This window comes from Daucus carota, chromosome 5, assembly GCF_001625215.2.
Source record: "Daucus carota subsp. sativus chromosome 5, DH1 v3.0, whole genome shotgun sequence".
Lineage (NCBI taxonomy): Eukaryota > Viridiplantae > Streptophyta > Magnoliopsida > Apiales > Apiaceae > Daucus > Daucus carota.
The window spans coordinates 40413993-40556091 of record NC_030385.2 but is presented as its reverse complement, the minus strand read 5'-3'; the positions used below and the strand labels follow the sequence as shown (position 1 = coordinate 40556091).

At 35.0% G+C, this 142099-nt stretch overlaps 14 protein-coding genes and 1 long non-coding RNA gene across 36 annotated transcripts in view; 7 read left to right on the top strand and 8 right to left on the bottom strand.

Moving 5' to 3' along the window:
- The window catches only part of LOC108223084 (bergaptol O-methyltransferase-like), an 11116-nt gene extending 9712 nt beyond the window's left edge, over positions 1-1404 (bottom strand). The window contains exons 1-4 of one of the 2 annotated variants that reach the window (XM_017397150.2): positions 894-1397; positions 483-793; positions 332-396; positions 1-250 (exon numbers count right to left, since the gene is read on the bottom strand). The exon at positions 1-250 is cut by the window's left edge and continues 299 nt beyond it. In XM_017397150.2, coding sequence (XP_017252639.1) covers positions 1-250; positions 332-396; positions 483-793; positions 894-1297 — 1030 coding nt within the window. In that variant the 5' untranslated portion in view covers positions 1298-1397. Of the gene's footprint in view, positions 251-331; positions 397-482; positions 794-893 lie in introns of both variants that reach the window. The other variant, XM_064094827.1, reaches the window with a different exon arrangement.
- Positions 1405-2913: 1509 nt separating this feature from the next.
- Positions 2914-9401, top strand: LOC108223087 (chalcone synthase 2). The gene is made up of 3 exons (XM_017397154.2): positions 2914-3171; positions 3424-4213; positions 8928-9401. The coding sequence occupies exons 1-3, from the start codon at positions 2982-2984 to the stop codon at positions 9139-9141; spliced, it is 1194 nt and encodes a 397-aa protein (XP_017252643.2). The 5' UTR covers positions 2914-2981; the 3' UTR covers positions 9142-9401.
- Positions 9402-26202: 16801 nt separating this feature from the next.
- On the bottom strand, positions 26203-30924 carry LOC108223760 (vesicle-associated membrane protein 727). Of its 2 annotated transcripts, none has more exons than XM_017398167.2 (6): positions 30790-30924; positions 29968-30186; positions 29676-29877; positions 29462-29582; positions 26586-26648; positions 26203-26499 (listed from the first exon to the last, which is right to left on the bottom strand). In XM_017398167.2, exons 2-6 carry the CDS (start codon positions 30155-30157, stop codon positions 26356-26358), a joined length of 720 nt encoding a protein of 239 aa, XP_017253656.1. In that variant the 5' UTR covers positions 30158-30186; positions 30790-30924; the 3' UTR covers positions 26203-26355. The 2 variants fall into 2 exon arrangements, with proteins under 2 accessions (XP_017253656.1, XP_017253657.1); XM_017398168.2 differs by lacking the exon at positions 30790-30924 and adding an exon at positions 30689-30776.
- Positions 30925-31918: 994 nt separating this feature from the next.
- Positions 31919-35205, top strand: LOC108220241 (GTP-binding protein BRASSINAZOLE INSENSITIVE PALE GREEN 2, chloroplastic). The gene is made up of 3 exons (XM_017393952.2): positions 31919-33202; positions 33528-33695; positions 34443-35205. The coding sequence occupies exons 1-3, from the start codon at positions 32003-32005 to the stop codon at positions 34797-34799; spliced, it is 1725 nt and encodes a 574-aa protein (XP_017249441.1). The 5' UTR covers positions 31919-32002; the 3' UTR covers positions 34800-35205.
- Positions 35206-35913: 708 nt separating this feature from the next.
- LOC108223824 (uncharacterized) lies at positions 35914-45246 on the bottom strand. 2 transcript variants are annotated; one of them, XR_010292061.1, is made up of 14 exons: positions 44904-45246; positions 44216-44343; positions 43066-43157; positions 42222-42335; positions 40960-41290; positions 40385-40564; positions 40132-40212; positions 38539-38757; positions 37844-37986; positions 37169-37335; positions 36865-37082; positions 36656-36748; positions 36258-36546; positions 35939-36169 (listed from the first exon to the last, which is right to left on the bottom strand). XR_010292061.1 is itself a non-coding variant. In XM_017398255.2 (13 exons), exons 1-13 carry the CDS (start codon positions 45121-45123, stop codon positions 36364-36366), a joined length of 2169 nt encoding a protein of 722 aa, XP_017253744.1. In that variant the 5' UTR covers positions 45124-45246; the 3' UTR covers positions 35914-36363. The 2 variants fall into 2 exon arrangements, 1 of the variants encoding a protein (XP_017253744.1); XM_017398255.2 differs by having other exon boundaries at positions 35914-36546.
- Positions 45247-46010: 764 nt separating this feature from the next.
- On the top strand, positions 46011-52639 carry LOC108223247 (calcium-dependent protein kinase 1). The gene is made up of 8 exons (XM_017397402.2): positions 46011-46298; positions 46507-47407; positions 47716-47859; positions 47972-48124; positions 48507-48622; positions 49446-49613; positions 51169-51393; positions 52241-52639. The coding sequence occupies exons 2-8, from the start codon at positions 46627-46629 to the stop codon at positions 52361-52363; spliced, it is 1710 nt and encodes a 569-aa protein (XP_017252891.1). The 5' UTR covers positions 46011-46298; positions 46507-46626; the 3' UTR covers positions 52364-52639.
- A 1084-nt stretch (positions 52640-53723) lies between these two features.
- Positions 53724-63273, bottom strand: LOC108222927 (nuclear pore complex protein NUP1). The gene is made up of 9 exons (XM_017396911.2): positions 62927-63273; positions 60667-60713; positions 59682-59803; positions 58204-58414; positions 57819-58094; positions 57629-57730; positions 56822-57535; positions 55974-56434; positions 53724-55694 (listed from the first exon to the last, which is right to left on the bottom strand). The coding sequence occupies exons 1-9, from the start codon at positions 63150-63152 to the stop codon at positions 54155-54157; spliced, it is 3699 nt and encodes a 1232-aa protein (XP_017252400.1). The 5' UTR covers positions 63153-63273; the 3' UTR covers positions 53724-54154.
- A 1572-nt stretch (positions 63274-64845) lies between these two features.
- Positions 64846-66043, top strand: LOC108222260 (uncharacterized protein At3g28850). Its single transcript, XM_017396186.2, has one exon. The coding sequence runs from the start codon at positions 64949-64951 to the stop codon at positions 65990-65992; it is 1044 nt and encodes a 347-aa protein (XP_017251675.1). The 5' UTR covers positions 64846-64948; the 3' UTR covers positions 65993-66043.
- Positions 66044-67127: 1084 nt separating this feature from the next.
- On the bottom strand, positions 67128-70745 carry LOC108223241 (dnaJ protein homolog). The gene is made up of 7 exons (XM_017397394.2): positions 70590-70745; positions 70338-70496; positions 69039-69207; positions 68809-68950; positions 68422-68698; positions 68099-68297; positions 67128-67688 (listed from the first exon to the last, which is right to left on the bottom strand). The coding sequence occupies exons 2-7, from the start codon at positions 70485-70487 to the stop codon at positions 67369-67371; spliced, it is 1257 nt and encodes a 418-aa protein (XP_017252883.1). The 5' UTR covers positions 70488-70496; positions 70590-70745; the 3' UTR covers positions 67128-67368.
- Positions 70746-97330: 26585 nt separating this feature from the next.
- On the top strand, positions 97331-103955 carry LOC108221735 (uncharacterized). 4 transcript variants are annotated; one of them, XM_064094773.1, is made up of 13 exons: positions 97331-97488; positions 97575-97725; positions 97815-97924; positions 98071-98121; positions 98223-98306; positions 98383-98431; positions 98518-98609; positions 99408-99540; positions 99798-99925; positions 100027-101405; positions 101827-101937; positions 102026-102816; positions 103565-103955. In XM_064094773.1, the coding sequence occupies exons 1-12, from the start codon at positions 97394-97396 to the stop codon at positions 102598-102600; spliced, it is 2958 nt and encodes a 985-aa protein (XP_063950843.1). In that variant the 5' UTR covers positions 97331-97393; the 3' UTR covers positions 102601-102816; positions 103565-103955. The 4 variants fall into 4 exon arrangements, with proteins under 4 accessions (XP_063950843.1, XP_063950842.1, XP_063950845.1 ...); XM_064094772.1 differs by having other exon boundaries at positions 99402-99540; XM_064094775.1 differs by lacking the exon at positions 98071-98121.
- Positions 103956-106602: 2647 nt separating this feature from the next.
- Positions 106603-109329, bottom strand: LOC108222025 (AP2-like ethylene-responsive transcription factor TOE3). The gene is made up of 10 exons (XM_017395905.2): positions 108730-109329; positions 108614-108639; positions 108501-108531; positions 108291-108378; positions 107993-108138; positions 107832-107876; positions 107646-107749; positions 107430-107563; positions 107239-107352; positions 106603-107000 (listed from the first exon to the last, which is right to left on the bottom strand). Exons 1-10 carry the CDS (start codon positions 109110-109112, stop codon positions 106749-106751), a joined length of 1323 nt encoding a protein of 440 aa, XP_017251394.1. The 5' UTR covers positions 109113-109329; the 3' UTR covers positions 106603-106748.
- Positions 109330-109585: 256 nt separating this feature from the next.
- On the bottom strand, positions 109586-115334 carry LOC135152638 (uncharacterized). 2 transcript variants are annotated; one of them, XR_010292015.1, is made up of 3 exons: positions 115153-115334; positions 114638-114845; positions 109586-114543 (listed from the first exon to the last, which is right to left on the bottom strand). It is a non-coding gene; the product is annotated as an uncharacterized LOC135152638 (long non-coding RNA). The 2 variants fall into 2 exon arrangements; XR_010292014.1 differs by lacking the exon at positions 115153-115334 and adding an exon at positions 114943-115141.
- A 3117-nt stretch (positions 115335-118451) lies between these two features.
- Positions 118452-122941, bottom strand: LOC108222029 (two-pore potassium channel 1-like). Its single transcript, XM_064078823.1, has 3 exons — positions 122825-122941; positions 118995-119929; positions 118452-118781 (listed from the first exon to the last, which is right to left on the bottom strand). Exons 2-3 carry the CDS (start codon positions 119561-119563, stop codon positions 118619-118621), a joined length of 732 nt encoding a protein of 243 aa, XP_063934893.1. The 5' UTR covers positions 119564-119929; positions 122825-122941; the 3' UTR covers positions 118452-118618.
- Positions 122942-124641: 1700 nt separating this feature from the next.
- Positions 124642-131061, top strand: LOC108222027 (meiotic recombination protein SPO11-1-like). Of its 14 annotated transcripts, none has more exons than XR_010292406.1 (16): positions 124707-124890; positions 125012-125114; positions 126473-126546; positions 126792-126893; positions 127118-127188; positions 127743-127759; positions 127880-127949; positions 128021-128057; positions 128281-128328; positions 128409-128467; positions 128544-128575; positions 128678-128783; positions 128868-128988; positions 129284-129366; positions 129461-129570; positions 130329-130469. XR_010292406.1 is itself a non-coding variant. In XM_064094527.1 (16 exons), the coding sequence occupies exons 1-16, from the start codon at positions 124836-124838 to the stop codon at positions 130330-130332; spliced, it is 1086 nt and encodes a 361-aa protein (XP_063950597.1). In that variant the 5' UTR covers positions 124708-124835; the 3' UTR covers positions 130333-130465. The 14 variants fall into 14 exon arrangements, 12 of the variants coding, with proteins under 12 accessions (XP_063950596.1, XP_063950604.1, XP_063950603.1 ...); XR_010292407.1 differs by having other exon boundaries at positions 129461-129583; positions 130329-130465; XM_064094527.1 differs by having other exon boundaries at positions 124708-124890; positions 129284-129347; positions 129461-129583; positions 130329-130465.
- A 1286-nt stretch (positions 131062-132347) lies between these two features.
- On the top strand, positions 132348-140853 carry LOC108223059 (uncharacterized). Of its 2 annotated transcripts, none has more exons than XM_017397110.2 (14): positions 132348-132486; positions 133192-133290; positions 134289-134416; positions 134503-134653; positions 134743-134852; positions 135150-135233; positions 135310-135358; positions 135445-135536; positions 136329-136467; positions 136722-136849; positions 136943-138321; positions 138807-138917; positions 139007-139757; positions 140503-140853. In XM_017397110.2, the coding sequence occupies exons 2-13, from the start codon at positions 133198-133200 to the stop codon at positions 139579-139581; spliced, it is 3039 nt and encodes a 1012-aa protein (XP_017252599.2). In that variant the 5' UTR covers positions 132348-132486; positions 133192-133197; the 3' UTR covers positions 139582-139757; positions 140503-140853. The 2 variants fall into 2 exon arrangements, with proteins under 2 accessions (XP_017252599.2, XP_017252600.2); XM_017397111.2 differs by having other exon boundaries at positions 132351-132486; positions 136335-136467.
- The last annotated feature ends 1246 nt before the right edge of the window (positions 140854-142099 follow it).

The window sequence follows — 142099 nt, the reverse complement described above, 5'->3', positions numbered from 1 at the left end:
TGAAACTTTTAAATCCCGCTTGAGTAGCCATGGCCTCAAACTCTTTCTCCGACCTCTCTTTTCCACCCGGAACATGTGCCATCATTATAGAATCCATATGAACCACCCCCTTGGTTGCATCGTCGCTTCCACCCGGCACCTCAGGAAGAATGAATTCGGCTATGATCAGCTTCTTATTGTCTGCCAGAGCTTGGTGGCAGTTTTTCAAGATCCTCAGGCAATCTTCATCGTTCCAATTATGACATACCCACTACAAATTTGAAAATTTTAAACTCAATGAGGTAATGTTACTACCAGAATAATATACTTTTACAATTAATTGATTTACAACCTTCAAGAATATGGCATCTCCTTTCGGCAAGCTAGTAAACATATCTCCTCCCACATGTTCCACACCTGGCAAGAAAAGCGAAATATTTGAGACAAACTTAAAAAAAATCACAAGCAAATCTACCAAGTTTCCTCAAGTTACAATTTCATACCAGGAATAGAGGGAGAGTCTCGGAGAACGTGAGGTAGGTCGAAGTTAATTCCTTTAATAGTAGGGTACTTGGAAACGATCATATTAAGAGTAGCACCGGAGCCACCACCGACATCAACTATGGATGAAAGACCCTCGAAACCATTGTAAGTCTCGAGTATCTTCTTCAAGGTTATATTAGAATGACCAGTCATGCACTGGTTAAAGACTTTGCTGAATCGAGGCTCTCGGCTGTTATAATCAAATATACTCATCCCATAGGCTTTGTTGAATGCAATTCCACCATCAAGAACTGCGTCTGTTACATGGTACCTGTGCATGCACGGAACATTACCAGAAGTATTAAAATTTATGTAATTGATATGAATAATTTCTAGATGCTACTGATGGAGTAAATTTGAATCTATGTTACCAGCTGTCGATGACCACTTTGTCGGTGTTGACAAGCAAAAGAGGTGCCATAGAACCACCGTCTTCATTATTGGACAGGAACTTGCACACGGGTGTCCAGCAATAGAGCCACTCAGCTTCACCATTGGAACGATCATTTGGCTTGCAACCAAGAACCTTGTAGGTGGCCAGGACTCGGAGGATGCGTTGAACCATAGCTGGGGCATCAGGGTTGGACCTGGGGAGCTTCGAGGCTAGCTCAGAAGGAGTTAAGTAGTTGCCAGGGCCAGCTTTGGCCATGGTGTTTAATATGTCAAGCTCGATTGCTGATTTCAGAATCATGGGCAGGACTGTAGCAGTTGCTAATTGCATGGCTAGCAAGCAAGCTTCTTCATCTTCTGATCGACCAGTCTTGATCCCACCCATTGAATTTGCTTTGTGTTTAATTTTTTTTCTTTTTTTCTGAAGAGAGGTGGTCGATCAAGGGAGCTTTGTAAATAAAGGGCGGAGCTGGCTGGTGTGGTAGTGTCCTGGAAAATCTTTGAGTACTATATATAAGAGTAGAGCAGTGCCAGGAGCCGGTTTGGCTGAGCTTCGGCTTAGTTAACGTGATTATCTGAGCTTAAAATGTCTTGACTTATTAATGACTTATTAGTTATTGAAAATATAATAATAAAAATAAAATTGATTTATGAGTAACTTTTGATTTTGAGTTAATTTTTATTTAAAAAAAGTTCAAAAAAATTATCCAGTGAAAAAATATCTCAAACTAACTTCTGAATTTAAATCAGGTAAACACCATCTAGGTGCACAAAATTGTATACAAACAATTTATACATGACATGACAATTGATGTGGTGGTTTTAATTGGGATTGCTGATGTAAATATAGGGGTCCATTTCAATTAAAACCTGTACAAAATTTTATACACAATTATGTACACCAAACATTGTTGAGGGTAATATTCATTGTTCTGGAAATCACTTCTCTTGCTATACATTTTATTATCATTTTCGATTTACAGATATTATTTATACGAGAAATTAATATATACATGTATATATATATATATATGTATGTATATATTTAAAATTTTACCGTTACTCATTATTAAATATATATATATATATATATATATATATATATATATATATATATATATATATTTTAGTAACTTTTGTTAACTTATTTCAAATATACCCAAAACGCAATGCCATTTTTTATAGGATATCTGCTCAGCATTTCACCAGTCTCCAGCCAGCAGTTAGGCGATATTTTGCTGATCAATTATCTCGGCCGCCTGCAAGCAATTATTACTTTGGTCTTCCTTCAACACTGGCCAGCTAGCTAACTGGTCAAGGAAAATCTGTGGGGTCGGAGTCGGTTTTTCTTCTTCTTTTTTTTTTTTTGATAGAGTGATATTGTCAGTTTTTGGCAAATATGTCTTTTTTAGCATAATTTGAGAATAATAAGCATTTCCATATTCGGTAAACACTCCATATATTTTCCAAGAGAAACCTACTCGACATAATCATATTTGGTATCCATAATTGTAGCTAATTAAACAATGACTATTATAGAGACACATTTGAGTTTGTTTTCTAGATTATGTTTGATCAGTATTTAGCATCTCTGTATAGTTGTTGTATATATGTGGTGAGTGCCGTAGTTTTGTTATTTAATTTTTCTTTTTTGCTACAGATGTACTATGTTTTCCCATCATGCAGATAAATTCTCCTTTTCCTTTATTGCTATAGATAGATTCTCTAATTTAAAAAAAAAAAAAAATCATCAAACTCCATGTTACATGCATCGATGTTAATTAAATAAATAAAAAGAGGATATTGTTGTCACGAAGCGGCGGCACCCGCCAACTCGCCATCTTAGGGTTTTTCTTCTTTTTTTTTTAAACTGATAGCCATCTTAGTTGATTTAGTGGACATAAATATCAGTAAATACTTACGCCGGCTTGCCTGTATAGGATTAAACCAGTTCCCACAACTGCACCACGGAGTGTCTATATATAGAGGGCTTCCAGGTGTATCATATTCAAACTGCAACACACAAAGAAAACACCTGCATTCTACATCTTAATCAAATATATAGAAATATGGCGGCTAGTAGTTTATCAGTTGAGGAAATAATGAAAAATCAGAGAGCTAAAGGTCCAGCCACAGTTCTGGCCATTGGAACTGCTGCTCCTCCTAATTGCTACCCCCAGGCTGACTATCCCGACTTCTACTTTCGTGTCACGAAGAGCGAACATATGACTCAACTCAAAGAGAAGTTCAAGCGAATCTGTATGTCTATAGTGTTAATTTATGTCATATATGTATAATTAAATATTTTTTCTGCACATTTTTAAATATTTACTATGATATATATATTGTTTTCCAATACAATTGTTTCCTAGCTGAATCATTGCTTGCATGAACAATAAATACATGCCTTTATTTATCATGTGAAAAATATTGCTTTCGAGGCCCTTTCTATAAAAGTTTGGCTTTCCCCTTTTGATGTTGATAGTGTATGCATGTGTGTACTGTGCACAGGTAACAAAAGCAAGATAGAAACACGTTACCTGCATATTACAGAGGAAACCCTAGAAGAAAACCCTAACATGTGCCACTATTCGGCTCCCTCGTTCGACGCTCGCCAGGAAATTTTGAGGATGGAGGTTCCGAAGCTCGGAAAAGAAGCCGCTGACAAAGCCATCAAGGAGTGGGGACACTCCAAATCAGAGATCACCCACCTCATTTTTTGCACCACTTCGGGCTACGATATGCCCAGTGCTGACTACCAGCTCACTAAGCTCCTGGGCCTCAATAATTCAGTGAAGCGCCACATGGTCTACTTGCAAGGTTGTTTTGCAGGTGGGACGGTTCTTCGCCTGGCGAAAGATCTCGCCGAGAACAACAAGGGTGCACGTGTTCTCGTGGTTTGTTCCGAGATCACAACCATCACGTTCCGAGGGCCTCATATTCACTCTTTACTCCCTCAAGCACTCTTCGGTGATGGGGCCTCGTCGGTGATTGTGGGGTCTGATCCGGACCCTCTCACCGAACGTCCACTTTTCCAGATTGTATTCGCAGCCCAACACCTGGTGCCTGATTCTGAAGACACGGTCCGTGGGAAACTGGGAGAGTCTGGCTTAATGTTCTTTCTAAAAAGGAACATAACCACGTTGTTTGCAGGGAATATGGAGAAGATACTTAAAGAGGTTTTCGAGCCCCTTGGCATAACTGACTGGAATTCTCTGTTTTACATAACGCACCCTGGTGGCCCAGCCATCTTGAACCAGGTGGAACATGTGTTGGGTCTAAAAGAAGAGAAAATGTGGGCGTCTCGGTATAGAATCTACTCACGATTTACACACACAGCTGATATAAGAAATGGAAATAAGCAAAGAAAACTTCTTATTAATTCAAGCAGCAGACGTGAAAATATATAGTGCAGTACAAGCTAGAGAAATTAAACTCCTAACACAACTCTACTATCAGTTCCCAACTTCTATCTCAATTCTAATATCTTTATCTATTTCCTACTACTAAGCTACTGTCTCTATCACTAGAATATAGCTCCAACAGCTACAATTTTATTTAAAATATCATGTTTAGATTAAATAAAACCAACACATTCCCTCCTAATCTAAACATGTTATCTGCTGCTATACGCTCAGACTTTTATTCAGCAAGATTTTCAACCCCAATCAACGCCTTCATCTCTTCAAACTTAACTCTTCCCAGTGCCTTAGTTAAAATGTCTGCCCTCTGCTCCTGCGTGCCCACATATTTAATCACTAGTTCTCCTCGCTCGATGCACTCACGAATGAAGTGAAAACGAACATCTATGTGCTTACTCCTTCCGTGCAGCACAGGGTTCTTCATCAGCTCAATCGCAGATTTATTATCAATACACAACACCACTGCTCCTACTTGTTGCCCAGAAATCTCTCCCAGCAGCCCACGAAGCCAAATACTCTGACAGGCTGCTGTAGTTGCAGCCATGTACTCCGCTTCGCATGAAGAAAGTGCAATGACCCTCTGTTTTTGTGAAGCCCATGAGATCAAGCTCCCATTCAAGTAAAAACACATGCCGCCCGTACTGCGCCGATCAACCACGTCACCTGCTAGATCACTGTCTGTGTAACCGGTTATAACTTTCTTGGTTCCATTCCTTGCATATGCCAACCCGTGGTTCACAGTACCCTTTACATACCTCAGAATTTGCTTTACTGCTTGTTGATGTTTGACAGTGGGTCTCTCCATGAATCTACTAACAACCCCAACTGCAAATGTTATATCCGGTCGCGTGTGAGTTAAATATCTCAGGCTGCCAACAACACTCCTGTACTCAGTCGAATTCACTGGTTGTCCGTCTTCATCTTTATCTAACTGTAATTTCTGATCCATTGGACTCCTGGTTAAGTTACACTTCCACATTCCCGCATTTTCTAAGATTTTTTTAGCATAAGCAGACTGTTTCAGTGTTGTGCATGCTTTTCCTTGATGAACTTCGATTCCAAGATAATATGACAGTAGACCCAGATTATTCATTTCAAACTGCTCGTTCATTTTCTTCTTAAATAACTCGATCTCCTCTTGATCCGATCCTGCAACCAAAAGGTCGTCTACATACACACCTATGATCACAACATTCCCATTCTGGCACTTTGTATAAACAGCCTGCTCATGTTGGCACTTCCTAAATCCCAAGTCTCTCAAGCATTTGTCCAACCTTGCGTTCCAGGCCCTCGGTGCTTGACGTAACCCGTAAAGTGCCTTCAATAACCTATACACCTTTCGTTCCTCTCCCTTTTTCTCGAATCCCTCTGGTTGCATAACATACACTTCTTCAAGTAGTTCTCCATTTAGAAATGCTGATTTTACGTCCAAGTGGTGCACCTCCCAACCTTCTTTTGCAGATAATGCCAGCAACAAACGTATTGTTTCAAGTCGAGCCACAGGTGCAAACACTTCGTTGTAGTCAATTCCCTTTCGCTGCACATAACCCTTCGCGACAAGTCGAGCCTTGTGCTTCACCACGTTGCCTTCCGAATCCTTCTTCAATTTAAATACCCACTTTAGTCCTATAGGTTTGTGCCCAGGTGGAAGATCCATAAGCACCCAGGTGTTATTCTTTTCGATAGTTTCCATCTCCATGTTCATGGCGTCCTTCCATTCCTTCTTCATGCTAGCTTCTTGATAGTTCATTGGTTCCTCGACCTTTAACAACATAAGTTCATCCAACATTTCTATGACTTCAGTCTCACTATACAACTCGTCTAATCCCCTGTATTTCCGAGGTTTACTCGCAGGTGTTGCAGCAGACCTCTCTACAGACATGTCAGCGCCTCTGTTTTCTATCATACGCACAGGGGTTGAGCAAGTTTCCCCAGTCTCAGTACTACTGTCTTTCTCAGAATTATCTTCAATCATTGTGATCAATCCAGGAATGTTCACGTCTTGTTCATTCTTCTCCCACGACCAATGTTCTTTCTCTCGAAATACCACATCTCGACTCACTTGTAGTTTCTTTGTAACCGGATCATATAGTCTGCAGCCCTTCGTTCCCGGTTCTCGCCCAAGGTACACAACTCTTCTTCCTCTATCGTCCAGCTTACTTACATGCACAGATGGGACCTTCATGATAGCTATACAGCCAAACAACCTGATGTGTTTCAGGTTTGGTTTCCTGCCTCCCCAAGCTTCATATGGGGTTGTTCCATTCAAAGCTCTTGTTGGCAAACGGTTTAGCACGTATACGGAATGCCTTACTGCCTCCCCCCACATATACGATGGCAACTTTGATTCTCTCAAGAAACTTCTGGTCATCGCTGCTACTGTTCTATTCCTCCTCTCGACCACCCCGTTTTGCTGCGGAGTATACGGAGCAGTGTATTGTCTCTCGATACCCATTTCTTCACAATAGGATGTGAATTCTTTTGAACAAAACTCACCCCCCCGATCCGTTCTCAACATCTTTATGCTTTTCCCTGTACCTTTTTCGACCACTGCCTTATATTTTTTGAACATACCAAATGCATCACTTTTCTCTTTTAGCAAGTATACCCACATTTTCCTGCTATAATCATCCACGAATAATAAAAAATAACGATTACCTCCGGGAGTCTCAGGCATGATAGGGCCACATATGTCTGCATACACAAGTTCAAGGGGGGTCGTTGTCTCAAAACTCGTATGAGATGGGAAAGAGGTCCTAGCCAGCTTTGTCATCAAACATCCTTCGCATTTTTCTTTCGGTTGGACCATTCTTGGAATTCCGTGTGCCATTCCTTCCCTTGACATGAGTTCCAGAGCTTGAAAATTTACATGTCCAAGTCTTGTGTGCCACATCCACGTATCTTCCTCATTTTTTGAAAAGAAACACATTTGACTGCTCTCCTCGAGACTTATCTTATAAAGACGGTTCTCAGTTCTTTTCACCTTCATCAATAATCGACCTTGCTCCTCATACACCCACAGATAGTCCCCTTCCAATATAACTTTATTACCCGCTTCTGAGAGTTGACCCAAAGATATGATATTGTTACATAAAGTAGGAATGTAGTATACCTCATTTAGCATTTTCTCCTCCCCATTCTTGCACTTAAATGCCACCACTCCCTTGCCTTTGATATTCACCGTGGATCCATCACCGAACTTGACTTTTCCAGTTACACTCTCATCCAACTCCTTAAACTTTCCCCGTTGTCCAGTCATGTGATTGCTCGCACCATTGTCCAAATACCAGATTAATGAGTCTCTGTGTCCCTCGGCCTTGTCTGTTAATTTTGGAGCCACCATCTCTTCATTCAGTAACATCATGTTCTTTCTTTCAACCTTGTCAACCTCAGCAATCAGCAATGCTGGTTCGTCTCCCTGAATTTGAGAGAGATTCACTTCTTTTTGGACCTCTCTTCCCCGTCGAGGCTTGCGACATTCGTATGCAAAATGTCCAAGTCCTTGACAATTAAAACATCTCAGTTTGCTTCTATCGCGTCCTCCTCGATTTGCTTCTCTTCCCCGGTTCTCGTTAATGTTACGAGTTCCTTCGCTGTTTTTCTTCATCCACTCTTCACGAGTTAACAACAGATGTCCCTCACTGCTGTCTCTTTTCCTCCACTCCTCCTCTGTCAGCAAGAGGTGCCCCTGGTTTGTTTCGCTTGACCCACGCATGCGTTCCTCGTGAGCCTTCAAAGAACCAACGACCTCTTCTACAGACATCTCCTCCAACTTTCCAAACTGCTCAATAGCGGACGCAATTTGGAGAAATTTCGAGGGAACTGCCCTGAGAAGCTTCTTCACTACATAACTTTCTTCCATTTTTTCCCCTAGTGCTCTGATATTTGAAACCAGACCATGCAGCTTCAGGTAAAAATCGTCCAGCTGATCACTATCTTTCATACTCAAGTTTTCAAATTCACCTTTCAAAGTCTGGGCCTTCGCCTTCTTCACCTTATCAGCTCCCAGACTCATTGTTTTCACAGCATTCCAAGCTTCCTTCGATGTCTTCTTGTCAGCGAGTGCCAGGAGCAGATCCTCCGGAATTCCCTGGTAAATCACAGCCAATGCGCGCTTGTCCATCTTGTCATCAACTACTGTTTTCGGGTCCTTGGGTTCAATGGCGTCCCACACGCCGTGTGCCTGCATGAACACCATCATCTTCTGAGCCCACGCAGCATAATTGGTTTTGGTCAGCATTGGGTAGCTCAGCCCGATCCCATTCTCTTTTGACTTGTTTGCTTCCATGGGTGCACTGATTGAAAACTCAAGCTCTGATACCACGTATAGAATCTACTCACGATTTACACACACAGCTGATATAAGAAATGGAAATAAGCAAAGAAAACTTCTTATTAATTCAAGCAGCAGACGTGAAAATATATAGTGCAGTACAAGCTAGAGAAATTAAACTCCTAACACAACTCTACTATCAGTTCCCAACTTCTATCTCAATTCTAATATCTTTATCTATTTCCTACTACTAAGCTACTGTCTCTATCACTAGAATATAGCTCCAACAGCTACAATTTTATTTAAAATATCATGTTTAGATTAAATAAAACCAACACTCGGAAGGTGCTGAGTGAGTATGGTAACATGGCGGGTGCATGTGTGTTTTTTGTTATGGATGAAATGAGGAAGAAATCAATGAATGATGGCAGGGCAACTACTGGCGATGGGCTCGACTGGGGCGTCGCTTTCGGCTTTGGTCCGGGTTTTACCGTCGAAACCGTGGTGCTGCACAGTATGCCGGTTACCCATTAAGATGCGAAGTTATCAAATTACCTTCAAATTTCAAAATCAAATCTACCAACTTCTGACTGCACATTAGTGATTAATGTGGTATAATTTACAATAATCATGGAGTCTTGGTCAAGATTTGTTGAAGTTCAAAATAAAAATGGGTCTGTATGTGTAATGTATAATAATGTATCGACCTATAATAATACGTTGTGTTGTAATAGTTTTGCGCATGTATTATGTGCACAAACTTGTTTAATGAAAGGCAACTGTTTTTCCCATAATGAAAGTGTGGCATTTACTCTTAGTGAGTTTTTAAAAAAATAACTGATTCAATGTACGTATGAATGAGATGCGTGCTCTATTTAAGTAGCTAGCTGGATGAGCGTTAATTAGCTGTGTACAACAATTTTAAGTATTACACTAAATAAGAATACACTAAGATTAACTGATTCCAGCAAGTGACATCCATAACTTATGAACTTGGACCTCCCTGGATCATTTCATCATGCTAGTTATGCAAGTTGGAGACTAGACATGCAGGACAGTTATCGGGACGTACACATTATTTGACATCCTTTCGATCGGGAGATGCAGTGTATCCACGAAATGCTCTGTTCTTTGTTATTGACTGATTGTTTTAGCCGCCTGCAAGCCACACATGTGTTGGTAAATATTTATCATCCCATCACCTAGGGGTGTTAACGAAACGAATTCGAAACGAATACTATAGTTTTTGTATTTGTATTCGGTTTAAATATACATATTCGGATTTGTATTCATTTATTATCCGAATAGTTATTTGTATTCATATTCGTATTCGGTTAAGTTCACGAACTATTCATATTCGTTTAAGGCACTCATTTAAAAGAAAATAAAAAAAAAATAACTAAACTGCTGACACGTGACAAAAGTTATAAACTCCCATATTTCACCAATTCAAGCAAACTATAAAAAGTAAGTACTAATAATACAGACTACAGCCATCCAACTCAAATTGTAACGCCTGTAATATTTGACTTATATATATTACAGTATTTCATTTTGGAGATATATTAAATTTCGTGTTTTAATTGTCAAATTATGTGATTTGACTCGTTTATCGTTACGTGACTTTCGTATATCGTTAGAATGTACTTATATGACTTTTGGCGAATAATTCTCGCTACGCGATTAAATAATATTACTAGTTGCGACGGTTTTGGCTTTACATTAATAAATGTGATCGTTGCCGTTACCCGATTAAATAATAGTAAAGATATATGCGATTTAATGATATTTGATAAATTGCGAGTAGCCGATAAACTTTAACTTGTAAAATAGCGTCTTAGTGTATATATTCTTCTCGAGATTTTACGTGTATTGTACTCGTGCTTTATATTTATGTGAATGTGTATATTAGAGCTCTACTTGTAATATTTCTTTTAAAATTCATTTCTTGTCCAAAATTTGTGAAAACTATTTTATTAAACTTCTAAAATCCCATACTATTTGTGATATTAATTTCATGATTTATAGATTTGTACTTTATTTATTAAAACTCTTTCTTTTAATACTCTTTTAATCACACTTTTATTAATTATCAAAAGTCTAGTCTACCCTTGCATGCATTTTACACTAACACTAGCTAGAAGGATTGATTGGTCATTTCTACATTCCACTACCACATCTTGGTCAAGTCAAATGGTCAAGAATGCTTGAACACTCCACCACACTCCACTCATTCTCACACACCAACCAAATCAAAACCCTCTTCTCTCATCTCTCTCTTCTCTCTCCCTCATCTCTCTCTCGGCCGAACCATACACACCACCATTCTCCACCATTTTTATTCATTTTCTTTAACATTTCAAGCTTGTCAAGTCAAGAACTCCACCATTCAAGCTTGCATCTTCATTTTGAGGTTAGACCTTTGGTTGCATGTTGAGTTTGGAGCCGAAATAGGGCCTTGGTTCTTATGAGCTTAGGGTCTCTATTTTGGTGGCTCCTAAAGATGAACTTGAGATGATCTTGGATGGGTTTATACCTCTATTTGACCAAGGCATCCTCTTGATTCATCACATTTGGCAATGACTCTCAAGAGGAGCCGAATGTATATATGTATGTGATGATCTTGAAACTTCATGATTTTGAGTTGGTTTCTTGTATATTCGAAAGGTATAATGATTTGCTGAGTTTTTGGTGTGATTTCAGCCCTTGCATGTTAGTATTTTGATGTTATATGATGAGATAAGGCTATGTATAAGAAACTCTAGTGATGCATGTTGAGTTATTTGAAAACCGAGTGTTAAGCTTTGGAATTTGAGTTTTGTACATGATTTTGAGTAATGCATGCCATGTTCTAAGTGTTAAAATGATAGTTTATGGTGTGCATGATGATATCTAGTAGTAATCAGTAGCTATTATGTGAATACCATGTTGATATACTCGAAAATTTGCTCATATATGCTCCCTGAAATTCTGCTCTGTTTTTGCTCTACAAATGCCTCGGGTTTATGCTTATATGAGGTTGGATTTTGTGATATCTTGCTTGGAGTAGCTAGTCAGTAGGTGCATGTATATTGTAGGGTAGGATTTGAGGCTTGGTTTGTTGGTTTGTGGTGTTTGGAGGGTGTTAAGGTGGAAGGAGACACACACACACCATGGCAGATTTTTGCACCCTAGAAACCATGAGAAATAGATGTGTCATGCTTAGGCCCTCATAGGCCCAAGTCTCCTGGAGGTAGGACTTGATGTATACAAGTCTCCAGTAGCTTTAGAAGTCATAAAAACCATCATTTACATAGATGCACACACACATTTCAGGGTACACCCCAGAACAGGGCACATTTGGGTCAATTGCACTTTTGTATGTTAAACACCTTGTCAATGAGGAGGCCCTCATGGGGCCTTGATTTAGATGAACTTAGGGAAGTGTTAGGAAGCTATTTGAGTCATTGGATTGGTGTAGTGAGTGAGTTTAGTGAGTCTCAAGTTGGTAAGTTCATGGCAGTCCCCACAGCAGAGCAGGGTGCTCTGTGCCAAATTTGTTTAGAGGCCCAAGGAGGCCTGAGCAAGGCCTTAGTGTCATTCCAAGTGCACAACTTAGATTTAAGTCTTAAGTATCCATTAGAGTCACAATTTCACCAAGGCACATAGTGGAAACACTTGTTTTTTGCCAAAACCCCCAAGAGGTGCCAAACTGCCAAGGCAGAATGGTCACTTTGGTACACTAGTTTTTAAGGACCTATATAGGCAAGGCCTTTGAGTCACACCACTTCATAATGTTAGTTTAAGATTGTGTCAACCTTTAGAAATTGGTTTGGAGTCAATACCCTAAGTGGAGATGCCTCATTTCCACTAAAGAACACAAGTGTCACACATGGAGTCACATTCTAGTACCAACTTAGGGTGCATTGCATTTTAGTGTGTCATCAGTGAGGCCTTGACCTCATATTGAGTCCATGAGTTAGTTTAAGTCAATTCACTTAGTGTAGATGCATTCTTTTACCAAGGCACTTCAAGTGTCGCCAAGGTAAGCATACTAGTAAGTCACTTAGGTTGCACTTCACATGTAAGTCTTGGGAGGTGGGGCACAAGTGTGCCTTACTATTAATTGATTAAGTTGAAGTCAGTAGAGTATAGTTAGGAGGTATTGGTCTTAGACCTTATGTGTTACTTGACTAAATGCTTAAGTGACTTAGGTGTAGTTAGAGATTCTTAAGTGATAATATTTAAATGATAAAGTGCCATGCTTTACTTGCTATGTGTATTACTTGATGATCATGCTACTTGCTTTAATTAAGTTTAAGTGTATATTGTATATATATGTATATGTTATATATATATATATATATATATTTATACGCGAAAGGGTAGTTAGTGACGAGGATACTACTAATTATAGGTGCAAGTAGGAGGCCAGGCAAGGAACCCCTAGAAGCATCTATACAGGAGTTTAGTAAGCTTTACCCAGGCAAGTGAAACTCTTCCTTTATACTTGCTTTATAATTGTATACCCTGTGAACGTTGAATTACTGTTATTTAGGGTTGAAATACCTTATTACCCCTTGTGATCATGACTTTGGATTCCAATAATACCCTTAACACTTGAATTACCTTTTCATGTGATATTACCCTACACCCACATGATTATACTCCAATAGTCCTTGATGAATAATGAGAACTTTATACCCCACATTAACCTGAATTATCTCATTTGGAACCCTGATCTTAATAACATTTCCTATTTCAGAAAGATCACTTGTATTTTGAAAACACCCTTGCTTATAACTTGTCTTTGATCAAGACCCCTTTTTGAAAATGATTTGATTTGAAATGACCTTAAAAGGAATTGGTTAATAATTTATTTAGACTGAGGCGCCAGTCAATTATTGCGGCATCAGTAGCGGGGAGCCTGATGTCTGTTTATGGCCAATGTGTGCCGAGGATCCTCCCTGGTTGAATCACTTTATGTGGTTCGGAGCTTGGTGTGGGCTGATCACCCCCTAATGCTCATAGCGCTGTGTGTTTCCAATTCCAATAAATTGATATCCCACATTGCTCCTTTACTTGTGTTTATACCTTGTGATATCTGTCGTTGCTTTTGCACTTGATTATAATGCATATTGTGAACTGTTTTATTACTACTTTCACTTGCTGAGCTTTTTGCTCATATATATTGTTGTTGTTATAACCCTTCAGTGAAACCCGAGAATGGCCCGTTTCAAGCAGACCGCACGTAAGACCACTTCAGGCAACGGGATTGCTTTCCGCCGTATGATGGGACAGGTTGGGAACTCGTAGTTCCCTAGTTAATTTCTTTTGAACTTTTGGGGTTTAAAACTTGTAGTAATGACTTAGACTTAAGTTGGATTTCAATTTGGTTGTAATAACTTTAGTTGTTGTTCATACTCATTCCTGGTGATCCCGGGATTGTGGATTAGACTTGTAGATTAATCTTTATAACTCTGTAGTTTAATTATATATATCGATATGCATGCTTTAGTCGGTTATTTAAGTTGGGTCCGTCACAGTTGGTATCAGAGCGACAGGTTTGAGTCACTGAACAACATAGGATAAATGAATATAAGATAGGATTTAGAGGTTAAGATGAACTTAGATCATGTGGGACTTGGGGCGTTAGAATCTTTTAAGTTTTCTCACCCTTTTGACTATAACCGCGTATATATATATATATATAACTGTTGGCAGGCATCGTCATCTTCTAGTCCCGGATTCCCGACTACTGTTCCGTTCCCGCTTTACGAGCAGATGGTGAGACTTACTGACCGACTCGAGGGCCAGAACACGATTCTCCAGCACCGGATTGACCAGCTGTACCGTGAGGACTTTGATGATGAGGGCAACCGTCCCCGTTTGATTGCTAGGGTCGAGGAGATCATCCGTATGGCCGAGGACCGTTTGGCAGCTATTCCACCCTACCGCGAGCGTGAGAGCCGTATCACTTTGACCTCCATTACTGACGAGCTCCGCCGTGTGATTAGCAGTCTCCGTGAGCCAGTTGCCAGTCCATCAGCTTCACCAGCATCATCACCATCCCCCTAGACTATTCCTTAGTCTATTTTATTTCCGTTATCATGTTATCCGTACTTTGACTTTCCATTTCGTACTTGTACCCCTGGATTGTTTCGGGAAGACTTTTATTTGCACTTTATTTCCGTTCGTACTGATCCGTACTTATCATTTGAACTAATGTTTAATCTCGCACTTTGACCATTTATCTCATTTTGTCATTACACGTGTACCATGCTTAGACAGAAATTGCCATGTTAAACCTTTAGAACTTGACCATGATTAAACTTTTCCAATATACCATGATATGACTTTGACCGAATAATTGTACCTTTACAATATGATACCTTAGACTCTAATAATACACACACATACCATGATGCCATAATAATTACCATAGACCGTTACCATGTGAATAACTCTCGAATAATACCTTTGTACCCAATATTCCCTTTGATATAACTTGTATGCACATATTGAACTGTGAATAAGCTTTTCTTGTCTACATTCAGAATCATGCCTCCTCGAAGAACCCGCAACACCACCAATGAAAATACCGAAGAACCACCACCAACCTTGGCTCAACTTATGCAACTTCTTCACCAACAATCTGTTACCCTTGCTCAACAACAACAATTACTCCAACAACAACTCCAGCAACAACAACAAGCACCACCACCACCTACTACTTTCAAATCTTTCCAAGCTGTGAAACCACCCGAGTTCCGAGGAACTCAAGACCCTGTTGAAGCTCAATCCTGGCTAAAGGAGATGGAGAAGGCTTTCACCTTGGCTGTTGTAACTGATAATAAGAAAGTTGAATATGCGTCATATTTTCTGAAAGATGAAGCGAACTACTGGTGGGAGTCAGCCCGTGCTTTAGAAGAAGGTGAGGTTATTGCTTGGGATAGATTCAAGAGGATTTTCTTAGACAAGTACTTTCCAAGGTATATGCAAACTCAGATGGAGTTGAAGTTCTTTGAATTGAGGCAAGAGGGAATGACTGTTGGGGAATATGAAAAGAAATTTACAGAATTAGCAAGGTTCGTGGGAGATTATGTGGACACGGACGAGAAAAGAGCGAAGAGATTTCAACAAGGATTGAAGCCTTGGCTACGAAGCAGAGTGGCTGCTTTTGAATTGGCCACATATGCTGAAGTGGTCCAGAAGGCAATGGTGATTGAAGGAGAAAGTGATCAGAACCAGAAGGAGAAAGATAACAAGAAGAGAAAGTTTGTGAGTAAAGGTGAAGGTTCGGCTCAAGGGAGCCAAAGTGGAAAGAATTTCAAGAAGTTTAGAGTTCAAAATCAAGGAGGTCCCCGAGGATTCAAGAAAGGTGATAATAGGAATGTGAAGAAGATTCAAGGACCGAGTGGTCAAAGGAGTCAACAAGCAAATTCAGAATGCAAGTTCTGCAACAAGAAACACACGGGAATTTGTAATAAGGCTGATATTGTCTGTTTCAAGTGCAACTCGAAAGGTCATTATGCAAACGAGTGCCAGAACCCGAAGCCTTCTGTTACATGTTTCAAGTGTGGAAAGACCGGTCACATGTCAAGAGATTGTAAAGCTCCTGGAACTAACAAGTTGATGCAATTGGCAGCTACCCCTTACAATCAAGGAATGACATCTTCTGCTCCGATTCTGCAACTACCTTCTACTCAAGTTTTTGAGTCTGCAACTCCTGTTTTCCATCCCTCTTATCCGGCTCAAGCAAGGACATTCAACATGAATATCAAAGATGCTGTTCAGAGTTCTGAGGTTGTGGCAGGTACGCTTTCTGTCAACAACATCCATGCTAAAGTGCTATTTGATTCTGGAGCTACTAGATCTTTCATATCTGAATCTTTTGTTGGCAAGTTGAATTGTGCAATTGAACCGTTAGTTGAACCCTTATCTATCATTGTTGCTAATCAAGAACAAGTATCTGTTAGAAGTATTTGCCCCCGATGTACGATAGAGATTTCTGGTTTTAGTTTTCCTGCTTCCCTTATACCTTTTCGATTAGGAGAATTTGATGTTATATTAGGTATGGATTGGTTAGCAGAAAATGGTGCTCAAATAGACTGTAAGAAGAAGAAGATAATTCTTAAGTCTCCTCAAGGCAAGAAAGTAGAGTTTAAAGGGCAGAAACAAGCTAAGACATTTTTGACGATAATTGAAGCTAAGAAGTTGTTAAGGCAAGGTTGTGAAGGTTATTTGGCTCATGTGATTGATAGATCTAAAGAGACGCCGAACATAGAAAGTATTCCGATAGTTAATGAATTTCTTGATGTATTTCCTGACGATCTTCCTGGATTGCCTCCCGACCGTCAAATTGAGTTTTCTATAGACTTAGCACCCGGCACGGAACCAGTTTCAAAGCAACCGTATCGAATGGCGCCGGCAGAAATGAAGGAGTTGGCCAAGCAATTGCAAGAATTGTTAGACAAAGGAGTTATAAGGCCGAGTGTATCCCCGTGGGGAGCTCCAGTTCTTTTTGTGAAGAAAAAGGACGGAAGCATGAGATTGTGCATCGACTATAGAGAATTGAACAAGTTGACAATCAAGAATAGGTATCCTTTGCCTCGAATCGACGACTTATTTGATCAACTCAAAGGAGCAACTTACTTTTCGAAGATTGACTTGCGTTCGGGATATCACCAATTGAAGATTAAGCCGGAAGACATTCCAAAGACAGCTTTTAGAACTCGGTATGGGCATTACGAGTTTCTAGTTATGGCATTTGGATTGACAAACGCACCAGCCGCCTTCATGGATTTGATGAACCGTGTATTCAAGAAGTATTTAGACAAGTTCGTCATTGTATTCATCGACGATATTCTCATATACTCGAAATCTGAAGAAGAACATGCTGAACATCTGAGGATAGCTTTGGAAACATTAAGAAAGGAGAAGTTGTATGCAAAGTTCTCAAAATGTGAATTTTGGCTACGAGAAGTGCAGTTTTTAGGGCATATTATTGGAAGTGAAGGTATTCGAGTGGATCCAGCAAAGATAGAAGCTGTGATGAATTGGGAGAGGCCGAAGACCCCAACTGAAGTTAGAAGTTTCATGGGATTGGCCGGATATTATCGAAGGTTTGTGAAAGACTTCTCGAAGATTGCAGTACCGTTGACAAGATTGACTCGGAAGAATGAGAAGTTTGAATGGACCGACAAATGTGAAAAGAGCTTTCAAGAGTTGAAACAGAAGTTAGTCACCGCTCCAGTTCTAGCTTTGCCAGATGATCAAGGAGATTTTGTTATCTACAGTGATGCGTCGTACAAAGGATTAGGTTGTGTCTTAATGCAACACGGGAAGGTGATAGCCTACGCGTCAAGACAACTCAAGCCACACGAACAAAGATATCCGACTCATGACTTGGAATTGGCAGCAATTGTGTTTGCTTTAAAGCTTTGGAGACACTATCTTTATGGCGAGAAGTGTGAAATATTCACGGATCACAAAAGCTTGAAGTACATTTTCACGCAAAAAGAATTGAACATGAGGCAGCGAAGATGGTTGGAATTGATTAAAGACTACGACTGCACGATTAACTATCATCCCGGAAAGGCGAATGTAGTAGCAGATGCGTTAAGTCGCAAAGAAAGGTTGAATATGTTGACTATGGCTCAAGAACTATCACAGGAATTTGAGAAGATGGGAATTGAAATTCGAGCTCCTAGTGCACCTACAGAAATGATTTGTACCATGACTTTTCAGCCTGAATTGATGGAGAAGATAAAGAAGTGCCAAGAAGAAGTGATGAATGAAAAGATGAATGAGTTAACCGGAGAAGAAATCTGCACACAGAAAGACAATCAAGGAATCTTGAGGTTTTCATTAAGAATTTGGATACCAAATGTGGAGGAATTGAAGAGTGAAATCTTGAAGGATGCTCACAATTCAGAATTTTCTATTCACCCCGGAAGCACAAAAATGTACCAAGATTTGAAGCAAAACTTTTGGTGGCCAGATATGAAGAAGGAAATTGCTCAATGGATCAGTAAATGCTACACTTGTCAAAGAGTAAAAGCTGAACATCAGAAGCCAAGTGGATTGATACAGCCGTTAGAGATACCAGAATGGAAGTGGGAGCACATTGCAATGGACTTTATAGTCGGATTGCCAAGAACGAAATCTAATCATGATGCTATTTGGGTAATCATTGATCGATTGACCAAGTCGGCTCATTTTCTGCCAATTAACGAGAGATTCTCAATGGACAAGCTGATTCACATGTATTTGAAAGAGATTGTTACTCGTCATGGAGTTCCAGTATCTATTGTGTCAGATCGAGACCCTCGTTTTAACTCGAGATTTTGGAAGCAATTTCAAGAACATTTGGGAACCCGACTCAAGATGAGTACTGCCTATCATCCACAAACGGACGGACAAAGCGAGCGTACAATTCAAACTATCGAAGACATGTTAAGATCTTGTGCTTTGGACTTCAAAGGAAATTGGGACGAGCATTTGCCATTAGTTGAGTTTTCGTATAATAACAGTTATCATGCCAGCATTGGAATGCCTCCGTACGAAGCTCTTTACGGAAGAAAGTGTAGATCACCGATATATTGGGATGAAGTTGGAGAAAGGAAAGTAATTGGTCCAGAATTGATCCAGCAAACAAAAGAAGCAGTAGATGTGATCCGAAACAGATTGATTGCAGCTCAAGATAGACAACGAAAGTATGCTGACCCGCACAGAAAGGATGTTGAATATGAAGTAGGAGAAGCCGTTTTGCTAAAAGTGTCACCTTGGAAAGGAATAGCCAGATTTGGAAAGAAAGGGAAATTGAGTCCAAGATTTATTGGTCCTTTTGAGATTTTAAGCAGAATTGGGAAAGTGGCGTACGAACTAGCCTTACCGCCTCAAATGCAGCACGTTCACAATGTTTTCCATGTCTCATTGCTTAAGAAGTTCAACCCCGACACCAAGTGCATTATAGAGAATGAACCAGTTGAGATAGAGCCCGATTTGTCTTATATCGAGCAACCGGTTAGCATTCTAGATAGAAAGGATAAGGTGTTAAGGAATAAGACAGTTCCTTTAGTTAGAGTTTTGTGGAGAAATCCCAAAGTTGAAGAATCAACGTGGGAATTAGAAAGTGATATGTTAGATAAGTATCCTCATTTGTTTACTTAGATTCTGGGGTCAGAATCCTTTTAAGGGGGAAAGGATGTAACGCCTGTAATATTTGACTTATATATATTACAGTATTTCATTTTGGAGATATATTAAATTTCGTGTTTTAATTGTCAAATTATGTGATTTGACTCGTTTATCGTTACGTGACTTTCGTATATCGTTAGAATGTACTTATATGACTTTTGGCGAATAATTCTCGCTACGCGATTAAATAATATTACTAGTTGCGACGGTTTTGGCTTTACATTAATAAATGTGATCGTTGCCGTTACCCGATTAAATAATAGTAAAGATATATGCGATTTAATGATATTTGATAAATTGCGAGTAGCCGATAAACTTTAACTTGTAAAATAGCGTCTTAGTGTATATATTCTTCTCGAGATTTTACGTGTATTGTACTCGTGCTTTATATTTATGTGAATGTGTATATTAGAGCTCTACTTGTAATATTTCTTTTAAAATTCATTTCTTGTCCAAAATTTGTGAAAACTATTTTATTAAACTTCTAAAATCCCATACTATTTGTGATATTAATTTCATGATTTATAGATTTGTACTTTATTTATTAAAACTCTTTCTTTTAATACTCTTTTAATCACACTTTTATTAATTATCAAAAGTCTAGTCTACCCTTGCATGCATTTTACACTAACACTAGCTAGAAGGATTGATTGGTCATTTCTACATTCCACTACCACATCTTGGTCAAGTCAAATGGTCAAGAATGCTTGAACACTCCACCACACTCCACTCATTCTCACACACCAACCAAATCAAAACCCTCTTCTCTCATCTCTCTCTTCTCTCTCCCTCATCTCTCTCTCGGCCGAACCATACACACCACCATTCTCCACCATTTTTATTCATTTTCTTTAACATTTCAAGCTTGTCAAGTCAAGAACTCCACCATTCAAGCTTGCATCTTCATTTTGAGGTTAGACCTTTGGTTGCATGTTGAGTTTGGAGCCGAAATAGGGCCTTGGTTCTTATGAGCTTAGGGTCTCTATTTTGGTGGCTCCTAAAGATGAACTTGAGATGATCTTGGATGGGTTTATACCTCTATTTGACCAAGGCATCCTCTTGATTCATCACATTTGGCAATGACTCTCAAGAGGAGCCGAATGTATATATGTATGTGATGATCTTGAAACTTCATGATTTTGAGTTGGTTTCTTGTATATTCGAAAGGTATAATGATTTGCTGAGTTTTTGGTGTGATTTCAGCCCTTGCATGTTAGTATTTTGATGTTATATGATGAGATAAGGCTATGTATAAGAAACTCTAGTGATGCATGTTGAGTTATTTGAAAACCGAGTGTTAAGCTTTGGAATTTGAGTTTTGTACATGATTTTGAGTAATGCATGCCATGTTCTAAGTGTTAAAATGATAGTTTATGGTGTGCATGATGATATCTAGTAGTAATCAGTAGCTATTATGTGAATACCATGTTGATATACTCGAAAATTTGCTCATATATGCTCCCTGAAATTCTGCTCTGTTTTTGCTCTACAAATGCCTCGGGTTTATGCTTATATGAGGTTGGATTTTGTGATATCTTGCTTGGAGTAGCTAGTCAGTAGGTGCATGTATATTGTAGGGTAGGATTTGAGGCTTGGTTTGTTGGTTTGTGGTGTTTGGAGGGTGTTAAGGTGGAAGGAGACACACACACACCATGGCAGATTTTTGCACCCTAGAAACCATGAGAAATAGATGTGTCATGCTTAGGCCCTCATAGGCCCAAGTCTCCTGGAGGTAGGACTTGATGTATACAAGTCTCCAGTAGCTTTAGAAGTCATAAAAACCATCATTTACATAGATGCACACACACATTTCAGGGTACACCCCAGAACAGGGCACATTTGGGTCAATTGCACTTTTGTATGTTAAACACCTTGTCAATGAGGAGGCCCTCATGGGGCCTTGATTTAGATGAACTTAGGGAAGTGTTAGGAAGCTATTTGAGTCATTGGATTGGTGTAGTGAGTGAGTTTAGTGAGTCTCAAGTTGGTAAGTTCATGGCAGTCCCCACAGCAGAGCAGGGTGCTCTGTGCCAAATTTGTTTAGAGGCCCAAGGAGGCCTGAGCAAGGCCTTAGTGTCATTCCAAGTGCACAACTTAGATTTAAGTCTTAAGTATCCATTAGAGTCACAATTTCACCAAGGCACATAGTGGAAACACTTGTTTTTGCCAAAACCCCCAAGAGGTGCCAAACTGCCAAGGCAGAATGGTCACTTTGGTACACTAGTTTTTAAGGACCTATATAGGCAAGGCCTTTGAGTCACACCACTTCATAATGTTAGTTTAAGATTGTGTCAACCTTTAGAAATTGGTTTGGAGTCAATACCCTAAGTGGAGATGCCTCATTTCCACTAAAGAACACAAGTGTCACACATGGAGTCACATTCTAGTACCAACTTAGGGTGCATTGCATTTTAGTGTGTCATCAGTGAGGCCTTGACCTCATATTGAGTCCATGAGTTAGTTTAAGTCAATTCACTTAGTGTAGATGCATTCTTTTACCAAGGCACTTCAAGTGTCGCCAAGGTAAGCATACTAGTAAGTCACTTAGGTTGCACTTCACATGTAAGTCTTGGGAGGTGGGGCACAAGTGTGCCTTACTATTAATTGATTAAGTTGAAGTCAGTAGAGTATAGTTAGGAGGTATTGGTCTTAGACCTTATGTGTTACTTGACTAAATGCTTAAGTGACTTAGGTGTAGTTAGAGATTCTTAAGTGATAATATTTAAATGATAAAGTGCCATGCTTTACTTGCTATGTGTATTACTTGATGATCATGCTACTTGCTTTAATTAAGTTTAAGTGTATATTGTATATATATGTATATGTTATATATATATATATATATATATTTATACGCGAAAGGGTAGTTAGTGACGAGGATACTACTAATTATAGGTGCAAGTAGGAGGCCAGGCAAGGAACCCCTAGAAGCATCTATACAGGAGTTTAGTAAGCTTTACCCAGGCAAGTGAAACTCTTCCTTTATACTTGCTTTATAATTGTATACCCTGTGAACGTTGAATTACTGTTATTTAGGGTTGAAATACCTTATTACCCCTTGTGATCATGACTTTGGATTCCAATAATACCCTTAACACTTGAATTACCTTTTCATGTGATATTACCCTACACCCACATGATTATACTCCAATAGTCCTTGATGAATAATGAGAACTTTATACCCCACATTAACCTGAATTATCTCATTTGGAACCCTGATCTTAATAACATTTCCTATTTCAGAAAGATCACTTGTATTTTGAAAACACCCTTGCTTATAACTTGTCTTTGATCAAGACCCCTTTTTGAAAATGATTTGATTTGAAATGACCTTAAAAGGAATTGGTTAATAATTTATTTAGACTGAGGCGCCAGTCAATTATTGCGGCATCAGTAGCGGGGAGCCTGATGTCTGTTTATGGCCAATGTGTGCCGAGGATCCTCCCTGGTTGAATCACTTTATGTGGTTCGGAGCTTGGTGTGGGCTGATCACCCCCTAATGCTCATAGCGCTGTGTGTTTCCAATTCCAATAAATTGATATCCCACATTGCTCCTTTACTTGTGTTTATACCTTGTGATATCTGTCGTTGCTTTTGCACTTGATTATAATGCATATTGTGAACTGTTTTATTACTACTTTCACTTGCTGAGCTTTTTGCTCATATATATTGTTGTTGTTATAACCCTTCAGTGAAACCCGAGAATGGCCCGTTTCAAGCAGACCGCACGTAAGACCACTTCAGGCAACGGGATTGCTTTCCGCCGTATGATGGGACAGGTTGGGAACTCGTAGTTCCCTAGTTAATTTCTTTTGAACTTTTGGGGTTTAAAACTTGTAGTAATGACTTAGACTTAAGTTGGATTTCAATTTGGTTGTAATAACTTTAGTTGTTGTTCATACTCATTCCTGGTGATCCCGGGATTGTGGATTAGACTTGTAGATTAATCTTTATAACTCTGTAGTTTAATTATATATATCGATATGCATGCTTTAGTCGGTTATTTAAGTTGGGTCCGTCACACAAATAATATAAAATTCATATTACTGATTGAACAAATCTGGATAAACCAGAAGGTGTGACATTTTGTTTCTGATTTGTCGGTCTGTGGCTATAACTAGAAGAGCTCCACTTACCAGTACATAATCTTATTAAATAAAAATATAATATTTTTCTATATAATATAAAATAATATATATATATATATATTTTAATTTCCGAATAATTAAACGAATAGCGAATACGAATATTTATCTATTCGAATTTGTATTCGTTAACAAACCGAATATTTTTTAAGATTTGAATTCGTATTTGTATTTGTTAACAAACGAATACGAATAATTTTAAACGAATTCGAATACCGAATATTTCATTAAATATTCGTTTCGTTAACAGCTCTACCATCACCCATGCAGAGCACAGCGCTCGGCGGCTCCTCAATAAGTGAAGGAGATGAAGAAAGATCACAAAAGAAGAGCGGGCAGCTAAGTTAACACGGAAAGGAAAATGCTGGCACAGCATGAGACAAAATCGGAATAAATTAATTTTTGAGAAGAAATGGTGCCTACCTGTGTTATTTGTTTTTGTATTTGACTGATTGCCTAATTAGTTGCCTGCAAGTCCCAGATGACCTGTGTTGTCAATAATACAGTTACTATAAAACATGTTTTGTCCAGATATTTTTTTGTTTTCTTCCATACCACCAATGGGATGTGCGAATCTCATGTGCCATCTTATATACCATATTATTATGTCTTATGAAACATATATATGATCGGTAAATTAATTACTCACCAGATTTGTTTTTTTTACATGGATTCATTGAAAACTATTGATAATCTATAGATTCGATGACTTTATAGATTATTTTGTTTAATGTCCACTCAAAAACAAACAAGAGAATCAAAGTGTAGAAGGGCAAAGCGAAATGTCCGATATGGAATATTTTCGTCTCTGAATTCTTTAAGAATTGATCAAGAATATATACTACTACTAGTTGAATACAAACAAAACAAAAACTTTCTTTAAAATGCAAAGTGACTGGATCAAATAATGTCATCAGATTTATTCATTTTCCTGACAAAATTTAAATGCAAAGTGTCGCTAACAATATGAGATCAGCTTGCAATGTAAATGCCTAAATGATTTTAAGACGAACGTTGTTTTAGGTAATCTTTCTTTTTATTTCAAAATTACAGAGAAAGTGAACTGGTACATATACAAACTTTGGCTCTCCGCTTATACGAAAAATGGATAAAAGCGATCGGCATTAAATTCGGCCGTTGGTTCTATATTAAATTTGACATGCCAGTTAGTTTTAAACCTGGTCGTTTTTATTTGGTACTATTTAACTATTGCTTTTAAGTAGTCCTTTTTTATTGACGGTCATTTTTATCCGATTACATTTACATTTTGAATTTGGAGAGAAATGGAGGCAAAATTAGAGGGGGAGGTGTTTAAGTAGTATTTAACTTTGCTAGTTTTTTATCTGTCGGAAATAATTGCCGAAACTCTTAAAAACCTGCTTGCTAAGGCCTCGAACTCTTTTTCCGATCTCTCTTTTCCACCTGCGACAAGTTCCAACATTATAGCATAGGGATGGTGTGATAATGGTGCGTGTCAAATACATTGGCGCTCAATAAGAATGAATTTTACTTATAAATTTCAATTTACAACCTTCAAACCTGACCAATATAATAAAATTACAACCTTCAATAATCATACTCAAATACAGGCATTTCTGTATGCCATTTGAAACAATTAAGAGTGGGGACATTCCAAATCAAGAATAACATACCTCATTTTTGCACCGCTTTGGGCTATGACATGCACTGCCGACTACCAGCTCACCAAGCTTCTAGGCCACAATACCTCTGTGAGGCGTCACACGATCTACCTACAAGGTTGTCTTGCAGGCAGCGGCACTATCCTTCGCCTGGCAGAAGAAATTGCTCAGAACAACATGCACGGCATCTGGTCATTTGTTCTGAGATGAAAACCATCACTTTCTGAGGGCCTCATCAGGAGTCCGTCGTCCCTCGAGCACTATTTGGTGATGGAGCCTCCTCGGTGATTATTGGGTCAGATCCAGATCCTTTCACTGAACGTGCCCTTTCTCAAATCCGCAGCCCAGCATATATTGCCTGCGTGATTCAGAAGATACAATCCGCGGGAACCGGGGAGTCAGCCTTGATGGTTCGTAAAGTAGACGTACTGTGTAATTGTAACCGTTGTTCTAGTCATGTGTGATCGTAATTGCTTCTCCGATTGTGGAGTGAAGTTTTACACTAGTTCTTTTCCAAGCCAAAGTATAATGATGTGTTTGTTAGCACTTTAACGCATTGAGTTGTTATGTGACTCCAAATAGTGTATTATAAGTGGAAGATGTCGAGCTAAGAGACAAAAGAATGTAAATTTACATAAAACAAAATGTCACATTTGTGCAAGTCATTTTTATTTCAGTCTGTAAATACTGACAATCTTCAGAAAGATAATCTTCATATACAGAAGATAGCTGCACGCATTTTTGTACAATAAAACACAAGTCAGCCACCATAAACGTTAATCTCAACATTTAAACCCACCACATATAAATAGCCACACAACCATAATCGAGACAAATATGGCTCCTCCTATTATCAGCTTCATTTGAAGATTCTGAAGCCACATCTTCCGCCGCAGTTGCCTACCCTGCCTCTGGAAGCTATCAGCCTGATATTCAACATCCACGTTGATTTGTAAGCCATATGCCACATCCTGTATATCTATAATATTTAGACAACATTTGATAGGCATACCTGGAACTGAAGATTTTCAGTCTTGTCCACCAGTAATTCAATCTTTTCACCCCTATCTAACACCTGCAGAATATGTGGCTCGTCATATTAGTTGACTCACACATGATCGAGAAGGTTTAATCAATATTACACCCTCAACCTTTAGTGTACACCCGTAATGACTCTAGGAATACAATTTGAGCCAAATTTGACTCAGGTAATGACTTTAGGAATTGCAAATGACCAATACAATATTTATTTTTTACTTACTGCATAATTAAGTAATAAGTGCATTTGGTGTCCCTACATTTTGGGCTCTGTCACACTTGCAATACTATACTTCAAAAACCTAAGGTTACAATACTGCTCTTCAAGATTCCCCCAGTTTGTGTACTTCCATCAGACTAAAGTCTAAAGTCCACAAACTAAGGGAAATTTTAAAGAGCAGTATTGCAAGTGTACCTTTTTAAAGTATAGTAAATGTTGTAAAGTCCAAAGTACATGTACACAAAGTGCACTTTCTCATTAATCATATAATTTATCATAAAATAAAGAAGGTTTAAATAGAAGGAGAAAAAGGTTTAAGACTTTTGAAGTTAATTGTGCAATAACAAGAGAAGGGGAAAGGTAAATAAAAGAACAAGAGATAAACACCGGATTCAGCAAGATCCTTCTAGGATACGCAACTTCTCATATAACAGTTTGTATAAAAATCTGAAACTGTTGACAACAAACAAACAAACAAAAAATCTGAAACTGAAACATATCAAAAAATAAATGGTTGAAGAACTGGGAATCGAAACTAATCAGTTGACCTACCGTCAAATCGGAGTATAATTGGTAGTAAAATATTTTTTAAGGATAAATCAGGGATTTTTCAATAAATCTCAGGTTTTATAGAACACATTCAAAATGCTTTAATGGAAAGGTCAAACTATCCAACAATCACCGCAATTTGTCTAAATCCAGGAGATACAAAATCTATATGCCAGTGCACAGTACTAATACTTGAAACGTATATGCTATTACTTGTACTTATTCTCTTTAGGCAGTCAGCCTGTAATATACTTAAAACTGATGCATCTCCTCTGGTTGAAGTTTAATGTAGTGAACATTTATCGACCTAAAAAGGCAGAGTAGCTTCAATTTAGTTGGGGGTGATCAAATAATAATTTTGACACTGGCATCTGACCCAGGGTCTCCCGAAAGGAATAGTAATATTCTTAGTACAGTAGTTGCATTAATGATAAATCATACAGTAAAAAAACAAATCACTGAGCCTCAACTCATTTAGAGATACAGACCCCAACCCAAAATCCGAAACTGCCATACGCCCACACCCAACGAAGAATGAATGTGTATTTCAAGATAAGAATGCAACAAGGCATAGGATCCTAGTTTAAGATCGGAGCAAACTCACTTACAGTCGCTTGTATAAACACACATATATACATATATGGATACCAGAACATATATTAATAAGTGTATTATATGTTAATGTAGCTATACAAGCATATAGATGGATATAAACTTATCCAGTAGTTTGCCAAAAAATTAAATGGTACTCAGAATTCATTCCATCCCGTCCACTATAGCTTAGTAGTACTTCAATTGTCATAATTTCTAATCGTAATACTTCCCATTGTCATAATTTCTAATCGTAATACTTCCCATTGTCATAATTTCTAATCATCCTATACAGCGACTAAAGTATCTTGATCCTCAGTAATATTAGGACATCCAGAGAAACAACCAAACTTGCTATTGTACTTGGCAACACGCTATCTGCTACAGCTTATGTGAATGAATTATGAACAACTTCGTTCCATGTATTAAGTGGTTATACATAAAAAAAAATTCATCTTTCAACTAGCTTGTCTCTTCTTTGCCCCCAAAAATGCATGCTATCCCTCAAAATTTTCTTCAGCTAGCCTTATATCTGTAGCAGCTAATCATATTATATATCCAACCAAGATATATATTTGCATAATTATCTCCTCTCGGATCATGAACCTTAAGGTTTGGCACTTCCTTATTTTACCTTCACAGCTATATATTAATACATAGCAGTTCTGAAAATATTATGTGGTCGTTGACATGGTTGGTCATCTTCCAAATTTCCACATAAAAGTAATTGATCTATTACTGTTAGACAGCTGCACTGCAGCTCTAATAGTGACTACTGTCAACGCTTCAAGCTGATGTATTCTATGTGTTCACGCCATTGAATTTTTACTTAAAGAGAAATAGTACTATTTCTGCTATTTTGGTCCTCTGTATGTCAAATATCTAGTTGCGGTTGTGTAAATCAAACCAAGTGCTATAAGATGGAGGCTTCTTGGGAGGAGGAATTTGAGTGAACAGCAGATAAAGGGGCTGTTTGGTCGAGAGATCTTTAGAAGAATCGGTTGGCAAAGAGGGAAAAGTAGTTCAGAAAAGGAAACTTGTGCTATGGAACAAACTACAAAGTACGGTCATAGTTTAAGTTACGCACAGTGAGCAGCTGCCTTTAGACCATGATTACAGAAGATAAACATTCATAAATAACAAATCAATGTATATCTTCAAGACGGCAAATAATTATTTACAAATTACAATAGTATATATAAGGAGCCTACAGTAATACCCATGATAAGTTAAATTTTACGGCATTACCCTAAAAATTACTAAGTTGAGCCAAAGATCAGTATTACCAAATGAAAGCTAATCTCGAATTTCGTAGAACTACATGTGCGGTTTTAAAGCTTATTTTATGATTCGATCCAAGGTTCAAAGGCCCATCCTATTACATTATGCACGAACTCTGATATTAATTCTACTGATAATATAGCTAGGTATCAAGTACTCGTTCTGTCATTCATATACCAATCTTGTAAGCTAATATAAGTAACATATACCTTCTCAATGTTGTCCATCATTATCCCCTTTACTTCAGTTATTTGAGCCTTCAATTTTGACAGCTTGCTCATTTCATCAGGGTGGTTCATACAATATTCCATGTGATCCTTCAACCTCGGCCTATACCCACAAAAAAATGTATGATGTTCAATTGTTCATAATATATACAATGATATCAGGAATCTCAAGTCAAAAAGGTTGATGTAAACAAACCCGAATTCCCTATCAAGATTATAAGCAATGCTAAACCGATCTTGAAACAAGTAATCATCTTCATCGTCATCATCTTCGAGTGGGTGAGAGCTATCACTATTAATACTCGCACCATACTGTTTCTTAAAGTCATCCTTCACTCTCTCGAGGAATACAAAAGGAACACTTCGCCCAGTTGATTCATCAGCAACCACAAGGAAAACTGCATCACCAAAACAGCATATTCATTCCCAATTCTTAAAAGCAATGCATTACAATAACAAAATACGAAATCCAGACAAAAAACCAATACCAAAGCCAGTGTCGATTAGAAAATTGAAGGTATGACCATCACAAGAGTAAGTGTACTTGCTGCTACCAGACGGCAACTTCTGCAAACACTGAACTGCAATGGTACTAAAGTTCCCGGAATAAGGTGTGTGTTCTGCTAGTACAACAGTCCCTTTCGCAACAAAGCTGTAAATCAACCCTCTCGGATTCATCTCCTAACAAATTTCCAACACTTAACTCTCTATACATAAAACAAAAAACAACAAAAATTAGTATAAAAAATATCAAATCAATTAAAACAAAAACACAAGCAATCAATCTTAAAAATCAAACCCGCTTCAACTCATCCAACACAAGTAACAATGTATTCTCACGTCAACTCCTAAAATCAGTATAATCAAAAAACCAAATTAAACAGCAACATATCATCAAAGACAAATCACGAAACCCTAAATCAACTAATACAAACACTGAACTCCAATAACACTTGAATTCTCGTAAAAAGGCTTAAATCCTACTAAAACAGTTCAATTCGCCTAAAAACCGAACATAAACCGTATCCGATTCATCTCCGACTCGAAATTCACAGCAATGATACTCTACTCGATATAAAATCAAGACATATTCAAATTTAGCAATTCTAAAGGCGAAAAGAACACAAAATCAAACAATCGATTCAGAGCAAAGAGCATATAAAATGATAAAATAATGATGAAAATTGCAGATCAAATCAGAGAAATTACTAGCATGCGAGATAATCGGGGGAACACAAAATTAAGGTGATGATCTGCAAGTAAGTACGTATACGTGTGTGTATGTATATACATGAGATGAGAGAAAGAACCTGGAGATTGTTGAGAGCTGGGGGAGTTTGCTTCGCGTCGAAGAGTAGACTTTTTATTTCTACAGCACTCGATTTTATTTTTTTTTGTTATAACAGTAAATTGTAATGCCTCCGAGTCCGAGATGTGGAGTATGCTGACAGCAAGTCCAACAGTGTCCTAGTGAAAACCTAAATATAATATAAAATATTATGTCCTAGTGATTTAGGACATGTTTTACCAAATTGAACTCCAACAATGTGCTTTATTCTCACAATATGTATAATATTTTATTATTAAAAACCCTCTTTCATCATTAAAGCATAACATAAAAGTAGAAAGAGAAAGAAAGTGTTCATGAGAATTTATAATAAAAAATAGGATAGGACAAGGTGAGATGTGCCCTAAAAATAGGGCTTGAGGAGTTTGTACTAGTGATATAAGGCATCACTAGGACACTGTTGGATTAAGTTTTTTCATCAATTACCCTAAATTATAACTTAGGACATGATATAAGGCATCTCTTGGACTTGCTCTAAGGGCCGTTAAACATTCTTTTATTTTGTATTTTTGTAAATAAGTATTTGATATTAAAACTTTAATTTGTGTATTATTATATAAAATTAAATATCAGCATTTCAAAATAAAATTAAATATCAAATCATTTTATTCAAATCACTTTATTTGATATCAAGAAATAATAACTTATAGGATTTGATTGGGCTTGCAAACTCAATTTCTAAATTCATATAGAAACAATTTATTTGTAATATTTCTGTAATGAATTTATAAGTCAAATCTCAGCTTATAAGTCACATATTTGTAATGTTTATGTACAAATTTTTAAGTCAATTATTGAGTTATAATTTAGAATCTGAAAAATTAAAAATACTAATCTTTTAGTAACTTATTTATTTTTTAAATTGATTTACAAATATTTAAAGGATCATTTTAAGAAATAATTCATATAATTTATTATTATATTAATAAATTTATGCTCAATAAATTATAAATATTAAAATATTGTTCAAACACATAAAAATAAAAATCGCTTCTCACTTATAATTAACTATTCATATATAAATAATAAAAACCTCATGACCCTATATTTGATTAATTTTCCTTAAATTTCCAAGAGCCCAGGTATAAACAGCTTCTTCATAAAATGCGCATTCATATAACTTATTGGCTGCAAAAGTACCCACAAGGCCACAACACACACTCAGCAGCTGAAAAATGATGCTGAGAACCCTTTCACCATCAAAGTTCAAGCACTTGATTCCTCTTATTAACTCATCTTATTATACTTACACTAAACCTGCATCTAATATTCTGCTTCAACCCCAATCAATCCCCTTTTTGTTAAACCCTGCTAAAACCCTAATCCCATCATTCTCTACTTTTCTTAAGCCCTTTTCTTCACAGCCCAATTTCAGAGATGGCAATTATGACGAGTCTAGATCTTTGTCTGTGCATATTTGCCCTGGTTGTGGTGTTCAAATGCAAGATTTGGACTGTAAAAAGCCTGGGTTTTTTGTTAAACCCTCGGTGAAAGGGGCTAATTATAAGACCCTTATTGATAGAAACCCAGTTGCTGAAGAGTTGGAGATTTCTGGGTCTGTTAAGAAGGGGTTTCTTGAAATAGAAAATGATGAGACCCCGGAAAAAAATGAAGTTAAAATGGCTAAGAAGCCGGTGGTTTGTTCGAGGTGTCATTCGTTGAGGTTTTACGGGAAGGTGAAGGATTCGAGTGTGGAGAATTTGTTGCCTGATTTTGATTTTGATCATACTGTTGGGAGGAGGTTGAGTTCGGCTTCGGGGCCGCGGAGTGTGGTTTTGATGGTGGTGGATGCGGTGGATTTTGATGGGTCATTTCCGAGGACTGTGGCGAAGTTGGTTTCGAATACGATTGAGGAGAATTATAGGGCTTGGAAAGAAGGGAAGGCGGGGAATGTGCCTAGAGTTTTGTTGGTTGTGACTAAGATTGATTTGTTGCCGACTTCAGTGTCGCCTACAGGGTTGGAGCATTGGGTTAGGTCGAGGGCGAGAGAAGGTGGAGCGAGTAAGTTAGCTGGTGTGCATTTAGTTAGTGCAAAGAGGAATTGGGGTTTGAAGAATCTTGTTGATGATGTGGTGGGGTTGGCAGGCTCAAGAGGTCATGTGTGGGCAGTAGGGGCGCAAAATGCTGGGAAATCAACGTTGATTAATGCAATTGGGAAGTGTGTTGGAGGAAATGTAACTCATTTAACTGAAGCTCCCGTTCCTGGAACTACATTGGGGATTTTAAGGGTTGAAGGTGTTTTGCCGCGTCAAGCTAGATTGTTTGATACACCGGGGCTTCTACACCCACATCAGATTACAACAAGGTTGACCAAGGAGGAACAAAAGTTAGTTCACATTAGCAAGGAGTTGAAACCAAGGACATATAGAATTAAGGTTAGTGCTAATTATTGTGATATAGCATTTTTCCGGATGACTTGTTCGTATGTTACTGATTATGTATAGTGCTTTTCATTAGTTATTGGTCAACAATTTACGGGAACACTGAGAAAGTTTTTATTTTTGAGTATGATGAAGGATTCTTACTTGTTAAAGCTAAATATGCCATTATTGACTCCTTGCAATGATTTAGCTGGATTCTCTGCACAATAGTTCTAGATATAACAAAATTGTTCAATCTTTAGATGCATCAGTAGTCCTGTCTGTAAACCAAATTTTGAATTCATGCATACATCTTATGTCTGTTTTTCGATTGCGACAGGCAGGTTACTCTATTCATATTGCTGGTCTTATGAGGTTAGACCTCGAAGAAACCCCACTGGATTCTATTTATGTTACTGTTTGGGCATCCCCTTATCTTCCATTGCACATGGGAAAAACAGAGAATGTACTTGCAATGCTGGAAGAACATTTTGGGCACCAGTTGCAGGTATGTAGCTGATTGACCATACCTATTTTTTCTGATGATATAATTCTACCCTATATGCAGTTCTTTCAGCTAAATTTCTATTATTAATATAATAACTTAGGCCTGACTGGGTGACTTTGTTTGGCAATAGCAAAGTGCAAGTTATTTTAAATAAATGTATCCTACATTTGGCATGAATTCTATCTCCGTGCCCCTGCTTACAGGAAGGTGTAAGTTTCCGCTCCAATAAAGTATGTAGATAGAGATTTATTATTATTATAAGTTGTTCTAAAAAGCCATTCAAACAGCCGCTTAAGTGTCAGCCGCTAAGTGTCCAGATCTAAGCAGGTACGGTCTATTAAACCATGAAGTTGTAAAGAAGAATTTAAAAGCCACTCTGGTTGATTTTTATTGTAAGATAAGAAGTACAACGAAATGTTATATTAAAAAGAAAAACACATAATGTAAATCTTTGTCATTGTGAAAATTCCCTTAACTCATTCAAAGTATGTCTAACATGTTTACAAATCCTAAAGAGAAGTGTAAAAACATACCTCTTGCTAAAGCCAAGATTCAGTAGTCAGCATCCTTTCTGCTTATTTACATTTCCTTATAAAAATATAAATGATGCCAACTCAAACAAGCTTGGGGACTTGCAATATAGATTTTGCCCCGTATAAATCTTGCTAATGATTTCTAATATCCTAACAGTTGCCCAATAATTTGGTATCTGCCCATAACTGATTGTGATTTAATACGTATTTTCAGCCACCAAATGGGAAGTCACGAGTTGAAGAGCTGGGAAATTGGGTGAAGAAGGAATTTCGTGTCAGTGGCAACTCGTGGGATTTCAGTTCTGTTGATATTGCAGCTGCAGGTCTTGGTTGGTTTGCAATAAGCCTGAAAGGTGAGGCTCTGTTGAATGTTTGGACCTATGAAGGAGTTAATGTTATCAGTCGAAATTCCTTAATCCTTCATAGATCACATGATTTTGAAGTTGCGGGATTTACAGTCTCACAAATTGTATCTGATGCTGATCGAGCTTTAAATAAGTCGAGCAAGACTCTAAAGAGTAAGAAAGCGGGCAACTTGACAGTGGCTACTGCTACTGTAACAGCACAATGACAATTGTCAATAAACATTCTAGGGGAGAAAAGAGAGGGAGGGCCAAGAGTTGAGGTACTGCAGTTGACTTAAACTTATTCCTAGATCAGCAAGTTGCCTTTTTGTGCTAGTAAACCAAAAAAAGCTTAGACGCGCGAGAGATTGATAATAGTTGGAGCAACATGAATTACCCCCTCCATAGCAGCCTACATACCCGGGCAAAAAATAGAAGGTAGGAGTCTTCTATTAACATTTTTGATGCAGAAAAGTTTTTTTTATAGTATCATCCTTGTTACATATTCACAATGCAGAGAATTAGTGGGAACTTCTTGCTATGCAGAAGAATAGAGTTGTAGTGTTACTTTGTAAAATAGATGATTACGTCATTTGATTTTATCTGGGACTCTGACTTGATTTTTGGAGTTTATCCGTGTTAATGACATGCATCTTGAAAATGTTTAATACTAAAATAAAGTGTAATCTATGTTTATCTGTGTTAATTGGAGCTTATCTACGTTGATTTTATCGAAGAAAGACTGGAGTACACTGTTTCTCATGCAACAAGAACAAGGAACCATAGGGGCCGTTTGGGTTAGCTTAAAAGAAGTGATTTCTTGCTTACAGTAAAGAAGTAGAGTAGAAGTGAGAAGTAAATAAGTTAATAAAGTGTTTGGAAAAAAAGCAGAAGTTGTGAGAGAGAAGCTAGCATTTTCAACTTCTTAAAAGTGCTTCTACTTCTTTACACAAACGGGTCAAAAGAAGCAGAAGCCAGAAGCAGTTTCTGCTTCCATGAACCAAACAGGTCCATAATCAACTGATCTGCAAAAAGCTTATATATGTATCTTTTTAAAAGAAGAAACTGAAAGTACTGAAGCTCGGTTGCCAAACAGGCCCACAAACAATTTTCATGTAACTTCTAACTTCTGAATTGAATAATATTGATTTTTTAACGATGTTATTCTATTATATAAATGTTAACGGAATGCACACTAATAGAAAATTTATCTGTAGTAATTTTCAGAAACTCTGATAAACAAATCTGTATAATAAATTTTGAATACTCCAAGTTCTAAACATTAATCTGGGCTGCATGCTCACCTGTAATAAAATACTTAAAATAACATCTGTGGTAAGCTTTACTATACCAAAAAATGTTGGAATTTATATTGACGATACCAGAAAATTATTATATCTTATAAACAATTGAATTTGTATGTCGTATTTCAGAAGATATTGGATATACAAGAGAAGGAATGAACAATACAAAAAATTGGTCTGCAGTAGGCTCTACTCGTGTAGTATGACTATCCAGTGCTTCATTCCCAGGATCAAAAGCGACGAACATGATTCACGAGTGGCTCTCAGCAATTCGGAATGATAATGGAAATCATCTGAAACTCAACATACAGATTTCAGATGCTTCGAGTTGCTATGTCAAAGGTTTACATGTTGAACAATATGATTTTTCTGTTTCCTTGCCTTGGCTGAAATTCTGGTATGCAAGACCAGATCATGCATCGCATGCTTTAAGGGTATAAAAGATTTGCATCAACCCAGTTGGCAGGCAGCATAGATATAAGATAATTCAGGATGAAGGGACTTTGGATACATTTTGATCTGCATCTCTTTTAATTTGTTCTACTATTTGGTGCCGCTTCTGTTGCTGCACTTTCCTTCGGTCGGTTTCCAGGATGATGAGCAAAGCAGTTATATCAGCAGGGCTCACTCCACCCACTCTACTTGCTTGACCAATGGTTTGAGGTCTAACCTGAATGAGATCGTAAAATAACTTAAGAATAAGAGAATCAAAATTTTTTTTGCTAAATGAGAATTAACATACTAGTGCTGCTATCTTGAATGTAAAACATCACACACACCTTGGAGAGCTTCTCACGCGCTTCAATACACAAAGTTGTCATGTCATGGTAATTCAAATCCTGTGGAAGAGGTATATGTTGCCGATGAACCATCTAAGCATGATTGGGGATATGAAATTAGTAAATATAGATATTCGTATGTTTGAAGTACTAATGCTAACATGTAAAACAATAGAAGTTCCCGCTCCAATAGAATTTTGACAAGTCACCTGTAGAAGTTGGCTCTTCTGCCGATTAATGAAGCCCTCATACTTGATATCAATCTCCACACAATCTTTCTCCATTTTGGACAAGTGCTCATTCCCAAAACCATGCTTATCAAGAACTTTATAATGTATGTGAGGCTTTTTAAGCAGATTCTCCAAAGTTGAAGAACCTTTCACTGGCTGGCCAGACAATTCTGTAACATCAGCGGACAGATCTCCTCCTGAAAATAAATCATAACCAAACACAACCTGCCTCCATTATTTGCATGCAACCAAAAAAAGACATAGAGGAAGAAAGATTAGAGACCTGTAATCTTGACAGTCTTCAATCTCTTCTTTTCCTCTGAAATTCGTGCTTGCTTATCCTGGTAAAGTTTCCAGCGTCTATCATCAATCAAACCAATTTCACGTCCTAAAGGTGTGAGACGACTATCAGCATTATCAGACCGAAGAAGCAGTCTATGTTCTGATCGGCTAAAAATAACACAGAATGAAAACAGTAAGATAATCAATTTGATGTACAAGTCATATGATAATATCTTCGTAGTGCATTCCACCAGACATTCTCTTTTTTATCCTTATAAATCCACCACAAATTAACAGGTTGTGATGTTCTAAATAAATCTACCTGTTCAATAATGAAGCTAGAGTAATATATGTTCATTTTCCAGATCCCAAGCCTTATTTGGCGACCCTACCCTTAAAATCACCATCTCTTTTAATTATTGAGCTAAACTTAATTTTGAGTATGAAATATTAAGATATTACATATCTGAAATATATAATTAACAAAAAATAAACATTACTGAGGAAGTTAACAAACAATCAAATTAACCATAGCACAAGGAGAAGATGAAAATGGTTTACCATCATCTTAATTCTTACCACAATCTTCGCAAAATTGTGACAGAATATTGAAAATAAACATAATTACTGACTTATAGCTAGACAAAAGCAAACAAGATCAAACGAGATAATTTACCTTGTTAACATGCGGTAAGGCTCTCGGAGATCTTTAGTAACCAAATCATCAATCAATGTACCAATGTAACTGCTCTCCCTCTCGAGAACGACAAGGGGCTTACCATCTGAATGTCTGGCAGCATTAATTCCAGAAATAATGCCCTACAAGTAAATACAGGCGAATCGTATTCAGAGTACATGTCTCCAATAGGTAAAGGTTACTGCATACTTTTCTTTCATATATGTAATCAAATATATAGTATTATGATAAGCAAATGTAATCATCAATAATATAGTTAAAGGACAAAAGTGTTCACAATTATGGGCAGATAGATAACGTTATCAAATAAAATATGATATAATTTGACTGGGTCATTTTCCTCTTAGAACCCTTAGCCTAAGAACCCTTAGAACCATTAACCTTATTTCTAATATTGGTTAGGGTTCTGCAGCAGAACTGCACGCACAAAAAATGTCTTGTTATTATATTTTGAAATTATTTTTGAACACACACAATGATATAAAAAACATATATTTAGATTTAGATCCTGAAGTTCTATTTAAAATTCAGGGTTCTGCAGCAAAACCTTAGTGGTTCTGAGGTTCTAATTTAAGGATGGGTTCTCTCTTGAGCGCAACCCTAATTTGACAACATATAAAATATGTTTTGCATCATAGATAATGGAATGGAATATCACATAGATATATAAATACCTGTGAAGCAGCTTCTTCATAACCTGTTGTTCCATTTAACTGGCCAGAGAAGAAAAGGCCTTCGATTTTCTTTGTCATAAGAGACCTAGAACACTGGTAAGCAGGCAAAAAATCATATTCAACAGCATATGCAGGCCTTAGCATTGAACAGTTTTCAAGTCCAGGCAGAGTCCTAAGAAGTGGCAACTGAAGTCGTTCCGGTAATCCAGTGGAGAATCCCTTGTATTATCACAGAGCAGTATTATGCATGTCAGTACACTAAGTACAACTTTAAACATTCTTAGATATCATTCACTTAATTCCTATTAAAGTTATAAAGTTTGACTGAAAATAGTACTTGGTAATATATAAACTTGACAAAAAACAGAAATACTGCATTGGTACTTTTATCGCGCTTCAGTAATGAGGATGTATTTAACGAAAAAGTTCTGTAATAGCTTATTTGTCTTAAATCTTCACCTATTACATGCTCTCGTGATTATAGCTATAGGAAGTGTAAACACAATGTAGCGGATCCAGCAGGTTCTCGAAAAAATCCTAACAGGATTCCACTATATCCAGTACTTGGTAGATTGCTAGCTGTTTAAACAAGTTCATGCTTGGCCGTAGCTTTGTATATGTCCTTAATAGATTTGATGTTTTTTACCAGCTTCAACTAAGTAGAGATAATACGTGCTCAAAATCTCAGGTAAAGACATCTGTAAGAAGCTTTTTTCACTGCACAAGTACCTATACCAGCTCCATCACAAGTTTGCAATGCGTGCATAGTGTAATCATTAATAGTTATAAAATTCTGAACTTATATAAAGAACTGTTTGATTCTCTTCTTGATCACAAAGCGTGAATGAGAAATCAGATGCTATATTGCGGAGAAGCTAGTCAAGAGGGATCTTTGAAGAGACTAAGATTTTACCACACTGTACCGACTGAGGTTGGAACAGGGGAATATGGGAGCAGCCTTTCATTAAAACAGAAAGGTTTAAGGACTCCTCCAGAATTCATGTCCTGAAATTTATGAAAGGAGCTGAATACAAAGATGCAAAGCAGCAAAAAGATTGAGTTGCAAGCATGCTGTATAAAGAAGATGAAGATATTGTACCGTTGTAACAAGGCAACCAAAGATGGATTTTCGGACCACAACATATATATAATAAAATGATTTGACAAGAAAAATAAAGCAACAGAGGAAATCAGTCCTAAAGTATATACTAACAACTTAAAAATTCCCTCCCTTCTTTTCCTTTTATTTTCCACATAAAGAACAAGACCTCAGAACATAATTCTGTTCAAGAAATGTAGCAATGTAAGCGTTGAAACAGATGAACACCGGATATGCCATGCGTAGATTTATAAGAATGACTATCGATATTGAGTGAAAGAATTTTTTGGAACTTTCTCAGCCATACGCAAGCAAAGCAGCACTTGTTGATAGAAAAGATACTACTGATATAACAGCTTAATAATTTACAATGTAAATGTAGAGGATCTAATAATGTAATTAAAACTGTACATGGCCTACATACAGAAATAGATCAGTTGCTTCTTCTTAATACTTCAAAAACAAAACCGTGTAAAATAGCTTCTGCAGCATACCTGTACATATAGTTCAGGTACATCCCGGCCCTCTGGCTCAAGAAAAATCTGGTGAGATTCTTTATCTTTGAAACGGACAACCTGTTATATATTACGGAGTCATAAATTCGATACTCTAAGTTTCACAAACACAGCTCGTAAGTAATTCCACCAGTCAAACTAGTAAGTATAGACTATAGAGACTGAATATTATCTGAGAAAAGGCTACATAATACAGTCAGCATCCAATATATAGATAGAATATGCGATGCACCTTATCTTCAATGGAAGGGCAGTATCTGGGTCCCTTAGCCTCCACCCAACCTCCATAAGTGGGGGTCTCATGCAGATTGTCCTTAATTAGCTGATGGGTGCTCTTTGTGGTACGCGTCAGATAGCAGCACAATTGCTCTCTCTGGATATGGAAGTCGGGATCAAAACTAAACCAGCTCACCTGTTTAATATAAATGCAATCAAATAGAGACCCCATTTTAATAATCTGATGGAGATCAAATTTACCGATAACGTATGAAACTGAAAAGAATTATCAATATTTCCATTCCTTGAATTCCCTAGGCTTCACAACTATGATTTTGGGTAGGGTACAGATATGCATTTCCCATCAATTAAATCAAAACTAGATAACATCCTTGATAGATGCTGGAAAAACTGCCGCAGCAAACTCCAGAATAATTGACTAGGAAAAGCAAGGGAAAAAAATAGATTCGTGGTGTGCTAATGTAGTCTAGATATGAAAAAATTATTGGAATGTACATGCAACTTACAACAAGTACACTGGGCATGAAGAACTTTTTTAAATCAATTATGCATGACTGGTAATATAACAACCTCGTCATCACCATGCTGAGGTTCTAATCCAGAAAAATCGACACTACGCTGGTCCACACGTGCTGGAGTTCCAGTTTTTAACCGATCAGTTTCAAATCCAAGTCGCTGTAAGTTCTCGGTGAGCCCATGTGAAGCTGACTCACCAGCTCTACCTGCAGGCATAGAAGTTCTGCCGACCCAAATTTTACCGCTCATAAAAGTTCCAGTGGTAAGAACTACGGAAGGAGCAAAAAAATCCATCCCAAAGAATGTCCTTACACCTTTTATGTTGTCATTGTTCCCTAACAATATATCTGTAACCATTGCTTCTCTGATGGAAAGGTTTGGAGTGCTGTAAGAACATATATTCATATTAGCACTAGTATGCAACATAAGATATGCAAACAGGAACCTACCGTACGTATATATGAATTAAATGATTTCACTGATACAAACTAGAAATTTCAAAATGCACCTCGAAGATTTCTTCCATACAAAATGTAGGTCCCATTTTTATATCCCAACAAAGTCCATTTTAAGGAGTTACATAGATTCCATTGACTTTAAATAACCAAGCCATGCGCATTCTAAATATTTTAAAAGAAGTTACTTGACTATTTGTCCGTAAGCATAATATTTGCATATCATTGTGTAACATTTAAGCAATTACTCTATACATTCAAAGTAATATATATTGTTAAGGGTTTCCAAGTTCCTAAGATTTTTATAACAAATTATGTTTAGCAGCTTTACTGACAAAACATTTTCTATGTTTCATCCAATTTATATTTTAACAATGTGGACACTTTACAATCAGAACCTTTATTATGCTCTATTTATATAGAGGGAGGGCGCTGCTAGAACATTTATCTATTAAGGTTGAATCTGACATAAAAATTGCATGCTACTGAAGAGTGAAAAAAAGTACAGTAAAAATAGAAACAGGCTAATAATTTTTATTTAATTTTTTGGACAGATATTTCACAGGAACCTTATATTGTACTCCCTCAGTCCCAACCAATTCTTTCAACTTTCCTTTTATTGATGTCCCACTCAATTCTTTACATCTCAAAACTTTTCAAAAGTAGTACTTTTATCCACTACTTTCATCCAATTTTCAAAACATATCAATTAAATACTGATGGGTCCCACCATTTCACCCACTTTCCCTTCTCTTTCTCACTACTTTATACATTAAACTTAATCTCGATAGTCGATGCCCAACCCATTGTAAACAAATGGGAGGGACGGAACTCAAAATTGATCCAAGTATGCAGCCATACCTCTCAACTATCTTTCTCATCTCTGTAGCATATTCCCTCTTGTCAGTTTGAGCTCGCAATGCCCACACAGCAGGACCTCTTGAGATGTTAAGAATTCTCTTTTGTAGATAACACCTAAGTAACATGGTGCAAAATATGTTATTTCGAACATAATACAGAACATAAAAGCATCTTGCCAACTTCGAATTCGAAATGTGAATTAAATGTCGGCCAGTTTGTAGTACACATTACGATTGACGATGATTTTAAAAAAAGCTGGGAGTTCCCCCCAAAATGACGCCAGTTTGCAGAAAACAAAACCGTAATAATAACAAACCTGTTGGACGTTGGCCACACAAGAATCAGATATATAGACTATTTGATCCGAAATTAAGTTTAAAAAAGGAAACAACGCACTTCTGTGTGTGTGTGCCTGACTGCCTGTACATAGCAAGCTTAATACTTTCAGTGGTATATAATTATTCTTGGAGCTTAAAAGCTGCAATTCTAGGTAATGCTATAGTAGCACTTTAATATAAATAAAAGTAAAAAGTGAAAAAACCAGTCTAGCACATTCTTTTTACATGCTACAACTCTGATATTATGCTCAGAAAGAGACTTTAAGAAAAAGTTAAGGTACTCAGTATATCTCAGTTAACTGAATTCAGTGTTGCATAGTTTCTTTCAGAGGCTATAAACTGCAATGTTAAGCTATGCTATCTACAGTAATTTTAAGCAAAAAGCTGCAAAAACTAAAAAAAAGGTAATCTTGAGCATCTCCTGTTTCATAGCATCAATAAGATGTCTAGCTTTCAGAAAGTCTTCTTGTCCTTTATAAGAAGACATTAAACATGTGAAATTTTACCTATCAGCAATCTTCCCAATCACACCACCAAGTGCATCCACTTCATGTACTAACTGTGACTTTGCGGGTCCACCCACAGCTGGATTGCATGGCTGAATAATACTTGAATGAGTAGTAAACCAGAATTTATCTGTTGCATTAACTTTGCAAGCAGTAATAGTAGAAGAATGGATATCTATGATAAAGGAGGGGAAGTTGGCAATTGACGATGATAAATAAATTCACAGGACAAGAATGAGGAATCCACTGCTGCCATGTGGTTACAAGTTTAGCACAAATTAACCAATATTGAACTGAAAATTACATTTAATATATAACTGAATTATTTTTTACAAAAAATATAGAATTAGAAATTAAATCTAATCTACTTGAAGATGTAATTTTTAAAATCATTAAATAATAATCTGTAATTATGAGTCAAACTTTGATCAATTTGATCGAGAAAAGTCAAACAAGATAGATTATTTAGGATGACGGTAGTATATAGTATTATAAGTGATATTAAGTAAGAATTGACATTGTAATAGGAGTAAAGGAAATATAAGTAAAATGAAAATTGTCACCTGTTAAAAAAAACTAATGTATAAGATAATACTAAATATATTTTTATATCTGTTATCTTACTTCTAATAGCAAAAAATTAGTTTTCTTTGTTGCAATTATATAACATCTAACACTCTTCCTTTTAAGAATCTATACTTTTATTATTTTAAACTGCCATTAACATAAAAAGCCAATCCATATAATTACTATTTAACGTCTTCCATGGAAAGCCAATATTGTTAACATTTTAACTCAACCAAAATGGCCAACTGACAAACCATATACTAAATTCTTGAGTTTCCAGCTATATCAGTATAAAATGATAACTCAATATCTACTATGATACATTTTAATATTATTGGACAAAACTTAGTCCACTCGATTGTGCTGAGTGCTGACAAAGCTAAATAATACATTTTAAAATTTAATACTGATTATATTCCAAAAATTCTTTTAGGGTATAAAACGCAGAACCATAACTAGTTTATGAAAGGGGAAAATTAGCCCCCTGCAGCACGCTCCAGTTCACGTTATGTACTATTTAAGTTTGCTCAACACTAAAATGTTTCGAAATAAGGAAGAAAGAAATAAGAACTTAACCACTGACCTGCCATGCAATCCGATCAATGTTTAGCGTTAAAAGCAAAGTTTTTGCACCCAGCTGTGCAGATGCGATAGCAGCTTCACAGCCTGCATGGCCCCCTCCAACCACGATGACATCATACCTCTCTTCACCTGCTTACATATTCACTATTCTATTAGCACTTTAGCAGGATGTAGAAAAAAACCTTACATCTGTGACAAGAAAATACAACAAAACTATGCAATTTAATCTTGTATTTCAAAATAAAGTTCAATTGACACATCTTCGATTATCCAATCACCCATTAGGGGTGCCAAATCATTACAAATCACCCCCTTCCATTTTCTCTATCATCCATGTCATATTTGGCAACCTCCGGTAAAGAAAATGCTTTAATAGCAGGCACGCTTAAGGTGCCTCCATGCCAAATGATTATAAATAATAAATTAGGCATGGGTGATAATGCTATCGAAACAAAAGTTTATGCCTTATCCATTTCAAGGGGTGCTAAGAACTTTTCTTCACACTCTTTATGCACCACATTAACTCACCCTAAGACAATAAGACCCACCCATGCTACATAGATCGTGGCACTCTTGTAATACCACTAATCTCCAATCAAAAAGAAAAAAAAATATATATAGAAAGCGCAGGCCACGTGTTTGACAAATTGCCTAGAAGAAAAAGTAGGTTAGTATAACAAGCCAGGCACCTGGAGTTGAGTTGTGGATGGAGGAGACGCAGAATCGCCGGTAGAACGAAGAATGGCGGCGACACAAAAGCTGCCGGCGGTGCTGGAGTAGATGATGAGAGCAAGGTCTGTTGACAAAATAACGAAAGCAATTTCGAAATGTCTTAAACTGTGAAGAACGATAAGGAGGGGAGGCTATGAGGCGGGTAAAACAGTTGAGCTGTGCTGGAATTGTGGGCATCTTTTCTTACCCAGTTCGATTTTTCGTCAGTTTTTTCACATGTATTATCTATCTATGCATGAATGGGTACATGGGTTATGGGTAGTGTCACTATGGGTGTCCTGTACTACTTGTTTGGTCTTTAGATTTTGTGTAACCATGGTGTCCATCTTTTTTGGTTTGTTTCAGCTTTGTGGTAAAGAAAAAAAATACTAAAGCCGAATTACTAGATTATGTGAATTTTTAGTCTCATGTTCGGTTTAAAAAAATTTAAAAAGTAGAAGTTTTATCTGAAAAATTGAACTTGATATTTGATTAACTCAAAATCAAAGTTAAAATAAAATTTTGATAATTGGGAAAGTTAGATATTTGATTTGATTATTGATAATCGAACGTTGATTTTGCTCGTTCCTAACATGATCTGGAGTCTAGAACAATCGAAAAAGAACATATTTTTCACATATTTTTTTATCAAATTGTATCCAAATAAAATAATTATTAAAATATATATTCCAAAAGAATATAGGTCAATATTTTCATTTTACGTGACTTCCATAATATGCGTATGCGTAAATTAATAATAAAATAATGAAACTGAAAATATTCACGTAGTTTGCAGGGTATTGCGTGAACTCGTGGGTTTACCCAGTGCGCACCCGAAGTGTAGCGGCTGCGGGTTCCTACGTTAAGAAAAATAAAAATAAAAAATAAAAAATCATCTCAATTGTATACTATATGTTTAGTTGTTAAAAGTAAAAAAATCATGAATCGGAAAAGAAACGAACCACTAGAGTGCTTTATTACGATTAATTTTGTTTTAGAAAATATACCATTTTATTTAAGGAAATCTCTTGATCCAATAATAACGGATGATGTACAAAGCAACAAGAGTCTCATCAATTTCTTGTATTAACCACTGTAATAAAAACTTGCCATGTTCAACAATATATCCACCCTTTCTCTATTATCCCCTTTCAGCTTACCTCTTTGTTCTTTGCTAACACGCATATTATAATACTATAATCATACATATAATTTGTGTGTATATACACAATAATATTATAAAATAGCTGTTCACTTGCTAATGTTACTGCCTCTCTCTTTCCTAGTATTATTTTTCAAGAGTTGAAATGTTCTGTTACTCCTTTTTGTAGTTCAACTGTTTTTTCATTGCAATCTCCATTTCACATTACAAGGTTCGATCTGTCTTTTCTTGAACTTTTCATGTATTAGAATCTGTTAGTATAAAATCTGTTGTGTTGAGTTTTTTTTTTTGCATTATTAAACTTTTTCTGATAGCCCTTTATTGTATTAGTTGACTTTGCAAGAACATGTGTATGTTTCATGTATGCATAGTTTTGATATAAAGACTGGATCTTGATGATTAAAGATTTGAAATTGTAGGTTTTCTATAAAGATTGGATCTTGATGGTTAAAGATTTGGGTGGGTTTTGAGAAGTAACTGATTATTATATACTTCTGCTTGTGGTTGAGTTGATTGTGTAGAGGATAATATAAGTGGAGATGGGTAATACCTGTGTGGGGCCAAGTATTGGTAAAAATGGTTTCTTGCAATCAGTTTCTGCAGCAGTTTGGCGAACCCGGCCGGATGAGGCATTGGCTGTAGGTAATGAGGTAGAAACTATTAATCAAGCACCAGTTTATGATGCGGAACCGGAGTCACCAGTTCAAAGTAAGCCACCAGAGCAGATGTCGATTCCAAAATCAGAAAAGAAAGAGGTGGCAAAACCTAAGAAGCCCCAAATGAAGAGGGTGCCTAGTGCAGGACTTAGGACTGATTCGGTTTTACAAAGAAAGACAGGGAATTTGAAAGAAGTGTTTAGTTTAGGGAAGAAGCTAGGGCAAGGGCAATTTGGGATCACATTTTTATGTGTGGAGAAAGCGACAGGGAAAGAATATGCTTGTAAATCGATTGCAAAGAGGAAGTTGTTGACTGATGAGGATGTTGAGGATGTGAGAAGGGAGATTCAGATAATGCACCACTTGGCAGGGCATCCGAATGTTATATCTATTAAAGGGGCTTATGAGGATGCTGTTTCAGTTCATGTTGTAATGGAGTTGTGTGCCGGGGGTGAACTTTTTGATAGGATTATTCAAAGGGGGCATTATACAGAAAGAAAAGCAGCTGAACTTACTAGAACTATTGTTGGGGTTGTCGAGGAGTGTCATTCTTTAGGAGTTATGCATCGTGATCTGAAACCGGAAAATTTTCTACTTGTTGACAAGAAGGAGGATGCACTACTCAAGACCATTGACTTTGGGCTGTCTATTTTCTTCAAACCAGGTACCTGTTCTCTAACATTATTGGTGGTTTTGTGTTCTTATATCAAAAGCCACTGACTCGTGATAAGCAACAGAGCAATGGTGTATAATATGAACATACTTTTGTTACTACTTTATATGCATACAGTATGTTCTAGTTACGTGATGTCTCTTAGGGTGAATAAGTTTCCTTAAGTTCCTAAGTCCTATCTGTAATATCCTGATAATGTCATATTATATTAACAAATACTTCTGAACATGCTTCTCGTTCTTTCGTTATCGTCTCCAGAGACTCATTTAGTCATTTTGCATTTATGTTGTACTTATCAGGAGAAACCTTCAGTGACGTTGTTGGTAGCCCATATTATGTTGCTCCAGAAGTTCTTCGAAAGCGCTATGGTCCTGAAGCTGATGTCTGGAGTGCTGGGGTTATGGTTTATATCCTACTAAGCGGAGTTCCACCTTTTTGGGATGGTAAGAACCTGGAAAGTACAAGTTTTACAGATCTTTCTTGTTATGTTGGTGATCGAACTCTTACTGATCCATTTTCTACCTTGTATCTCTATGAACTTTTCATGGGTTGTAGAGACCGAGCAAGGAATATTTGACCAGGTGCTGCACGGTGATCTTGACTTCTCATCAGATCCTTGGCCAAGTATTTCAGAAAGTGCCAAAGATTTGGTGAGGAAAATGTTAGTTCGAGACCCTAAAAGGCGCCTAACTGCACATGAAGTTCTGTGTGAGTGCTTTTATATTTATGAGTTTACAATATATATTGTCCCTTTATGTGACTGCTTACATTAGAAGTTATAATTACTAGGATTTACAATTAATGCTTTCAAACATTTTTAATAACAGTCATCAAAATTAGTCAAGTTCTTACTTGTACAGGGTTTGAACTATATAGCACCTAAAGTGTCCATCTTTATTCATCTAAGAAGAAAAAAACACAGATAAGTAATACCACTAACCAGTTGGTTATACTTCTAAAGGATTTAAAAAACAAACTAGCTTGGGCCAAAGGAAAAATGCTGCAAGAAGTATAAACCAATTTATACTTCTAAAGGTTTACGTTTAACTGTTTAATGTCCTCTTTATGTGTGAATGATCATTTTGTCCAGGTCATCCATGGGTTCAAGTTGATGGAGTGGCTCCCGACAAACCCCTGGACTCAGCTGTCGTAAGTCGCATAAAACAATTCTCTGCCATGAACAAGCTCAAGAAGATGGCTCTTAGGGTAAGTAAAATTTTTCAAAAAGATATGTTTAAAAATTAGGATGCAAAGGTGTGTACATAATAGAAGTTTAATAGAGTAAAATAGAGTTTAAAAGAAAAGAATACGACCTGCAAGCTACACTGAAGTAATAGAAATTTTTGACATACGAATGAGAGACTCTTGAAATTTAGTCAGGTGTCAGCTTTATATTGTCTAGAACAACTGATTGATCTAAATGCATTGAGTTAGTTTAATTGCTTAATGTGAGAAACCCATTGTGGATATTTTCTATTATTAATATAAAGAATCCTTCATAGTTCATAGATTATAATAATATTTCAAAGAAATAGCAACTACCCTTTAACTAATTTTTTTAATGATTATATACATTCACACACACATCTTGTCTTTCACCAAATTCGAGCCCTCGAATTCACATTTAAGGGAGTGAGGGAGGTACCATTAGGTCAACTTGCAACAAATAGGACAGTATAATTCACCAATGGTTTATGTTTGCCTCTAATTACAATTGAGCCAGATTTGAAATAATAAATATCTCTCTAAGTTCATTATTCTCATAATTATATAATAAAAACTAAAATCATAGCATAGTTAACTAGTGCTAGCTATAAAAATACATTGTAAAATTTATTCATCATGTCATGTTGATTCACGTACAAACAAGAAGTATGTTATTTAGCAAAAAAAAAAAAAGAAGTATGTCATAGAAGATCTAATGTCTTGCTTTGTGAAAACATATTACACAATTATGTTAAAATTTTAAACCCCTCTGGGTTATATAGTTGTTATTGTTATCGCTTGATATATTTGCATATGCTTGTAGGTCATTGCAGAGAGCCTATCTGAAGAAGAAATAGCTGGATTAAAACAAATGTTTGAGATGATAGACACAGATAATAGTGGTCATATTACTTTCGAAGAACTGAAGGCAGGAATAAGTAGGATTGGTTCAAACCTAAAAGAATCTGAGATATATGATCTAATGCAAGCGGTATGTATAATTGTTGATGCTGTTTGCAATGCTTTGAGATACTTGCTTTTATTTGACACCCAGTTTTACTACGCAAAGTTTTTCAAGTGTAGTGTGAAAAATGCATCAAACAGTTCATGTGGAAGAACTTTTAGGTCAAGCACTTGTTAAATAGTGCATGAATCAAGTATTAATCAGTCTTTTTATGCCACTACACTGTTGGTATCTTTTAGGTTTCTTTTTTGGTATTTGAAGATAAGATATATATATACACACATATACACAAGTCACTCTTATAAAATTGTCACCTCAAATATATATCTCAAAATGTGGTAGTAGAGCTATATATAGTGCAACCAACATGTCATCAGCTGAGCCTTATTATCTGACAGTCCCTGTGTTAGTTGACAGCTGTTCGCAAATCGTTACTTCAAATTATTATTGATTTTGCAGGGGTACTGATTTAATATTATCGCAATGGAAAATAACATTTTCAAGTCTTAGTAAATTTGAATGTGTCTGTGTTTAAGGCTGTATGTTTGAAGCATCTAAAGGTACTTACAGTTAGTGAGATATTAATGACGGCATAAAATATTAAAATGGAGAACTCGAACCTATATGAAGAAGAAACATTTTATGATTTTAATAACATGGTTTTGATGCAATTGTATTTCTTACATTTTCTTGCTAAAAATAGTGATCTTTATCTAGGAAAGGATATTAGGGGTTGTGAACAGCATTATTACTTCCCATCTATAGTATGAAGATAGACTGTATCTGTGGTTAAACATAATTACTGAAGTATGAAAAAATAGAGCTAGTAAATGTTAGTATATTCAAAGGTTCAACAGTTTGGTCATTTGATGCTTGATGAACTTTATAGTAACATGATAAGCAAGGAAAGGATGCTCGTTCTGTAAGAACTATCTGCTTCTATTAATATACTAATGTATTATTAATGGTTTCATCAGTAATGCAAGCACAAACAGTCAAACCGGAACCAAAAAATCATATAGGTCAAATGTTTTCAGTATCATATGTTTATAAGTTAGCATTGTTTTATGTAATATTTGAGATTATCCTGTAAGAATTCGGACCTAAAACATGCAAGAAGTCTTGGGCTTTTAGCCAGCGACAGAAGTGCCCAAATTATATTTATAATTTAGCTTCTTGGTAGAATATTTATATACGCCTATTAATATCTGTTGGTTTCAAGTAAAATTTTGTTCGAGATGACCTTTTTAGACAATAATGACAACTATCCCGTTTTCATTTGTTTGTTCAAGTATTCTGAGGAAATGGTTTGTACACTAGTAAGCTGAAGGCATTGTTGAAATGCTGCTGTATATTGCCTTTTGTAGTATATTTAAGCTCGTAAGAAGAATATTCAGAATGTGAGATGATATTTGCTTGTTTAGCACTTCTACAAGATTATATGATACTCTCAATTGAAGTATCCCATCTTCATCGGCATTTGTCATCATACTATAAAAACATGTATTCCCCTGTTCCTTGCTGAATAAACTTTTCTTTTAAGAACAGAGAATGGTAACAGAACACCTACTTTAAATTTCAGGCAGATGTTGATAAAAGTGGAACAATCGACTATGGGGAATTTGTAGCTGCGACATTGCATCTTAACAAGGTTGAAAAAGAGGATCATCTCTTTGCGGCTTTCTCCTATTTTGACAAGGATGGAAGTGGTTATATCACCCAAGACGAGCTTCAACAAGCCTGTGAAGAATTCGGGATAGAAGATACACGTCTAGAAGAAATGATCAGAGAAGCTGATCAGGATAACGTAAGCTCTTTTTGTAGAATTTTATCTAAACATCTCCTGAATCAGAGTGAGAGTGGTAGAACTAAGTTTTTCTGCTAAAATCCTACAGTTACTGCCATATCTGACATGTCATCAACTAATGGGTTAATTTAAATCTTCGAAGCAGGACACAGATCAAGTAATTTAGCTAGATTTATGTTTGAATAGCAGAGTAGTTGTAATGCATGACCACTTATAAAGGAATTCAGAGTCGTTATATGATAGTCCATCAATTAATTCTAGATGATACCTATATGATACTTACTGACAAATGAAGGATGCGTTATAAAGTTTTCTTTTATCTGAATTGTGTCATGTCTACGTAATATCATATTTTTACCGACTTTATGTACAGTAACTATGATAATTGAATACTAATCTTTTCCTCTTGATACCTAGTTCCCTTGTTAACTATTTTACTTTGCATCTCATCCCATTTGTTACATACTGTGGACCTATAATGATGTTCCAGCACCTTAATTTGACAGAATTATTAATATTCATGCCGTTATCTTTTAGCAAATCTTGCTCTTTCCAGCAAGAGGTCTTCCCGTAACTGTGGAGTCCTAAATTTTAAATGACGAAATATACCTTTTTTAAGAATTCAAATCCTCATGTAAACTTGCAGGACAGGCTAAGCTAAACATATCATATTTATACATATATGTGCTGTATTGGAATGCTCAAATGAACATGTAGAGAATTATCCTCACCCCTCGCACCCTTTATTTCCTTATTTATTTTCTAACTTCACTTCCAAGGCAAGACGTTCTTTGTGTTGTACTATAGCTTTTGAAAATATGTTAAATTTCATTTATGGCTTTTTCAGGATGGACGGATAGATTACAATGAGTTTGTGACAATGATGCATGGAGGAAATGCAGGACATGTTGCCAAGAAAGGTTTAGAAAATAGTTTCAGCATCAAGTTCAAAGAAGCAATTAAACACTAGAAGCAAGCATTTTTTTAGTTTATTTTCATATATTTGTAGGTTTCACTTATTTTTGAAATCATATACTCTTCTGGACTTGCTTATAGTTTGGAGAAACATTTATAAGCTTCAGCCTGAATCTTTTTCCTGTAGTCCCGTGTCGAACGAGACACCGAGTTCAGCTTGTATATTTTGTATGTTAGCTGAGGGAAACAAAGATGTATGTTATTACTGGCGTAACTTTCGGTTTAAATTCTTAGCTATGGACATTTAGTACCATAGACTCTTTTCTGAGTACATCTGAAGGCCACACCAGTTGCTTTGCACTTGGAAATAATTTGCATCTGCAACAAATTGATGCCATACAGTGCATCACAGTTGTTTTAGATTTACTCAAGCCAATCCTGGTGGTCTCTGCATACACCTTGGTACTTTCATTCATTTCTCATCATTTTCTCTAACCTATCAAAAAATTTATCTTATAATTACATAATTTAATTTTATGATAACTTCGTATTAACAACTTTAGTTACCTATATATCATATTATTATATGTATTATTAAATATATCATAATAAATGAGACTCGTGCAGTGCTGCTAATAATGCTAATAGTTATTACTGGAAAATTAAAGATGTGGTGTCCTCTTCATATTGCATTTATGTAGGTAAAATATTGTTTGACAAATATAAAAACAGTGTTCAAGGAATAAACTGTCACATACTTAACAATCAAATTCTGCTGAAATTATTTTTTTACTTTAAAACATACAAAATATCAAGAATATTACTTCATCCGTCCCACTTTTTCTAAACATTTTTTTAAATATTTAACACATATTCTAAATTTTATTTATATTTTCTTATTAAAAATTATGTAAATATGCGACCAATACATATTAATTTAGCATCCATAGTCAACCAACTAATTTAAGATGGAAGTATCTTGTGATTTATAAATTCCGTTAACAAAATTATATGAATAAATATTATGATTCACATTTCAAAGCGGCCGATTTATCATAATCGATTAGTTAACAACTACCTACATTCTTTAACACGAAAAAAATCAAAAGCATAATTATAGTAAAACTAAAAATTTTGTGACAACAGTTCAAAAATCTTAAATAGAAGAAATATCTAAACTATGATTTAAACTAATCTAAACATAAACAATGCTTTAAACGTGACAGTCTTTTAGAGCTTATTTCAAAATAATTTTCGAACACAAGACAGTTCTCTCTATTCTGAGGAGGCTGGTACCATTTATTTGACGAACGAACAGTTATGAACTGTGACAATCCCTCTGATCTTTCTGCACTTACAAGTTTAAAAATCAATACACTTAAAAATAGAACCAAATCTTTCGGCAAAAAAAAAAATAGAACCAAATCAAGGTAGATATTCCAACAATTTCCTTTTGATGTTACATACCATACAGGAAAAAGTAAAAATATGTCACATCATAAAGACATTTCCAGACCTAAAACATGTAGTTCTACCTCTACTGGCACAGTCCAACCATTTTTCTAATCTGACTCATGACTTGGGACAAAATTTAGATATCTTTACTTTGAGCAGCTAACAGGGTTAACAACAATGACAAGACGCAAACAGAAAGTGAGATGCTGTGACCAATGAAAAACAAAAAAAAAAAAAAAAATGTCCACCAATTTTTACACCAGGCAAGGCTGATGAATATGATCACTAATACAATCTCAATGACCAAGTGACAGGAAACATCAGCTGTTGACTGCTCACCATAAAAATCTGCGCTTCCCAGAAGCAAATGACATGACCGGTGGATGCCTCCCTACTTCCTCCTATTTTTGTTTTTGCTGACCCGAACCATTTTCCGACCACCTTTATCTCCACCACCAGATCCCAATGAGAAACTCCCTCCACTGTTAACTAGACTATTAGATGCTGGAAATGAAGGTAGGTTCTGTGGAGCGGCTTGATTTTGCTGACCACCAAACTGAAAGGGTGATGAGGATATTGACGAAGGAGCTGCAGAACCAAACATGAAGCCAGGCGGAGATGGTGAGACCAATGATTGGCCAAATGCTGGAACGGTAGGATTGGATGGAGAGACCAATTGTTGGCCAAATACTGGTACAGCAGCATTGGATGAAGTGACAGTTGCCTGGCCAAACACTGGTACAGTAGAATTTGAAGGAGAGACCAATGATTGGCCAAAGACTGGTACAGCAGGATTAGATGAATGCACAGGATCCTCCGCCATACTATCTTCCATGTTCATCTGATCACCATTATTTCCAGGGGATCTGACAGCAGCTGCACTTCCAAATACAGGTTTTGATTGGGATAAAGACGGCATAGATGAAGTTGTAGAAGTGGGTGAAGTAAATGAGAAAGTAGACACTGAAGTACCAGTGGATTGTCCAAACACCATCGGTGTACTGGCTGTAGTTGATGCTCCAAAGGAGAAAAAAGGGGATGGGGATGGTGAACTTGCAGATGAGCCCAATGCATTTGCAGGAGAAACTGCCGAAAAAGGGGAACTGGTAGTACTGAGTGAGGTAGTTCCTGAGCCAAATGGATTTGCAGGAGAAATTGATGAAGCTGTCACAGATACATTGGTGGTGAATGATGTCCCTGATGTCCCAAATATCGTTGATGAGCCAGATGAACCAAACTGGAAGGGAACACTCTGTGTTACTGCGGGCGCCCCACTTTTAGGCGGCAACTGTGTATTAACTGCGGACGAAGAAGAAGAAGCAGCAAATGAAGAGCTGAATCCAAAAGGGTTGTTTCCTGCATTTGTCGTTGCAAACATGCTACCAGAAGGTGGTTTGTCTGAACTGCTGATAAGCGTTCCCTCACTAGACTTCATCTCTGTGGTATCTGCACCTGTGACAGTCGAAACTGTCGTAGCTGGACTTGACTTGGGCTTTGATGGTTCAAAGCTGAAAACAGGTGATGCAACAGGTTCTGAAGAAAACAAAGGGGGTGATGCAGCAGGTGCTGTAGTAAATGAGGGTGGTTTCACAGCAAATATAGACGGGCTGCTGATGCTGGTACTACCAGATGTCATGGCAGCACTAGTTAGAGAGTGGGTAGTGGTAGAGCTATTTCCAAGAACTTGCTCTGTAGAATTACTTGAAGGCGGCTTAGGAGGTGATATATCACTAGAAGGTTTTGAATCAGCTAGTCCATTATTCAATGTTTCAGAAGGTACGCAGCTGGGAACTAACGCACTTGCTGTGGAAGCTTTAACAGCAACGGGTGTTGAATTATCTGAAGGCCAGCTCACCTGTCCTAACTTTTCAGGACTCTTAGCATTAACTTTGTCAGATTCCTTAGTTCTCAGCTGAGTATCATTGCCAAAGCTGCAAGAAAGTAGAAATGTAAGGCAGACCGTAAAAAATAATTGTAGCAGCTGATGAGAGAGAACTTCAGTGCTTGCTGGCCATCAACTATATTTAGAGCTCAAATCACTAATTGGTTTTCTTAGTTTACAATTCCACACGAACAGTAATTTTTTCATGCAATAGACGATATTTCTTATTTTAGGTAACATTTCTGGTGTCAGTTTGCTGTAAATGTAAATAAATATTATAGACAACTAAAAGCTATGAAAGACAAGGTACAAAACAGTCGATAGTTACCTGTTTAAGGCTTGTTGGCTTGGATCAGACCAAGTAGGGATTGAACCTGACGATTCACCGAAAGGTGATGCAGAGAATGTAAAAGATGGAAGTGCATTCACGTTTTTTGAACTCAGACCAGACAAGGTGGGAGAGCCACTTGTATCCCTAGATGGCACAGAATTGTTAACCACCGAAGTTGATTGATCATTCACATCTTGCTTGAAATTTGAGATGGAAGCCACTACAGGAGTCTGGAATCCAGTATTTTCTTTGGCAGCCGCAAGCCCACCAAAAAGTTTATGATCACTAGTACTATTTGATGTCAGCTTCTCAGGTATCTTTCCTTCTGCCTTCGTCAAAATTTTCTCAATTCCTTTGTCTTGAGGAGAAACAGACTTGCTAACTATCTGCAATTCTTCTGTCCTTTCACCAGAAGCAAATCCATTTGTATAAGTTTCATCATCCAGGTCAGCGAAATCCTTCATGAAATCCATACGTCAATTACATCCAAATATTCATAGATAAATAAGTTCCGCAGCAGAAATAGTAATTAGAACAATAACACTTAGGTATAAACCAAAGATTTTTTTTTAAATGACATTTGTACCCCTCTGCTCATGGCTAAATAAGCCAAACACACAAATGTTACTGCCAGTAAATTGTTTAGTAGGCTAGTAGTAGATAGTTGATCAAACAGAAAAATGTGTTTTCACTTTCTAAAGTGGCTGCCAGTATTCTAACTAGTAAAAAGTTCTGGCTTGTGTATAGTTTAATTGACTAAACAGAAAGTCATAGTAGAATATAATAATTAAAACATACAGAAGAAACGGAAAAGACCAGTTACATCACCATCAGGTTATACCAACCTCGATTGCAGTCATGCGAAAAGCACGTTTCTTTTGAGGAGGTTGTGCTGCAAATTTTGAAACATTAGAATCTCCATTCTTTACGTTAGGTGCAGCATTTGTCATGGAGCTTGCACCATTAGCATCTGAAGAAGAAGCTATAGACTTCAGAGTAATGTTTGACTCTTTAAAGCCATTTTCTTCAACAATGACTTTCTTTTGGGAGACTTGTCCACCAGCATCCTGCAATGCATTGCTAGAATCTTCCAACTTCCCAGCGTCTTGCTTCTGTAGGTATTGAGTTGAATCCGCATTCTCCAAGCTTCTAAGAGCTTGCCCACGAAGCATATTAGAAGTCAACTTAATAGGTGATTTATCCCTGGCAGTAGTCATTTTTGATTCTGATGATTTCTGTGGGGTAAACTTCTCAAGTTGTTGCAAAATTTTAGACGCCATCTGACGGGATTGTGAATTAACAAGGGGGTATCTGAATCCAGCAATGCTATCATCCTCTGATTCTTCTCTATTTTTTGAGACTTGATTTTTAGCATCATCCAGCAGGAGAGGTTTATCTGACGAAGATATATGGTTTTGACCAGCACTACGACCAAGATCAGTCCCACGCGTGGGCAGTGGACTTGTGTTATACAACAGATTGGGTTTTTGTCTAATTCTCCGTATGGCACCAATAGATCCACTATCATCATCTAATACAGAACTTCTTCGCTTTAGTGCCTGGTCAGAAAAATATATACAATAAAGAGTAGTTAGCCTTCCATAGAATTTAGGTGCAACGGTGCATGTATCTAATTTCAGAAGAACACATACCAATTGTTTAGACCCTGATTGTCCATTATGCTCCCAGACAGACTGAGGAGATGAGGAGGAGGAGGAGGGTCCAGCATAAATGTAATTTGTAGACGCAGCACCCTAGAAACACATAGTGAAAAAACTAGCTTAGACTATAAATGTGTCGAATCATTGCATGCTAATGTTTCAAAGCTTAAGTATAACAAACCCTAGAATATGGTGTTCGGGCCATGTTATATATTGCCGATCTTCCCCGAGATCTCGGGGTAGCGAAGCTCTTCTCAGGTACCCCTTCACGCAGCAGCGACTTTGAGACTAGCGATAGTGCAGATGATTTTGAAGGATATACACCATGATTGAGCAAAGGTGTTTCTTCCTTAAAAGCTTGAGAACGAGCACCCAACATTGACGGTGATACTTTGGAAGACCTACCCATGTAGGCTTTTGCTAGCTCTGCAGGTGAGGCGATATCATCTTCAAGAACCTACTCACATGATCATCATTGCAATATAGTAAATAACTAAATACACCACAAAATTGTTTAGAAAGAATGCAAAGAATATCAAGAAAATTATAAATGACTATTATCTTACCTTTGCACCAACACCAGTAACAGTAACATCCCTTTGTAATTTAATACCATCATCCCTTTTCTCTTGCAATGGGCTTCTCATTGACACATTGTGTTTTTCAACATCTGATACAGATTTATATAGGTTCCCTTCATTTGTTTTCTCCTTATCCTGATTTGAAGATTCCATTGTCCTTGAGCGTAATAGTTCAGTTAAACGATCAATTTCAGACCTGCATAATCGCAAACTTCATATCCTCGTAAACATTGTTTCTGTTCCAAAGATTGACTTGTTTTAACTTCCCAAATTTTATACAAGAAAAAATATTAGGTCACAACCACAAACTAAAATGTAAATGCACAAAGGTTACTTGGTAAGGAAAGAATTTTTTTTACAAGACGTGTAGGCCATATTGTACTAGAAGTATGCACAAGCACCACATACACTAACATTGATGATAAATAAGTCTGTCAGATGAATACAAGGACATTTGCTAAACCAAATTAGCAAAATTTCGAAGAAAAAATTATAACTCAAAGATTTAAAACTATATATTATTATCAATTAGGGTCGCGCTCAAGAGAGAACCACTCCTTAAAATAGAACCATAGAACCACTAGGGTTCTGCTGCAGAACCCTAAATTTTAAATAGATTTTTAGGATCTAAATCTAAATACATGTTTTTTTTTCATGTTTTTTCATCGTTGTGTGTGTTCAAAAATAATTTAAAAATATAATCCATAGATATTGACATTTTTTTTGTGAAGTTCTGCTGCAGAACCCCAACTAATACTTAAGTTCTGCTGCAGAACCCTTACCTAATAAGGTAAGGGTTCTATGGTTCTCTCTCTAATGGTTCTCTCTGGAACCTGACCCTGTAACACATATGTATATATTAACCCGGATGATGATCACAAAGTAATACATACAACAAAAGGGCATGCAAATTTATGAGTCTTGTAATAATTGAATCCTGAGGACACCAAACCTAGCGTGATACCTTATAGATCCATCAAGACATGAACCCAGACATGCAGATCAAAGGCCCTTGCCGACAACCATATAGTTTTGCACCAACTTCTGGTAATTCAGATATTATTATTTCGTGTTTAATTAACCAAGCAGCCACACTATCATTCCACCCAAACCATAATTTGATTAAGCTTAATTACATCAACTGTACATGAACTGTTGGACATTTATAGCCCGATAACAACATTACAGTTGGAAACACTATTACAGAACCATGCATGAGATTTTCACCTAATACAGCTCCTAAGAGGTCACAGATAATCATAGACCTGCTTGCTATACTTTATCTTAACTAATTATTTTAATATGTTTCTGAAAAGGGGTAAGCACTAAAGCAGCAGGACTTCTAAATTAATTTTTTTAAATAAAGTAGAAGTATAGAACTAATATTGCAAATCAATAATATACATTTAGAGTAGCAGAAGACAAACTCATGCATTAATATATGCGAAGGCTAAAAAATTAACCTGGTAAAAGTCTTCTGCTGTAGCATTTGTTCAAGATCTGATATTCCACTGCCTTCAAAGCTGTTGTTTATATCCCCATTGCAAGCTATGTCCCTTTCACGCGTTCCTTTACAATCTACCAACTGTCATATATTAATTATATAAATCAGTGATTAACATTAAATAATGAGATGAATTAAGCCAGAAAAAATATTTTTAAAAGAAGATGATTTTCAAAAAATCCATCAGAGGGCTGCAATCAGTTTGCTCTCTTCAGGCATCGAATATAGCTGACAACAGTTACCTTTTTTGTAATACTACTACCCAATTTGATATCTATGTTGCCCCAACAGTTCTGCTAACATCATAAACCACTGTGTGTTCCCTATTTTTAAGCCCAGTCAAATTTACCCTTCAGAGATGCACTTCTAAATACTCCTGAGCAGCTCTAAACGTTTAGAGATGCACCACCTCCAACAAGTTATCAAACATCAGATCAAGATCCAATATTCTTGAATGAAGGGGATGACCGTTTGATAGACACCATAAAAAAATGGAAAAAGGGAAGGAGAGAATGATCCGACAAGTTATACAATTTTAAAATCGAGGCTTTCATAAACCCTTGATCAAATCTTTGTTGACACACGTCTTAGAGTTGCATTTGGATAAGGAAAAAAATCATTACAAAATATCTGCCTAATTAGCCAGATTGACTTGTGACCTAGCAAGCCTAAAGATTTGATCTGTAGATTTAGATGTTGGATATTCAATAATCAACAAAATTTAATACTAATCTCTTTTTTTGCCTTGCTACAATAGTACATTGACATTTGTAGTGTCAATCCAGATTGGCCTATCCACCTGCCTCCTCTGAAACTAAATTCTAGACTGAAGAGAGGTACAAGTACAACTGTCCAAGTGATGGAAGATTCTAAAACAGATATGGGCCTCATCCCATCAATTTTATATGCCAAGCAAAGCAAAACAGTAGAATAGTCTAACTAACCGTGGGAGTCGCCTCCTGAGGTACATCCTTGGCTTCCTGCTCTGATTCTGGTCAAGATCAAATCACATTAGGTAGCAAGTAATATAGTTTTTCACATTACAGCAGGAGCAACAAAGTATTATAAAGATAGAATATATAAATCCTCAGGAACAGCATCATGTTTACAGAGTTCCAATCACAAGCCCCAAGGCGACAAGCAATGAAATGAACAATGCAACAACACAGATCTAAGCTTTTAGCTGAATGTCAGTATCATTCTTGAACTTCTGATGTAGTACATATCATTATTTGAACAATTAATATACTTTAAACAAAATTAACACCTAAAACATATGCATATTCATGCAAAAGAGTTTGACTCTTGCAGACATACATTAAAGAATAAAACATAATTTTTACAAGATTCAGAATATAAAGATCCGTCCTCTGTTTTTCATACCTTTTTAGTTTCTTTTTTCATTTATGCAAGTGACTTCAAACTTTGTTTAGAAAAAATAGATCAGTGATAACTAAAAATTTATTTGCCTAAAGAGAAGATTTTACAATTCAAAACACAAGTCATTTGGTTGAAAATAGCGGAAAAGGGGAATAATTTTCTTAGATTCATCCCTACATCATATTTCTCCGTCACCTCTGGTTCCATTTACATGCTTCATTTCATTCCTTTGGTTCCATATCACGCAACCAAGCAGCGAACACATGCATACAGAAATATCTGAAGCCCGTGCTTTCCATCAAAGTAATAGAATCAATAAGCCATAAAAGAACTCGATACTATCTGTCATGCAAATGAATTGAATCCAAGAATTTTTTTTTAAAAAAAGGCCACATGGCTTGGAAGGTTTAAATAAAAGAAATATGGTAAAAAGTTACTCCCTCTGGTCCTTATTATAAGGCACCGAGACTTTTTGCACACAATTCTAGGTGCTTTGACCACCTATTTAAAATTACTTTTTTTAAATTTTTGAAAAAGAAAATTTAAAAAAAAATAATTTTAAGTGTGTGGTCAAAGCACCTAGAATTGTGTGCAAAAAGTCTTAGTGGCTTATAATAAGGACCAGAGAGAGTAACTATTTAGAGGGTTATATAAAGAATTAAAATGTTGAGGGCAGAAAATTAAGATAAAAGACATTTACTTCAAATTATAATAAAGATATCACAATAAAAAAAATTAAATATTGGAATAATCCGTCAGAAGCTGGGATTTTAGCTATCTTCTATCGAGTTGGGGGTGACATGTGGTAGAGAGATCATTGTCATCATGTATATCGAGTGAAGTATTTTCTTTCTGTAAAAATAAAATTATGCATCAAATCATAAAAATTGGTTGCAGATTTAAAGACCTTATTTAAGATCATCCTATTATTCTTCACTACTTGGCAAAAAGATAATAACTTCATTCAATTTGGAATTTATGGCAATCTCCCTCGCTTGGATTTTTGGCTATATTTTACGCCTGCAGATGTTTCCCCCAGTAAACTACAATAAACTACTATTTGAAATGCACATTTTAAAACATTGCAGATACATTTAAATTTGGACCGATTTGCTGCAATGAACAAGTTCCAAAATAGGACAATAGGTTTTTAATGAACATATAGACATAGTTTCAATATATTATTGAGTCATTCCCTATCCCACTAATCACAGGTCTCTATCGCCACTAGAAACTCAAAGTGCTCATGTTATTCAGACAAAGCCCCTCCAAGGCAACACTTTTCTTTCAATATCGAATTGAGATCCCAACCAGTATCCGCACAGCGGACTACTAGTGTTTTAACTTCTTCCCATGCCTTGAGGAAGAAGCCAAACCTTGGCCACGACACCAGCTTAATACAATTCGCAACACGTAAACGTAAAGAATACTATTACCCTCTATACCCACACACCATTCACTACAAAATTATAATAAATGCATAACATAAATACCTATGCAATAACAACAAAAGGACAAAAATCAAAGCAGCTGACCCAGAAGCTCAAACAAAAAACAAATTACAACACAATATCTAAAACTATAAAATATCAAACTTCCGATAATTCCCCCAATTACAAAACCTAGAACACTTCATACACAGCATAAATCTTGAAAACAATTACAATCAACTCCTTCGAAATTATAAAAGTCCTAACACCATCAATTAAACAAATTAACATCAAAAATCAATATAAGCAATACCAAAACACATAAAACAATATCATTTTTCACAGATCTAAACTATACATATACACGCAGAAAGTTATATATAATAAAATATACCTGTGATTCGTTTACGAAAATTGGAGAAGAACTTGAAAGCTCTCGCAGAAATAAACCTAGAAGCCGGGTCAAAAAGCTTGGAGACCCACCCGCCGGGTCTAGGGTTTCGAACAATCGACGGCGGCCGATCATACGGCGTCGTTTGGTGCCTCCGAGCAGGCCGTTTCTGGAATTTGCCTCCAGCTCCGCCACGATAGGAGGTCTCGCCTTCGCTCGCTATCGCCATCGACGTGAATTTGAACCAGAGAGACGAGAGATAGAGAGAGAGATGAGAGAGAGTAAATTAGGGTTTTATCGCGAGGAAAGAAGAGGAACGGAGCGCCTATGTTTTTATATTTATATTTATTTTTTTATTTATAAATGGGGGCGGGGGGAGATTATGATATGTATGAAATGTTAGATATGTGTGCTGATAAGCTAGTGAATTTCGGGATGTTAATCTCTTCAATTTATCAGGAATTCAGCATACACTGTATCAAAATTTATTACTATGTTTTATTTTTATCCAAAATTAAAATTATACAATTTTGAGTTTTTTGACATTTAATTTTATATTTTGATAATTTACAATATTCATTATAACTTCATATACTTCTATACTATCTTTTGAAAATTTCTATTGCCTTTTGAAAAAATTTCCTATCTTTTAAGAATTTTTGTGATTTTACTATATCTTTTAATTTTTTGGTAAAAATACTATTTTTTAAAAAATATTTGCAAATATATAGTCCGCAATCAGATACAACTTCGGCTAAATGGATGCACAAGGATTGCAAGTATAGTTGTGTCTGGTGGTTGATAGTTTGGTTGCATGTGATTGTAATGGGTTGCATATAGTGTTATTGCCAATATTTTCAAAAGTTTGATATATAAAATATTTTTAATTAATGTAGTATTTTTGCAAAAAAAGAATTTTGGATTTAGGTATTTATGAAAAAACCTCAGACATATATGTGCGACCTAATTTTTAATTAGTAGTTTGACGGACTTAATTTTTCGGGTTTGAATATTTATGAAAAAACGCCTAAGTTAAAATCATAATGGCTGGGTTAGTAGTACTTATGTTCAATTTTGATTTTATTGGATCATAATTGGTGATTAGTTTTCTCAGTTTTTTATAATCGCCTTTAACTTTTTACACGAAAGGGTTAAAAAAAAGTAGAAACCGGCTTCTTATAGAGAAAAAAACGGAATTTACTATGGCCAAAAAAGCAGTGTATTTCGCTTAAGCACATTTATCGAAAATAAAACCGGACTTAGAGCAAGTCTAATAGATTACCTATCTCATTACCTATTAATAATATAAAATAATGAATCATAGTGAGTTTTAGTAATTTAGGTAATCTATTGGCCAGAAGATTGGAAGATGTGCTACTCTGCTAGTGATTTAGTTAATCACTTGGATAATGTTTGGAATATCTGTTTTTGATAAATTACCTAGTGAGTTAAGGAGCTCATTTAGATAACTTTTCGGACTTTCACTTACAAAATAGTTGATATTATTAAAAGAAAAGCGATAGTTAATCATTTGGAACCGAGTCCTTTCCATTTTAATTATGTTCATACAATTAAACATGGTGGAGAATTATATATGTGTATTTTGCCCGCAAAAAGGGAATTATCATTTTTTTCAAAAACTGCTTTCATATGTATCATTACTATTTATATTTTTTTTTAATTTATTAAAATTTTCTAATTTTGCTGAAGCCAAAAAAAAAATTACCCGTTACCCGCACACGTAGCGCGGCAAATTTCCTAGTTATTAAAAGAATAAATCACATAAAATTCCAAATCTCAGGAACGAGAGAATCTGTATTACATATTTACATGTGTATATTTAATTATTTATTGATAAAACCACGTGCACATCCCATACCGTTTAAATCCATTCCCACATAAAATATTGAAAAATAAAATTTTGTTGTCCACCAATTTACTAGCCGTTATGTTGTTGTCAACAAACAAACTTTGCCAAGAAATTTAAAACATCTGAATCACCCTCTAAGAAAAAACCAAACAAAAATGAAGGGAATGAAAGGCAAGTTTCTGAAAAAATTGAAGTCAGTCAAATCGATTACTTATTTGAAGCAAGATTTGATTTTACAAGCTACTACCCCTGACGGGTTTGTTCAGAACTTGATCTCGAAATCGAAGAATTTCAAGATTCCTACGCAATTTAGAGACCCTCGTAAAAAAGACGATTGCAATGATATCGAAAAGAGGAGGCAGATTGGAGGAGAAGCTTGCGAGGTTGAGGATGTTGAGGAGGAGGAAGATATTGTGGCTAATGAGTTAGCTGATGATGACAAAGAGAATGTTGGAGATAGAGAAATGTGCGAAAGCCGGGGTTTGAGTTTGAGTGTTGGAAGGCCTTTGTTGGAGATTGATAATTCGGGGCTTAAGTCCTCGGGTATCGGGTCTGGTTCGTGTTCTGATCCTGAGCTTTTGGCGGTGTTTGAGCAAGCGGTGAGGGAAGTTAAAGTTGAGGAGAATGAGAGAAGAGGGAGAATTGAGGAAGGGATTGAGGAAAATGTGGAAGAGGATCGGCCTTTGAAGGCGCGGAGAATTTCAGAAATCGAGAGTCCGTTGCTTGAATTTGAGGAGAAGTGTCCGCCAGGAGGCGAAAACAAGGTGATTTTGTACACCACAGGGCTTAGGGGGATTCGGAAGACATTTGAGGATTGTGCTAGGATTCGATTTTTGCTACAAATTTTTAGAGTTTCGTATTTTGAACGAGATGTTTCGATGCATTTGGAGTTTAAGGAAGAGCTGTGGAGGGTTTTGGGTGAAAAGGTAGTGCCACCAAAGTTGTTTATAAAAGGAAGGTACATCGGAGGGGCTGAAGTGGTGGTTGTGTTACATGAGCAAGGGAGGCTACGACGGCTTTTTGACGGAGTTTTGGTGGATGGATCAGAGGGAGTGTGTGAGGTGTGTGTGGGGGTTCGATTTCTGATTTGTGTTGTTTGTAATGGAAGTAGAAGGGTTTTTGTTCGTCGTGATGAGACCGTGAAGCAATGTGAAGAATGTAACGAAAATGGGTTGATTATCTGCCCTATTTGTTGTTGAATTGTATGATATTCATGTCACTTTACTATGTATTCAAATTGTTATTATTACTGTCGATTTGATAGAACAATAATCCTTAATATTTTTTTTTCAAACTAACATTTTCGTCATATAAACACGCCTTCCACATCCTCAACAAGATTTGAGTCCTTGGTTCTCGAATTGAGGAAGAGCTTTGGCACCTCTTCAGAGTCTGACATTTAAGCTCTAAGGTCTAAATAGATATGAAATAATTGTATGCAATAAGATTGTATCACCAGACTGCATATGCAACCCCGTTATTGTAACAAGACCGTAAATGCAACCCCGTGTTATTGTAACAAGACTTTTTTGAAGAATTCAAGCGCGTATCTGGCGCTATTGCATCTTCAATACAAAGTGAAGTTATGGAAGGTGCTTCTGGTGATGGCAGGCTCAAGGCGAGGTCCCGGTGTAATGGCAGATTTAGGTGGTTCCGGCCCGAGTGTAGCTCAAACATACCGAGAACCGAAGCATACCTCTTGGCCTAGTTTAATGAATCTACCTTAGTTGGATGTTATTAATTCATCATATCAATGAAGCTCTATGCAGTAGAGTTATGGCAAAAAACAGGGAAGAAACTGGGTGATTAATGAGTCACCAAACTGCTACAGGAACTCTTTTCAAAATTGCTTAATAGTTCAAGTTTATTACGTGTGTGTATACGGATTTCATTCTTCAAGTCTTAATTTTAATTGTGCATCAGCTAGTTGATTAGGTTAATTAGTTGCTACAGTCTCTAAACAATAACAAGAAAACAAGAAAAACTTCTCTTATATAATTTATTAGGACAACTCATGCCACTCATTCTGAGATTCTAAGTTCTCTGATCCGGTAGTATGTTCTAGTACTACAAGAGTTCTAGTTCACGGGCAACCGGACTATATATATATGGCCAGATTTCAGGCATAATAATGGGGTACATAAAGCTAGAAGAAAGTGCAAACTCAATGTTATATCTACAATGACTGATTTCCCAGTGTGAGTCTATTCAGATATCTCAGCTGAGGGCCTGAGGTACCTAACACATAACATTCATAGATTTAACTAGACCCTTTTTTGGGGAACCATTGGCATGACATCTTTATAGATTGCTACACCATTCAGAGCAGCAGGGTTATAGAAAACTACCCAAATACATTAGGTCAAACAAGCACAACTGAAATCACGTCTCAAGTGTTCTAATTCACCAGATGTCTGCAATTTAAATGTTAAAGCAACCATTTTCGATATTAAATCCGAGAGTAAATCCTATGAGGAGACAACACACACTAGATATCTTATTTGCATTCTGCAGAGGTAGGAGTGAGAAGGTGAGATCCAACACCCGTGTCGCTAAACAAATTCCTACAGGCTGATCATTGTTGAGCACACTGCACCCTCTGAGCACCGCCATGCATATCTTCGTCTTCGTCATATGCCTCTTGGGCAGCTTGCTGTTTCCGACGCATCTCCTCTTCAATATTCACATCATGCAGTGTTGTTTCTTCACATTCATCCAGTTCCATGTCTGTCATCTGAATTGAAGGCCTCGGAGGTAACACAGCTTCAAGAGCTTTGCACTGCTCAGGGGTCAAGGACTCTGGGAAATCTACACTAAAGTGAATGTAAAGCTTTCCTCGCATAAATGGCCTCTGATACATTGGCATTCCTTCATCATTTATCCCCTTAAATTGATCTGTGGATAGATGGAAAAAGTAATTAAATACATGTAATTGTCAAGGAAGAGATGCACGCTTTGATTTAAACAAAAAGAAAAGAAAAGAAAGAAGATTCAAGCTTTTGTTGGTAAGGCTCGATTATAAACCTCAAATTCGATGCTTAATGATGTAATAAAGTTATGCTTAAGATTATTAAGCTCAAGAAAAAAGATTATTTTTTATACTGTATATAATTTTTAAATTGAGTAAAAAGACATGCATGAGAATACAAAAGGTCACTATTGAAGGCAAAATTAAGCTCGTAGTGAAGAGAGAAAAACGATATAATTGCAAACATAAAACAAGCAGGCCGACTGGCAGAAATATAAGAAGAATTTAAAACTTAAACAAGCTCATCAACTATCGCCACTTATAAAACTCTAATTACCTGGCTTGATAACTTCTCCTGGCTGGGATTTAATAAGAAGCTGCCTGCCGTCCAGGTGAGTCAAAGTAAATTGGAAGCCACAAAGTGCTTCACTGAGAGTTAATGAATGTTCAACAAAAAGATCATCACCCTTCCTCTTAAACTTGGGGTGCTCCTTTTGTTGCAACACAAACACTATGTCCCCAGTAACCGTGTCAGGCTGCAATATAGCATATTGAGTTCAAAATATTGTTAGTCAAACAACAAAGAGACAATAGAATTTTAAAATTAGTAAAAGAAGCCTTTCAAAATCTTAAGCTTAGTGGAGAGAGTATTCTAATTACCGCTTCATCAGCTTCTCCAGGGAATGTAATCTTCTGTCCGTTTTGCATACCCTTCTCCACAATAACTTCTATTGCTTTCTTCTCCTGCACAACCTTTTGACCTTTGCATTGAGGGCAGCGATCCTTGTCGTTGATTGTTTCTCCAGTACCCTTGCAGTCATTGCAGGGATGCTGCATCTGCTGGATCATAGATGGGCCCAAGTGCCTGATAGAAACCTTCATTCCAGAACCCTGGCAGCCAGGACATGTCATTGAAGCACCCGACTTGGACCCCTTTCTTCATTTATGCACACACACAGCCATAACAAGAGTAAGGATTTGACCCAGGGTACAAATGTACAATAAAGTACAGAACATAAACAGTGAGGAACGTAGATGACTACTCACCCCTTGCATTTAGAACAAATTACATTACGTGAAAGGGAAAGCTTCTTGGAAGTCCCATTGCAAAGATCTTCCAGTGAAACCTTAAGGGGATGAATGACATCCTCCCCCCTTCTTTGCCTTCGTCCTCTGCTGCTGCCACCTCCTGACGAAACAGGTATATTGCTATGACTGAGAACAATATAAAATTTGCAGAGAAATTGTAAAATCAGGATAAATGCACGCAAACTTACCACCAAACGGGCTGCCACCAAAGAAGGATTGGAAAATGTCAAATGGGTCATGGCCACCACCTCCACCACCACCCATTCCCTCCTTGAGAGCATCCTCTCCATACTGATCATAGATTTCACGCTTCTCTGGGTCACTCAGAACCTCATATGCTTGCGCAAGCTCTTTAAACTAGCATAATACAATAGCTTAAATTAAGCCTATTCCACGAAAGGATGGGCAATAAAAGAAAACAGAAAGAATTTATGCAAAGAGAAAGTAAAATCATGACTAAAATATTAAAAATCAAAAGGAACACCAGTACAACCAAAACAAGATAGTTTCTCTTACTTACAAACCACAGATCATTTCTAATTCTCTCTATCCCCAAACTACTTTATTTTTAGCTTTTAGCTATCACCTAGGGTTTCAATTTCGGGTATGCATAACTAGGAAAGGGGATTTTTGTTAGTACGCAATGTAACAGCACATAAGAGCAAGTCCAATGCTAGATGCTATATATCTATTGCTATTGCTATAATATAGCACCAAAAAGTGTTTTTTGATGCTAAAATAAAACTTGCACTCCAATGCTAAGTTTTATAACTAGTTATAAATTTAAGCAACTCATTAACTTTTTACCTAACTTCTATGAGTAAAATATAGAACCAAGGATGTGGCAACATGGATGGATCCATCCTTGGTTTCAAATATAGAACCAAGGATGCATCTATGCATGGATGCATCCAAATATAGCACCCCTTTGGAGTTGAATTTTTTTACTTTTGATGCTATAATATAGCAATAGAACCAAGTATAGCATTGCATTGGAGTTGCTCTAATGCATGTTAATACAATTAAATGCAATATAATCTCTTGGGGGTTTGGGGGGGGGGGGGGGGGGATGATGAAGTAGTGTACTACTAATGTATCATACCTAATCTTGATCATTTAATTCAATAACGGAAGTGAATTTTATGTTATTAAGAATATTGATAAATCAGTAAATTAACCCGTATCAATTCCAATTGTTACTCACAATTGTGTTTCAATCGATCCAACAGTCCATGGATACATAACAAGTCACTTCCCCCTACTTCCCACTAGGCCGTAAAATGGAACTAAACACATAACCTTCAATCAGCTCCCCTTACATCCCCCATCCATCATGCCCCCAATTCATAACATAACAAAAACACACACCCAGATAACATCACAAACAAATGTCCCCAAACACAACAAAAAGATCCACTTTCACACAATTCATCAACAAAGACAATAGAATCAACCAAATCAAACACTAAAACCAAACAAAAAGCAACCTTTTCAGGATCGCCACCCTTATCAGGATGATTCTTGATAGCAGCCTTCCTGTAAGCTTTCTTCAGATCATCAGGTGATGCTGTTTTTGGGACACCAAGAATTTCATAGTACTTTGTATTGTCACTCTTCTTTGGTGCTCTCCCAAACATCTTTTCAATCTGAAATAAATTAACACCACAATCAAAGAATAGAAATTGACATGAATAAAATTATAAATAGTGAGAGCTGAGAGAGTGGGATTAGGAACGTACCCAAGAAAAGTGTAGAACGAGATCACAGAGAAATTGGCTTGGTCGAGAGAATGACAGAGAGGGTTTGCTCTCAAGATCAGATCTTGGTATTTGTAGTTTCTTTGGGGATCATTGTTTGGACGGCCCAGATTTCTTCTGTGGAGTACAATATACTATGTGTTTTTTTAAAATTTTTTAAGAGACATACAATATCATGTTTCGTAGAGATGTGCATGGCGCGGTTTGGTGCGGTTTGCACTTAAAACCGCAACCGGAACCACGAGATGCGGTTTCTAAAATTCAAAATTGAAACCGCACCAAATGTCATTGGTGCGGTTCGGTTTATAAAATTATCAGTTTCGATTTTATATGGTGCGGTTCAGTTTTCAAATCGTGAGGAGTTCGAAAAATCTTTATCACAAGTTCATAATAAATATGTCAAAAATAATAATATAATTAAATAACGGAAGAGCTTAACATCCCTGCAAGCTACCAGTAGTATATACACAATGTTTTCCCCTTAACATAGCAGTAAACATTTATGATATACCAATTACAACCAGACCCCTGCATGCGTACACTGAAGTTCACTTCTAACAATATTACTTCTTTAACATTGATTCTGTATAAAAATTTAATTACTTGTAAAATATAGCAGTAAGAGATAATTCTTTGTACATTCTCCATGGTATGTGATTTTGCAAGTGGCTACCAGTGAGAGTTGAATCTTAGTAGTAGTTTGATCAGGCTTTTAGATTGAGATTTATAAATTCAGACATGACAAATAACTCAAAAACATGCATTATATTTGACTTATTAGATCAGCTAATGTACATAATTATATAATTATATATTTTATAATATATACATATATATAATATAATTTATATATTATATTTCAGTATATACAATAAATACATAATTATAAATATTATTGCGGTTCGGTTCGGTTTGTATTCGATTTTAAAATTTTGAAAAACAAAACCACAACCAAAGTATCGGTGCGGTTTTTATTCGGTTCGGTTTCTATTCGGTGGGGTTTCATACGTTTTTTGCGGTTTTTGGTTCGGTTTCGGTTTGCGGTTCGGTTTCTACTTATCCCTAATGTTTTGGCTAGGAGGATACCGTTGTAATTATTTTTTTACTAGTTTTATATACTTATTTCTTATTTAATATACTATTAATATATTTATATTTAACTTTTAATTATATAAGAATTTTTTCATTTAATTTTTTATTAAATGAAAAATATAATATATATATATATATTAATTTAAAATATATTACTATTAGATTTATATATTTTGCATACATGAATACTACTGCTATTAGTTCTTATCAATATATAAAACGATACTGTATTTCGTGATTGTAATATTTGATATTATAAAATTTTAAATTGTAGATTAAGAAGAAAATAAAAAAAAATATTCTTATATGATATTGATTTTTGAGAATTTGTTATTCAATTTAAAAAAAATGTTTGGGACAACAAACTTCATAGAAGTATCAAACAAAATATTTTTTTACAAGAAATTGTACGGTAGATTCATCTTGGAATGGGTATAAAGTTTGGTTCTCAAATATAATGTGTATGTGCAGATGTAATCTTGAAAGCATATCACGGTTTCACAAAATAGGAAAAACATCGTATACCCAATTCTTGAAAGTATATCTCCTCATACCTAACAAGTTTTGAATGAACGAGTCAATAATCTCAAATAATGTGTGACATACGCGCATAATTATCAAATTATTTAAAAAAATTATGTATATAATAGATTAATAATGACCCATACGACATACACATCCATTTTATAAGTCTAATTTAAATTAAAAATCTCAATTTTCCTTTTCATAATCAGTTTTAAGATCTTACATGGCTCGTTTGATAAGACATTCATTGTCCGTCAAAGTGCAAACTACATATTAATTATTTAAAATATTTAAATCAAAATCTTTGAGCCACATTATTTCAAACTGTTTGTGAGATATTGGTTCAAGCATACCAATCAGTCTTATTTGAATTATGTTAGATGATGCAACCCCTGATCAACAATCTTTGCAGAAAACATTCCCCTCTTGTTATAGCCAGAGATTTTTTTTTTTTGAAAAAAAGAAATTAATTCAATAATGAAAAGTCATACGACATCTACAAGAACAATCGAGTCGAACAAACATAAAACAAATCATATCGCTGATTAATATAGTCTTTATAAAGACACAATCAAACGATTTGTTGAAATTGATATATATATACATATAGCCTTCATCAAAACTTCATCAAAACTCGTTTGAGCTATCGATCGTAACTGCAATCCCATATAAATCTTTACCACTGAATCAATCTCTTGAAAATCTGGCAGATCTAACGTTCTGGATATTGAATCACGCCAAAACACACAAAAAAACACACCAAGCTCTCACAAGGAGAGAATAAACAAAACCCAAATAAATTGGGAACAAAACTCACCCAAAAATGATTTTATCAAACAAAGATACAATCTTGAAAGATAGAAAACCTTACCCGGGGAAGAGTATTATTGAAAAACAAGAGCAAAACAAAGAAAATAACTGATTTGGGGCTTTCCACCGGTGAAAACCGATGAAAGCCCCTCACGACGGCTAGGGAAAAAGAAGAAGCTTGAGAGGATTTGTTATAGCGAGAGATTTGATTATCTTTTTACAGGGAATGATGGAGAGGATAAAGGTCCCAATTCTTGTGATCTATCCCTATGATGATTGCCCTCTCTTAATGCTACCAAGACATGTCCCCAAATATAAATTGTTGCTCTCCAGGAACAAATTATCATATTTTTATTTAGTTAAGAGATATCATTTCCTTATATATATATATACATATGTATTCCGTATTAATTTTGTATTATCTCTACTATACGCATTTAAATTTGGTAAAATGTGATTCGGAAAAACTGACCAGAAATATATGAAATCGAATATGAATAACTGACATGCAATATGTGGAATCAATATTTGAATTTGTATAAAAAAATTATATATATATATATATATATGTCAATGTGAGTTGAAATATATATAAATTAGTTAAAAGTTAATTTATGGATATTGCTCCGCATGGTGTAATGATAAAAAATATTGAAAAAAATTATTTTGAGTTACATAGAAGTGAAAAAAGTGAATATAAAATTTAATTTTATAAAAAATTAATATTAATTAACAACTAAATTTGTAATGTGTACCTCTATATGTATATATCACTTAATTACATATTGCTAGTAAGAATTTACACAAAATGAAAATTTGATTTGAAAAAAATTTACATACACATAAAAAGTTGGTAAAAATTGATCCAAACAGATCCAATAAGTCTTATTGTCAAATTAACTTATAATAGTAAGAATTCATACTCTTTAACACTTAATTTGAAACCTCACATATCCCATGAAAATTACATATTTTCTAGCTAGATTATAGTGTTTACTATATTCCGCGCGCACACTCACATATATATGCAGTTCGGTTGTATAATAGATTGTTTAATATAAAACCAAACAAACCCGCAAACCACGTACGATTTTTTAAATTAGTCGAATCAAAACCGTAAACCTCATTTCATGTTCGGTTTCGATCGGATTAATATCGGATTGGTTTATACAGATTTTGCAGTTTAAGCAAAAACTTTAGGACTCTCTCCGTTTTTGAATATCTCTATTTTGACATTTTAGCAAGTACTTTAAAATGATTTGACACATAACTAAAAATATCATTTATGGATATTTTTATTTGAATAAAACTATTGATATAATATTTTCATTCAAGAAATATAGAATATTTTAGACTATATTTAAAGCACTTTAACACATGTCCAAAAGTAAGAAGTCAGGTATTTGAGAGCTGAGAGTATATGTTATTTTTTACTTTTTGACGTACTCAAAAAAGTAAAAGTATTCACAGTTTTGATTATTTTTTCTAAGTATAATTTATTACATTATTTCAAAAATTAAAATAAAATAATAGCATATTTTATCTTATGACAATTTCTGTCTTGTAATCAAAATAATTGAAATAACCAAAAGATTAATTTAATTTGAAAAACACATAATGATATAAAAAAAATTCATAGTACATATATATATAAAATTTTAATTTGTTAAAAGTTTACTTTCAAAATTTAGAAAACCCAAAGCTACACACATAATGATGTGAGAATATCTAAAACTACATGTATGCAGAAATAATAGCCATAAAGATAGAATTATAACTCTTCTCTCACTTAATATTATTTATTTATTTGAAACCATAGTATCCTATTAATTTATAAAAAATTATATTTTATGTGAGTGAGAATAAACTTTTATTTTTTTTTATGGAAAAAAAGTTTATATTCTAAAGTGAAATGTAATCACCAACAAGATATGAATTACTTTCCTTTGCCGATTTCTTTTTATATTTTCCTTTACATCTTGTCATTTCCAAACTTTTTATTCTTTTATTTAATTTTATTTAATAAAATGATAGCTAAAGATGTTCTAATAAAATAATGTTTAAGTTCTCTCTCTCACACACACACACACACACATATAATATATATATGTAGATATAATATTAATACATGAATTTATTGTCACCTATCAAATTTAAATATTTTACATATTCTATCATATATGATTTTAGCGTAAATTCTTCTTTTTCTTGTCAAAATTATAACATAAATTCTAGTATGACATGTTTCAAACAATAATTTAGGTTCCTTGTGTGACAGTAACTAATGTATAAGATTTTTTTTTTGCACAGATTAATGTGGAGCTGAAGAACCCAAACACAGGACGGCGGGAGGCGATAGCACTCAAACGTTGCTATAGGTGGTGGTGCTTCCATATTGAAGCTGGATGTAGATGTGGTTCTCATCATCTTTTCAATACTGCTGAAGTATAATTTTACCCATTTTGCGAACTTCTTCATCAGTTGGCCGACATACTCTCACCCCAAGGCAGAAATTAATTTCATACTTCCCCAGATGTTATAAGTTCTGCTTGTTGCAATATTTGTATACCAATGATTTGGTGCATTGTTGAAATGATAAAATATAATTGGATATTTAGTGTGTGTTTTAAGCACACATAAACGGCCACGACATAATATAATATAATGAATTTCACACATGGCAAAAAGTAAGAATCATTTTTATTTAGGTGATAGTTTTTAATTGATTAATAATGATGGCCTATCATGCACAAAAATTTTCATCAATCACAAATTTTCATCTAATTAATTAAAAAGTGGTTATTAGTGTGTAATAGGAAGACCCATATTATATTATGATATTCGAATAGACGGTAGTATGATATGAATATCATTAATTTATATATATTATATTTGATTTTTAAGTTTATTATTGATGAAAACAACCCATTAAGTATGATTTGGTTTGATTTTGTAGGATTAAACTAAGCTAATTAATACAGATGGAAGCCATTCGAAGCAAATTTTCTATATCTTCATCATTTGAGGTAGTGATCGAGGAGTGTAAGAATATTATGAAAGTGTTTAACGATGTGTAGTTAGTCTTTATTAGATGGTCTGCTGCTCACTTCTTAGCTATCAAGTTGATGACCGTCTTGTTAGCTAATTACGGTATAAAATCTTCCTTGTTTGATTTACAGTATAAAATCTTCCTTGTTAATAAAAAAAACTAAGTTAATACAATTTCATATTTATAAGAAAAATAACAACGTAAATTGAATAGTACGAAAATAGTGACGTTAGACGCATAAATATTTTGTTGATGCGAAAATATTTTATATATGAGAGAATAAAATCACGTGTGGATATGTTATAAGCAGAATATATAATATACTATAAAATATGTAATAAGACATTAAGTGAAGATGAATAGATGATTAGTGAAAAAAATTATTTATCAACTACTCCCTCCGTCCCTATATTTATCTGTTCACTTTGGAAGTAAAAATTTGTCCCTATTTATCTGTCCATTTATACTTTCAAAACTAATTTAATGATAGTTTTTCAAATATATCTCCATAATTTCAATTTTCAAGGCTTGACTTATTTAAAACTTGGTTGAATTCATGTTTTCAAGACATAAAGTAGGGGTATTCCACCATTTTCAAGATATTAATTAGAGGTATTTAATGAAAAAGTTTATACAATCAATTATTCCTTGGTATGTGTTTTTTTCCCCAAAATGGACAGATAAAAAGGGACAGAGGGAGTATTTCTCTTTTGGATTTTATATTTAAATAACAGATCTCAAAGTGTCACTCTATAATAATAATCTAAATGAGAGATACATATACTAAGAAAGAATGAATAATTCACTCATAATTTGACTTGCCCCCAAATTGTATTGAACTCAATATTTTGAATTCAAGACACCTCAGATTCTATGCATTTTGTTTCGACATCGAATGGTATTCAAATTCAAATGATTATAAATTTAATGAGTTGTTTGCATATTTCTTTCAAATTAATTATTCCAATCATAAGTTAAGGTTGACTTTGATTATAATTTTTCATTACCATCTTACAAAAATATGTACCAATAAATGTGATCAATGTATTGCTGTTGGATGCAATTGGCCCACTAAAATCGTCAATGTATTGACAACTACTGACCCCACTAAAATAGTCAATGTATTGACAACGGTGCAGCCGACCCCACTAAAATTCTAAAACTGAAATATTCAATAAACATATATATACAGATAAAATCAAAAAACCATCATTAGAGCAAACAATGCAATAGTCTCGGTCACAAAGTCAAAAATGACATAACCCCAAATAATTGTTTTTTGTTTATAAAAATATTGGTAGTAAAAAAATTTTAAGGTGGCCCCACTAAAGAAGTATTTTTGTGGTAATAGAATTCAATTTGACCCCATTAAATTACACCTATAGTTAATTTTATTTTGTATAAATTAATATATTTATCATCCCACAAAATTTGACTCCCATCTCTGATCTTATATAAAATTTGACTGATTTTATTAAAAATTTTGGCTACTCTCTGAATGTACCTAATCAGAAATATAATCAAAATACTATCATTTGGAGGATATAACTAGTTGCCAGTATAATCAAAATACAACTTATAACTAAAAACATTTGACAAGTTTTTTGTTCAGGAATGTGATGAAAACTTATAACTAAAAACATTTGACAAGTTTTTTGTTCAGGAATGTGATGAAACCTTTGATATGTATAAACATGGAGAAGATGATCATATATATTTCATGGATTTAAATTTCATCTGTGAATGAGATTGAATTCTTTATTTTCATAATATTATATTTTATTTAAAATATAAACAAGTGGGTCATAGGTCCCACAATTTTCTCTGAAAAAAAGTATCTTTTTATTCAGCGGAGCACATAAAAACAATAATACAGAACTGTTACATCTGTAACTCACAACATATTTACTGTTATAAATTAACGAGGCCACCATGTTTGCACAACACAGAAATAAGATCGTAGACAAATTTAACAACAAAAACACAGAAATCATGTCGTACTTCCCAGTGAGTGCAAATTGGGGTCATCCTTCTGCACATCGTCATATGTACACCAGGAATGATGTGAACCGAAGGCACCTGATGAATTCAGTTCCCAACAATCCAGCAATGTACCATCTCCAGCCTCCACAGCCGCAGCCTCACCCACATTTCGAGGAACCATCCCAGCCGCAGCCACTCCAGGATCAGTTCTGGATTCCATTCCAGCCCGAGCCATTCCCAGAGTACGGGGTACCATTCCAGCCCGAGCCATACCAGGATCAGTTCGGGATTCCTTTCCAGCCCGAGCCATCCCAGGTGTTGGGGATACCAGCCCAGTGGGTGCCACTCTACTATGGGGCACCACCCCAGTGGCACCCCTACCAACCTTTACAGCCGCAGCCCCACCAAGCTCCCCAGCCGCAGCCACTCGAACATTTCGAGATGCCCCAGCAGCCGCAGATTGAGATGCCAAGAGATCCCGGGGAGGATGTTCTGGTTCTAAATCCAAATGTTTCACTCTTTACTGCGAAGACTTACATTCGCTGGACTGGAGAGCTTGAGGAGAGATTCTCTCGTGCAGTGCAGGAACTGGGTGGGCCCTTTCGTAAGTTCCAAAACCTTCCATGCATATTGTTGTTGGGGGTATTTTTCATTTCTTCCGACAACAAAAGTCATATCTTCTATTTTTTTGTCTTTGTTTGGGCATGAGTATTACACATTGGTTACAAAAATCAAGGATTTGTCACATGATTCTAAACATCATCAGAACATATTTGTTATATTATTTTATGATTTTTTTAAATGGTTGAAAATTTATAAATTAATTTCAAACATTAAAATTTACATCTTTACTAATTTGTTCTTTTTTATCTTAATTGTATAATTTGTTTTAATCAATTCTTCAATTTTGGATCTTTATGATTGAGAACTTTGTAAAACATTTTTCCCTTCATCTCATTTTATATAAATTATTTTTATTTTTTGAATGTCCCAGAAATGAACCTTTCAGTATTTAAAATTATCATAATCTCATTTATATACAATACTTTTTTAATATCGTTATCTCAATTTTCGTGGTACAAATTAAATTCAAACATTCAACTCTTGAAAAACGTTTCATATTTGGTTGTTTTTCTGTGATATGCCATCCTACATATATTATATATTTTTGCTTTAAAAATATTTGACTGTTTTTTTTATTGTGGGACCTGATTGTGGGACCGGTTTAAATTCATATTATTATGAATTTTTCTAGTGTGAACACATGTTAAGCATTAAATTTTATAAATTTAATTTTTTAATTGATTTGTACTTGTTAATAATGGCGGACAAATTCAATGCTTATCATTCATGTATGTATGTGCACAAGCAGCTCAATTATTTACTCCGTAATTAATCTAACTCTAGCTTATATTATTCTTTGTATCATCTTTATATTGTATTAACATTAATTGTTTTATTATGTTTTAGGTGCCAGGCCAAAAGCAATTTTGAAGAAGATGAAGGTGCAGGGGCTTGAGCACGACCACATCAAAAGCCACCTGCAGGTTGTATTAATATTGTAGTGAATATATACACACTCTTAATATATTATTCAAGATTATTAATGATGTCATAAAATTATAATAATAATATGATTTTTTTTTGTGTAATTGTGATAATTTCTTAATGTAGAAAGTTAGATCCAAAGCCAGACCCAAACTTGTGGATCAAGAACCTGCTGGTGAGACTCTTTTAACTTTTTGCTAATCAGGCTCAATATGTAGAAATTTCAATCATCGTCCTCTAACTAGAATATAATTAACTTGAAAATTTGTGTACTCACATCCAGTGGTTCAGAGTAGCTCAGACAATGCTCAACTCCCGCCAGGGGAGGCGGCTTCAGACACGGGTCTGAATGAGTAAGTAAAAAATCATATTTATATACATGCTATATAATTTCCCTTTATATTTATACATATGGCATTTGGTCGGAAATATATTGAATGTGGTCAGTTTTCCGGATGTACAATGTTTTTACTTTTTTTTAAATAGTTTACTTAGTCGAATAGAATTTATTGTTTTTTTAAGAAGTCAAAACCGACCGCCCGGGTTTCAATTCGGTCGGAAACAAAGCAGGCCATTTCCGACCGCCAAAATCGGTCGGAAATAATCTGGGCTCCACCTCGTCTCCACTCAGCCAATCACAGGTCGACAACTAGTTAAAAGCTGACCAATTATTTTAAACCAGTCAAGGTGGTCGGAAATGACCACAAGCGGTCGGAAATGCATGGGTCGGTCGGTTTTACCGACGTGGCGTCCATGTCAGCTGAAGAACGTTGGTGAGCGGGACCCACGCCCATTATAACCGACCGATTTGGCGCGGTCGGTAATGGCGGTCGTAAATGACGCTATTTTTTACGACCGATCGCGTTTGGTCGGTAAGTCGGTCGGAAATGACCGCTTTTTTTCCGACCACTTTGGTCGGTCGGAAATTTTGGTCGGAAATGCCCGCTTTTCCAAGTAGTGTATTACTGTGTATATCATGTGTTAACTGCTAATTATAGTTGTATTATTTTCCTAAATGCAACATGTGCCAATAGTAATGTTGACGTCCAGTCATTTTTTGAAGACATTGAATATTATGGGAGATTGCTTGGAAGTTCCGAGGTAATATTAATTTTGAGTGGTAAATGTTTATGTTAATTGAGTTAAAATAATAATAAATAATGAGCTAATATCTTTATTTCTTAATATAATGTAGACTCCAAGCTTCATGCAATTTCTTGGAGCTGCACAACCTGACCATCCACAGCACCAAGAGGATGGAGTTGCACAACTTGACCCTCCCCAAAACCAAGAGGATGGAGTTACACAACACCAAGAGGAAGGAGTTGCACAACCTGACCATCAAGAAGATGGAATTGCAGAACCTGACCATCCACAACACCAGGAGGATGGAGAATGAAGATAAACGACCTTAGGCCTTTTGGGTGTACTCCATGTTTCACATTGTTTTTTTAAATAATTTATTATCAAACATGAAATGAACCATTGTAACAGATTTGGGTTTGGTTTTTTATTAAGTCATATCAGTTTATCTTATATGTCTTAAGCATTGATGATATCTTATGTTGTTATATATTTTAGTGTGTGTCCAATTAATGACACACACTAACAACTATTTACTGAGTCAGAAGATTTTGATTGATGAAGATTTTGTGAAATGGAGCGGAACAAGCCCGACACAGGATGGCAGGAGGCAGGCCCAAGGGGGTTGGTAGCAGTGGAAACCTGGCTAGAGGTGGCGGCACTTCCATTTTAAAGGTGAATGTAGATGTAGTTCTCGTCATCTTTTCAATAACTCGTGAAGTATAATTTTACCCATTTTGCAAACTTCTTCATCACCTGGTGCATACTCTGATCATACCCAAACTGCATGCTTGAAATTGATTTCATACTTGAGAATTTAGATTGGTCCAAATTGCATGTACTTATAAGTGTTTACTGTTGGAACCACTCAGCATACACGAAATTTTTGGGGTTCCTTGAGCATTGCAAGAGAAAAGGGATCGACCAGGCATTTTTTTCTTTTTTCTTTTTTGGATTTATGCAGGCATCTTCTTATATAGCAGATCTGCGATGGTTAGTGAAAGTACTTCGCAACTTAGACAAGTCAAATATGTCCTTTGGGTAAATTGAGGTTGAGTAACCACTTCTATATCCCCAGTTAGGATCCTATTTTTGAAGATGTTCTAATTTCTACTTGCCCTCATGCTGTCTACAAATGATTTGGTGCATAATATTCGATGATCATTAATGTTAGTTGTTTGTTGTATTTTTTATCTTTTGACAGATGTAATGCATTTGTTCTCATTTAAATTTTCATCTATGGAGCTACATATGATTTTTTTTTGCCATAAAACAGTTGTATTAAACCAAGATTGGAAGTTATAATATCGAGATGGACAGAGTTTCCTTCATTCAACAAAGTATATCATCTGCCCGAAAGTAAGCAAGTACTTCGGATGTTTAGAACATTGCCTTTCAAGTCATAAGAAATAACTCATTAAAAAAGGCCTCGTTAAACCCTCAAGAGTAAAATCTTTTACGTATTGTATTTATTCCAACATTTATATTTTTAATTTTATTGATAAACACCTATATATTAACAATATGATAGCCAATCACAATATCCAATCCTAAATTTTAATTCCAAAAAGTAATCATTTTCCGTTACAAGAAGAGACATATTCCTTGATAATGGTGTAAAGTCATAATTTCACAACAACAAAACTGAAATATCTAAATTACACAAAGCGTACATAGATAGACATTTTTAGAAGCCTTTTCATTCTTCACCATTCTGCAGGGTGCTTCCCTCGTTAGTTGCCCTATGCTTATAGAGTATGTCCGCAAGAAATATCTGTGATTCACTAGAGAAACAAGAGGATAACATTCATTCATGTACAATTGTTGATCTAGAATTATTAGAGCCAAAGAAAATAAGATCAGTTTTAGCATCTTGTTCTCTTAGAATTTAAATTTTCAACATTATGTATTGTTCATGAGACTCTCGAATTTAATACAAAAATAGTATCGTACGTGCATTTTGTTTTCTTGGGGTTTAAATCATCAATATAATACATTCAAGTTTAGTAATAAAATATATAATATATAATTTTTAATCATTTCAAATATATTGTGAATTAAAGGGCCTCAAATGTTTAGTAGACACACTTGGTGATGTAAGAGCCAAACAATCAAACCACATGAAAATGTGTCCAAGGGGTATCATTTAGTTCATCAAGCCTACTATCCTTATTGAAAAAAGTTGAAGTGGTCATCAATGACAAAACATAATTACATGTTTATACAAATCTATACAAGTATAAACTCATATTATATGAAATAACCCTAACAATTCTCGATGAATACTCCGCCATCAATGAATCTTTTCTTTCAAAACGCTCAACCATTGTTACATTGAACACTAAGATTCTTGATTGAAAACTATCTACAATGGGTTATCATCATATAAAATTGCACAAATGAACTAGAGGCTAGATCTTGATCATCGCACAAAAAAAGTGGAAGAAGAAAAATCTTTTATGATATGAGGTAAAATACAATCTTGAAGAAATAATTAATGTCTTAATTTGAAGACCTAGACCATAAATTCAATTAAGGAAAGACCATCGATTAAAATATAAAGACACTTAGGCAACATACATAGCCTGTCAGACACAAAATAAAATTTATTAAACTTCAAACAGCTAGGAAGGGGAAAAAAATATGGTCTAATAGGACATTAATCTACTATACATGTTACATTAGCCTGATCACATGAAGCAAAACAACCCAAACATACTTTCTCATAATCAAACTGATTATCGCTGTAGTACTGCTCATCATATCTTTTCTTTACTTGTGTAGTCTAATTATCTTGCAAATTTCTTCATCACTTGAGCGGAAATTGATTTCATACTTGATGAGAATTCAGATTGGTCCAAAATGAATGCTCGGCATGAAGTTTGGCACCGGATGTATCACTGCAGGAGAGAAAAGGGATCGAGGCATTTTTTAAAGATTCATGCTGGCATCTTCCTGAAAGAGAAGAAACTGAGAATAATTTATTTAAACACCCTTCAACAACTTTCTATTAACCATTAACCTTATTTTGGTTTTTTATCTTTTTAAATCTATATATATGATCCATTTCCAATTTTTCTGGGACAATATATATAGTAAAAATTAAAAATTAATTTTATAAAAATCGAGTAAAGAGTTAAAGTCAATAAAGACTATTTATATTTATTCATATATTAATTTTTATTCATCTTTCAATAAAAATTTGTTATCTTTAAAATATTAATTCAAATGATATAATGATATATACTTATAATATTTTTATAAATATATAAAGTTCATATAAATATATTATTTTACGAATACAAAAGAAAATACACACTACAAAATTTATAGAATAAATATTTAATATTCTAATATCATATATGTTTAATTTCAGATTTGGATATTATCGGATACGAATATGTCTATATCCATACCGTATTCAGAATTATCGGACTCGGATACGAATAATATCGTTTTATCTCGGTTACACAGATATTATCCGCTTTATCTCGGATACTATACAAATATTATATCAAATATATCAGAATTTTCTCACAACTCTAATATTATATGTCAATAAAATGATATTATAATGAGACGCACTAAAATTAAAAGTGAAAAGGTGTTCCGCTTCATTTTATTCCTGGAACATTTTTTTGCAAATATTTTATGCTCCTAATATAACCATATAACTAATGTATAGGCTTAATGCTATGGCATGCATGCAGAGATTAAAATTGAGCAAAACAACCCCAACACAGGACGGCAGGAGGCAGGCCCGAGGGGAGGGGAAACCTGGTTAGAGGTGGTGGTGCTTCCATATTGAAGCTGAATGCAGATGTAGTTCTCATCATCTTTTCAATACTGCTCAAGTATAATTTTACTGATTTTACAAACTTCTTCATCACTTGGGCATACTCTCACACCAAGGCAGAAATTAATTTCATAATTAAGAACTTAGATTGGTCCAAAATGCATGCTCGGCAAGAAGCTTGGCATCCAACAGCTAATCGTTGGGACCGCTCAGCATACTCGAAATTTTTTGGGTTTTTTGAACACTGCAAGAGAAAAGGGATCTACCAGGCAATTTTTTATGATTCATGCAGGCATCTTCTTGAGAGATCAGAAATTCAAAATAACTTGAACACCCTTCAACAACTTTCTATTAACCATTCACCCTCCATTTTAGGTTTTATGTTTTCAAATCTATATATGAGCCACTTTTGCTAGAAGAATGTGCTACAGCTATTCATAACCATCTCAAGCTTATTCATTATCAAGCAGATCTGCGATGGTTGGTGAAAGTACTTCGCAACTTATACCAGTCCAAAACAATTCAGCGATACACTCCAAATGTAGGGGGAATATGTCCTTTGGGTAAGTTGAGGTTGAGTAACCATTTCTTTGTCCAGAGCTAGCATCCTATTTTTGAAGAGGTTCTAAGTGCTACTTGCCCACTATGCCGTCTACAATGATTTGGTGCATGATATTCGATGAGCATTAATATTAGTAGTTCTCTAATATTAGTAGTTCTCCGTATTTCCTATCTCTTGGCAGCTAATATTAGTAGTTCTCTGTATTTCCTATCTCTTGGCAGCTAATATTAGTAGTTCTCTGTATTTCCTATCTCTTGGCAGATGGAATGTATTTCTTCTCATTTGAATGTTATTCCTTGTTTTCAATTTATGGAGCAACTTTTGGTTTAGTCGAATATTTTTCACTTTTATAGGTTGCATTCATGATTAGACATTTATATTTTATTTTTATTGATAAGCACCTATATCGTAACAATATGATAACCAGTCACATCATCCTATCCTAAATTCCATTTCCATAATGTAATCATTTCCCATTACAAGTAGAGGCATACTCGTTGATATTAATGGTGTAAACTCATAAATTCATGAGGCTTCTTTCCTGAATCCACCACAGCAACACTGAAACTTCCCCATGGACATACAAACTATTATATATAACATTTTGAGAAGCTTTCGATTCGTCAGGATTCCGGTGGCTTCCGTGGTTAAGTGCCCTACAGACTGCAAGAAATACCTGCGATTTCACCAAAGAGACATGAGGATGACGTTCATTCATTTACAATTGTTGATCTGGTATTATTAGAGGGGAAATCATCATTATAATATATATATTATTGTTCATGAGATGCTGGAACCTAATACATATATTAATAGTGTGTGCATATTGTTTTCTTGGAGTTCAAATTATCAAGATAATATATTCCTATTTAAAAAGTAATATATGTACGGCACACTTTTTACTGGGTTTGAAAATATTGTGAATTAAAGAGTTCCAACTTTTTAGCAGACAGGGTTAGTGACTTTTTTGCTTTAATTTACCGAGCCTATTTATCCGTCTATCCATAGTGAAAAAAGTTCAAGAGGGTTGATATTTAGGAGTAATACAGTAGTTTAGTGGGAGAGTTGCATCTCAATCCACAATGACAGTGTTAGCGGTCTGATAATACAAATTACGTGTTTATACAAATTTATACAATGATAAACTCTACACATAATATAAAATTTCTTAAAATTCTAGATAAACTCCGCATCAATGAATACTTCCTTCTTAAATACTCAACAGTTGTTGAATCAAACAATAAGACTATCTACAATGGATTATCATCATGTAAAATAGTATGAACGAAATCAATGTAGTGGCTAGGTTTTGACCATTGCACAAAGTAGTGAAAGAATAAGAAAGAATCTTCTGCGATATGAGCTAAAATACATTTCTAAATATATAGTTATCATCATAAATCGTAACACAAGACCAGGTATTTAATTACGCCCATCCAAAGACGATCTGGCAAAATATAAATATCATAGGCATGATATAGAACCCGTCAAGCATCATATAAAATTAATAGATTTAAACTGCTAGGGATCGGAAAGTAAGCGTGAGGGGCATTAAATTATAAATCACATAAGTGTAATGATTGGAAGGATGAAAATGTAATCGCTACGCTAACCAAATCCTACATAAAAATCAATTTTACTGAGTAAGAGAGGCCGCGTTCTCTCAAATACCAAACCCTACTTGCATACTAATCTTAGTGTTCATCTTTCAGTCATCTATTGATATGAATGATATGTTTTTCTTTTCTCCTTTTTAATCTTTTTATCATATAATATTCATTAGAACGCTACGAGAAAAACGCTAAAAATCACCAAATAAAAACGACCACCGATAAAAACTATTGAAAGTGGTTGCTTTTACGGTTAACATAATTTTGTGTTAATTGAAAAATAAAAGCCAGTAGTATCTATTATTGGTGGTTTCTTTTGTTCGGTTGATTTTAAATATAAAAACGACCACATAAAGTAGCGGGTCGTTTTTGGTTTTCTGTGGTGAGCGGGAAAATTTTCACCAGAAATGAAAAAACAAAAGTGACCAATTGATGGAATATATAAAAGCAACTACCCCTTTATAGTTGGCAGAATATTATTTTCAAGGACATTTTTCTTACTATTATTAATCATATTTATTTGAGAATATTCAAATTAATAAATTTACGTCCATTTTTTACTAAACCGATGAAAATATAGAAATTAAGAATTATTTTTTATTTTTCAAAATAATGTTATACAATTTTATCAGTTAAAAAATCATTATTGAGCATGTTTCATATATTGCACGCTCACAATTTTATATATATATATATATATATACACACACACACATAGAGTTGGGTTCAATGAAGACCAAAAACATTGGAGTCCTTAGAGACTGCAAGATCTACCGTTAAAATAATCTAGCAATTAATGGCCATGATTAAATATTTTTTGTCCTGCATTTCTAGTAATGTAATATTGATAGTTTACACTATTCTTGTCTTGCATTTCTAATAATGTATTATTAATATTCTTGTCCTGCATTTCCTGTTATAGTTTTAATTTCAAAACTATCTTTGTATTTACATTATTCTTGTCCAGCATTTCTAATAATGTAATATTAATAATTTGTCCCGCACATTTGTGATATATCTAAGTGTTATTTTGTCTTGCAACAAATACAATTCGTTGCAGGACAATGGCAATGATTTCAGTGCCAATCATAGCAATGTCCAACTACATCTTTTTTTTATGCAATTATTATTTTTATTTTTTAGGATTTCGATGATTGAACAGCAATATTATGGAATTATTATTTTATGTTATGCGGGATTTAGAAGTTCTGCTTGTTGTTCACCGATTTAGAAGTGCAGGACAGGATAGGGAGAGAAAAAGAATGTGCAGGACAAATAACATGAGCCTTTCGATGGGTAAGAAATGAATGGCTGTGATTAAGTCTCTCCATCCTCCACAAAATTCAGTCTCCATAGAACTTTTCTATATATATATATATATATATATAAAAGTCGCAGAAGACAATCGATGTTGATCAAATCTAGTGACCACTTTTGCGGTCGCTGATGGACCAGTTTCTTATAGCGATTTTGATAATAACTTTTAGTTACATATCGGTTTATATTTTTTGTATGATATTTAAGTGGTAGGTTAAATTTGATGATGATTTGAATCAATTGTTATCAAATTTGTATTAGGTTATAAAGAATAAGTATATATCAAATGATTTTGAGAGTCGGTTAAATAAATTCGACCCTAAAGGGTCATTAAATTCGACCATATCTTGTATATTAATTTGATCAATTGTGGTTGAAATTATAAATTCGACCAGAAAATACAGTAGAAACTCTTTAAATTAATACTCGGTAAATTAATAAACTCTCTAAAATAATAAATTTGTCCGGTCCCGACTTGGGCCAATGTAAAAAATTGTAAAACTCGATAAAATAATAAGACAATAATTTTTTGGGAGATATCTTTATAATTTTTTGTCCCAAGAAAATCATAAATTAATAATTCATAGAAACTGAAAAAAAATATATTACACTCTATCGAAATATGATTCAATAGTTGTCTGTTTTTTTTCTTTTAGATTTCATCTTGTAAGATATGGTTTGAATAATCTAACATATTCATATAATTTATATATGCCAAACTTGCTTAAGAATACATTGAACACATTTATTTCTTTTTTTTTTTTACATTTAATGTACAGTACTTCAAAACACATTATTGATTTTCAATACATATAAACACAATAGTTACTAATTTATATTGAGTCTCAAGGTCGTTGCAATGTAATTCTAAGAAGTATAAACTAATTTGCCTTTTTGTTTGGTATATTAATTTATATACAGTATGACTTTTTTTTGGTATGTACGGTTTAATCTCCGGTCCCGACATTATTAATTTATAGAGTTTTTACTGTATAAATTAATAAAAACGCAACCAACCGGAACCACGAGATGCGGTTTCTAAAATTCAAAATCGAAACCGCACCAAATGTCATTGGTGCAGTTCGGTTTATAAAATTATCAGTTTCGGTTTTATATGGTGCGGTTCGGTTTTCAAACCGTGAGGAGTTCGAAAAATCTTTATCAAAAAGTTCATAAAAAATATGTCAAAAATAATAATATAATTGAATAACGGAAGAGCTTAACATCCCTGCAAGCTAACCAGTAGTATATACACAATTTTCCCCTTAACATAGCAGTAAACATTTATGATATACCAATTACAACCAGACCCCTGCAGTGCGTACACTGAAGTTCACTTCTAACAATATTACTTCTTTAACATTGATTCTGTATAAAAATTTAATTACTTGTAAAATTAGTAGTAAGAGATAATTCTTTGTACATTCTCCATGGTATGTGATTTTGCAAGTGGCTACCGGTGAGAGTTGAATCTTAGTAGTAGTTTGATCAGGCTTTTAGATTGAGATTTATAAATTCAGACATGACAAATAACTCAAAAACATGCATTATATTTTGACTTATTAGATCAGCTAATGCACATAATTATATAATTATATATTTTATAATATATACATATATATAATATAATTTATATATTATATTTCAGTATATACAATAAATACATAATTATAAATATTATTGCGGTTCGGTTCGGTTTGTATTCGATTTTAAAATTTTGAAAAACAAAACCACAACCAAAGTATCGGTGCCGTTTTTATTCGGTTTCGGTTTCTATTCGGTGGGGTTTCATACGTTTTTTGCAGTTTTTGGTTCGGTTTCGGTTTGCGGTTCGGTTTCTGCTCATCCCTAATGTTTTGGCTAGGAGGATACCATTGTAATTATTTTTTTACTAGTTTTATATATTATTTCTTATTAATATACTATTAATATTATTATATTAACTTTTAATTATATAAAGAAATTTTTAATTTAATTTTTTATTAAATGAAAAATATAATATATATCTATATTAATTTAAAAATATATTACTATTAGATTTATATATTTTGCATACATGAATACTACTTCTATCGTTCTTATCAATTGATATAAAAAAACGATTACTGTAATATTTCAAGAGCTTTTCATATATAAAAATGTTAAAATGAAAAACATTCCACATAAAAAAATTTTGGGGGCCCCAAAAACATCACCTAAAGAGCTGACACTGATTTCAATATTATAAAACCTCCATAAGAGTACAGAATCAAATAAAAATGAATATTATCCTCCAAAGCTAATCAACTAGTAATTTTGCTGAAAAATTTTAACAGAGACAGGTAATAAGATTTCCTGACCTCATAACCACCTTGCACGGCTTCCACTGGCTGATCAGGTCAAATCCATCTCTTCAGCACAGAGAGGGCAAGTCTTTTCTCCCTCGTTGCTATGATGGCCTATACATTAAAAAGTGCAGATACTCAACACAGTTTCATAATCAGATATTAAACTCTAGAAAACCTAAAATGATTAGAAAAACAACAAAATTGACCACTTCCGGTTTATCAACTCCAAACAAAACAGCTCAATATCTTTCAAGACGGAGAATAAATATACTTATATCAGTTCTAAACAAGCAAAGATTCAAACAGATCACCTGTCCTCGAAAAAGCGCATTATATAAAACAAATTATTTTTACAATATATGGATGGCTAGTTGCTACACAAAGCTTAGCAATAAAACCTAAAATAACAGAATTCAAATTTCACAAACGTAAGCCAAAAATCCTAAATTAAAATAAGTAACATCAAAGCAAGATAATCGCAACCGCACCGTCAGCAATCAAATTTCAACTAAAACCTGCGAATCCAAAAATTCGATCATTGCGCAAGCTAAACACAGCAAAAGCACATCAAACTAATCCAATCTCCAATTAATCCAAAACAACACAATCATTTCTGCAAATCAAAATCAAAAAACACAACAACAAACTCATAAACAACACAACACCAATCCAAACTAAACACAACGAACCTAAAATCAAACAAAGAAAACTGCGTAAATAAGCCAAAACGTCTAAAATCAAATCAAACGGATCGAACCACCGGACTAAAACAACGAACAAAACAACGACAATCAAAAATCGGATCGAGCTCGATATACTTACAGTGTGTGTATGACTGTATGTAGAGATTGTGTATTATGGATTTGTGAGCTGCGGGTTTCACAAGTCGTGTTCGTTTGTTTGATATATTAAATAATTCTAAGGGGGCTTGTTTATGCCCTGGATTTGTTTATATTTACGGAAAATACCTTTTCCTGTATTTGTCGGCTTTGTGGTTTTTTGTAATTATTATAAAAACTGAAATCAAGAATATGTACCCGCTTTTTTATTTTTGAGTAATCGTGGTATAGGTTTAAAGTCATTTTCAGCGACTGATAATAAGATTATCCTTCATAAATCAACTCCAATTTGTTAAATTTTATAATTCGCTTAATTTTGGTCTTTGGCCAATTGATTTTGAGTTAGAATTAATTTAATTATGGGTTCTGGGCATTTTGGTTCAGAAGTAGAATTGAGATAGTAGTTCAAAAAAGCATGGTATACTTTTATGATAAGTTAAACTGTTAAATATTTATTTAGAATTAATAGAATCGATGCTTGTCCCTACACTTGAAGTCTAGTATCAATTATTATTAGATATTTGATAGCCCACAATGTCTAGGTAAAGGCCTAAGGGGTGGTGTATTCAGTGATATTTTTAAAGTTTTTATTTTTTTAAATTATGCGTGTATTCAACTCAAAATTATTCAAAAGTATATCGAAATTTACAAGATATTCAACTAAACAAGTTTTAAAGTCCAATGATAAAAATTTATTTCATCATTCTTTAACCTATGTTACACCAGTCTGATGAAATAAATGTACAATTTTTTAAAATTCGATTCTACTTCCTGATGGTTTTTTAGAATAGATTTTATAAGATCCGTTTGTGTACTTTTTTAACGCCTTATTAAAATTCCATCAATTGATAATAGAATATCACCCGATATATGCAACATTTTATCTAAGACTCCTCATTTTAAAAATGGTAATTTTTCACAGATAACGATACGTAAACGCGGGGAAGGACTCAGAAACAGAACAAGGGAAAGTAAAGCAAAACTAAAAGAGATATCGAAAAACGAGGTAAGCAAAGGAAACTAACATATATCCAATAGAAATACAGTAAGTAAAATATTTGCCTTACAACCGTCAAATATTGTGTCTAAAGTTCTAACGCTAAGTTAGTACGGTTTTAGACCATCTTAAAAATTTACTTCAAAAGTGTTTTTTTTTAAGGAAACAGGAGTTAACAAATGACCCAAATTAAACTTTTTACGCAGCATTCTTCTCTAAAAAGGTTCCACGAGAACTAAAAGAGTCTGCAACATAAAGGAAACTAAAAACTGATACCAATGTCTCTTATTAGCATATTCTCCAGCATAGATTAAATAAGGTACTAAGTAATTAACCTGATTCATAATAACTCACTCCATAGCCCAGAGCAGAAACTAAACACCATCAGCACAGAGAGTTAGCTTTGTGTGTGTTAAAATTAGAATAATATAGTTCACAACAATGGAGTAGAGAGGAAAGATCAGAAGGTAGATGTACAGAAACAAAAACACAGATATATGATCAAATGATAACAGTTATAGAGGGAAGAGTTGAAGTGAGATAACAAAAACCACAGGAGAGAAGAAAAAAAAGGGGGACCATCAACTGTGAGTTGTGACGTATATGCATGATGTGATCGCAGTACACCGAATCCATTCAGGTTTCCCAGTGGCCATCACAAAAGCAGATTCTTGTGGAGATTGCATTGGAGTCATCTCCAGAGAAAATTCAAGAAAAATGTTAGACAAGTTTAAGTGTCCAAGCTCCCAAGTGCAGAGATGTTTTGAAGCCAGAGTTTGCAAGTCACTTAATTCCGGAAAAGTGTATGAAAAGATGACAAATGCTTTGACTGAAATTTATGCTTTGGAGAATGCACGGGAGATTGAATGTCCGTCTGACGATTGTGAAGGAGTGTTTCACGGAGTTGATAGAAGGGATTTTGGTACCAAGAGGGTGTCTTCCAAGTGTGGAGGGTCGTTTTGTTTGCGATTGCCGATCCGGTTTTTGTTGGGAGGGGGTTACTAGGAGTTTCACTGCAAAATTTGTGAAGAACAGACAGTTTTGAATCAGAAATCATCGAAGAAACCGAGTTTTAAAACCATTCATCCGCATTTGAAAAGAATAGATAAACTTCTCGCTCAACTACAGATATTTTACATTGTTATATATACGTTGGCGATGTGGTTTTTTTATCTCATCTTTCAGAAATTGAGTCCTGGGTTGAAAATATATTCTTGTATTATTTATCGAGATTTTGGCCTCTCAGATTTTGATACCTCACCTTTCTATAAGGTGTTTCATGAAGGACATCATATTTTTCTTCATACAGTTCACAACTGCTTGAAGGATTGGAGGGATGGACTCGCTTACACAAAGTTAAACAAAAAAAACAGAGGATTTTCTGCGGGCGTACAGGACCCAAAAGAGTTTATATTATGAGTTCATGTCCCAGATGCATTTTTCTTGGTTTATATTAGTTAAGTTATAACGAAGATTTTGGCTCTCCTTAGTCGGTGCCGAGAACTTGCTAGTTTCAATCATAAGAATTTAGTAAATTTATTATTCGTCGGAAATGCCTTGATATATGCCTGTGTGGGTTGTATCGACAACTTGTTTTTGATCCTCTAAAGCGGGTGAACAATTTGCAAGTTCAGAATTAGCAATTTTTAGGTTTTGACTGGGAAAAATTGTCAGGACTCAAAAATGAGCCCAACCATAATTATCTGAGTACGATTCCTAAGACTTTAAGGAGCTAGCAAACACTGTATTACAGCAAAAAAAAGGAATGTTTTACATAATATGGCAATTCACCTTTAATCTTAGATGGCACATAAACCTCTGATAAAAAAGTGGTGTCTGACAATGCTTCAATCTCACAAATTTGACTCCTCTTTGCATCACACTCCAGCTCCAACCTTCAAAAGCAACACCAAGAAATGAAAAAGAACTTGGTGCAGTGCCATAGATTAATAACAATAGCAGAAAGATCAGTTACAAGTATTTTACAAATAAACGTGTGTCACACCTCCATTCCTGGCACTTCATCTTCCAAGTAACATCTACGCAACAATGCTGCAGTTCTCGATTCTTGTCTTTTAAATTATGCAGATACAGGCAAAAAGAACTCAAATTCAATACAGATTGTCATTAGAAATTGCTTTCCACCTCTGTCCTCTCAAATGTAAATGGGATAATCTAATCTAATCTTAGATTTTCTTTTAAAACATATAGTTTTTATTAAAAGCAATTTAAACAGCAGAAAAAGAGAGCAACAGAACAGTTAAAAAAGCGTGGCCCTTCGCTGGGCTCCCGTTGGATGAAACGTAAATAAATATTAAGAAGGAGGCATGAAAAAATAATTGTAGTTCAAACAGAATTCGTGAATCGCACCTTCATTGGTCAAAGGAGTAGACAGTGTTTGCGGAAGACGAAAATCTATCCACATCAGAAATAAAATACTCCAATTCCATGGTATTGCTTATTCGTAGAAATTTTGCATCAAATGCCATTGGCCTGTAAGAATATAATAAAACAGCACCAAATAAGTTTAAGTAGACAGGTCAGTAGTATAACTACAAAACCACGAGAACCTCACCATTGAACCAAATCGATATGTAGTACAAGATGGTCAAAGCCATATGGATCACAATCCTACTAAGCAATATGTAGGCGAGGACAACTTTTTCAATGATGAGGCCGCAGAAAAACTCATGTTCCAAAACAACGGGACTCACAGGCAACATGGAGTCTCATTTGCTCATTTTGTAGTATAAAGATACAATGCAAGCACAGTAAGGAAGGCGCTATTCTGGTGGGAACATCTGGAATAACATCTTCCCTGTTGGAAAAGCAAAGTTTAGCAGTAGTTCGAGATTATACGCACTAGCAATTAAATATACAACTTACTGTGATGACAATAAACGGTTTTTCTTGCAGAATGATCATTTGAATAGTCCGCTGAAAAATGCATTAAACCAATGAATAGTTTACTTACATTTAAGTTAGAACATAGAGGGAAGTCTGCCTAAGAATGTTTGACCTGAATCTTTCTCCACAATCAATATATAGGTGGCAACCTCATGATAGCTGTCCCAAAAAAGAAGACGAAAAATTAGCAAGAGGCAAGCTGGCCATTCTTTGTCTAAGTACCTGCTTCACAACAGCAGGGAACTCTGGCAAGCAGACTTAAGAAACGATTAAAGTGATTATAGCCCAAAGTCTTGTATATCAACACAACTGTATATAAATCTCTAATGGAGGTATTGTAAACTCATATCAAGCTGGATGCTATTGTATTTACTGGAATAACCTTATTAAAGTCTTCAACGTTCACCGGAACAGGATCGAGCCAGGACTACCAAACAAGCATCAGTTTTTCTGTTTTATTTATAATGTTCTAGATAACTAATGATCTGCGTGTTCTCCCCCGACTTGGGGACATGTTAATGCAATCAAATAGCCGTCCAAACTTCTGAGACAGCTTATTAGCCTCCCATCACCAATCTAAATTTAGAAAAAAAAAATCATATCCATAGATCGAACAGACATTCCAGCTACACCCATGAGATGTAACTGCTTGTCACAGTATAACAGAAACGATCAGCATAATCATAGATAATTGTTACCCTTTCCCAACAGACACCTGCAAAAGTAACATAAATCAAAAATATGAGAGTCAAGTTTTTATTTCAGAGCGGAAAGGAATAAACATTTTCACATAACAACCCTACTGTGTTGTGTTCTACCTGACCTGGCTGCAAGTAATTTCTGATATCGTTGTAAGTGGCTAAGTATATAATTTATTTCACTCAAACATCAGTCATTTTTTGGTACCATGAGGACTTCAAATTGTTTTTGTTGGAAAATTAGTATTATGGCTCACATGCCACATTTTTATTTATTCACTAACTACTGGCTCCTCTGTATCTTTAGAAAAAGTAGTAGGATAAAAAGCACAGGTGCAACTATCATTTCATAGTTTAATAAAACACACTTTAGTTTAATCGAGGAAAATTGTTATGTAGTAGTGAATCCCTAAGAATTGGCATACATCATTCTTTCTCCTGAAAGAAATAAAAGACAAAGTGGCATAAAAAACTAGAGTCATGTTTACTGAACATTTCTTATGAGGTCATCTGTCAAAGCGTCCCGCAAGGAACGACGACTACTTGAGCTGTAAACAGTAATAACAAGAATTAGAACAAGAAAGAAAACAGCAGGTGGAACTGTTTACATACGACATTCAGATGGGGCGACTGCACTGCAGAAGGATGCGATGTCATGGATTGCACGGTCCACCCACCGACGTTCTGTCCGAGTAATGAAAGTGAAGAGATATCGGGAGGGAAGTTCTGGCTTGGAAGTAAACCAATAATTGGTACACATTGAAAGTAATAGGGTTAAAAGTGTTATTCATAATACAAAGCAATCCACCTAGAAAATTAGCTGATGAGCATCCCCCCCCCCCCCCCCCACACGCAGGTCCACCACACACCACACAACAAAGAAAGAAAGAAGAAAACAAAGGAGAATTACAATTTCACCTCTAAAACAGATGGATCATGTAGAATATATCCCTCTTTGCGCCATGCTTGTTTCTTGGCTGTTTTTATCTATATTATTTGCCAACTGCCATCGGATTTTGAATTAATAAAACATCTCTACCCAGCATCAAGTTATTTTAATCTATAATTTTTTAGGTCATTGGGAATCTGTCTTTGTGAAACAGACAAAAAGCAGCAGGGATTGTTGCTAAGTTGTACATTTTTGTTTGGTTTATTGGGGAACATTGTGCATTTCTTCAAGTTTCTGCGGAGGACATATATGAAATTAGTGTTAAGTGTTTATGTTTCAATATATATTTGTGTTGCATACTCACAGTGGAAACACTTGTTAGGGTTAGTAAAGAATCTAATGGGACATTGCTCTAAATACAGTTTATCAAAATTTTAGCTAAGTGGCTGATTTGTGACAGTGATACAACTTCCATAATTCTTTTTTTTTATTATTACCCATATCAGATGTCATAGGCTGATTGTTGAAAGCACTAAAATGATATTAAAAAAACGTCTAACAGAAGTAATGGAAAGTTTAAAGTACAATCGGTAGATATGCTACAATTAAGCTTTTTGCATAGATTAAACCAGCAGTAGTGACCGTGAAATTTATACTCTTTGGTGTGAGTTTTCATGGATGTTGACTCTCAAACCCAATAGCGTGTTTGCTTCTCCTGTAGATTTGTGTTTGGTGCTGGCATCACATAATAAACATGGCTGAGAAAGACAATGTAGAAGGCAGGTGTCCAGCATGTCGCACCCCTTATAACAAGGAAAAAATTGTGGAAAAGGCAGCTCAATGTGAAAGGTTTTCATCTATGCATAGCTTATGTTGACGTCTGCAGATATTTTATTGACATAGTTATGATGACACAGAATATTTCTCGTTGATAGGTTGTTGTCTGAGTTGAATGTGGAGAAGAAAGGGAAGTCAAAGTCGAAAAGTAAAGCACCTGATGGTAGAAAGAACCTAAGTAGTGTTCGAGTGATTCAACGAAATCTTGTCTACATTGTGGGGTTACCTCTTACTTTGGCAGATGAAGACGTGTGTATATCTCCTCTTTTTCTTGCTTCTTTTTGTCTATACTTTTCCGCTCGTTTTTTTATCACCTGTATATATATTGTTTTATGCAGCTCCTACAAGGAGCGGAATACTTTGCTCAATATGGGAAGGTGCTTAAAGTGTCAATCTCTCGTACGGCAGCTGGGACCATTCAACAATTTCCAAATAGCACTTGTAGTGTGTAAGTGTTTCTTTTTCTGATTGAAATGACTTTAAGATTGCAAGCATAATTAGGCCTACATATAGAAATATTTTTTTGTATAATTGTGTGTCTAATAGATTGCCTGAATATTAAGTCGGATTCCTTATTCTTGTAAAAATTTGAAGCCAAGCAGCAGGTTTTCAGGTCTTAATTTGGGCAATGACCATCTTGAATATGTGCGTTTAGGTTCTTATAATTGTCTGATGTTAATAAAGTTATTAAAAGTCATATATGAGATGTATATTAACTCTTAGATTATCAACCTTTGTTTTTACAGATATATTACTTATTCAAAGGAGGAAGAAGCAGTTCGTTGCATTCAGTCAGTGCATGGTTACACATTGGAGGGTAGACCATTAAGGTCTGATTCTGTTGGCTTTTGTGGATTGCAGCAGTAATTGTTATCTGTTTGCTTATTTACTATTCTTGTGTTGCAGGGCCTGCTTTGGAACCACAAAATATTGCCATGCATGGCTGAGGAGTGTGGTATGGTCCCCAATTTAATTAATACTTAAATTTGACATTTTGAGTTTGTGATTTTGTGCTGTTCTGATCATCAAACTTTGGTCCAGCCATGCATCAATCCTGATTGTCTATACTTGCATGAAATTGGTACACAAGAAGATAGTTTCACTAAAGATGAAATAATATCAGCATACACAAGGTATTGTATAATTGTCATGTGCATTCAATGTATTGTTTTATCAATCATATCTTTTGGAAGAAATCAATCTCCATCTAGCCAATATGCAAATTTGATTGCTTTTCTGAATGATTGTATACTTACAATAATAAATTAGTATCTGCACTTCCTCCATCAGACGTGAGCAAACTATAAATTCAGCATTCGGTATAATATAGAGGCGCTCAAACAGCTTTGATAATTTGTTTTTATCATCACAAATACAAGATAATACATTCTATAAATTGTCTTTTTGCAGCTAATGTATACATGTTTATAGAGTTGAAATATTGGATATGTGGTTGACAAAACTTAGATTGCTTGAAAATTGTTTTTATCAGTTATGCTTTTCTGTGCTGGATTAGTGGGAACCCTCTGTTTTGATATGTATACTGACTTCAAAGCATAATACTTTGCCATTGCATAATATAGTAGTGCAACGTAAACAATATCTACTGTCAAATGGTTACATTCAACAATATAGTGGTGTTACTTGCACAATATGACAATTGAATGATAACTTCTAATGCTTAAATGTTTATAAATGAATGAAGACCTGAAATTACCACAAAGTTTGACTTAGAAATTGCCTATTACTTCAGCAAGGGTGTTTGGTTTAATTTTGAAGTTTTTATTTGGTTTTTTCCCATATTACACTTTCACTCGGTACATATTTGTGGCATGTTTTATTGAGTAGGCTTGCCTGATCGATCATCATTTGATACAATCAACTATCTATTTTCTGCCTAATTAACTTGCAATGTTATTTTGAAGAAATAGAGTTGAACTGAGTGTGGGTGCCACAATCGACACGCAACGTCGATCTGGGAGTGTATTACCACCACCAGCAGACGACTTCTGTAATGACAGCTGCTCCTCATCTGGAATACATCATAATAAAAGCTCAACGGATGTATGTTTTTGAGTACAAATTATTTGTATTTGGGTCTTCTTCCTTTTAACATAAATCAGTGGATTGCTCAATCTCGTGTGTTTTTAAGCGTTGGTGTACAAGTATGCTATAGAGTAGCAATTCTAAAGGATACTGAATTACATACGTAATTTTTCAAATAATATAATTAGTAATCGAGGTTTAACTCTATTAGCCACCAACTGATATATATAGACTGTGACCACGACACGTCTTTTTTTATTTTTGATATGGTGCAGAACCTTGACATCTCTTCTCAAAACATATTGGAGTCATCTGTCTGGCAAACTCCGGCAAGCAGTGTGAGGGGCTCTCCACCAAATAGTCGCTCTAGTAAATCTGTTGGTCTTCCTGCAGCAGCATCTTGGTACAGATTTGACTGTTTACCCCCCCCCCCCCCCCCCCCCCCCCCCCCCCCCCGTTAATTTATTATAGAATTTAATATATACAAGTTTAAATTCTTCTCAGGGGAGCGCGTGCTTCAAATAGTCAACCATCACCAACAAGCATGGCAAGCTCAAATGGACCTTCTAAGCAGAAATCTGATACAGGTGGCATTTCAGTCGCATTTTCAACTGCAGTAGTGAGCCCAGCCAAAGTCTCCTTAATGCACAATACTTCAGGAAAGAAACTTAATGGAGAAGGTTGGTTTCCCTTACAGAGGAATAAATCTGTTCCAGTAGCATCTGTGGGAATACAGGATGTAGATAAGCAACAAAAGTCATCGAATACTTCCACCAAGATTGGACATTTTGATAAACTAGTGACAAGTGACCAGATATCTACGCCATCGCCAAAAGTAGATGGGTCCACAAGCATGCCAGATATCACAGTGCAGTCTTGCGGTATTAATTCAGAAAGAAATTCACATCTACCTGTAGAGAGTAAATTTAAGGAATTATGTTCTGATATGTTGTCTTTAAATATAATTACTCATGGGCCACAGCACGTAGACACAAAATACAGAGAACTCTTGTCAACAGATGCTGCAGCAAAGGATGCATCCTCCAGTAAGGATCCTGTTGCAGCAAGGGATCTGTCTGAATTTAAATTAGTGTCGCCGTCGCAAGTAGCAGAAAGTGATACTTGTAAAGTTAAGGATGATATACAATCTTTTAATATACAAAGACGCAGGGATCCTGAAGTTACCAATAGCACAGATAGTAGTATAGGTCAGTTATCAGATAGTTCTAGGGATCTACATTCTCAAGAGTCTTTCCATATACCCAGCACCAATTTTGATCTAAATAATGTAGATAATCAACCTAGCAAGTTTTCTGTTCCGCAAGCATATAATGCCCCAGTTATTTCGAATGGTTATGCTGGGAACCAGACTAGAAGTTTTGATTTGGATACCAGTGCTAATGATTCTTCTTATATGCTACAAGATGAACTGAAATTGCATGATGGAAGACATGGCAGCGCGTTAGTAAACCACGATAGTATTTTAGCAGACGGAATGGGAGAGAGCAGCATCATATCAAATATTTTGTCAATGGACTTCGATTCATGGGATGAATCTTTGGCTTCACCGCAGAATTTGGTTAAGTTACTAGGTGAAACTGATAAACAGCTGGGTTCTCTTGGTGCATCGAATACGAAGAAAGTACAAAACAGCAATCAGTCTAGGTTCTCTTTTGCAAGAGAGGAACATCAAGCATCCAATTTTGGGCCATCATCTGCTGGCGTTGAGCAAACTCTTAGGAATCATTCTTTTACAAATGGTTTCAAGGACAATGGAAACCATTATCGCAGTGGTACTGCCAATGGTTATTCTACTTTGAGTGCGCATCAACCTGGTGATTTTGCAAGCACCCATTTTCATAATTCACCGAACAGGTTTTCTGGTGAGTTCAGAGTTGCAGGGTTTTTTTTACAGATAGTGTCTATTGATATATATTTTATTATTTTGTGCAAGTGTGGCATTTTATTGATAGATTGCTTGTGGAGAATAAATACTAAATTTGTTGTTAAATATGCTCATCATTTATGCCTTTAGTTTTGTTTTCTTTTACTCCGTATGTGCATTCATGTACATTAAAACTTTTGGCGATTTACTCTTTAGCTAGTTCTGTAATCGACTTAGTTGTGTGAGAACTGACATGGGTTTTGTGCTTTTGGCTGAAAATTGAGCAAATCATTGTTCTTGGATCTGCTGTGACATGCTTTTGTTGATATTCTCCTTCTGCTTTTAAAAATTGTGACTGAGATGCTTTTTTTTCCTAATTTTTTTCTGATATGATTTATTGTACTTTGATGTCAAAATAGTTTCTAGAGCACCTGTAACAGCCCCTCCTGGATTTTCCGGGCCTACCAGAGCTCCACCTCCAGGCTTTTCCTCTTTTGAAAGGATGGAACAGACATTTGACGTAAACTCTGGTTTGTATTTTACACTTCACATTGAATGATTTGTTTCAAGCACATCTCACATCTCTGAACTTACATTTTATTGCCTGATTTCTTGTAGGGAATCATTTGCTCAACAATTCATCTTACTTGAGAAATGCTAGTCAGTCACCTTCTAGTATGTATAATGATTCCACCAATGCAGATATAGAGTTTATTGACCCTGCAATATTGGCAGTAGGTAAAGGCAGACTTCCTAATGGGTTTAATAACCCTAGTTTAGACATGAGGTCAACTTATCCTACCCAGATGAGTAATTATGAGAATGAGGCAAGATTGCAGCTAATGATGCAAAGATCTGTTTCACCACAGCAGAACCCCAGATATGTCGAAATGGGTAACAGTTTTTCTTCTTATCCGGATAATTATGGAATGCCTCCAACGATTTTTGAGCAGGCTTTGGCAAACAATGGATCCCAGTATTCTCAATTTGGTCTTTCACAGTCCAGAAATCAACTTGTGTCGAGCGGTAGTTGGGATGGTTGGAAAGAGGTTCTGAGTGGAAATGGCTCAAATGCGGCAGAGTTTCTTAGATCGGAGAGATTGGGAGGAAATAAGTACTTTAGTGGTCGCCAGGATTCGAAGTACCGGATTTCCAGTTCTGGAGATTTATATAATCAAACATATGGGATTTGAACTTTGTCTAGTGGACTAATCCCTTTAATGTTGAAACTGATATAGAATGACTATATCCAACTTGTCATGACAGCAGTGAACTGTAAAAATGTGGCTGGATCTTGACTGGTTTTACTGGTTAACCTGCTGATTGGCTGGATCTTGACTGGTTTTACTGATTAACCTGCTTATTGGTGGAGTGAACGTTCTGATAACCGTCTCCTCCAAAACCAGCAGGTAAAGAGGAGTTTATGTTGTTACCATTAAATAGTAATACACAAGCAGAGAGTTTAATATAATCTGAGTAGTTTTTTGGTTAGAAGCAATAAGATCTGTACCAGTTAGGAACAAATAGTGATTATTTATACCATTATAGTTGGTACCGAAAACGTAATTATTTCTTGAGAAATGCTATGGGCTCCAAATTGGGTCTCAAATTTTTTTCTAAATGATGTGGCATCAGTGACATGGATTGGTGGTGTTGATGTGCCTACATGGGGGGTCCATCTTATTTGATAGTCATATTACCAATTAAAAAATGCCACATTTGGGATCCAATTTGGGTGCTGTAGCATTTTCTTTCTTTCATTCCCCACAAATCTATGTGAGGATAGATGACTTTGTTCCTGCCCATTTTTTTTGCTAAAATCATAAAAAAGTCCAGGCTATCTTTCTTTTCCTCTCGCATCTTTTTTTCACAAAAATTTAGAATGTTAAGTGAATTCCTATCCCTTCCCATTTATTTCAGTGGCCATTCAGGGGAAACTTAAAAAGTTTATGAACATTCTTGTTCCCCTGTCCTGGACTCTTGACCACGGTTTTGTATGTGAAGTAACAATATTGGGAAAAAATTTCGGCATTTTGGGTCCCAGTAATAATTACAGTAAAAATTGTTCTTTTTTAAAATTATGTTGCATCTTCCTTGTGTTTATTTACCTGCATTGTGCCATCTTCTGTTTTTATATACATGTATACCCTCATGCAGGAAACTAAGCTATCAAGTCTTGGTTTGAAGCTGCATGATACAGAAAGGTACACAAGATCCTATTGATTATGGTTTATTATGCTAGAAGAGCCCAGGATCGAAACTGTGAATCAGGATGAAATCGCAGGTTATGAACTTTAGTGTTTACTTTCTTGTTGCTGGAAGTGGCTCTTAAATTATTGCTTCAGCTGTCAATTTGTGCTATAGAAGTTTTGAGCAAATACTGTCTGCTGGAAGTAGCTCTAGTTTTGTTTACCTTGTTGCAAAAAGAGACAATTTGTTTACAGTAGTTTTGAGCAAATACTGTGCAAGTTCAGTGTTTTATCATGCTACATGCTGTGAGTTCCAAGTTTCCTTGTTTTTCTCCCAAATATAAAGGATTATTATCCCACTTAGAGGTCGTTTGGTTCATGAATATCTGGAATCAGGTATAAGGTTTGTCCATTCCAAACTCATACCTTTATTTTTGATTTTTTTTAATCTATATTTAAGTAATGTAATATTAATGTCTGATAGAAAATTAAATTAATAATGCTAAAATATATAACAATACTAATTTTATTAATATCTGTAATTAATATAAATTAATAAACTTATTTTTTACAAAAATTGTATATATTGATTCCAGCACTCAAACAAACATATGATATTGGATATGTTAATGATACCTAAAACCCATACTAACTTAACCCGATTTCTCATTTCAACCACATATCAAACCAAACGATCTCTTTGTAGACGTGGTTCGGTATTCTCTGTACTCCAACATTTTGATCCATCTTTCCAATTCTTGATCTATCTTTCCAATTCTTTGTGGGACTGTATGAGAAGGTATTATAATTTCTACATATAGAACTGAATTTAAAAGGTGATTGAAATCTAATTATATTATCCTCTAAATTTAGATAGAATAAGGTAATCTGGGGATTTTAATCTATCTGAGAGCAAAAGTGATTGTGATGTACCGTCGTGGTGAAGTTATCAATATTCATTATATATCGGTGGTGATGTATTATCAATGTTCAACATATAATACATGTATATATCGGCTAAAATTAACTTTGATCAGTCTCAAGGACAAAAGTGTGTAACACTCCGTTACATGTGGTCGGACTGTAATTTAATTTACTAAAATAGTAAAAAATTATATTTTTATACTTGAAAGGTGGAGTGTTTGTTCTGTCACTAACGGTGAATTCAGAGCCTCAAATACATATTTACTGCGGAAAGAAGTGGTGAACGATAAAACTTTAATATGAATCATTTTTTCGCAAGATGACACCACCATACATATACATAAAAAAATATAGAATAATGTTTAACGATTTTTTCCCGATAAGATTTTCATGTCGGGGCTCGGGTCGGTGTTATTTGCATCAATTACTTTATGATGAATAAGACAAAAATCCTCAAAGTAAACATCGAAGTTTATTCCCCACCAACTTAGGTGTTTGATTATTAATCTGCCTCAAAAATGTAGCACCAATGATTTATTATCATTCACACCAGTAGGTGAGTAGCTCCTCCATGGCCCCTGCCTAAACTACAAACAAAACAAACTGATATGTATTAAAATAGAGTTGGCTTTCAAAAATGGGTAAACCCAACAAAACTTGGAAACAAATATCTGTATAATTATTAATTGAGTGTTTCTGTCCCCTTGGCATTTTTTAAGTGAAGAGGTCCACTAATCCATACAAATATTTGGAGTTAGTTGAGACAAGAGGGGCCGATTATAGTGTACAAGATCTTGCCGAGGATCTAGTGACCCACATTATAGATTATGCTCCTAAATTCTCTGGTGCAGAGGGACTCAAACTAGTCCCAAATTTTTAATCGCAGTGTCAATGTTAACATGTGATATCGATCATATAAACAGTATTTGTGATTTTTATAAATAGAAATATATAATTATGTAATTGAGTAAAAAATACTAATGTATATCTGATTGTTAGTATTTTTCGACCGACTTGTACTGAATTTGTCAGTTTGATTTTTTTTTTTTTTTTGAAATAAACGTACTTGCTTTCATTGAATCGAATCAAAAATTAATACATCAGAGATAAACAAAAGATATTGATCAAATTTTAATAGTTTGTTAGAGCATCTCCAGTAGTGTCTTAGTGTCTTCCATATAAATATTATAAAATATTGAATCCTAGTGATTTAGGACAAGATTTTGTATTTCAACTCCAACAATGATCCTTATAATTCATTCCTTATTATTATTATAATAATAAATTTGGAAAGAGATTGATAAAAGATGGAAGGAAGAGAGAGAAAACAAGTTACAATAAGAGAGAGAAATGATTTTTTTATTAAAGAAATCAAATAAGACATGGTTAGTGGTGCCTTATTAATAAGGCATGGAAGGAGGATCCTAGTGATTTAAGGCACTTCTAAGACACTGCTGGAGCACTAATTTATGTCACATTCCTTATAATTGGACTTAGGACATGATACAGGGAACCTGCTGGAGTTGCTCTTAGCAACAAAAGCCGAACGATTATTTGGTAGCGGAGAGATGATAATCCTGCGGTCACTGACCAAAAGATTAAATCAAAGAAATTACAGTTCTAAATGCTCAATAAAACTCCATTATCCCCCATTGACTCCTTTTGATCCAGCGGCCCCTTTTGTTTTTTCAATTGTTTGTTTAATCTACCCGAACATGTGATTCACATGAAACTGGTCCACCCAGCTAAGTGCATCACGTTACGTTCTATCCGTTGCCGCTCATATTTTACTTTCGGGGTTTCACATTTAGTATCTTTTCAAAAGTTAAAACACTATCAAGGGGCCGGAGATTTCATATTTTACTTTGCAATATTAACAAAATACAATACATGTATCCGGTTAAATACTTATCATCGTCTCCTTGCAACAAAGTAAGATAACTAATGTTATATTCAATTTCAATATTTTCATCGTCGTTTTCTAACAAAGAACGGTAATTAGTGGATAGCATATACATATGATTCATGAAGTCAAAAAACGACTATAAAACAAGCCACATTATTGAAAGACGAACCCAAATCTTGAAGTTCAATAATTTTTTTTTAAATCATTTAGAAAAATAAAAAAATAAAATAAATCAAATCTTTCGCAATACATAAAAAGATTACAAGGATAAGCATAAGCAGTATGTCTGACGTACACACTTTCTGCTGAAAGAGTATAGAAATTACTGGGGATTTGGCTTCATCTGATAAAAGTAGTGCGGAAAATTGGAAGCAGATGAAACATAATAGTGAGTTGGAGGTTTTATTGAAGCCGGGGATATCACATTGATAGCCGGTGATAAGAATCCTGATGATGCTGCAGTAGAATTTATCCTCATTGGATTGGTAGGGACCTCACCATCATCTACTTGCCATGCCCACTTCTGGGCTACTATTGTTGAACCTACTTGAATTGTTTTTCCTGTTGCTCTTTCCTGCGACATTTTCACAAAAGTAATACGATCCTAGTAAGCCCAACACCTCGAGATTTCAGAAAAATTGATCACTTAACATGGTATTAGAGCTCAGACTCGTGAGAAACTCGGGTTAGACTCTCTACGACTCCCAATATTCTTATATTTAATTATGGACACGAAGACAAAGTTAGACAGGTTAACTATGAAAAGTGGAGCTCAGCTAAAAGTCTAAAGACGGGTAGTTCTAAAAAATTACCTCATGGGAGGGAAAGAAATTAGGATTTGCAGGGTTCCACATATAAGGTGGTTGTGATACTGGCAGCCCCGTGAGATTTGGGTTGCCTCCGGTTGCTGTAACAGCATTTTCGATCTGTTCTTGCACGGACGAGTAATATATAGTATCATGCTTATGTTAAGGAATAAAAGGAAATGAATTTTATGTGTTACCTGTGCTCTTCTATCTTCCATCATCCTATCATAAGAAATAAATTGGAGATGCCCTGAATTTTCATTTTCTTTCGGACCATTTTCAGAAGACGGGGTTGATATACCCAAGTTCAGATCAAGATTGTGATCATTGCCTATATAGATTTATCCATATAATTGATGCTCACATCACAAAGAATTTGCTTGATAAGGGGCAGTAGAGTGAATTCAACTAACCTTCATTGCGCCTCTCAGAGACCATCTCTTGTTCATATGCACTAGGCTCAAAGTTGGTCACAGCATCCCTTCCACTACATTTGATGGCTGCCTTGTCATAAGCCCTAATTTCCAGGAAATACGTAATGGAGAGATGACGAGGGTAGACATTTCTAAATATGGTAGCTTGGAATGTATGATCATTACCTTGCAGCTTCAACTTCACTGTCGAATAGGCCAAGATAAATATACCTGCAGTGAAAGCAATGTCTTGAATGAAAATTGAGGTCCTCTATCGTGTCTCTTCTATGTTTTCATGGTTAAACTAAGGTGGTGCGAAGAGAGTGAAACAAACAATAGTTCCTCACTTTTTGCCATGGAATTGGCCCATCCGAGCTTCCCATTTACCACATTTGTGAAGTGTGACACCTCTGTATTTTGAGCTTCCCCTCGCAAAGCCTGTGCTCTGGCGACGGAGTATATGTATAAACTCTTCCTTGCCTAGACTCCTCATCTGCAATTATAGTAAACAAGTCTAAATTCTTAGTCTTGAGTATATGGAAGGTGCCTCAATTGTAAAAGTTACATAGATCAAACTCCAGATGCAAGACCTTGTGCACAGGGAAAAAAAAAAAGATAACTGGAAAATGAATTTCTGCAACTAACCTGCTCCATGTCATCTTCGTAATCCCTGAGATTATAATTGATGTCTGCATCAATACCGCGGAATTTTATTGCAGCACGATCATATGCTCTAGACCATATCACATCAACAACCGTAATTAATTAACTCCAAAACAACAATCTAAGCAAATCAGATCACATAAAAAGGAATCAGAGTTAACTAACTAGCAGATGGAAAAAACATAGCATTACCTAGCTGCAGAATGAGCTGTGTCAAATCCACCTAACATTCAAGCACACCATTAGTTTTTGCCATAAATAGAAAACTAACAATGAAATTTCAGATAAATTTTATCAATACATACCCAAATATACTTGTTTTCCACAGTCCCTGAACCCAAAAAAGGACACACACAAATCAATACCTTTTCCAAAATATCAATACACAAACTAGAAAAACTCCAATACAATGGACGCTAACCAGATGTGAGATTCCCATCTTCCAGTCCTCCTGTAAAAAGTAACTCCTCTGTACTGTGAGCTCCGAGACCTCGGTCCACGTCTACTCTTCTTTGCCACAGCTTGCCTTTGAGGCGGAACTTCACTGACAGAGACACTGGAAATCGGTTTATCAGAAGCAAAGCTACATTCTGCTAGGTGATCATAATCTGTCACAGGAAACAGCTGCCTTGTCACAAACTCAGACTGATTCATAGAATAGCCGTTTTCACCACCAGCATTGCTTGACTCACATCCATTGTCTGTATTTGAACTGAATGATTCATGCATTTCTTCGCGGTCTTGTTCAGGAGGAATCATGATAGTTGCATCAATATTTGTAAAACCGAGATTAAGATCCAACATGATTAGTCAAGTACTTTCGAGCTACTTAATCTATTTAACAAACTGAAAATCTATCAATGTATGAAGATGAATAGGAATGGTTTTGACATTGTCATGAGTTCATGAATGCAAGAGAAAAATTCAAAGTTAACAAGTGCTTCCTAGCTAACTCTCTTCTCCTCGTTTCTTAAGCATTCTAAAAACGTATCATTGTTTATTACTGTATAAAGTAAGATGAACCACTCCGGGTGGAAAATATTTTTATTTATGAATTTCACTCTATAAATATAAAAATATATTCATTTGTCATGATTGAAATAGGCAAAAATATCTATTCATAAACTAGACATTCCTTGTTAGATTTTTTTAACACTTTAAAAGGATATATTTATAACTTTTAAGGAAAGTATTGGATATATTTATAATTTTAGAGCATCACTCTCATTCCTGATTAATTATAATGTTTGATTTTTGAATGTTCAATCAAAGTTTTATTAAAATTTATATATATATATTATTTGATTGAAAAATTAAAAATTATATTATCATAAAATATATCTAGTTCATTTATAATGTAAATTCCCAATTTTTAGAACTATTAATAATTAACTAAAATTTTAAGAAAAATTGGTCCGAGAATATGACACTGATTAGTGAAGAAACAGAAGAAAAGGCTTTATGACCAGAGTACTGAGTACATGACGGGCTGAATATATTACATGGGTGGAAACGAATAATAATGTCGGCAAACATAAACAAGATGCTCCTTGTAGATATGATTTTATAATTGGTGGTGTACGAGGTTTTGGCCCACGAAGACGTGGACTCTTCTTCTACCATCCATGCAATTTTTTTTATATTATTTCAAGTCGTTGTTTTTCGTGCAATCTATATATTTATAATATGATTGGCAAAAATAATTCAATTCTATCAACAAATTCATATAACATGATAATTCACGATTGTTTGCTTTAACTTTACCAATATTGTGCAAGATTTTTAGAGTGTAGTGATGCAGTACACATTAAGTTTACAAAGGTGTCTCTTTTGTCGGAATCATGTGAAGCTTCGCTAGGAGACAAGCTTGTCTCTTGTTTACTATTTTCCCATAGAACTTTTTTATTCGATCGAGATAATGGGCCTGTTTGGCCAAGAGAATCAAAATCTACTTCTGACTTCTGCTTCTCTTGACCCGTTTGTGCAAAGAAGTAGAAGCACTTTTAAGAAGCTGAGAATGCTAGCTTCTCTCTCACAGCTTCTGCTTCTTTTCCAAACACTTTATTAACTTATTTACTTCTCACTTCTACTCCACTTCTTTACTATAACGAAGAAGTCACTTCTTTTAAGCTAACCCAAACGGCCCCAATATTATTGTCCGACTCAAACAAGTTGATAATCTTTGTAGAACGAAAAGAATTCTGATACATGATTGATTATTATGATACAAAACATAATCATTCAAAATAAAATTTGAACAAATGTATTCAAAAGTCAGATAAAAATAGGAGGCTGATTTATGTCTAATATTTGTACGTATTTCAGTAAATTAAATTAAGTGCAGAAAAACCTTATTTTGTTGGATTCTAAAATGAACCTGGCTAATATTGGACATCGCGTGTATCCTAGTTTGGGTGTTCGCTGAGCAATCACATATTTTATTCTCCATTATCAAAGTAAAACATTGCTATGTTCCTCTTGTTTTCTTACTTTCTTTCGTGTCTTTACATGTATCTTAAGATATATATAATGTATAATTTCTTCAGTTCATATTTAATACTTTGAAATTAATTTTTATTTAGAAAAAAGAAATAATTTAAAAAATAATATTTATATAATATTCATGCCAAGTTCTCTATCTCAAAAGTAAAATAGTTAAGAAACACGGATGAAGTATCTCCAAACTAGTGTCCATGTGACGGTAATTATTTAGAATTGTACAAGTTATTTTAGATGTTTTAAAAACGTTTAAATGTGGTTGAATTTTGTTGGTACCATACATTACCATACCTAGTCGGTATTCCCGCTTAAAGTAAGTAGGGTCTGAGAAGGGTAAAATATACGCAACCCTGCCCCTACCTTTAAAGTAGAAAGGCTGTTTCCGTGAAGAACCCCGGCTTAGTGCACAATAATTAAAAGGATGTGCGATACAATATTACTACAATACCTTAGCTCATGGCCTTCTTCACATGAGACTTACCGAAATATTACCCATCAGCGGTGGCAAAGTCCGGTGGAGGAAACAATTGAAGAAATCAGGAACCATCCCTTTCACGAATTGCAAGGATAAAGGCGTGTGAGAAAAGAGATTGATGCAAACCTCTTCCTAAAGCATAACACCCCAACACTCAAAACCTCTGTAAACCACGAGATCGAGTCTCAACTACTCTAATACGCCATCGCCAATCATTCTTATCAAATGTCATATCCCTGTAAAATTTAGGGCTCTCAGTCCAAACTTAATTGATCAGACCACGTGGGACGGTGCCGACCTCTCTTTCTCTTGCCCCCGAACCGACAAGTGTTCAACTCTTCGAACCGTCGCTGAATTACATTTACGCCTAACTCTTGTCGGTGGTGGTTAATATTTAGATTTGTTCAAGTTTATTTTTATTTTTAAACTAGTTGAGAAGCCGCGCGTTGCGGCGGCCTATAAAAATTATATTAATGATTCAATATTAATATTTGTAGAATAAAATAATTTTGTGGTTGTCTACAAAAAGTATATTAATGTTTCAAACTTAATATTTGTAGGATAAAATAAATTTATATTATAAAAATCTTGATGTAATACCAATACTAATATATAAAATTGCAAAATTGGACTATAATTCATGGTGAAAAAATGAAAATACGTAATTAACAATTTAAAGCATGACGAATCTTAATTTTATTTATTTTTATTTTTGAAAAGTAATCATGTTCTTACATTGTCACCTTCCTCCAATTTTTTTGGATTGACTGCGCACAAAAATATCTAACTTAAATCTGTGAGATAGCGGTCTATAACTACCTTCTTAAAAGTTGCTTGAACGGAGCAAACAGATAATGCATGAATAATTTTTTCCTGTATACAAAGTAAATCATATAAAAATTAACAAAAACAAACATGTCAGATGAACAAAACAAATATTATAAGAGAATAACCAACAAACATACATCACTAATAGTTAATTTATTGATATCAACCATCAATATCATGCCAATACTATATTCTTTTCCCGTGTTTGGATTTGTCGACTCCAATATAACGGTCTATAACTACCTTTGATTGCAACAGCCTTTATTTTTTTTAATACTGTAAACAGCCTTCACTTGTTGCAGAAGAACGGCACCTCCGAGTTAGAAATCGAGCAACATAACTATCACCAGAAAGAGGTAGGGTTGTGGTATTGAGAGAGAGGAAGTTGTGTTTGGATGATCCAAAACCCTATAATCTATAAGGGTATTTATAGGTGCAGAAAGACTTGTGTGCTATTTATAGGTGCAGAAAAACTTGTGTGCTACTCTTTCTGATAATTAAATAATCTGAAACAAAATCAGATTAAAACTTTCAAGCTACTATATTCCATAAATAATTTGAAACAAAATCAGATTCTGAAACTTGCTTCTAATATATCCGAAAATATTTTTCATCCAAAAATTCCAGAAAATTAGAAAAATAGAACGGAGCGATGTGAGAGGCGCCACCTATACGCCCCTCGCTTCTCCTTTATATAAGTATGTGCTACTCTTTCCCATACTTAAATAATCTGAAACAAAATCAGATTAAAACTTTCACGCTACTATATTCCATATATAATTCGAAACAAAATCAGATTCTGAAACTTGCTTCTAATATATCCGAAAATATTTTTCATCCAAAAATTTCAGAAAATTAAAAAAATAGAACGGAGCGATGTGAGAGGCGCCACCTACACGCCCCTCGCGTCTCTTTTATATAAGTATATTGATGTTTTAGAAAAAATTTAAACGATCAAGGCTGATTTTTGGTTTTGAAAGAATATGTATGAAGAACCCGGATCAAATATATCTTTCTTCACGAAAGTTGCTAATAAGTGTATTACGGCAATCTTCATTGTCAAACTAGGTAAAAAAACGCGCTCCGCGCGATTGAAAGAAAAATAAAATGTAAAATAATTTAAAAGATCTTTATGATATATAATTTTTGGATCCATTTATTTTGAATTTGGTTTTTGATATAATTTTTAGATCTTTTTATTTTGTATTTGTTGTTGAAATATAAGAAGATATAATTTTTTTTTAAAACCGTAACCTTCAGCACTTAAAAGAAATAGAAATGAACATATTATCTTTTGCAATAAAAACATTTCGTTATTGACTTCTATCCACCTACATCCATATCCAGGTTAATTCTTCACTCCCTTTTCTCTCATCTGATACCATATTTTTTTCCGCATCTCTTTCCTTACCCATGTAAATAGTTCTGGCGAGGGGGGAGCTAAATGGGTGCATTTGCATGAATTATGTTCATTCGCTAGCCTTAAAGCAAGGCAGTGGAGATGTTTAGTTATTGCTGCTGGATGCGTCATTTCTTCAAGCATCCTAAAGGTGTTCAGAGACTATTACATCGAGTAAAATTAATCATGTTGTAGATGAGAATATACAGTAGAGAGATTGATTTTCCAGTTTAAATAGTCAAAGACAATTAAACTTCAAACTGATGTGCTCCACTCTACTATCCCTTACTTGAAATATTAATCATGTTTTGATGTAGGAAAAAAGGTAAAAAGCCAAAATAAACCATTTGGGAACAATATAGAAGGCTTTGGAAGCCCAAGTATATAGTTTAGTAAGTTTAATATTAATCTAGGATGATATTCCATAACTATATTAGTCATTAGAATTTGATCTGTATTAGGAAGTACTTAAGATTTTTTTTATTATTATGTATATAGGATATTATCTTGTAATTTATTCAGAGTTTATCATATCGGAATATTGTATTATTGTTCGCAAGAACTTTTGCTGGAGTTTTCTGCCCTTAAACCTTATTTTCCCCTACCTCTCTTCATGTTTGTTATAGATAATAGAAATATGATTCAACAATAAGCCTCGACAACCTGCCACTTATATAGTTCATAATCACTAACTCCAAATAAAACACCAATATGTCGACCACATTTTGTGAAGGTATAGAGGTTATCACAAGCCTCGCGAAGAGATAGCTTACAGCAGATCTCAAGGCATCATGTGAAAGTAAGGCAACATCGAGCAACATGAAATATACACGAAGAGCTATCCCATGTGATTAAAAACCAGACTTAACTATTTAGATTCAGAACACTGCGGCCGCTGCGCAGGTATCCCACAAAACAATAAATCAATAAACAACACTGCTGCGGTAATACCTTACTTATGTGCAACTTTTCGATAAACTGGTTCCGGAATAGAAAACGATTGAATACTCGCAAAGGGTAAACCAAGTGACTGCCTGCATATCATCAAACAAAAAGGAAAATGTCAATCTTAAGTAACATACTTATAAAATAAAAAATGCACCTCATGCCAATACCACATGAACTTACTATGTTGAAAGAGGCCACATGGGTAGAAAATACAGCAAACTGGACAATTTTGAAACTACGCGCAATGGAGGATTTGGGCACCAAAGTAGTACTTCCATTAGATACTGCCACAACATTACCTTCTGCATTTAGCAAAAGAAAAAAAACATTACCTTCTGCATTGCTCTAAATTTTCCACAGGTGCACTTGCAAGCTCTTCACTTCGTTTCTGGAAACCAAATTATCAGATTACAGACTGCAAAATGAGAAAGGAAAAAAAGAAAGCAAGTAGAGAAACATTTTGAAAATATAGTTAACTGCTGTACATAAAACTTTCAGCCGCATTTGTCTCGAAATTTGATTTTGATATGGATCATACACCAGGCTAGATGCACACAGACAATAAGAGTCAATCACCAACTCCACAATGAACAAAGGTACTACACACACGACAAACCAAATGTTCGAAAATCTAAATTGAAATCTTATGCAGTTGCTCAACCTTATATAAAATTAGGTATACGAGTAGAGAGAACCTTTTAGTTGTCGAGTGAAAAAGCTGGAAATACCGCAACAAAGCAAAAGCAACAGCTGTATGATCATAGTCATAAATAGTGTATACATGATTATAGCTTTGATCTGAAGAGACAAAGCTAACTGACTATTAAAGAAGGAAAACTAAAAAGATACAAATATATATGGCCATTATTAACCCTTAAGATCTCTCAGCTCTAATAAAAAAAATTCTAAAATACAGAAATCCAGAAAATGAGAGAATTTGAAAGCAAGGATCCTGGAGCATGCCACGTCACCTTCCCAGGAACCTCCTTTATATAAATATAAGATAAGATACGTGGGAAGCCCGTTGAAAAGAATAATGAGAAGAAATATATAACTGCTGTTTGAAAACGTACTAGAAACATGAGTTAAGTTCTATGGAGTACACAAAAACATTGAAGTATTGGAGTACGAGTCATAATTTTTTAGTTTGATCATAAATAATATCTTTGATTATCCAAATTTATATATAATTTATCATTTATAAGTTGTTTTGCCCATAATTGTCTATTAATCATTAATATCTTTCAACTTTAACAAGTATTAAGATTATTATTCTGCTTGTTAGTTATATTGCAGAGTTCTGTAATTTATAAAAGTAATTATTCTACCTTTTGATTACAATGTTTATGTTGCAGAACATAATGTACAAGTTGTCAAATGTTTACAAATATCATTGAACAAGAAAATTAAGTTTTAGATGAATAAATTACATTTTATCCAACTTTGTACTCCAATACTCCAATATTTTGTGTACTCCATAGAACTTAACTCCTAGAAACATCTAATAATCAATTATTAATCACGTTCAAGTTTCAATCATAACAGATACGACAATCAATATATATGATCCTTTCGTTATGCAATTGAGGGACAGCGACTCGACATGCATTCTAATACTCTCATAAAACGTAGTTCGATAAATTATTTTGAATTTTTTTTCTATTGAATAAAAATTTGATGTTCAAATTTTTATAAAAAAAGAAAATTTTAAAAAATAAGTTATAAAATTATGTTTTATATGCACTTTAAAATACGTGTCGAGTTGTGTAGAAAAACTGTAAAGAGAGGGGCAGAGGGAATATAACATATGAGATGTATTTAGTTGGAATATATTTTCATGTGTGAAATCTAAGTGTATTTAATTTGAATTTTAAAACATGTGTTAGAATTTTGTTGAGTGGTTGTCAATCAAGTTTCATGTCAAAGAAGGTTTTGTTTTCGACGGATATCAACCGTCGAATAAATCCATCAATATAAAAATTTTGGAAGGAGCCAAAAACAAATTCGTGCGGGTTCTAACAAATCTTGGGCTATTAATTAGGATTTTAAATTATAATTAAAAATCTGATGATATTCAAATAAGATTGTTTAAAATTTATTAAAATATGATGCTATTCAAATATTGATGGATTTTTTTTGATTTTATAAAATTATGAAAATTATGGGATATTTCAATGTATTTTAAATTTTTTGAAATTCTACCAAAATTCATGAAATGTTGAAGTTCTGTACTTAAATCCTAAAAGTTCTATATCGATTCTGCAATATTTTATCCAAAATGGGCATAAAATCAAAATCAGATATGATACTAAATCAGCAGAAAAATAGATAACAAAGTGATATAAAAATTCTTTTATTGTTCAGGTGTTTTAGAATTTATATAAATAATTATATTTATATAAGATAATAAGTGCGAGTTGCAAGTAAAATACTAAAATCAGAATTTTATACCTTGGAAAGGTAAAAGACAACACGTAAATATAATATTAATAACAAATTAATCATGTCAGCTAAATCCTCTTCTTCCCTTTCACCACATAGATCTTAACTGAACAGTGTTGTAAAAAGCGCAAATCAGTCCTAAGCGGTGAGGTGACCTTCTACCGCTTAAGCGGATAAGCGGACGCTTAAGCGGAATTTTAAGCGGATTAATAATATATATTTAAAATTATATATATAATAATATTATATATATAATTAAAATTATAAAATAATTAAGTAATAAGAATTTAAACATAAAATGTTTTTGATAAAAAAAAGATATTTTTAATATTTTATTATAATTTTCATAATATTTATAAAAAAATATTTATATTTAAATATAAAAAATTAGCAAGTCAACATCATTCTGACCGCTTAATGTCCGCTTAATCCGCTTAACAGGCCGCTTAATGTTAAAAAACGCTTAATCTCCCGCTTAATGTGAAATCGAAGCGTTTTACCTTCCGATTCCGCTTAAGCGCCCGCTTAGACGGCCGCTTAATGCGCTTTTTAGAACACTAACTGAATCATGTTATTTGTTTAATTTTGGCCTTAAGAAAAATTTGAATATATTGCATCAAATGATGAAGACGACTTTTAGAGCATCTCCGGCAGCATCTTAGCTCATTCCTTAAATATATATAATATAAAATATTGGATCCTAGTGACTTAAGATAATAATAGCTATTCTCATCTCCAACAATATTTCTTATATTCATTCCTTATATACTATTTTATTATTAAAAGTTATCAGTATTGCAATAGGTGAAGAGAGAGAGAACATGTTTATATTCAAAATTTATTATAAAATAAGATTTAGGAGAAGAGAGAGGTTACCTAAAGATAAGGCATGGCTAGTGGAATCACTAAGATACTGTTGGAGTGGATTATTTTCCCATATTCCTCATATTTTGGTTTAAGACTCCAAATAGGAAGCTGCTGGAGTTGATCTTAGTTACTAACATATCCTTATGTATACACCTCAGGATTTAACAAAGCACTATGTCGCTGAAACAGCACATTTGCTCTTCCTTGTTCAGAAACTATGGCTAATTCTCCCAAGGATACAGGACATCAATACGAAAATAAATTTATTGGATTCTGTTTCTACGACTTGATAATGGTTACTTCTCCGTGTTTTTCATTTCTTTACACTTTTTTTTATTACTCGACACACATCTAAAAGCGCAAATAAAACATAGTTTTATACCTTTTTTTTTAAAATGTTTCTTTCTTGTATAAAAATTTAGATAGTAAACTTTTATTCAGAAAAAAAAAAATCTAACATAATTAATCAAACTATATTTTACAAGAGTAATGCGTTCAAACAATTGAGGGGAGGGAGTATGTTTTTTCAAGTTTTTTCTTTTTTGAGTTATTGTGTTTTTCAGAACTCACAGGACCCTCAGAAAGAGAGAGCTCTGATGCCCATGCTTATTATATCCTGATGTATGTATTAATCCATAACAATGCATACAAGGTTATAAGATTACTCAGATGCATCATATATTCATATCCTCCTAAAAGCATGACATTAAGAAAGCCAACATTCCCAACAACTTGGTCTAGATTGACCGATTATTTAGCCAACTCAGAAAGTAAAACACTGAAGATATCTACAACACACATCTATAAGTTACTTCCTTCTGTATAGCATCGGCAGCATCTTCTCTAAATCTGTCAGTTTCCTGTATAAGATGATTGAGCCAGCAAGATATCAGAGGGAGACAAAGTTCCAGACTGATCGACATCAAGATCTTCAAACTGTTCCATGATTGCTGTAATGTCTTCCTGGCAAATTTTTCCCATCTCTTTGAGCCTATGTATTATGAATTCAGCAGCCCTGGATATGTGAAAGTTAAACAAATCAGACAAGGCAAGAGTCCTGTTCAAATATTAAGCACATAAGCACCAGATAGTCTCCTAACCATAATTTATATTTTTTGTCTGATTAATCCACATGAAAATATAACTAAACGCTAAAACTTAGAATAAGAAGAATGAACTGTTAGAGGGCGACGGTGATAGATTTATTGCTCACAGAAAGATTACATACCCAACAACTCCATCATCATCAATATCAGCAGCCTCCAAATCCACATTAGTGACCTTTTTTGCGAGTACCAACTTGACCAATGCCCTTTGTCTGATTTCAGTGTTTACCTCGGCAATACAAAAGAAGAGTTGACCTAAGCAAATAGTACTCATCAATATCCAAAATATTGCAAAAATACGCCCAGCTGCGGTAGAAAAGCTCTTGTCCCCATAACCTAGTGTTGTAATAGTTGAACAGACACAATAAAAAGCATCAATAAGGTCTAGTTTCTCAACTGTGGCAAGAAAGGCAGTCCCAGCAACTATAAGCACCACGAGAGCAGACAGTACCATAAAACACTTGTATCTCACTCTGTTGGTTTCAATCTCCTTCAGGATGTCCAATTCGCCAACCTTCTGATTTATATGCAATGCTCTAACTAACAAAAATTCCTGTTTCTCTACTAAGTAGTTGGCTGCACTGCTTAAAGCCAGACAAATTAAAGCCATCCCAGAGAAGACAAACACACAAGCGAGTAATTTTGAAGGTGTACTATCAGGCACAAGATCTCCATATCCAACGGTGGTCATTGTCACAATGCAGAAGTAAACAGAATCAAGAATTCCATTTGTTTTCAATCCCTTGATGTGGTCTCTAACAAGGTAGAAGCAAATGGTACCTGCAGCCAAGTAGAGGACTAGGAATATGAGGACTCTCTTCAGATTTGGGTGGAGGTTATCACGTAGAGACTTAGATCCGGCAAGTTGGCTATGGTGTTCAAATTATGGAGGGATATATTCTGTTAACGGGAGGCTTTTACTATGGCGGAACCTCCTCCTTGGTGGAACTACTTGATTTATAGGAGTTGCAGGGTCTCTCAGGCCTGCCAGCAGAGGTACTTTTGCACTATCATTGGCCATCTCAGTGATTACTGAATGGTGAACATATTCAGTGGCCTGCAGATACAAAAGATTGAATCCAGAATTATAAGAGAACAAATGATTTATTGACATAAAGCCAGATTCTTCAGACTGTTATATATACATGGTTTAATGTAATATGTATTCGAAGAAATCTAGAATATGTCATTTATGTCCTGCTTTTTTTTCTTCTTTCGAATCTTATCTGTACCACTTATATATAATGGAATGCAAAGATACGTAGAGACGAAGTAGTATAATCAAATCAAAACAGACAGCATATAAAGATTCAGGTTCCTTTACTTGGTGAGAATTGAATGAAAGATACAAACAAATTTTATGGAGAGAAAATTAAATGAGTAAAATAGTTGATGAACATGGAGGATGAAGATTGTAGGAAAAATGATGAAGAGATGGAATGGAGCATTCCTTTCAAAACATGTGGGTTAGAATTTTAGTTCAAAATGAAAGAAGGAATGAAAATTATAAACATTTTCCCCTATCTTCCCCAAATAATAGTATAAATTTCATTCCATTTCCACCTCATTCTTCCATCCAAGTGAACACAACCGCAGATTCTTTAATTAGTTAATCTGATGTGCTCTTCATTTGTCGGAATGGTACAAGCATTAATGTGATATGATTTTTACTCTGCTTATGCAAGAGAAGAATAAAAGATGTATTCATGTAGTGATGGCTCCTGCAATAATATATAGAGTATCTAACATGATTTCAGTATAGCTGTATTAATTATGACTACAACCAGATGCAATGACATGAAATATGAGTCATTCTGCAATGCTATTATTAGTACCTAAAGGCTCACAACTTATGAGCACCCTCGTGAAAGAGATACTACAAGTACTCGCCAACTGTATACAAGTGTTTCTATGTGAAAGGTGAGTGATACATTTCCCCCCACCCCAATTATGTTTGCTCGCCCAGTCACCCGAAGTCTTAGTATTATATCTAAGTTCTTTATAACCGCAAAACATTAACGTGTTATGACGTAGGGACATGGTAATATGGTGGTTTGGTTACCATGATAACACTAGATCTAGTATGAACTCCAAAAATGGCATGTTAATGAGTAATTAGACTTATATAGTTTAATACTGTAATTGCAGAGCATAATTTTATTGCAACTATGATGCTAAAGTTGAAAGGAACCCTGTATTTTTATGACAGATTTGAAGAAGTAAAAGTAATATAGAAATGTGAAACTTGAATTGACACCCCAACACAAGAGACCATAAAGGAATAACACGGGGTCAGTTTAATTATGATCTACTCGAGCTCGACCCATAGACTAGGATGTAACTGAGTCAAGCTATTTACTATATACTAAATCCCGAGAATATACCGGAACTCAACTCCACAATAATTGAGTCGATCTTGATTAGTTCAAGTAGTTTATCGGATTTACCTCGAGTATCAAAGTATTTGACTCCTGAAGCATTCAAGCACAAAGTGCTTTTAATTTTAATTCTAATGGAACATATACACACCTTATATAAGATAATCAGACTTAATTTGTGATACACATATAAATTGACTTGGACTTCCGAATTTTTAGCCGGTCTCGGGCTTGATATCATTTGTCGGCACGTTGTCCTTTTATACTTTCTATATAAAGATAGTAAGGTTTCTTGACTTCCCAAAAACAAGGACCGTAAAACAAAGGTCCCGGTGGCTAGCAATCAGGTACTCGGGACCTTTTAAGTGACCTATTATTATTTTTTTTGACCGTTGGATGAACATCCAGCGGCCAGGATTATAATCCTGGTTGTTGGACGACCGTAAAACAATATGCCATTTAAAAGGTCCCCATCACATGATTGCTGGGGACCAGGACCCGTAAAACAATAGTCTAATCAGAAAATAATCAAATATATGATCCGGTTAAATCTTCCTCCTAGAGGTTTACAGAGTAGTAACTTGACATATTATTAGAGCAGAGATCCCCTTTTCGACCCAAAAATAGGCTTTTTCTAGTGGAGGGAAGTGTTAAAGATAATATACGATCCGGTTAAATTCACCTCCTAACCCCTTCCACTCCAGGAGAACCGATAACTTATCATAAACTATTACATTTGTACCACATCCATATGTAAGTAAAGCAGAACAGATAGGAAATTAGGAACTAAAACAAATGGACAGACAAAATGAACTTAAACTTAATTATCTTCATCAAACCAAAACAAACTACTCCCTCCGTCCCTCTCATTTCTTTACAGTTACTATTTTGGGATGTCCCTCTCATTTCTTTACGTTACTATAAATAGTAAGTTTTTCTCATCATTACACCCACTATCTACCCCCACTATCTCATACTCCCTCTGGCCATTTAATTGTATACGTTTCTTTTTCACTGCTCGACACGCACTTCAATGCTCTTATAAAATATAGTTCCATAACTTATTTTTAAAATTTTCTTTTTCTGTATAAAAATATAACATTCAAACTTTTATTCAGAAAAGAAAAATCTTAAAAATAAGTTATAGAACTATGCTTTACGGGAGCATTAAAGTCCGTGCCGCGTCCCCGTCCCCCAATGTATATAACTCAGGGGGACGGAGGGAGTATTTAACAATAAAAACTACTATTACACCCACTACTTTCCTCCACAATCTCACATCAATTATTAAATATTGATAGGTCTCATCACTTTACCCACTTTTCATCCAACTTTACTCATTTTTCATACATTGTCTTGGTCTCCGTGTCCCCCTTCAATGTAAACAATTGAGGGGGATGGAGGGAGTACAACATAACATCTAGAATTTGTACGGGCTCAAATCTCAATGATGCTGCTACACTGTAAATGGGGGAAAACATCATATTATACAAGAACTACTGCAGAACAAAAACCAATACGAAACTAAAATATATGGACATGTATATTTGAACAAGGAAAGATCTGAGGTTTACCTGTAGACAGCAATTTGAGGGTTCTTCTATCTCTGTGCGGAAGCTCGGTTCGCTGAAATAAAGTACAAAGAAGAATTTTGCTAAATACTTGAGGTGGCAGGGAAATTAAACAATGAATGTAACAATAGAATGTACTATCATTTTGCACGTGTCTTAATATACACTTTGTCTTTCTAGTGGGTTTTATTTCAGAAAACAAATAGAATTTTATGTTTTTTTATTATAAATAAATTCTTATTTCTGAAAAATAAATTGATGTCGAACGGTCACAATATTTGTTATAAGATGAGGTTTTGTTAAGATTATTTAGTAACGGGCATCATTCTAAATACTCGGTCACTTAAGGCACAAATATATATAATGTTCATAGTATTGATTTTTTTATCATAATTTTGGAAAATAATGTCCCAAATATCACAATAACAGTTGAAAACGTAACATTGTTTAGTATTTTCATGCAAAAAATAATTAGAAACGTTACTTTGAGTTGGATTTTCAGCTCGAAACGCTACTACTACTTGTGTTTTAAACAGAAAGAGCTACACGATATAGTATTTCAGAATGATATTTGAAACTGTTTTCTAAAACGTGATATTTAATGCATTGCTACTTCATTTTGTGAGAAAAAGATTATTTTTAAGATAATCAGCTCCGATAAGAGATAACCGTTTTCATCACATATTCTCTATAAAAATCAAAAATGATATTATTATCAATATATTTGATAAATATGTCTACGAAAAAACAATTTTTAACATACTCATGAGAGAAGTATTGTGTATGGATGAATGACATCATGTGTATATACATCTATAACCCGGAACATGTTAAATAATATGGATTTTTTAGTGTGTGCACCAACAACTAATTTTAAGTGAAACGATATGTCTTTATTTACTTCAATCATATTAATAATAATGGCTCATACATACACAAAAAATTTTATTGATCAAGTTCTTGCACCTGAGTGAAAACTAATAGTCAGGCACACATCAAAAATTCAAGATAATATACATATATACATCGTTTATTGTTTTTTAAACTAGGAACACATGCTATGGAGTGATCTATGAGTTGTGAAGACATTGAATTAGTAAATTTTGGAAAAAATGTAATGAAATTCAAACTGTATTATTAACAGTTATTTATAAATTTAATTGTTTTTACCCATTTCGATATTTACATCTTGTATTAAAGACCGCATCCTTCATTTGGAGAAATTTATATTACTCCTTTCATACTATTTTCTCTAAACCTAATCATAATAGGGTTAATTATCTAATTGGTCACTGAAGTGAGCTTAATATATCAAATTGGTCACTGAAGTGAAAACGGTATCAAGATGGTCACTAAAGTCATCATAAATATCAAACAAGTACCTTGAAATATGAGTTCAAGCAGTAAAAATATTATTTATAGAATTTTATACATTATTCTTGAATGCTATCACAACCAAGTGAAAGGTCATGACTTCTGATATTTATGATAATACATTTACATTTTTTCAAGTTTATTTATTATTTATTTTTAAGTATAACAAAGAAGATAACTATATAATAAATAATATATAATAAATAAACTTGATAAAATCTAAAAATATTATCATAAATACTAGAAATCATAACCATTTAGTTGGTTGTGGTAACATTTAAAAATGATGTGTAAGATTTTATAAATAAAATTTTTATTGCTTAACTTTATATTTCAAGGTACTTGTTTGATATTTATGGTGACTTTAATGACTATCTTGATACCATTTTCATTTCAATGACCAACTTGATACATTAAACCCACTTCAGTGAACAACTAAATAATTAACCCAATCATAATAATTTTGCGCTAATTCAACCATTTATAAACTTTCCTCCTACTTCTGTAAATTCTAATCATTTTTATTCAACTCCATTCCATTATCTTACGATATTCTTATCCTCGATCCCACCTCAGGAATACACGAAACCAAACTTTGTTCGTATGCAAAAACTAACTGCATCTATTTTCATGTTAGAAAATGGAGGGAAACAATTCAATCTCGCGCCCGTCCGATATGTTGATCAGAATCAGAGGTAACAACTCAAACTCATCTTTCAGCACATTTCGAGATCACTTAGAAATTTATTTCAGCTCATTACAGTTTAATTAATCGAAATTGTAGTTGATCTAATTATACCATCTGAGTAATTTCAGATTTTACTCGATCGATAATCAAAGGTATGTGTAAGGAACAATCTTCTTTTGTTGTGCACATTGATCGATTCAGAAATTACTGCACGGACTCTTCTGGTCACTGGTATGTCATTGCACCTATTGTACTTTCAAATTCATCTGTGCGTGCGCGTGCGCGTGTGTGTGTGTGTGAGAGAGAGAGAGAGAGAGAGAGGGGATGTAGTTATGTTTCTTTCAGTGTTTAATTGCCTGCTTATTACTCTGGTGATGTGAACAGTGAAATGACTATATTTTAGAGATTTGATTAATTTACTTGAATCCAAGTGAAATGAATGGTGGAATATACATTATTATAAGTAATTTTGTTGACCCTGTAGTCTAATTAATTGAAGTACACCTGTGGTGCTCTGTTAGGAGGTCGGCAAAATTTGGAGCTATTTGTGTAGAATTGGAATTTGGACATTGTATGAGAGTAAAATGCGCCAACGAACTAACTGTTCCAGGCCTTTTGATCTACAGGAGAACGAATACTTTAGTTGGGAGTAAATGATCATTTTATCCTATACCAATTTTATTTTATGTCCAAGTGAAAGCAACCCAAGCACTAATAACAAGCGAAATGGAGTTTTTATATCAGACTTGTTAAAATTTTATATCAAATTTAATGGATCCCAAATTTATACTACGGAACGTGAGCTGTTTTTTGATAGATGATACTGTCTTTTTAGTTGTGGGAATTACTAGTTTAAGACTTTCACGTCAAAAGTTGACAATATTGACCTCTTAAAAATTGTAGCCGAGTGAATAATGATAAACACACTAGTGACTGCTCAACTTAGGGATGTGTTATGTTGTAATGTTTTAACTTCTAAGTTACTTGTCCTTTTAGCTGTGAACTAATTATTCAGCAGTTGATTGCATAAGCACCATCAGGGACGTATTCAGGATTTCAACCTAATGGGGGCAAAGTGGAGGTGATCGTGGTGCAGCGGTTTTTTTCTAAACCGCAAACCAAACCGCATAGGTAGCTTAGTGGAAAATTCGAACCGATAAAACTGAGGTGAGACAACAAACAATAAGCTTAAAAAAAGAAACTGTTGCGGAGTCGAAACTGAGGTGAGACAACAAACAATAGGGGCAAAGTGGAGGTGATCGTGGTGCAGCGGTTTTTTTCTAAACCGCAAACCAAACCGCATAGGTAGCTTAGTGGAAAATTCGAACTGATAAAACTGAGGTGAGACAACAAACAATAAGCTTAAAAAAAAGAAACTGTTGCGGAGTCGAACTATGGCTGATTCCACCAAAATCCCTTGCTTGAACCATGGGGGCAAGTCCTCGATTTGTGAAATATGTATACTATAAATTACTAAATACTATGCAGCTCACTGGGGGCAAGTACCCCCACTGCCCCCGGTGTGCATACGTCCCTGAGCACCATGTTGTGTGGAATGTAAGTGGTTATTGATGTGTGGGTGTGTGCAGTTGCTGCAGTTCTTATACGGCCAAGGGAAAGGAGCTTATAACACTACAACGTGAATGTCATGTTCATCGGCTGGGTGAGTGTCAGTCATGATTATGTTTGTATCAGTTTCGTTATGTAAACTACTTTACGCTGTAAATCAATCAGAGTTTCCTCTTTCATATCACAAGTTTTAGATAGAAATAAAAATATTGAAATTTAGTAGTATCTACTTTATGCTGTAAATTTACCATAGAGTTTCCTCTTTCATACCACAAGAATAAGTAGGAAAAAAAAATGAAATTTCAGTAGAAGGTTTATAATGGCCTCGTCAATTTTCAGATGTCTTGCTAAGAGTGCTGCTGATTGTTCAGCAACTTCTGCAAGAAAACAAGCATGGCTCAAAGAGGGATATATTCTACATGCATCCATCTGTATTTAGAGGTGAAATTGTAATTCTCCTTTGTTTTCTTCTTCTTCTCTTCGTTTGGGGGGGGGGGGGGGGGGGGGTTGGTTATGCCTCATCAGCTAATTTGCTAGGTGGATTGCTTTGTATTTATGAATAACACTTTTAACCATATTACTTCAATGTTTACCACATCATTGGTTTAATTCCAAGCCAGAACTTCCCTCACAGAATATCTCTCACTTTAATTTACTCGGAACAGAACAGTCGGTGGTTGACCGTGCAATCAATGACATCTGCATCCTTCTGCAGTGTCGCCACAATCTGAATGTAGTATGTAAAAAATTCCACCTGCTGTTTTTTCTGTTCTATTGTTTTGTTATTCCTGTTATAGCGTGAGTAGTCGTCGTTACTTGAGGGAATGCTGAAGATGACCTCATAAGAAATGTCCAGTAAACATGACTCTAGTTTTGCCACTTTGTCTTTTATTTCTTTTCAGGAAGAAAGAATGATGTATGCTAATTCTTAGGGATCAATATTACATAACAATTTTCCTCGATTAAACTAAAGTGTGTCGTATTAAACTATGAAATGCTAGTGCTACTCCTGTGCTTTTTATCCTACCACTTTGTTTCCAAAAATACTGAGGAAGCAAAAATAATAATAATTTTCCAAAACAATTTGAATGTCCTCATGGTACCAAAATTAACTGATGTTGGTGTGAAATAAATTATATACCTTAGCCACTTACAAAGATATCAGAAATTACTTGCAGCCATTCAGGAGAACACAACACAGTAGGGTTGTATATGTGAAAATTGTGATTCCTTTCAGCTCTGAAATAAACTTGACATCTCATATTTTTGATTTTATGTTTACTTTTGCAGGTGTCTGTTGGGAAAGGGTAACAATACTCTATGATTATGCTGACAGGTTCTGTATACTGTGACAAGCAGGTTACACCTCATGGGTGTAGCTGACATGCTCTTGTTCGATTTATGGATATGATTTTTGTTTCTAATAGATTGGTGATGGGATGGCTAAGATTCTCAGAAGCTGGAAGGATATTTGATTGCATTAACAGTCCCAATTCTGTGAGAACAAGCATCATTAGTTACTATAACATTATAAATAACTGAAACTGATGATTGTTTGTTTACTTCAGGCTCATCCTGTTCCGGTGAACGTTGAAGAAGTAAAAGGTATCCATAAACACAATATCATCATCTTGATATGATTTTACCATACCTCCATTAGAGTCTAGAGACCATATACAGTGATGTTGATATACAAGAATTGTTCTAAATCACTTTAATCTTTGCTTAAGTCTTCTTTCCAGAGTTCCTGCTGTTGTGAAGCAGGTAATTAGAACAGAATTGCGCAGCTTGCCTCTTAGCTAATTTTTCTTCTTCTTTTTTGGGACAGATATCATGAGTGTTGCCAAATATATATTGATTGTAGAGAAAGAATCAGGTCAAACATTTTTTAGGCACACTGCCATTATCATTGTTCTTAACTTAAATGTAAGTAACTATTTAATTGGTTTAATGCAGTTTTTCAGCGACTATCCAATGATCAGTTCTGCAAGAAAAATCAGTGCATTGTCATCACAGTAAGTGTACTATTAATTGATTAATTGCTAGTTGCTGTATAATCTCGAAATACTGCTAACTTTGCTTTTCCAACAGGGAAGAGGTTATCCAGATGTTCCCACAAGAAGGTCGCCTCATTACTGTGCTTGCATTGTATTCTTTATACTTAGAAATGAGCACAATGACTCAATGAGAATACAGTTGCTGTGCGTCCGTCTGTTTTGGAACAGGTTTCTGCGGCTCATCATTGAAAAGTTGTGCCTGCCTACATATTGTTTAGTGGATTGTGATCCATATGGCTTTGACATCTTGACTACATATCGATTTGGTTCAATGGTGAGGTTTCTCGTGGTTTTGTAGTTATACTACTGACTGTCTACTGAAACTTATTTGGTGCTTGTTTTATCTATATTCTTAAAGCAAATGGCATTTGATGCAAAATTTCTACGTATAAGCAATATACAATGGATTGGAGTATTTATTTCTGATGTGGATAGATTTAGTCTTCCGCAACACTGTCTACTTCCTTTGACCAATGAAGGTGAGATTCACGAATTCTGTTTGAAACTACAATATTTTTCATGCTCTCTTCTTAATATTTACGTGTCATCCAACGGAGCCCAGAGAAGGCCACTCTTTTTTAACCTGTTCTGTGGCTCTCTTTTTCTGGATGTTTAAATTGCTTTTATAACTATAGATGTTTTAAAAGAAAATCTAAGATTATGATTATATTATCCAATTTACATTTGATAGACAGTAGTTGGTGGAAAGCAATTTCTAATGACAATCTGTATTGAATTTGAGCTCTTTTTGCTGTATCCTGCATAAATTTTAAGACAAGTCGAGAACTGAAGCATTGTTGCGTAGATGTTACTTGGAAAGAGAAGTGCCAGAATGGAGGTGTGACACAAGTTTATTTGTAAATACTTGTAACTGATTCTTTCTGCTATTGTTATTAAATCTGTTGGCACTGCAACCAGTTCTTTTTTATTTATTTGGTGTTGCTTTTGAAGGTTGGAGCTCGAGTTGTTGCTGCAAAGAGGAGTCAAATTTGAGATTGAAGCATTGTCAGCACACTCACTTTCTTTCTTGTCAGAGGTTTATGTGCCATCTAAGCTTAAAGGTGAATTGCAAATGTAAAAATCCTTCTTTTTTGCTGTAATACAGTGTTTGCTAGATCCTTCAAGCTCTTATGATATCGTACTCAGATAATATTGTTGGGATCATTTTGAGTCCTGACAATTGTTCCCAGTCAAACCTAAAATCGTAAATCTGAATTGCAAATTGTTCACCCTGCTTTAGAGATCATAAAACAAGTTGTAGATACAACACACACAGGCATATATACAAGGCATTTCAGACGAAATAAATACTAAATTCTTATGATTGAAACTTAGCAAGTTCCTCGGCAACGAATAAGGAGAGCCAAAACTAGTTATAATCTTAAAACATATAAGAACAAAGAAAAATTGCATCTGACATGAATCATAATATAAATCTCTGGTCCTCTACGCCATCAGAAAATCTTCTGTTAATTTGTGTAAGAGAAGTCCAACCCTCCAATCCTTCAAGCAGTTGAAAGCTGTTATGAAAAAAAATATGATGTCCTCATTAAACACCCTTATAGAAAGTTGAGGAAAAAATCTATATGCCAATATCTATATAAAATAATAAAATCAATATATTTTCAACCCAGACTCAATTTCTGAAAGATGAGATAAAAAAACATACATCTGCCAAAGTATATATAGCAATGTAAAATATCTATAGTTGAGAAGAGAAGTTTACTCCTATTCTTTTCAAATGTGATGAATGGTTTTAGAACCTCGGTTTCTTCGATGATTCTGATTCAAACGTCTTGTTCTCTCACAAATTTTGCAGCTGAACCCAGTATACAACAACTCGGATCTGCAACGCAAACAAAATGACCCTCCACACTTTGAGCACAACCTCTTGGTTCCAAATCCCCTTCTATCAACCGTGAACACTCCTTCACAATCGTCAGACGGACATTCAATCTCCCTTGCATTCTCCAAAGCATAAATTTCAGTCAAAGCATTTGTCCATCTTTCATACACTCTTTCCGGAATTAAGTTGCTGCAAAACTCTGGCTTCAAAACAGCTCTGCACTTGGAGCTTGGACACTTCACTTGTTTAACATTTTCTTGAATTTTCTTCTGGAGATGACTCCCAATGCAATCTCCACAGAATCTGTGATGGCACTTGGGAACATGAATGGAATGGGTGACTGAGATCACATCCATGCATACGTCACAACTCACACTTGATGGTCCCCCTTTTTTTTCTTCTCTCCTTTGTTTTTTGTTACTCACTTCAACTCTTCCCTCTATAACTGTTATCATTTGATCATATATCTGTTTTTGTTTCTTGTCATTAACTTCTGATCTTTCCTCTCTCTCCATTGTTGTGAATATAGTATTCTAATTTACACGCACAAATGCTACTCTCTGTGCTGATGGGGTTTAGTTTATGCTCTGGGCTATGGAGAGTATTATGATAAAGGTAATTACTAGTTACCTTATTAATCTAGCTGGAGGAAAAGGCAGATACCTTATTGATATGTATATGCTAATAAGAGACATGGTAACAGTTAGTTTCTTTATGTGCAGACTCTTTTAGTACGTGGAACTCTTTTAGATAAAGAATTCTGCAAACAAATTTTAATTTGGGTCATTTGTTAACTCCTGTTCCTAAGAAATAGTTTCGAAGTAACTTTTTAAGATGGGCATAAAAATAGTACTAATTAGAAGTTAATTTTAGACAAAATATTTGACCGTTCGACTTGGATTATATATCCAAAAAGTCCGCTCTCGGTCATTCCACGCGTTGCCTTGGGAGAGGCGTGGTTACCTGAAGTGGATTCTCTCTTTTGTAGTAGATGCCGAACCTGCTGCCCCATTGATTAAGAGGGGGGCGGGCGCAGCAGCTACATGGACCCCTTCTTTTCTGTTGTTGCCGGCGCTTTTCCGGGCCGAGCTGGAAATATTTACATACTGTATTTAATATCGGATACATTCTGTTTCTTTGTTAGAAAATTACTCATTTTCTAAAACTGAGGAATCTAGATAAAATGTTGCAAGATATCGGGTGATATTTCTATACATTTTGGTGGAATTTCAAAAAGGTTAAAGCACACAAAAGAATCGTATAAAATCTATTTCTAGAAAATCATCAGGAAGTATAATTGAATTTTAGTAAATTTTACATAATCTTAATTGAATTTCATCAGAATTTTTAACATATTTTAAAATTATTAAATTAATTTTATAATGTATTTTAAAATTTTAATTGAATATCTTGAAATTCTGATATAATTTTGAAATTTTGAGTTGAATACACGCAAATTTTAAAAATATAAATTGAATACACCACCCCTTTATTTATACATTTGCGCTACAAATATATAATAATAATTTATACTAGACTAAAGCGCAGGACAAGCACGATTCTATTAATCTAAATAGATATTAATAGTTTAATTTATCATAAAAGTATACCATCTTTTTTGAATTTAATATATCAATTCTAATTCTGAATAATTTGACTAGACCCATAAATTAAATTTAATATATTAATTCTAACTCTAAATAAATTGGCCAAAAACCATAAATTAAGCGAATTATAAAATTTTAACAAATTGGAGTTGATTTATGAATGCATAATATTATTATAATTCGCTGAAAATGACTTCTAACCTATACCCCATTTCTCAAAAATAAAAAAGTGGACATATTCGTGAATCGTGATTTCAGTTTTTATAATACGAAAAACCCCAAAGCCAACAAAACAGCAAATGGTATTTCCGTTAATATAACCAACTCCAGGGGCATAAACAAGCACCCCTAGAATTATTTATATATCAAACGAAAACGACTTGAGAAACCCCGCAGCATAAAAAACCCATTCTCCCAACTCATCTCAATCTCTCTCTCTCTAAAAGGTCTTTCTCGCTATCATTTTCATCGATCGCGTCTCTCACAAATCCAATCAATCCATCAATCTATACATACACACAACTGTAAGTATATCCGAGCTCGATACGATTTTTCGATTTGTTCGTTGTTTTAATCGGTGTGTTCGATCCGTTTGATTTGATTTTAGATCGTTTTGTGTTATTTACGCAGTTTTATTTGTTTGATTTAGGTTCGCTGTGTTTAGTTTGGATTGGTTGTTGTGTTGATTGTGAGTTTGTTAGTTGTGTTTTCTTGATTTTGATTTGCATGATATGATTGTGTTGTTGGATTAGTTTGATGTGCTTTTGATGTGTTTAGATTGCGAAAATGATCGATTTTTGGATTCGCAGGTGTTAGTGAATTTGATTGCTGACGGTGAGGTTGCGATTATCTTGATTCTGATGTTACTTATTTTAGTTTAGGATTTTTGGCTTAAAGTTTTTGGAAATTTGAATTTATTTTTTTTAGGTTTTTTATTTGCTAAGCTTTGTGTAGCAAACTAGCAATCAATATATTTGTAAAAATAATTTTTTTTAAATATAATTGAGCTTTTTAGAGGACAGGGTGATCTGTTTGAATCTTTGTTTGTTTAGAACTGATATAAGTATATTTATTTATACGTCTTGAAAGATATTGAGCTGTTTTTGTTTGGAGTTGTGATAACTCGGAAGTTGTCAATTTTGTTGCTTTTTCTAATCATTTTTAGGGTTTCTAGAGTTTAATATCTGATTATGAAACTGTGTTGAGTATCTGCGATTTTTAATGTATAGGCAATCATGAGCAACGAGGGAGAAAAGACTTGCCCTCTCTGTGCTGAAGAGATGGATTTGACTGATCAGCAGTTGAAGCCATGCAAGTGTGGTTATGAGGTCAGAAATCTTATTTACACGTTTCTTTGTTAAATTTTTGCAGCAAAATACTTAGTCTGATTAGCTTTTGGTAGGATAATATTCATTTTTATTTGATTCTGTACTCTTATGGAGTCATTGTAATATGCTAAATCAGTGTCAAATATTATGGCTGATGTTTTTGCATTATGTGGAAATGTTTTTCCATTTTAAAATTCTTATTATATTGAAAGCTCTTGAATTTCTTTTTATCTATATTATTTGCGAACTGCCATCAGATTTTGAATTAATAAAACATCTCTACCCAGCTCTTGAAACAGACAAAAAGCAGCAGGGATTGTTGCTAAGTTGTACATTTTTGTTCGGTTTATTGAGGAACATTGTGCATTTCTTCAAGTTTCTGCGGAGGACATATATTGAAATTAGTGTTAAGTGTTTATGTTTCAATATATATTTGTGTTGCATACTCACAGCGGAAACACTTGTTAGGGTTAGTAAAGAATCTAATGGGACATTGCTCTAAATACAGTTTATCACAATTTTAGCTAAGTGGCTGATTTGTGACAGTGATACAACTTCCATAATTCTTTTTTTTATTATTACCCATATCAGATGTCATAGGCTGATTGTTGAAAGCACTAAAATGATATTAAAAAAAGGCACACGAGACTCGCCTGGGCTCTCATCGAGACCAACTCACTTCTCTCTCCTTAACGTCTTACTTCACTTCGAGTTGCTCTGTCCCGTATCCCTATGAAAAGATGTAGTTTTCTTTTCTAGTGTTATAACGTGGCTAAGCAGTTTCCCGGCTATACCATAGTTCTTTCAGAACCTAGCTGTAAAAGGGGTGCGTCTAACAGAAGTAATGGAAAGTTTAAAGTACAATCGGTAGATATGCTGCAATTAAGCTTTTTGCATAGATTAAGCCAGCAGTAGTGACCGTGAAATTTATACTCTTTGGTGTGAGTTTTCATGGATTTTGACTCTCAAACCCAATAGCGTGTTTGCTTCTTCTGTAGATTTGTGTTTGGTGCTGGCATCACATAATAAACATGGCTGAGAAAGACAATGTAGAAGGCAGGTGTCCAGCATGTCGAACCCCTTATAACAAGGAAAAAATTGTGGAAAAGGCAGCTCAGTGTGAAAGGTTTTCATCTATGCATAGCTTATGTTGACGTCTGCAGATATTTTATTGACATAGTTATGATGACACAGAATATTTCTCATTGATAGGTTGTTGTCTGAGTTGAATGTGGAGAAGAAAGGGAAGTCAAAGTCGAAAAGTAAAGCACCTGATGGTAGAAAGAACCTAAGTAGTGTTCGAGTGATTCAACGAAATCTTGTCTACATTGTGGGGTTACCTCTTACTTTGGCAGATGAAGACGTGTGTATATCTCCTCTTTTCCTTGCTTCTTTTTGTCTATACTTTTCCGATCGTTTTTTTATCACCTGTATATATATTGTTTTATGCAGCTCCTACAAGGAGCGGAATACTTTGCTCAATATGGGAAGGTGCTTAAAGTGTCAATCTCTCGTACGGCAGCTGGGACCATTCAACAATTTCCAAATAGCACTTGTAGTGTGTAAGTGTTTCTTTTGCTGATTGAAATGACTTTTAAGATTGCAAGCATAATTAGGCCTACATATAGAATTTTTTTTGTATAATTGTGTGTCTAATAGATTGCCTGAATATTAAGTCGCGTTCCTTATTCTTGTAAAAATTTGAAGCCAAGCAGCAGGTTTTTAGGTCTTAATTTGGGCAATGACCATCTTGGATATGTGCGTTTAGGTTCTTATAATTGTCTGAAGTTAATAAAGTTTTTAAAAGTCATATATGAGATGTATATTAACTCTTAGATTATCAACCTTTGTTTTTACAGATATATTACTTATTCAAAGGAGGAAGAAGCAGTTCGTTGCATTCAGTCAGTGCATGGTTACACATTGGAGGGTAGACCATTAAGGTCTGATTCTGTTGGCTTTTGTGGATTGCAGCAGTAATTGTTATCTGTTTGCTTATTTACTATTCTTGTGTTGCAGGGCCTGCTTTGGAACCACAAAATATTGCCATGCATGGCTGAGGAGTGTGGTATGGTCCGCAATTTAATTAATACTTAAATTTGACATTTTGAGTTTGTGATTTTGTGCTGTTCTGATCATCAAACTTTGGTCCAGCCATGCATCAATCCTGATTGTCTATACTTGCATGAAATTGGTACACAAGAAGATAGTTTCACTAAAGATGAAATAATATCAGCATACACAAGGTATTGTATAATTGTCATGTGCATTCAATGTATTGTTTTATCAATCATATCTTTTGGAAGAAATCAATCTCCATCTAGCCAATATGCAAATTTGATTGCTTTTCTGAATAATTGTCTACTTACAATAATAAATTAGTATCTGCACTTCCTCCATCAGACGTGAGCAAACTATAAACTCAGCATTCGGTATAATATAGAGGCGCTCAAACAGCTTTGGTAATTTGTTTTTATCATCACAAATACAAGATAATACATTCTATAAATTGTCTTTTTGCAGCTAATGTATACATGTTTATAGAGTTGAAATATTGGATATGTGGTAGACAAAACTTAGATTGCTTGAAAATTGTTTTTATCAGTTATGCTTTTCTGTGCTGGATTAGTGGTAACCCTCTGTTTTGATATGTATGCTGACTTCAAAGAATAATACTTTGCCATTGCATAATATAGTAGTGCAACATAAACAATATCTACTGTGAAATGGTTACATTCAACAATATAGTGGTGTTACTTACACAATATGACAATTGAATGATAACTTCTAATGCTTAAATGTTTAGAAATGAATGAAGACCTGAAATTACCACAAAGTTTGACTTAGAAATTGCCTATTACTTCAGCAAGGGTGTTTGGTTTAATTTTGAAGTTTTTATTTGGTTTTTTCCCATTTTACACTTTCACTCGGTACATATTTGTGGCATGTTTTATTGAGTAGGCTTGCCTGATCGATCATCTTTTGATACAATCAACTATCTATTTTCTGCCTAATTAACTTACAATGTTATTTTGAAGAAATAGAGTTCAACTGAGTGTGGGTGCCACAATCGACACACAACGACGATCTGGGAGTGTATTACCACCACCAGCAGACGACTTCTGTAATGACAGCTGCTCCTCATCTGGAATACATCATAATAAAAGCTCAACGGATGTATGTTTTTGAGTACAAATTATTTGTTTTTGGGTCTTCTTCCTTTTAACATAAATCAGTGGATTGCTCAATCTCGTGTGTTTTTAAGCATTGGTGTACAAGTATGCTATAGAGTAGCAATTCTAAAGGATACTGAATTACATACGTAATTTTTCATAATATAATTAGTAATTGAGGTTTAACTCAAAAACTTATATATATAGAGTATAGACTGTGACCACGACACGTCTTTTTTGATTTTTGATATGGTGCAGAACCTTGACATCTCTTCTCAAAACATATTGGAGTCATCTGTCTGGCAAACTCCGGCAAGCAGTGTGAGGGGCTCTCCACCAAATAGTCACTCTAGTAAATCTGTTGGTCTTCCTGCAGCAGCATCTTGGTACAGATTTGACTGTTTACCCCCCCCCCCCCCCCCCCCCCCCCTGTTTATTTGTTATAGAATTTAATATATACAAGTTTAAATTTTTCTCAGGGGAGCGCGTGCTTCAAATAGTCAACCATCACCAACAAGCATGGCAAGCTCAAATGGACCTTCTAAGCAGAAATCTGATACAGGTGGCATTTCAGTCGCATTTTCAACTGCAGTAGTGAGCCCAGCCAAAGTCTCCTTAATGCATAATACTTCAGGAAAGAAACTTAATGGAGAAGGTTGGTTTCCCTTACAGAGGAATAAATCTGTTCCAGTAGCATCTGTGGGAATACAGGATGTAGATAAGCAACAAAAGTCATCGAATACTTCCACCAAGATTGGACATTTTGATAAACTAGTGACAAGTGACCAGATATCTACGCCATCGCCAAAAGTAGATGGGTCCACAAGCATGGCAGATATCACAGTGCAGTCTTGCAGTATCAATTCAGAAAGAAATTCACATCTACCTGTAGAGAGTAAAGTTAAGGAATTATGTTCTGATATGTTGTCTCTAAATATAATTACTCATGGGCCACAGCACGTAGACACAAAATACAGAGAACTCTTGTCAACAGATGCTGCAGCAAAGGATGCATCCTCCAGTAAGGATCCTGTTGCAGCAAGGGATCTGTCTGAATTTAAATTAGTGTCGCCGTCGCAAGTAGCAGAAAGTGATACTTGTAAAGTTAAGGATGATATCCAATCTTTTAATATACAAAGACGCAGGGATCCTGAAGTTACCAATAGCACAGATAGTAGTATAGGTCGGTTATCAGATAGTTTTAGGGATCTACATTCTCAAGAGGCTTTCCGTATACCCAGCACCAATTTTAATCTAAATAATGTAGATAATCAACCTAGCAAGTTTTCTGTTCCGCAAGCATATAATGCCCCAGTTATTTCGAATGGTTATGCTGGGAACCAGACTAGAAGTTTTGATTTGGATACCAGTGCTAATGATTCTTCTTATATGCTACAAGATGAACTGAAATTGCATGATGGAAGACATGGCAGTGCGTTAGTAAACCACGATAGTATTTTAGCAGACGGAATGGGAGAGAGCAGCATCATATCAAATATTTTGTCAATGGACTTCGATTCATGGGATGAATCTTTGGCTTCACCCCAGAATTTGGTTAAGTTACTAGGTGAAACTGATAAACAGCTGGGTTCTCTTGGTGCATCGAATACGAAGAAAGTACAAAACAGCAATCAGTCTAGGTTCTCTTTTGCAAGAGAGGAACATCAAGCATCCAATTTTGGGCCATCATCTGCTGGCGTTGAGCAAACTCTCAGGAATCATTCTCTTACGAATGGTTTCAAGGACAATGGAAACCATTATCACAGTGGTACTGCCAATGGTTATTCTACTTTGAGTGCGCATCAACCTGGTGATTTTGCAAGCACCCATTTTCATAATTCACCGAACAGGTTTTCTGGTGAGTTCAGAGTTGCAGGTTTTTTTTACAGATAGTGTCTATTGATATATATTTTATTATTTTCTGCAAGTCTGGCATTTTATTGATAGATTGCTTGTGGAGAATAAATACTAAATTTGTTGTTAAATATGCTCATCATTTGCCTTTAGTTTTGTATCCTTTTACTCCGTATATGCATTCATGTACATTAAAACTTTTGGCGATTTACTCTTTAGCTAGTTCTGTAATCGACTTAGTTGTGTGAGAACTGACATGGGTTTTGTGCTTTTGGCTGAAAATTGAGCAAATCATTGTTCTTGGATCTGCTTTGACATGCATTGATTTCCGTGATAAATCTGTTTTAGTATCTTTACAATTTTTACATAACAGTATAACTAATGTATATGTTTAAGTGCTTTTGTTGATATTCTCCTTCTGCTTTTAAAAATTGTGACTGAGATGATTTTTTTTCTGATATGATTTATTGTACTTTGATGTCAAAATAGTTTCTAGAGCACCTGTAACAGCCCCTCCTGGATTTTCCGGGCCTACCAGAGCTCCACCTCCAGGCTTTTCCTCTTTTGAAAGGATGGAACAGACATTTGACGTAAACTCTGGTTTGTATTTTACACTTCACATTGAATGATTTGTTTCAAGCACATCTCACATCTCTGAACTTACGATTTTATTGCCTGATTTCTTGTAGGGAATCATTTGCTCAACAATTCATCTTACTTGAGAAATGCTAGTCAGTCACCTTCTAGAATGTATAATGATTCCACCAATTCAGATATAGAGTTTATTGATCCTGCAATATTGGCAGTAGGTAAAGGCAGACTTCCTAATGGGTTTAATAACCCTAGTTTAGACATGAGGTCAACTTATCCTACCCAGATGAGTAATTATGAGAATGAGGCAAGATTGCAGCTAATGATGCAAAGATCTGTTTCACCACAGCAGAACCCCAGATATGTCGAAATGGGTAACAGTTTTTCTTCTTATCCGGATAATTATGGAATGCCTCCAACGATTTTTGAGCAGGCTTTGGCAAACAATGGATCCCAGTATTCTCAATTTGGTCTTTCACAGTCCAGAAATCAACTTGTGTCGAGCGGTAGTTGGGATGGTTGGAAAGAGGTTCAGAGTGGAAATGGCTCAACTGCGGCAGAGTTTCTTAGATCGGAGAGATTGGGAGGAAATCAGTACTTTAGTGGTCGCCAGGATTCGAAGTACCGGATTTCCAGTTCTGGAGATTTATATAATCAAACATATGGGATTTGAACTTTGTCTAGTGGACTAATCCCTTTAATGTTGAAACTGATATAGAATGACTATATCCAACTTGTCATGACAGCAGTGAACTGATAAAATGTGGCTGGATCTTGACTGGTTTTACTGGTTAACCTGCTGATTGGTGGAGTGAACGTTCTGATAACCGTCTCCTCCAAAACCAGCAGGTAAAGAGGAGTTTATGTTGTTACCATTAAATAGTAATACACAAGCAGAGAGTTTAATATAATCTGAGTAGTTTTTTGGTTAGAAGCAATAAGATCTGTACCAGTTAGGAACAAATAGTAATTATTTATACCATTATAGTTGGTACCGAAAACGTAATTATTTCTTGAGCAATGCTATGGGCTCCAAATTGGGTCTCAAATTTTTTTCTAAATGATGTGGCATCAGTGACATGGATTGGTGGTGTTGATGTGCCTACATGGGGGGTCCATCTTATTTGATAGTGATATTACCAATTAAAAAATGCCACATTTGGGATCCAATTTGGGTGCTCTAGCATTTTCTTTCTTTCATTCCCCACAAATCTATGCGAGGATAGATGACTTTGTTCCTGCCCATTGTTTTTTGCTAAACTCATAAAAAGTCCAGGCTATCTTTCTTTTCCTCTCGCATCTTTTTTTCACAAAAATTTAGAATGTTAAGTGAATTCCTATCCCTTCCCATTTATTTCAGTGGCCATTCAGGGGAAACTTAAAAAGTTTATGAACATTCTTGTTCCCCTGTCCTGGACTCTTGACCACGGTTTTGTATGTGAAGTAACAATATTGTGAAAAAATTTCGGCATTTTGGGTCCCAGTAATAATTACACTAAAAATTGTTCTTTAAAATTATGTTGCATCTTCCTTGTGTTTATTTACCTGCATTGTGCCATCTTCTGTTTTTATATACATGTATACCCTCATGCAGGAAACTAAGCTATCAAGTCTTGGTTTGAAGCTGCATGATACAGAAAGGTACACAAGATCCTATTGATTATGGTTATTATGCTAGAAGAGCCCAGGATCGAAACTGTGAATCAGGATGAAATCGCAGGTTATGAACTTTAGTGTTTACTGTCTTGGTGCTGGAAGTGGCTCTAAAATTATTGCTTCAGCTGTCAATTTGTGCTATAGAAGTTTTGAGCAAATACTGTCTGCTGGAAGTAGCTCTAGTTTGTTTACCTTGTTGCAAAAAGAGACAATTTGTTTACAGGAGTTTTGAGCAAATACTGTGCAAGTTGAGTGTTTTATCATGCTACATGCTCTGAGTTCCAAGTTTCCTTGTTTTTCTCCCAACTATAAAGGATTATTATCCACCTGGGGGTCGTTTGGTCATGGATATGTGAATCAGGTATAAGGTTGTCCATTCCAAACTCATACCTTTATTTTTGATTTTTTATCTATATTTAAGTAATGTAATATTAATGTATGATAGAAAATTAAATTAATAATGCAAAAATTTATAACAATACTAATTTTATTAATATCTGTAATTAATATAAATTAATAAACTTATTTTTTACAAAAATTGTATATATTGATTACAGCACTTAAACAAACATATGATATTGAATATGAATGATACCTCAAACCGATACTAACTTAACTCGATTCCTCATTCCAACCACATATAACTGTTTGGACCAAACAAACGACCTCTTTGTAGATGTGGTTCGGCTATTCTCTGTAGTCCAACATTTTGATCTATCTTTCTAATTCTTTGTGGGACTGTATGAGAAGGTATTATAATTTCTACATGTAGAACTGAATTTAAAAGGTGATTGAAATCTAATTATATTATCCTTTAAATTAGATAGAATAAGGTAATTTGGGATTCTAATCTATCAGAGAGCAAAAGTGATTGTGATGTACCGTCGTGGTGAAGTTATTAATATCATTAAATACCGGTGATGTATTATCAATGTTCAACATACAATATATTTTTATACTTGAAAGGTGGAGTGTTTGTTCTGTCACTAACGGTGAATTCAGAGCCTCAAATACATATTTACTGCAGAAAGAAGTGGTGAACGATAAAACTTTAATATGAATCAGATAACAAAGTGATATATGAAAATTATTTTACTATTATTCGAGTGTTTTCAAATTTATATAAATAATCTTTATATAGATCATAACTGAGAATTAAGAGTAAAATCAGAATTTTATACCTTGGAAAGGTAAAGACAACAAGTACGTAAATATAATATTAATACAAATTTTGAATCGTAGCTGTTTTAAAGAAGTAAAAAGGTAGCCCAATTATAAATATATTTCCTCCATATCAACCACCCCATCGATAATGGGCCCGCTTTGACATCCAGCCCACATGTGCAGAAATGTCAAATCTGGAAAAATAAATTTTGAATAGTTTTATTTATATTCAGGAGAGAAAATACGAGTAAATCTTTACTTAAAACATGGGCGCTGTTCCGTGTCAGGGCTGTTTTAAACATAATACTGGTTTTTAATTATTAGATGATAAATCTGACTACCTAGATTAAAATAAAACTAATTGTAATTAT

Excerpts from the sequence above, each read along its gene's own strand:
- LOC108222927 (XM_017396911.2), bottom strand. The coding sequence starts at position 63,152 with ATGGCGATAGCGAGCGAAGGCGAGACCTCCTATCGTGGCGGAGCTGGA. Across the intron at positions 57,731-57,818 it reads CCCGAACACCATATTCTAGG|GGTGCTGCGTCTACAAATTA; the intron begins GTTTGTTATACT and ends ATGTGTTTCTAG. Across the intron at positions 57,536-57,628 it reads AATCAGGGTCTAAACAATTG|GCACTAAAGCGAAGAAGTTC; the intron begins GTATGTGTTCTT and ends TTTTCTGACCAG.
- LOC108221735 (XM_064094772.1), top strand. The coding sequence starts at position 97,394 with ATGGCTGAGAAAGACAATGTAGAAGGCAGGTGTCCAGCATGTCGCACC. Across the intron at positions 97,489-97,574 it reads AAGGCAGCTCAATGTGAAAG|GTTGTTGTCTGAGTTGAATG; the intron begins GTTTTCATCTAT and ends TCTCGTTGATAG. Across the intron at positions 98,122-98,222 it reads GCAATGACCATCTTGAATAT|ATATATTACTTATTCAAAGG; the intron begins GTGCGTTTAGGT and ends TTGTTTTTACAG.
- LOC108222027 (XM_064094525.1), top strand. The coding sequence starts at position 124,836 with ATGGAGGGAAACAATTCAATCTCGCGCCCGTCCGATATGTTGATCAGA. Across the intron at positions 128,329-128,408 it reads GATTGTAGAGAAAGAATCAG|TTTTTCAGCGACTATCCAAT; the intron begins GTCAAACATTTT and ends GGTTTAATGCAG. Across the intron at positions 128,576-128,677 it reads CCAGATGTTCCCACAAGAAG|GTTTCTGCGGCTCATCATTG; the intron begins GTCGCCTCATTA and ends GTTTTGGAACAG.
- LOC108223760 (XM_017398167.2), bottom strand. The coding sequence starts at position 30,157 with ATGAATCCGAGAGGGTTGATTTACAGCTTTGTTGCGAAAGGGACTGTT. Across the intron at positions 29,878-29,967 it reads TCTAATCGACACTGGCTTTG|TTTTCCTTGTGGTTGCTGAT; the intron begins GTATTGGTTTTT and ends TTGGTGATGCAG. Across the intron at positions 26,500-26,585 it reads CTGAAAATCTTCAGTTCCAG|GCTGATAGCTTCCAGAGGCA; the intron begins GTATGCCTATCA and ends GTTGAATATCAG.
- LOC108223087 (XM_017397154.2), top strand. The coding sequence starts at position 2,982 with ATGGCGGCTAGTAGTTTATCAGTTGAGGAAATAATGAAAAATCAGAGA. Across the intron at positions 3,172-3,423 it reads AGAGAAGTTCAAGCGAATCT|GTAACAAAAGCAAGATAGAA; the intron begins GTATGTCTATAG and ends TACTGTGCACAG. Across the intron at positions 4,214-8,927 it reads AAAGAAGAGAAAATGTGGGC|ATTAAATAAAACCAACACTC; the intron begins GTCTCGGTATAG and ends TATCATGTTTAG.
- LOC108222029 (XM_064078823.1), bottom strand. The coding sequence starts at position 119,563 with ATGACCACCGTTGGATATGGAGATCTTGTGCCTGATAGTACACCTTCA. Across the intron at positions 118,782-118,994 it reads GATGATGATGGAGTTGTTGG|GGCTGCTGAATTCATAATAC; the intron begins GTATGTAATCTT and ends TCACATATCCAG.
- LOC108222025 (XM_017395905.2), bottom strand. The coding sequence starts at position 109,112 with ATGTTGGATCTTAATCTCGGTTTTACAAATATTGATGCAACTATCATG. Across the intron at positions 107,564-107,645 it reads CTCTGAGAGGCGCAATGAAG|GCAATGATCACAATCTTGAT; the intron begins GTTAGTTGAATT and ends AAATCTATATAG. Across the intron at positions 107,001-107,238 it reads ATTTCTTTCCCTCCCATGAG|GAAAGAGCAACAGGAAAAAC; the intron begins GTAATTTTTTAG and ends AAAATGTCGCAG.
- LOC108220241 (XM_017393952.2), top strand. The coding sequence starts at position 32,003 with ATGATGCTGAGAACCCTTTCACCATCAAAGTTCAAGCACTTGATTCCT. Across the intron at positions 33,203-33,527 it reads CAAGGACATATAGAATTAAG|GCAGGTTACTCTATTCATAT; the intron begins GTTAGTGCTAAT and ends CGATTGCGACAG. Across the intron at positions 33,696-34,442 it reads ATTTTGGGCACCAGTTGCAG|CCACCAAATGGGAAGTCACG; the intron begins GTATGTAGCTGA and ends ACGTATTTTCAG.
- LOC108223241 (XM_017397394.2), bottom strand. The coding sequence starts at position 70,487 with ATGTTTGGGAGAGCACCAAAGAAGAGTGACAATACAAAGTACTATGAA. Across the intron at positions 69,208-70,337 it reads AGGGTGGCGATCCTGAAAAG|TTTAAAGAGCTTGCGCAAGC; the intron begins GTTGCTTTTTGT and ends GTATTATGCTAG. Across the intron at positions 67,689-68,098 it reads AGGAGAAGTTATCAAGCCAG|ATCAATTTAAGGGGATAAAT; the intron begins GTAATTAGAGTT and ends ATCTATCCACAG.
- LOC108223247 (XM_017397402.2), top strand. The coding sequence starts at position 46,627 with ATGGGTAATACCTGTGTGGGGCCAAGTATTGGTAAAAATGGTTTCTTG. Across the intron at positions 48,125-48,506 it reads AACTGCACATGAAGTTCTGT|GTCATCCATGGGTTCAAGTT; the intron begins GTGAGTGCTTTT and ends CATTTTGTCCAG. Across the intron at positions 48,623-49,445 it reads TCAAGAAGATGGCTCTTAGG|GTCATTGCAGAGAGCCTATC; the intron begins GTAAGTAAAATT and ends ATATGCTTGTAG.
- LOC108223059 (XM_017397110.2), top strand. The coding sequence starts at position 133,198 with ATGAGCAACGAGGGAGAAAAGACTTGCCCTCTCTGTGCTGAAGAGATG. Across the intron at positions 133,291-134,288 it reads CATGCAAGTGTGGTTATGAG|ATTTGTGTTTGGTGCTGGCA; the intron begins GTCAGAAATCTT and ends CTTCTTCTGTAG. Across the intron at positions 135,537-136,328 it reads ATAATATCAGCATACACAAG|AAATAGAGTTCAACTGAGTG; the intron begins GTATTGTATAAT and ends GTTATTTTGAAG.
- LOC108223824 (XM_017398255.2), bottom strand. The coding sequence starts at position 45,123 with ATGCCCACAATTCCAGCACAGCTCAACTGTTTTACCCGCCTCATAGCC. Across the intron at positions 41,291-42,221 it reads ATGAGAAAGATAGTTGAGAG|CACTCCAAACCTTTCCATCA; the intron begins GTATGGCTGCAT and ends ATGTTCTTACAG. Across the intron at positions 37,083-37,168 it reads GAAGACTGTCAAGATTACAG|GAGGAGATCTGTCCGCTGAT; the intron begins GTCTCTAATCTT and ends ATTTATTTTCAG.
- LOC108222260 (XM_017396186.2), top strand. The coding sequence starts at position 64,949 with ATGAAGGGAATGAAAGGCAAGTTTCTGAAAAAATTGAAGTCAGTCAAA.